Source organism: Rhinolophus hipposideros (genome assembly GCF_964194185.1).
Source record: "Rhinolophus hipposideros genome assembly, chromosome: 23".
Taxonomy (NCBI): Eukaryota; Metazoa; Chordata; class Mammalia; order Chiroptera; family Rhinolophidae; genus Rhinolophus; species Rhinolophus hipposideros.
The window spans coordinates 3,963,376-4,074,969 of NC_138069.1; the positions used below are offsets into that span (position 1 = coordinate 3,963,376).

General features: G+C 42.3%; 2 protein-coding genes across 10 annotated transcripts; one reads left to right on the top strand and one right to left on the bottom strand.

Moving 5' to 3' along the window:
• Positions 1 to 35,213: 35,213 nt before the first annotated feature.
• CNOT6 (CCR4-NOT transcription complex subunit 6) lies at positions 35,214 to 89,862 on the top strand. 9 transcript variants are annotated; one of them, XM_081035862.1, is made up of 13 exons: positions 35,275 to 35,475; positions 36,302 to 36,411; positions 53,581 to 53,694; positions 65,016 to 65,202; positions 67,236 to 67,321; positions 77,663 to 77,752; positions 77,848 to 77,916; positions 78,911 to 79,068; positions 79,875 to 80,029; positions 80,626 to 80,780; positions 81,706 to 81,936; positions 83,636 to 83,838; positions 85,868 to 89,862. In XM_081035862.1, the coding sequence occupies exons 2-13, from the start codon at positions 36,405 to 36,407 to the stop codon at positions 86,078 to 86,080; spliced, it is 1,668 nt and encodes a 555-aa protein (XP_080891988.1). In that variant the 5' UTR covers positions 35,275 to 35,475; positions 36,302 to 36,404; the 3' UTR covers positions 86,081 to 89,862. The 9 variants fall into 9 exon arrangements, with proteins under 9 accessions (XP_080891982.1, XP_080891987.1, XP_080891988.1 ...); XM_081035855.1 differs by having other exon boundaries at positions 35,338 to 35,475; positions 77,663 to 77,767; XM_081035856.1 differs by lacking the exon at positions 36,302 to 36,411 and having other exon boundaries at positions 35,214 to 35,475; positions 77,663 to 77,767.
• Positions 89,863 to 101,956: 12,094 nt separating this feature from the next.
• Positions 101,957 to 103,374, bottom strand: SCGB3A1 (secretoglobin family 3A member 1; the record flags this gene model as incomplete). Its single annotated transcript, XM_081035404.1, has 3 exons — positions 101,957 to 102,078; positions 102,476 to 102,774; positions 103,320 to 103,374. 3 exons carry the CDS (start codon positions 103,372 to 103,374, stop codon positions 102,055 to 102,057), a joined length of 378 nt encoding a protein of 125 aa, XP_080891530.1. The 3' UTR covers positions 101,957 to 102,054.
• Positions 103,375 to 111,594: the final 8,220 nt, after the last annotated feature.

A 111,594-nucleotide genomic window follows, 5' to 3' on the forward strand; every position in this document is an offset into this window, starting at 1 on the left:
AATATATCGGCAATGGATTTTATGTAACCTTCCTTATATTCTCTCTTTTGATTCCAAATGCTTAAAAAGAACTGCAAAACTACGATTCTCTGGAGCATTTTCTCAATTTGTTGAGATCTTGTTTCCAGACATGGCCTCAGATTTGGCTTAAATAAACTCATATAAAAATTTTCTATACTTCTGGATGTTCCTTCGTCAACACCCAGGAGTCCCTCTCAGCCAGCCTTGAGACTCTGTTCACACACAAAAAGACAGGCTTTTGACATACGGGCGGGATTGTCAGACCCTTTCCTAAAATCCTAAAATCTTTCCTAAAATCTTGGGGGGAGAAGGGGTGACATCCTGAAGGCAGAGTGTCCAGGAAGGAGTGTGGGCCTGTGGAGGGGAGAGGGAACAGAGTGAAGAAAACTTGCCTGTGCCAGGTCCTTCGCACACATTATCTTGCTGCCTCAAGACGTTTTTAGAATGAAGCACAGTATAAGTATCTCTTCCTGGTTTCTTCACCATAGTCCGCGGAAGATATTTTTATCCCCATTTCACAGGTGAGGAATCTGAAGCCATGGGACTGGTGATTTCAATAAGGTTACTGGCTTCGGGTGTAAAGCGGAGATACTAACCCGGACCTGTGTCTCTGGGGTCCGGCTCTCAGGAGCAGGCACTGAAGATAAACAGATGTGAAGATCCAGCCCTCGCCATGTTGTCTCTCTCTACATGTCCCCTGTGACTTCTCTGACAGGAGATCAAGGAGACCAAGCATGGCCACAGGATCTGATTTCAAACCCTGTCCCCTGGGGGCTGCACCCTCATGGCTGTCAGCTTGCCATTCCCACCGGACCCCTTTGAGGGCCTCAGAGAGGAGACTCAGAGAAGGGAAGTGGCAGCGTCTCCCACCAGAAAGTGGAGGAACCAGGATTTGAAGCCAGATTGTTGAGCTTGGAATGCCTGCATCATACAGCGGATATTTCACTGTTTTGTGTGTGGTGAAATACACATAAAATTTACCATTTAAGCCATTTTAAAGCCTACAAGTCAGTGACAGTAAGTACATTTACAATGTTGTTTGCCCATCACCAGTATCTAGTTCCAGAGCTTTTTCATCATCTTAATGGGAACCCCATACCCATTAGCTGTCCCTCCCCATTTCTCCTTGTCCCAGCCCCTGGCAACCACTAATCTCTGCCAATTTTTGCCAAATTATTTTCAGTGTTTCAGGGGAGGGATGGACCTAAGACTTGCCTACTCCATTATTTTCAGTGACATCACCCATATTTTACTTTTTAAGAAACCACTATTGGTTTGCAAAATTATTGTACCATTTTACATTCCTACCAACGTTAGGAGTTCCAGTGTCTCCATATCTTCACCAACACTTGGTATGGTCAATCTTTTTAATTCTAGCCATTTGTTCTGATTGCCTTCTATTCACTCTATTGGTGAGCAAGGGATCCCATGCTAAATAGTATGAGATGTCTCAACACATGATTCCTGACACGACAGTGAGATAGACAGCAGTGTATTAGTCACATACACTCACAGTCCAGAGGAAGGGGACACCATATGCCCTGCAGGGCCACATGGGGGTTGTACTAAGGAGCAGAGTGAACCAGCAGGCGCTTTGGGAGGCAGGCTTTGTAGTGACAAGAGGATGGAATGACCCTTGGTTCCTGTGGGAGGATGTGATTGGCTTGTTTGAATAATTCTGTGGGCTATCAGGGAGATGAAACCCATTAGATTGAGGACTGGGTGGGCTGTACCTGGTCCAGTGGATAGGGGAGCTCGCTGGGTGGTGGCCTTTCCTCTGGATGGGGGCACATTTGGCAAGAGCAGGGGAACGGATGGCGAGGTCTTTGGGGCCCTGTGAGGACAGCACATGGAATCACAGTCCTTACAATACACCATTCTAATATGTGAGTGGTGCCATCTCATCGTGCTTATAATTTGCATTTCCCTAATAACTAACGATGTTGAGTTCATGTGCTTATTTCACACATTTATTTTCTTTGCTTTAATGACTGATTGAATAGATGAAGTTGGGGAAAATTGACACCTTAACAATACAGAATCTTCCTGCCTGTGAACAAGGTGTATCTCTCCGTTTAGTTAGGCATCTCCATTCAGCTTAGTTTCCCAGTCATTGATCTCTGATTGGCCTCACAGATTCTTACCCTGAGCATCCCAGCTTAGTATTTGACCAAAGACTCGAGGGAACCACTGTGAAGCTTTCTAGGTTTCCTTCTTTGCACAGCTGCCTCCCCTCTGTGTCTGACCACAAATTCTAGCTGCAGCAACAGTTTTAAACGCCAGTCTCCATTTCTGCCACCCAATATAGCCATGTCCCCTATTTTACCAATACTGATTTGGAAAGCACCCCAGGCAGGAAGCTGGGGTAAATGTTTCCTTCTCCCAAAGACCACATTGCTATAGAGCGCTTCATATATTTTCACAGTTTAATAATTGTCTGAGGGAGGAAGGTAAGTCTAACAACTGTTTCTCCGTCATGACTGGAACTGAAAATCCTCCATTTTCCCTGTTTTTAAATGTGAATGGAGAGTCAAGGATTACCAAACATATGAAGAAAGCTTCTTATATCAACTCAAGAGACCAAAACGGACAAGCAAACAACTGGAAAGAGGTAGAAGCCATGCATGGAAGGAAAATTTTTTTTTGAAAAATTTTAAAAAGAAACCTATTATTAATATCCCCAGAAAGATATTGCATCCATGATCCAAGGACAGAATTTTATATTTTAAAACAGTGGGAAGCCATTCAGAGAACAAAATGCTTTTGGAACATAAAAATATGATCCAGAAATGGACAGCTCAACAAAGAGATGGAAAATATAAGAAAACAATTTAATTTATAATCCAGCTCAAGAAGTCTAACTTAGTCTGAATAATAGGAATGTCAGGAAGAGGAAACAGCAGATATAGAGAGACCAAACAAATAATTCAAAACACCTCCCAGAAACACAAGTCTCCAGAAAAAGGACAGCCCCCTCAACAAGTGCTCTGCGCAGCTGATGACAATATACAAATCAAAGTTCATCACTGACATATTAGCACACTGAATAAAAGTACGTATTTTATAAGCTCCCAGATAGAAAGAAAACATAGATAGATTCCATTAAAAAAAGATGATTAATGACAATGCTTCAGATGTCTCGATAGCAGCTCTGCAAGGAAGCAGACACCTTCAGAATGGTGGTGGATGGAGGTAGTACTTCTCTAAGTCAGAGATCTGTGTCCACAAAGCCACCACTCACGTGTAAGAGTAAATCAAAGACATTTTCAGACATACAAGGCCTCAAAATAATTACCTCCTATGATCCTAATTTCTAGAAGCTGTTATAGAATATGCTTATACTACAAGGAAGAAAATCAGGTAAGAGGAAGACATAGGATCCAAGAAAGAGCGACTCCAACCCAGGAGCGAGAAGGAGAGTCCCAGGATAAGGGTGAAGGGAGGTCCCTGGATGAAAGCCATGCGCCAGGCACAGGGCCACCTGTCCTGGCTGGAGTGGCCAGGAGGCTCTGGGAGAGAGTTCCTCAAGACGTTTAAGCTCCAAAGCCATCTGACGTACTTTTACACAATCAGAAAAAGATGCGCGTAACTGGAGAGAAGTTTGGGAATAACGTTAGTGACATAGAGGAACAGGTGACAGTCGTTACATCTAGTGCAAACAAAAAGCTGTTCTAGGAAAGAAAAAGTCATTGCTGTACTGCATGGTTCGGCTGTAGGTCGCATTTACATGGAAATAATGATATGTCTAGAATAGCAATCGACCAAAGTGGCAATAAAACTGCCTAGAGTGGGAAGATGAGGGATTAAAAGCGGGTGTGGGGACTAAATTCAAAGAGGGAAGGGAAGAGCTAAATTTTCACCTTGCATTATCGAAACACAGTAAATGAAGCTTGAAATGAAACAATCAAGAAGTAGCAATACAAGCATGCTCTTTAGAGATATAAAGTTAATGCTTAAAGAATCCACTAGAAGAACTGGATGGGAAGTAAAGGGACTGCTATTCTTGGTGTAATTCTTGCACATTTCTGCTGTTTTTGTATCGTATGCACGTAGAACTTTGATGACCAATAGTAAATCTAAAACAGATCACACTGTGATGAACACTGCCAGGCAGAAATTTTTTTTAATTTTTATTTTTAAGGATTACCTCCTAGAAATGAAAGTGTTGGGGCAATGGTGGACCCTTCTCAGTGTTGGCACAGTTGACACAGTCTTCTCTAAAGGGTTGTGTCAGCTCCATTCCGTGAGCCAGCTGCCCTGGTGGGACTTGCACAGAGCTCCTTCCACGTTGCCCCAGACTCCAGCTGACACCAGGCATGGAGCTTCTCTGCCCCAAAGGCTCGAAGTTTGACTACTTGGCTGCGGGTTGCAGGACACCAGTGGATAGAGGGAGCCCTCTCAGACACCAGTGGGGGAAGCCTTCTTGGAGAAGCTGACATTCACGCTGGATCTTAATGAGTAAGGAAGAGTTTGACATGTAGGGAAGGGCTTCCGGTAGAAAGTGAGAGAAAGCTGTTTTGTGTCCATTTGTGTGATGGTCACTCAGGTGGGTGCAGCCACTAAGGAGACACCAGAGGGACTCAAGAAAATAGTTTATTATTCTCACAGGTCCTAGAGACAGGAGGCAAGGCCACATGGCAAAGACACCACAGTGGTCAGGAAGCAGAAGATGGGGCAGGAGGAAAGTCAGCTCAAGAGCGAGAGTCCTGAGACAAGGCAGGAGAGCCCAGAGCGCCAGGGGGGCAGACCATGAAGGGGCTGGAGGGCAGGTGGGACCAAATGTACACGCATGATGTTGCTCCCAGCCTCTGTCCTATTGAGTCCTGGCAGGGAGGTGGCTCTCATCCTTGCTGCTCCCATGCAGCTCCCTTCCAAACAGACCCACCCCTGGAAGGCTAGCTCCATGGGGCCAGAGACTCATCTCTTCTGGCATGGGATGGGCCCTTCATCCACATTTGTGGGCCCAGGGGAAGTGTTTACCACTCGCTAAGCAACCAACATAAAGGTAGAGCTGAGTCTCCTTTGGGGTGGCCCCAAGGTCATACTGTGGCCAAGTTTCATCTTTACAGGAGGCCATGTAGAAGCAGCAGGCTGCCAGGGATTGGAAAGAGCCTCCTTTCCCCATGCTGACCCTGAGGGCAGGCTCAGGTCCCACGGGGCTCCTGTACTCACTGCCTCCCAGGGATGGGTTGGGCCTGAGTGTTTGGAACAAGCAGTCCTCAGACCTAAGAAAGCTGGTGTACTCAGGAGAGCACCAGGGCCATATCCCAGTCTCATTCCCCAGTCTGCCTCCACTCCTGCAGCCCCTTCTGCCACCTCCAGACACAGATCTGGGCACCAACATGTGGTGGAGACCCCGGAGCTCTGACTTAGTGAGGACTCCCTGGACCCCCAAACATCCTCCTTAGTGTTCCTGGTCCCATCAGCAACTCTCCTTATTTCTTGGCTCTGGCCATTGATGTCCTCTGCCCTCTACATGCTCAACACCCCACCCCCACCCCTGCACACACACTCTGAGGCCACCTTTCTGCCACGAGACCTCACCTGGAACTTCTCCTGTGGGTTCCCACAGCCAAGCTCCGTGTTCTTGTCACGGCATCCAAGCTCTGGCCTCAGCCCTCTGATCTCAGAGCCTTACTGGGCTCCTCTAGGCAGGGGTGAAAATCCAGTGCAGACCGGATCCAAGGACATGCTTGGCTTGAGTTAGCTGAAACCCCGTGGGTAGAATTTAGGCATCAAGGGCCAGGGGCTGGCCCCGTGCCCAGGCCTACGCCTCTCCCCACCATCCACCTTCTGCTGGCTTCACTCTCAAGCAGGCCCCAGCAAATCAGACTTCATGTGCCCAGCTTTACAAACCCACAGGAAACAGTGCCTTCCGAAGTCTCCAAATGGTGTCCTCTCATCCTGGGTTGAACGCCTGCCTTCCCCAGAAGCAGTAACTTTGGTAGGGGATGGAGTTCTGAGTCAGCCTGTGGGCCTCGGTGCCATGCCCGCAGTGAAGGTGCTATGACAGGTGACCTCACTGGAGCCCCGTCTCCTGAGAGTGTGGCAGGAGCGTCCTCCGAGGGAAACCCGCTAAGAGAGTGGCTGCTGGCTGGGCAGAAAGGGCAGATACTTCACCAAAAATGCCACATCTGCTGTGTGCTCTCGTGGCAGCCCTGCTGGGCATTCCCCATGTCCCCACTGCCAACAGGATGCCCAGACCTGGGGACGGAATTGTGCCCGGCCACTGCGTGCCATTTGGGCTGCAGGGCCTCACTGTGCCTGCCAGCACCTGCTCCAGCCCCAGCCCTTTGTAGAAGCCAGACTGAGCCAGTCAAGTCCTGCCACAGGACCATCCTCACCGTCCCCAGATGAAAGGCATTGAGGGGCAGCAGGACGGGGAGACATGTCTGCCATTTAACACCCTAGAGAATTGTCTCCCACTCTCTGATCTCAAAACAGGGAGGTAGTAATTTCTGCTTACCAGCTTGAGCAAGGTGAGGATAGCTTTGCAAGCTAAAGGCACTGTCAGATGTGAGCTGGCCATCAGGTCTCCCGGGAAGTTCCTTAAACTGGCACTGAGTGTGGAGAATGTGCCTTGGACCAGGCTGTGGTCCCCAGATCAGCAGCTCCAAACTGCATTAGTCCACGCAAACCAAGTACATGTCAGTCCACTAAAGGTGACTGGCAGAGGGCTTGCTGGAGCCTTGCCTCTTGCCCCTGGCAGAGCTGGGAGGGGCAGTGTTTGCTTTGGGTGCCTAAGCTGACCAACACCCCGTTCAAGCTTCAACATTTTAAATTTCAGGCCTAGTCCCCTCCCAGGAGAACAGGACTGGAGGGTCGAGAGTTCCCCAACGGTCCCCTCAGCCACATAGGCCAGCCTGTGCTCCTGCCTGTCACTGATTCTATCCCAACAGCAGAAGAGCCTGGAGCCTGCTCAGAGCACAAGGCCTCATGGAGGGTGCAGGGGAAGAAGGGCTCTTGGCAGCCCCCAAGCACTGAGCACTTGGCCAGGCACCAAAGGGAGACCCTGTACCCCACAGAGCATAAGGCCCGATGTTTTCCACTCTAAGTGCTGTCTTAAGTGGCACAGGTAACTGGAGTGCAGTCCTCAGAGGGGGAGGGGGCACTGGTGCTTGGAGTCATAAGGAGGCTCCCCCCAACCTCCCAAGAGGAAGCTGGGCCTGGGCAGAGGGGATGGGGAGCAGCAGAGGGTGCTTGTGGGTAAGGCTGCGGCAAGACTGGGGTGGCAGGGCGTGGTGGCTCTGGCTGGGGCCAGTGATGATCTTGGAATTCCCCCAGGTTTCCCAGAAGCCAGAGAGCCAGGGTGGAGTGGATTGTCCCTCCTGTCTTGTTCTTCCTCCTTTGGCCACAGCTGGGAAGCCCTGGGCGGTGCCCATGGGCAGCTGATATGCTACGCTTTTGGCAGAGATTGGAGGTAGGCTGGAAGGACTAATGGGAGGGAGGAGAGGCCCTGCCCTGAACTCAAGATAAGAATGGGGAAAGCTAAGGGGAGAGGTGACGAGGCCCCTACCCAGTCCAGCCATGCACGGGAAGAAAAATGAATTTCAGGGCCAGTGGGGCCTGTTTTCTGGTCCTGGGGCAGCCCCAGAAGGTTCCCAACCCACTGGCCCAGAAGATCTGAAGTGGGGAAGGCAGAGGGAGCATTTCACACTCATTGACAGAAAGGAGATGTCCTTACCCCAGTTTACAAACAAGAAAACTGGGGCTCAGTGAGAGGATAGCATACACGCAGGGCCGGGCGGGCGGGAGCAGTCTGGGAAGGGCCCAGGGTTGCTGATTGCTGACTTCAACTGGGCAGAGGAGGGTTCAGTGGGCCTGTGGTAGGAAAGGGCAAACCTGGGGCAGGTGTCATCACTGACCTGGAGAATGAAAGGTCTGAGAGTGAGGAAGGCAGGTCAGGGCAGAGAAGCTGAGGAGGTGAGGTCAGGCATGGGAGGTGTGCAGGCTGGCAGGCAGAGCCAGGCTGCGGGCTGGCCCAGAGGGCAGGATCAGGTTGGGAGGCGGGGCATTAGGGCTGGAGCAGGGTGGCCCAGGAGTACTGCCTGGCCTGGACCCCGGCCCCTGCCCCCACCCCCCAGAGGTCTCTGGAGCTTCCTAGGCCTGGCCTAGTTGCCCTGGTGTTTGAAGCCCTCTGTGTTCAGATTCCTGAGCCCCGTCCCATACCCACTGTTCCCCCGTTAGACTGGCCAGTGTCTTCCCTGTCCATAAGCACGTTTTAGTTTCATCTCCCAGATGACCCTGCTTGAGTTGACATTTATAAACTAGAGCTTACGGAAACCCTGAGCTCCTGTCCTGCCCTCCAGCTCCACCTCAGGAAGGCCCTTCAGGATGCACTTCCGGGGCCCTCCAGCCACAGGGACCTGGAATTTCTCTAGATCCTGGGACATGTTGGCCAGTCACTCAACCTGGCAGAAATACACGTGTGTCTGGGCACCCACAGTCCTTGCGTCACAGAGCTGACAGTCATGGGGGAGACAGACGAACACCAGGGGCAGGTGCAAATACAGTGCGGTGGCCTGAGCCTGTGATGAAGGGGGTGCTCAGTGTACTGAGGATGCAGTACACTGCCAGGCCTCTGAGCGGGGAGGCGGGAAGGAGCCGCTGGGAGACCTGTGGGCATCCCCAAGCAGGTGTGGGAGGCAGAAGGAAGGGGGAGGCTGGTGCGGAGACGCCCAGGCGCTGACGACCAGCTGGCAGGCTTGGGAAGCCCCTGGAGACGCTTAGCTGGAAGTGCGTAGCAACCAGTTTGCGTCTGGGAAGCTTCCTCTGCTGCTGTGGGCAGAGTGGGCTGTGGAGGCCAAGCCCGGATCCTGGGCCACCACTCTGAGGCCATGGCAGTCGTCCGGTTCAAGGTGATGGACCAGGGTACGGCGGTGGGATGAGAAGTGGATGGACTTGGGGAGCAGAATCAATAAGACTTGGGTGGTGAGGAAGGGGAAGAAGGCCCAGATGTAGCCTGCACATCCTGAGGGGAAGCTCAGGCAGCAGCAGGCTCGGGGCAGAGGGGAGCATGCCGTCAGCTCTGTCGGGGACCGCAGGTGTGACATGCCAGTCAAGAAATGGGTGGAGATGGCAGGTGTGCAGTTATCACAAGGGTCTGCAACTCCGAGGAGGGGTTCCAGGCAGACGACACAAACCGGAGAAGCCTATGGCACTGAGAGTTCTGGTCTGAACCACAGGCTCATCCTGGCTCTCATCACAGAGTCAGAATAGCTGAATTAAAGTCCACTCCACCACGTAGCAGCCGGGGGCCAGCAGGATACCTTCACTGCCACCCACCCATGCAGAGGTATTTTAGCTGCACTCAAGACCAGCCACCACAGGTGTGCTCCCTGCCCCCACACCTGCACCTCCCGCCGCGCTCCCCGCCCCTCCAGCTCCGCGCACATGCCTAGCTCCTTCTAGACACTGCACCTGGGTGTCCTCAGGATTCCTGTCCATCTAAACGGAACTCACGTTCCCCCACTCCTTCCTTGCCCGCTCCTGCTCCTCCTCCTGCGTCCTTTATCAGGGGTGACATCACAACAGCCAGAAACCTCGTTGGCATCTAGAACAGGGCTTTTCAGACTTGAAGGCACACAAAAATCACCCGGGGTCTTGCTAAAATATAGGTTCTGATCCAGCAGTCTGGGGGGCCCGAGACTCCACCTGTCCAACAAGCCGCCAGGTGCTGTGCTGGTCCTTGGAGCACAGCTGGAGGAGCATGGCTTTTCTAGACCCTTCCCTCTCTCTCACCTCCCCCTCCACAGCCTGAACACTTCCACCCTCCTCTCACCAGGTTCCAATGTCTCTAACCTGAATTGTTGCAGCCACCTCCTCACCCATCTTCCCCTGGTTCATGCTGCAGAGTGGTATTCCCGCGAGAAGTGGAATGATTCGTGATAGGTATTACGTACTTCTCCAGTCAGTTTCCAAGGGGGGAAGAGGGGTCCGGGCTTCCACCCTAGGGCCAAGGGCAGGCCTCAGGGTCCAAGATGCTCCTCAGCACAGACCCTGTACGTGGGACTGGGGGGTGGGGTGGGGGTACAGGCACAGAGCCTCCCCCTGGATGGAGTATGAAGACCACAGTTGGGAAATGGGGTCATCCCATCAACCCAAGGGGCTTGTCCCACAGTGGGCTTACAGGTCCCGGACCAAAGCAATGGAGCCAAGCCTCGGGAGGCCCCATTCCCGAAATGAGGGAGAGAAGTTTAGACCCTGCACCGGGTGCTGTAAACCAGTGGGTCTCAAATTATCATACTGTGAGCTAAAATCACTTGTTAGAATACAGACTCCCTAGCCCCAACCCCAGAGACTCTGATTCTGTCTCCCTGGGGAGCCATTGGTTTAAAACAAAAACCTTCTCCGGAGAGGCAGGTGCCCACGTAGTTTGAGGAGGAGGCTCGTGGTCACGCCAATGGCTCCATCTAGCGGCCTTCCGGAGAGTTACATGCACGCCCTTCCGGGACATGGGACAGGCTCTCAGCACAGAATCTAATTTTCCCAGCAAGCCCTTGCAGGCGAGATCCTCATCCTCATTTCACTGATGAGGAAACTGAGACTCAGAGAGAGGAGGTGTGTCTCCAAAATCACAGATCCGGGAATCGGAGGCATCAGGATTAGGCTCCTGATGTATCTGCACTCCAGCCCTGCCATCTGTGCTGATGGTTTGTAAATCAGACACCCAGGGAGCCTCTTCAACCTAGAGATGAGGCTTCAAGATCTGCTTCATGCGTGTGGTTCCTTGCCCTCCCAAGTAAGAATGACACTCAGGATACTCAAAGGCAGGAAGATCGTGGCCACCCAGGGCAGAGGCTGGCCTGGAGCTGGGGGCGTCTGAAAGCTCCTCTCTGCTAAACCACCTCTTACCCCATGAGTTGCTGAATTGGGGGGACCTGGAGGTCTCAGGGAAGGAACTATGGGAGACACTTGGGGACTCAGGGTAGTGTCTATTTACCAACCAAAGCAGAAATATTTCAGCATTTTAACAACTAATATATATAAGAGCAATACAATTTTGGAAGCTGGAAAGCAGACCCTTGAGTGGCTACTGACCTAGCCGTGTGCAATGGCTCAGTGTTTTCCCAAGACCCTGTTAAAATGAGAGCAAAGGAATAAAAGCCCTATAAGCCCCTTACACAAAGAAAAGGGGATATCCATCAATAGATAAATGGATAAAGAAAATGTAATACACACACACACACACAAGGTGCCAAAAACGTATACACATTTAAAGAAAGCAAAAAAAAAGTATTAAAATTGTAATACGTATTATATATCGATAACAAAAGATGAATACAAGTCATGTGTATACGTTATTTTAGTACCCCCGGATATGTATGTATGTATGTATGTATGTATACATATATATATACACACACACATATATAATTCAGCCACAGAAAAAGGAAATCTTGCTACTTACAACAATGTGGATGGACACTGAAAGTATTCTAAGTGAAATAAGTCGGACAGAGAAAAATACTGTATGATCTCACGTATATGTGGAATCTAAAAAACAAACAAACAAACTTGAACTCATAGATACAGAAGACAGATTAGTGGTTGCCAGAGGACTGGATGGAAGTAGGCAAAATGGGTGAAGGGAGGTCAAAAGGTACAAACTTCTAGTTATAAAATAAATAAGTCCAGGGGGTGTAATGTACAAAATGACGACTATAGTTAGTAAGACTCTATTGCATATTTGAAAGTTGCTAAGAGAATAGGTTTTAAAAGTCCTCATCAAAGGAAAAAAACTATGACTGTGTATGGTGACAGATGTTAACTAGACATACTGTGGTGATCATTTCGTAATATATACAAATATCAAATCATGTTGTATACCTGAACCCAATGTCAATTACACCTCAATAAACAGGGGGTGCTGACAGTTAAAAGGTTTCCACAGAGGAATAGAGAGGGTATAAATTGCGCAGGGGCGGCACCTCAAGGCCACTCAGCCCGGCGGATGTTTGGATGCTCTTCCCAGCTGCCTGGTGGGGCCTGATGGTGCCAGGCTGGCCAAGGCCAGGTACATCTGCCTTCTGCAAGCCTGGTCCTGAGGGACAAAGTCAGGCCTGTGGTGATGGCTGCCAGCCAGCAAGCTGTCCTCAGTATCCCAGTCGTTTCTTCCCTACACATGTGAACAGAAACTCAAGAGCCACCAGATACTTAGGAAAGCCAGCTTCCTGAGGGACCTGAACAGGGACTCCCACAGACACAGGGACAATTCTAGGAATGGGAAAGGAATCTCAAAGGAACACTCTAATTAGACTCCTCAGAGCAGTTACAGACAATATTGCATATTTTATCCTCACCTAAAAGATGTCTGCAGCTTGCTCTTTTCTCTCAGTGTCTACTGAGATTTATTCATCATAAATAAATCAAGAGGGTTTTTTCAAAATTCCTTTCTCTACATTTTTTTCTTTTTGCAATTACAAATAACATGCTGTGACTTTAGGAAGTTTCTTTGAACTTCTCTGGGCTTCTGTTTACAGACACTTATTTGATTTACAAATACTTATCTGTAAAATGGGTAACAGTAGACCCTACCACAAAGGTTTGTTACGAAGATTAAATGAATTCACAAATGTACAACAGCAGTGGGTCTCAATCAAGGGCAATTTTGCACCCAGAGGACATTTTGCAATATCTGAAGACATTTTGGGTTGTCATAACTTGGTGAAGGAGGTCGCAGCTGTTATTGCTATCTAGTGGGCAGAGGCCCAGGGACGCTGCTAAACATTCTCCAATGCTCAGAACAGCCCCCCCTCACCTCCCCTCCACACAAGGAATTACCCCGTCCAAAATGCCAGTAGTGCCAAAGTTGAGAAACCCTAGAATAGTGCATAGCACAAAATAATCACTCATTAAATATTAGTTATTTTTAAGAGCGGCAATGAAAATTCTTTTTCTTGTCTTCTATATATAACCATGAGACTCTCTCATGGAAATTATCACTGCCTTCAAATACTCATGGAACATTCACCAAAATTAGTTTACTCAGCCACAAAGGCTATCTCAATAACTTCTAAAATGTAGACATTGTACAGAGTATTTTCTTACCATGAAGCAATAATTGAGAAATTACTATCAACCAATGGTCATTGGTGTCAATTCAATAGGAATCCCCAATCTGGGGTGTGGTGAAGAAGGAAACTTTATTCAGTGCAAAGAGCTCAATTGTGATACAGCAGTTGTGAGAGCAGCACAGCTGTGAGAACAGCTCCATGGTGTTATAGCTCAATTAAGAGAGAGCACAGGAAGAGGTCCAAGATGGCGGACTAGGTAAACGCTGTGCCCACTGCCTCCCAGGATCACACCAAAATTACAGATAAATTATAGAACATCAACCTCAGGAGTCATCTTGAAACTGGAGGCCAGCCAAATCCAGCAACAGACTGACACAGGAGTTGAGTAACAGAATATGCATTTATTGTCTGTGGTCTGAGAAGGCAGCGGGTTAACACCTCCAAAAACTGCCTTAACATTCTCAGACCAGCTTGGGGTATTTAAGGGAAATCTGGGCGTTCCTCCAGAGGCTATGTGACGGTTCTGGGCTTCTGCATGGAGCCTTCCCTCTGGCAGTGAGGTTCTCTGGTGGTGTCAACAACCCAGGGACAATGATGGGAGTAGCCTGGAAAGAATGCTAGACCATAGAGATTGTGATTAATAAGCCTAAGGGTACTAATCATAAGTTTCAGGGTAATTTTCTAAAAGCAGGACGGGGCGGGGACATTCCGGACTCGAGCTGCCGGGGATGATCTATTGTTAGGCCATAGGACAAGGATGGCTGAGGCTGGGGCTGGTGCGAGGCCTCCGCTATGGGGGTCCCAACTGCGCCCTGCTTTAATTTGAACACTAGCTGAACAGAACCCCTATGACTAAGGATATAAAGAGACCACATGGAGACTGGTAGGAGGAGCAGAGACATGAAATGGGCTTACCCCAAACCCACAGACAGAGGTTGAATGCCAAAAGGGACATCTCGGGGGCAGAAGTCTCCCCCTGAAGAGGAAACGGACCCCATCCCCTTGCCAGGCTCCCCAGCCAGGGGTCCTGTGCCAGGTACAGGAGTTCCCACAGCTTCTGGCAGTGAAAATCGCGAGGATGCTGTCTGCCCTTCCCGGTGGGGCAGAAGGTGGCTGGGAACCCAGTCGCTCTCTTGTGGAGCCAGCCGATGGACTCACTCATTGGCGGGCACTCACCTGGTATCTGGCGGAGGGGCGGCAGTTTGGGAGTCCCAGAGATGTGCAGGGACAGACTGAATTGAGTGTCTTCAGTGAGGGAGCTGAAGGGACAGGAGCCATCGTTGTCCCTGTGTGGAGCCGGCACATGTGTGGCTTACAGGAGGGTGCCATCTTTTCAGTGTTAAGCCCTTCCGCAAAGGGCCAGTCTGGGCCTGCACTGGCCTGGTGGAATCCGCACATGAGCACTGACTTGGTGACGTTCTGAGGGTCCCTGCCCTCAGCACAGCTGGTGCTTCGTAGCTTGGGCAACTCTTGACTACAGGAGTGCTGGCCCTGCCCCACAGGCTACGGAAGCCTCTTTAAAGTGGGTGGAGGGAGTGTGGTGGTCAGGAAAACGTTTGCTGGAGGACATTAAGCCAAGATCTGCTCTGAAGCGTAGCCGGGAAGTGGCTTGGTGGGCCTGAGATGGGTGGTGGCTGGCCATAGTGTTCTCAGGGCATTTTGGTGGGGTGGTCTCGGGTCCAGCACCGGTGTGGGAGCCAAGACTGCATTGACTTTGTAGAAACCACTGACCATACCCTTAGCTGTTTGGAGTCCCACCCCACTCACCTAGAGTTGCATTGCCAGGGGCATTCTGGGCATCTGGGTGGTCAGCCCTGCCCCCACTAGCTGCAGAGGTCTTTCACATCAGCAGAAAATCTGCAATGGCCCAGGGGGATTTTTGTGGTAAACAGTGACTCAAAAACTGTGCCACAGCCACTCAGCCACTTGGGGGCAGCTCTAAGGAATTTGTGAGCCAAGGTGGTGGCTGGCCACAGTGTTTTCTGGGCACTGTGCAACGTGGTCACAGGTCAGGCACTGGCGTAAGAAGTGAATCTGCATTTACATTGCAAAAACCACCAGTCACATCCCATGACTCCCTTGAACTCCACCCCGTCCAGCTAGTGCTGCATCACCACGGCGACTCTCAACACTGCATCAACCAGCCCAGCATGTGCCTCTTTCAACGACTAGGCCTGATGGGCAGCTGGAGGGTGGCAATAGGCCTAGGGGGCCCTGGACCTTTTGCTAAGCTGCCTCAGGCCCACTCCTGGTGGCAGCAGGCCTCAGTTCACAGCGAGGCTACCCTCACATACCTCCAGTTCCAGTATAGGGACCAGTCAACCACATATAGCTTTGAGGCACCTACCAGGTAGCTGTGGACCTGTAACAGGCAAGGACAAAAATGCCCTGCATGGGAGCCCCACCCAAGAGACACCAGAAAATACATATCCAGAGGCCAGCTTCAGACCACACTAGAGCATTACCTGGTTAGCTCCACTAGTGGCACACCCAAAGGGGGAGGTCTCAACAGGCACAAGATCCCGCAGTGGTGAAGCCCCCTCTAAGGGATCAGCCCCACACAGCAGCTCATACACTGTGGGTGTAGCCAATCCCTCATAGCTAGTCAGCCTGGCAGTCAATCCCAACTGATGTGCCAAAAGTAATCAGAGCTCAACTACAACAGGAGAACACACACAACACCCAAGGGACACTCCTGGAAAACACACACTGGAGATTAGGGAAACTGTGTAATTGGACTACATAGGACACATATTACATAAGGCCACCCAGCAAAGAATGAGGACATAGGAGATCTACCTAATACCTAGAAGCAAACACAGAGCACCAGCCAGAATGAGGAAAAAGACACATGTCCCAAATAAAAGAACAGAAGAAGCCTCCAGAAATGGAACTAAATGAAATGGAGGCAATCATCCTACCAGAGACAGAGTTTAAAACACTGATCACAAGAATCCTTAAGGAACTTAGCGAGAATTTCAACAGAGAGATAGCAAGCAAAAAGGAAGGATATAGAAACCTTTAAAAACAACCAGTCAGAAACAAAAAATACAATAACTGAAATGATGAATACACAAGAAGAAATCACCAGCAGATTAGATGAAGCAGAGGATCGAATCAGCAATTTAGAAGACAAGGTAGCAGAATACATCTAATCGAAACAAGAAGAAGAAAAAAGAATTAAAAACAATGAAGATTGTTAAGAGACCTGTGGGACAACATCAAGTGTATCAACATTCGCATCATTGGAGTACCAGAAGGAGAAAAGAGGGAGCAAGGCATTGAGAAATTATTTGAAGAAATAATGACCAAAAACCTCCCCAACCTGGTGAAGGAAATAGACATACAAGCACAGGAAGAACTGAGAGTCCCAGATAAGATAAACCCAAACAGGCCCACACCAAGACACATCATAATTAAAATGCCAAAGGTTAAAGACAAGGAGAGAATCCTAACAGCAGCAAGTGAAAGACAACTAGTTACTCACAAGGGAGCTCCTATAAGATATCAGCTGACTTTTCTACAGAAACGTTGCAGGCCAGAAGGGAGTGGCAGGAAACATTCAGTGATGAAAAGCAAGGATCTACAACCAAGATTGCTCTACCAAGCAAAGCTATCACTTAAAATTGAAGGACAGATAAAGAGCTTCCCAGATAGGAAAAAGCTAAAGGAATTCATTACCACCAAGCCTGTATTACAAGAAATGCTAAGAGGACTTTAAGCAGAAGAAAGGAGAAAACAAACTAACTAATGAAGATAAAAAATATGAATAATAAAATGGCAATAACTATGTACCTATCAATAATCACTTTAAATGTAAATGGATTAAATGCTCCAATCAAAAGACATAGGGTGGCTTAGTGGCTAAGAAAACAAGAGCCATATATATGCTGTCTACAATAGACCCACTTCAGATCAAAAGACACACACAGACTGGAAGTAAAGGGATGGAAAAAGATTTCACGCAAATAGAAACAAGAAAAGAGCTGGGTAGCAATACTTATGTGGAACAAAGTAGACTTTAAAACAAAGACTGTAATAAAATACAAAGAAGGACGTTACATAATAATAAAGGGGTCAATCCAACAAGAGGACATAACCCTAGTAGACATCTATGCACCCAACATAGGAGCATCTAAATATATAAAACAGATATTGACTGACATAAAGACAGAGATCAACAGTAACACAATCATAGTAGGGGACTTCAACTCCCCAGTGACACCAATGGGCAGATCCTCCAGACAGAAAACAGTGGCCCTAAATGACACACTAGACCAGGTAAATTTAATTGATATTTTCAGAGCATTTCACCTCAAAGTTGCAGAATATGCATTCTATCACCTGCACATGGAACATTTTCCAAGATAGACCACGTTAGGCCACAAAACAAGTCTCAATAAATTGAAAGAAGATTGAAATCATATCAAGCATCTTTTCTGACTACAGTGCTATGAAACTAGAAATCAATTACAAGAAAAAAACTGGAAAACACAAACACATGGTGACTAAATAACATGCTACTAAATAATTAATGGGTCAACAATGAAATCAAGGAAGAAATCAAAAGATACCTTGAGACAAACAAAAATGAAAACACAACGACCCAAAATCTATGAGACACAGCAAAAACAGTCCTAAGAGGGAAATTCATAGCAATACAGGCCTACCTAAAGAAACAAGAAAAATCTCAAATCAACAGTCTATCTTTACACCTAAGGGAACTGGAAAACGAACAGCAAAATAAGCTCAAAAGGAATACAAGGAAGGAAATAATAAAGATCAGAACAGAAGTAAACGAAATAGAGGAAAAAAAATCAATGAAACCAAGAGCTGATTTTTTGAAAAGATAAATAAAATTGACAAACCTTTAACTAGACTCAAGAAAAAAAAGAGAGAGGACTCAAATAAATAAAATCAGAAATGAAAGAGAAGTGACAACCAACATGACAGAAATAAAAAAAAAAATTAAGAAAATACCACAAGCAACAACCAACATGGCAGAAATAAAAAAAAAAATTAAGAAAATACCACAAGCAACTATACACCAAAAAATCTGACAATCTGTAAGAAATGGATAAATTCCTAGAAGCATACAATCTTCCAAGGCTGAATCAAGAAGAAAAAGAAAATCGGAACAGACCAATCACTACAAACGAAATTGAATCAGTAATCAACAAGCTCCCAACAAACAAAAGTCCTGGACCAGATGGCTTCAGAAGTGAATTTTACCATTCAAAGAAGAATTAACACCTATTCTCAAACTATTCCAAAAACCCAGGGGGAGGACAGGATACCAAGCTCATTTAATGAGGCCACCATTACCCTAATCCCAAAACCAGACAATGACATTACAAAAAAAGAAAACTATAGGCCAATATTCCTAATAAACATAGGGGCAAAAATCCTCAATTAGCAAACCCAATTCAGCAATACATTAAAAAGATCATACACCACAATCAAGTGGGATTCATTCCTGGTATATAAGGTTGGTTCAGTATCCGCAAATCAGTTAACATGATATACAACATAAACAAAGTGAAAAATAAAAATTATACGGTCATATGAATAGATGCAGAAAAAGCATTTGACAAAATCCAGCATCCATTTACGATAAAACTCTCAGCAAAGTTGGAATAGAGGGAACATATCTCAACAAAATAAAGACCATATATGACAAACCCACAGCTAACCTCAAACTCAATGGGGAAAAGCTAAAAGCATTCCCCTTAAGGAACACAACAAGGTTGCCCACTTTCACCTCTTTTATTCAACATAGTACTGGACGTTCTAGCCATAGTGATCAGATAAGAAAAAGAAGTAAAAGGCATCCAAATTGGAAAGCTGGAAGTAAAATTGTCATTATTTGCAGACGACATGATATTATATAGAGAGAACCCCAAAGATTTCACCAAAAAACTATTAGAGCTGATAAATGAGTTTAGTAAAGTAGCAGGATACAAAATTAATATTCAGAAATCAGTTGCATTTGTATATACCAATAACAAACTATCAGAAGGAAAAATTAAGAAAACAATCCCATTTACAATTGCTTAAGGAACTTAGCAAGAATAAACAGTGAGAAAAACAATAAAATACTTAGGAATAAATTTAACTAAGGAAATAAAAGACTTGTACTCAGAAAATTATAAGACATTGAAGAGAGAAACTAAGGAAGATACAAATAAATGGAAACATATACCATGCTCATGGACAGAAAGAATTAAAATAGTTAAAATGTCCATACTACCCAAAGCAATATATAGAGTCAATGCAATCCCTACCAACATACCAATGACATTTTTCACACAACTAGAACAAATAATCCTAAAATTTATATAGAACCATAAAAGACCCCGAATAGCCATGGCAATCCTGAGAAATAAGAACAAAGTGGGAGGTATCATGCTACGTGATATCAAATTATACTACAAGGCTATAGTAATCAAAATAAGATGGTATCGGCATAAAAACAGACCCATAGATCAATGGAACACACCCCAGAAACAAGTCCATGCCTAGATGGTCATTTAATCTATGACAAATGAAGCAAGAATTTACATTGGGGTAGAGAAAGTCTATTTAATAAATGGTGCTGGGAAAACTGGACAGATACATGCAAAAAAATGAAAATGGATTACCTTCTAATGCGGTTTACAAGAATAAACTCAAAAAGGATCAAAGACTTCAATGTAAGACCTGAAGCCATAAAACTCCTAGAAGAAAATATAGGAAGTAAACTCTCAGACATTACCCTCAGTATAATAATATTTTTTTTGATATATCTCCTCGGGCAAGGGAAACAAAATAAAAAATAAACAAATGGAACTACATCATACTAAAAAGTTTTTTTCACACAAAGGAAACCATCAACAAAACAAAAAGACATCCTACTGAATGGGAGAAAATAATTGCCAATGATACATCTGATAAAGGGTTAATATCCAAAATTTATTTAGAAAACCTCATACAACTCAATACCAAAATACAAACAACCCAATTAAAAAATGGGCAGAGGACATGAAGAGACATTTCTCCAAAGAGGACATGTGGATGGCCAATAGACATATGAAAAGATGCTCAATGTCACTAATCATCAGAGAAAAGCAAATAAAAACCACAACGAGATACTACCTCACTCCTGTCAGAATAGCTATCAACTATAAATCAACAAACGACAAGTGTTGGCGAGGATGTGCATTGTTGGAGTGCAAATTGGTGCAGCCACCAATTTGAAGGTTCCTCAAAATATTAAAACTAGAACTACTTTATGACCCAGCAATTCCACTCCTGGGTATTTATCCAAAGAAATCCAAAACTTTAATTGTAAAAAATATATGCACCCCTATGTTTACTGCAGTTCTATTCACAATAGCTAAGATATGGAAACAACAGAAATGCCCATCAATAGATGACTGAATAAAGAAATTGTGGTACATTTATACAATGAAGTGTTACTCTGCCATAAAGATGATGAAATCTTATCATTTGGAACAACACAGGTGGACCTAGAGAATATTATGCTAAGTGAAAGCAGACTGAGAAAGACAAATGCCATATGATCTGACTTACAAGTGGAATCTAAAAAACAGAATAAACTAGCAAACAAAACAGAAATAGACTGGTACAGAGAAAAAAATTGATGATGGCTAGATGGGAGGGGGGTCGGGGATGGGGAGAATGTGAAGGGATTAGTAAGTACAAATGGGTAGTCAGTCACAAAATAGTCACAGGGATGTGAAATACAGTATGGGGAATATAATTAGTAATGTTGTAAAGACTGTGTAGGGTGTAGGATGGGTACTGGACTTATGGGGGGATCACTTCATAGATTATATAAATGCCTAACTACTGCACTTTATACCTGAAACTAATATAACATTGAATGTCTAATTATATGTGTACATACATATATATGTATATGTATATATATATGTATATGTGTGTATATATATATGTATGTATATATATATATATGTATATGTATATATAATCTCCACAGGATGTGAAGTACAGCACAGGGAATATAGTCAATGGTACCGTAGCTATATATGATGTCAGAGGGGTAGTAGACTTGGGGGGGATTATCACTTTGTGAGGAGTGTAAATGTCTAATCATTATATTATTTTGTACATCTAAAACTAATAAAAAATTATTCAGGAAAAACCCAAATTTTAAATAAAAGTAACATAATTTCACTTACCAAAAAACAAAAAAGAGAGCGAAAAACAGCACAGTTGTGGGACAGACAGCTGTGAGATGGCCCTGAGGTGAAGGTACTCTCCAGCTAGACAGCTCTGCTCTGCCTGCTCTGCTCTGCTCTGGTCCAGCAAGACATCTTCACTGTTTTGTCTTCAGTGTTTCAACTCCAGTTATGAAACTCAGTCTTCATTCTTTGGTGGAAAGGGAAAGTGCACTCTCCAAGCCGAAGTGGAGCTGACTTATATAGACAGATGTCCTCATCCCTGGTCCCTGATTGGTCCATCCTCGTGCCAATGAGGACTCCAAATCCTTGAAGTTTGATTGGTCCCAAAAGCACTGTCCTGATTTGCCAAAATGGAGCTGCTCTGATTGGTCGATGAAGATGCTGATGGGGACATAGCTGTGCAGCTTGGACTGGACAGGGAAAGCCTCAGTCCTGTTGGTTGAAATACAATTCCAGGAACTGCTTTAGAAGGGCTGGCTCAGATGGCAGGCACACAGCGCAGGCAGTTCAGTGCAGGCTTCTCTCTGAAGTGCAGCTTGCATGAGAGACCCCTGCGCAGAGATGGCTGCTAGGCTCTGTCTTGTTGTTGTTTTAATTTGATGCCAGTTAGCCACTAGTCCATTTCGTTGACATTTGAAAAACAGTTATTTCTTAGGGTTACTTTGGTTTCTTATTTCATTGACTTATTTTTTTATTTTTATAAATTTCCTCCTCATAGTCTCTTGGTATTTAGAGACTTCTCTATCATTATCTTCTTTCTCAGGGTCCACACTACAAAAGGAGAGCTTCTTCTTGCCCCACATGTACCCTCCCACACCTACCAGGATTCCAGAATTTTTTAAATTCCACAAGTAACTATTTTTTAAGAACATAAAATAAAATATTAATTTATAAAGTAATATCAGTGATAATATTATATATTAAAAGCCACTGGACATAGCCAAAGGAGAACTCAGGGAAAAAACCAGTCTTGTGAAAGTTTAGAAAATAAAGAAAAATTTTTAAAAATGAGCTAAGCATTCACTTCTAGAAAGAACACGAATAATAAAGTAAATACCAAGAGCCTAGGAGGAGGAAATTTATAAAAATAAAAACATAAGTCAATGAAATAAGAAACAAAGTAACCCTAATAAATAACTGTTTTTCAAATGTCAATGAAATGGACTCTGACAAGGATGTCTTTTGGCGGAGGAAGCCGGAAACAGAAATAAGCTATATTAGGAATGAGGATCAAAATATAGGAGATTAAAATTGTAAGAATTCTGTTTAAAATAGAGTAGTGACTACACCCATCTGATTTCATTGTCATGAAACCCCATGAGAACTACAATAAAGGGATGAGGAGAGGTAAATAAGCCCACAAAACAAAAATGGGGAGAACAAAGGGGGCAGGGGCAATAAAGCTTGGAAACTGGAAAGCAGGTGTTTGAGTCATAACTGACTTAAACTCCAGACAACAGAAACTAAACCAGGAGTAGGGAAAGCTGAGAAACTGGATTTTAAATACGCCCATATGGCCCACAACTTAGGCCATATCCACCAGCAGTAGAGCAGCGAAGTCCCCAAACACCCCAGCTCCCAATGCACAGCCCAGGCACTACTGATGACACTATCTGCCCGCAGTAGCAGCAGTGAAGTATTGAGGTGTCCCAGACCCCACTCTAAAACCAGGCAAAGGACTAGCAAAACAGCAATGTCTTTATGACCTCCGCAGCATAAGGAGACTCAAGCCCAGTGGCTTCTCCTCACCCACACCCCTGCAAACAGGTCATCCCAAAAGAGCAGTGAAACCCAGGAAATGCCTCCTGTCCCCAAAGATGGTAACATGCAGCCCTGAGCAGGAGTCCTGCAGCACCAGGAGAACAAAGCTGACCAGAAGAGCACAGCAAAGATTCAGAAAACTCAACTGTGGTCAGGACTAAAAGTCCACAAAAGCAGACAGAACCTACATGCTAACTGAGTGACTGCCTGACATAGATGATTTAAGTGGGATTAAGAGTCCCTTCACATAATAACCAAAATGGAAGGGTGCTATAGTTAGTACCAAGAACCAGGGAAACCACAATCTGAATGAGAGAAGACAATCGAGATGAATCAGATGTCGGAATTGTTGGAATTATCTGACAAGGATTTTAAACCAGCTGTATAAAAATGCTTCGACAATCAATTACAAATTCTCTAGAAACAAATAATAGAAAATCTCAGCCGAGAAAAATAAGTTATAAAAAAGAATCAAATGAAAATTATAGCACTGAAAAATACAATATCCAAAACTTAACAACTCACTGGATAGACTCAGTAGCAGACTGGAAATGACAGAGGATAAAATGACTGAACCTCAAGACAGATGAATAGACTTTACTTAATCTGAACATCAGAGAAAAAATAGACTGAAAAAAGAGAGAACGGAGACTCAGGGACCCTGTGGGTCTATCATAAAGGATTTGTATCACTGGAGTCCCAGGGGGAGGGAAAGGAAAAAGAGTGTGGGACTGAAAAATGTACTCACAGAAATAATGGCTGAAAATTTTGCAAATTTGATGAAAGACATAAACCTACATATTCACAAATTGGAGAGAAACCCAAAGAAATCCACACCAAGATATATCATAATTAAACTTTTGAAAACTTAAAACAAATAAAAAAAATCTTAAAAACAGCTAAAGAGGAAAAAATGCACTTTCTACAAATGAACAAGTCAGATTACAGTGGATATGTCACTTGAAACCCATGGGGGGGGGCAGATAGAAGTGGCACAACATTTTTCCAAGTTCTAAAAGAAAAACTGTCAACTCTAAAGCCTAAATCTGGTGACACTGCCCTTTAGAAATGAAGAGGAAATAAAGACATTCTCAGATGAGGAATAACTAAAACAATGTGTTGATAGCAGACCACCCCTTAAAGAATAGCTCAAGGAAGCTCTCCAGGAGGAAAGAAAATGATAACAGAGGGAAACTGGGGCCCTCAGAAATGAAGGAAGAATAATGGAATGGGTAAACAAAAGTGAACACAACAGATTATCCTTTACCTCATGAGTTTCCTTAATCATATTTTAACGTTGAAGCAAAAGTTATAGCACCATCTGACGTGGTGCTCAAAGCATGTAGAACAAATACTTAAGAAAAGTATATTTTTAAAGGGGGACGGTAAAAGAACCTAAATGTAGGTATGTTTTCTACACTTTATTCAAAATAGTGAAACGTCCACACCAGTAGGCTATGACTAAGTTACTTACATAGATGATAATACCTAGAGCAAAGAAATAAGAATACTATTAAAAGTGATACATTCCAAAACTTTATCAATGAAAATGAAACTCAAAAAAAAAAAAAGTTCACATAAATGGCAGAAAGGCAAGAAATAAGAGAAGAAACAAGTAGAAAACAAATAATAAAGTGACAGACTTAGCCCCAATATGTCAATAATTGCTTTAAATACAAATAGTCTATACACACCAACTAAAAGACAGATGTGGAAGAGTGGATTAAAAAATAATAACCCAACTATATATTGTCTACAAGAAATTCACTTCAAACATAATGACATCAGTAGATTCAAAGTAAAAGAATGGAAAAAATAGTATCTCCAAGCCCAGACAATTTCACTGGAGTATTTTACCCAACATTCAAAGAATTAACACCAATTTTACACAATCTACTTCAGAAAATAGGAGAGGAGGGAGACATCCCAACTCACGTCATTAGCCAGTGTCACTCTGATATTGAAACCAGACAGATAGCGCAAAGAAGAAATCTGCAGACCAACATTCCTCATGAACTTCGATGCAAAAATCCTCAAGAAAATGTTAGCAAATCAAATCTAAGAATGCGTAAAAAGAATAATAAACCATGACCACATGGGATTGATTCCAGGTATGTAAAGTTGGTTCAATATTTTAAAAGCAAGAAAGGTTTTATGATTATATCGATTTATGAAGGAAAAGTATTTGACTAAATTTAACAACCAAACCATTCATGATAAAAATTCTCTGTACACCTGGAATAAAGAAGAACTTCCTTGCCCTCATAAAGATCATCCACAAAGCCTACAGCTAACATATTTAATGGTGAAGATTGGATGCTTTCCTTCTAAGACTGAGAACAAGGCAAGGATGTCTGTTCTCACCACTCTCAATAATTTCAGTGGACTCAACATACGACTGGAAATTCTAACCACTGTGAAAAGGCAGGGGAAAAAAAGCATGTAGATTGGAAAGGAAGAAATAAATCTACTTGCAGATGACATGATTGTCTACATAAAAATTCCAAGGAATGTACACAAAAAATCAGCTAGAACTAGTAAGTGAGTTCAGGAAGGTGGCAGGATACACAATTACCACGCAAAAATTAATTGTATTTCTATATACAAGTGGAAATCAAAATCAAACGTAACATTTAAAATTGCTTCAAAGAAATGAAATACTTAGGTAAAAATCTAACAAAACATGCATAAAATTTATACGATGAAGTTTATAAAATAGTGATGAAAGGAATCAGTAAAGACCTAAAGAATTGGAGAGACATACCATGTTCAAGATTTAAAAGACTCAACATAGTAAAGATGTTAATTCTCCCCAAACAGATCTATAAGTGTAACGCAATTCCTATAAAAATCTCAGCAAAGTTTATTTTATAGATATAGGAAAGCTCATTCAAAAATGTAGGTAGAAAAAGAAAGACCCTACAATAGCCAACACAATTTTTAAAAAGAAAAAAAAAGGTGTGATCACTCTTCCAGATGTTAAGGCATTACTATTAACTACAGGAATCAAGAGTGTGATATCAGCAGAGGAAAAGTCATATAGATCAATGAAACAGATAGAGAATGAAGAAACTATTTCTACACAAATATGCTCAATTAATTTTTGATGAAGGAACAAAGCAATTCAATGGGGGGGGTAGCCTTTTCATTAAATGATGCTGGAATAATTAGGTACCTATAGCAAAAACAAAAACCAAAGAACTGAAGTAAACCTCCAATTTCTACAAATTTTAACTCAAAGTGGACCATGAACATAAATGTAAAACTATAAAACTTCTAGAGGAAGGTAGGAGAAAATCTTCAGAACCTAAGATTAGGCAAAGAGTTCTCAAAAAAAACAAAAGCAGAATTCATAAAAGAAAATACCAATTAATTGGACTTCATCAAATTTAAAAATGTTTACTCAACAATAGATCCTGTTAAGAATATAAAAGCACAAATTACAGACTGGCAGAGAATACTTGAAAATCACACATCTAACAAAGGACCTGTACCTGCAATGTATAAAGAACCCTCAAAACCCAACACTTAGAAAGAAAACAAATAATCCAATTAGAAAATGGGCAAAAGACATGCACAAACATTTAATCAAAGAAGATATACAAATTGCAAATAAACACATGAAAAGATATTCAACATCATTAGCCTTTAGAAAAATGCCAATTAAAACCACAAAGAGACATCACTACATGCCTATCAAGATGACCAAAATAAAAACTAGTGATAACACAAAATGCTGGTGAGGATGTGGAGAAACTGGATCATTCATACATCACTGGTGAGAATGTAAAATAATCCGTATAAGTTTTTTAATGCTGTCTTGACCCAGTTTTGAAGCCCTGCTTAGAAGCTGGTCAGTTCCCCTTCTTGAGCAGTCAATTAAGGCCACATCCCCAACCACCTTTCTTATTGGACTCTCACCCCAAGGCCAAGTACCACAAACAAAGATAGTCCCTATACGCCAGAGTCCACTGAAATTATTCAAATCAGCCATTCCTACACTGCTAACCCTACCTTGCCTTCCTTCCTGTGACAACTACAATAAGGATGCTTGCCCCCAGTTCCACCTCCCTCTGCCTCCTGACCAACCCTGGGGCTTCCCTGTGTCGCCCTGCGTGGAGTGCTGTGTTCTCCCCATTGAACTTTGAGTAACAAAACTATAAAACTATTTCCAGTTTTTCTCTCTTGACCTGTGTCTGGACTCACCACACCTCACACAAGGTATGTATGGTTAAAACACACAGCCACTCTGGAAAATAGTTTGGCAGTCCCTTTTAAAAGTAAAAATGGAGTTACCCTATGAACCAGCAAATATAGTCTTGGGCCTTTGTCACAGAGAAAACTGATTTTCACCCAAACTTGTACATGAATGTTCTAGCAGCTTTATTCATAGTAACCCCAAACTAGAAATGACCCAGACTGATGGATTAAATAAATTGTGTTTTGTCCATACCGTGGAATACTACTCAGGGATAAAAAGGATGGAACTAAAAAGGATGATATGTGCAACAGCTCAGATGAACCCAAGGAAATTATGCTGAACCAATTTCAAAAAGATACATACTGCATAATTCCATTTATATAACATCTTTAAGAGAACATAATTATAGAGGTGAAATTAGTAGTTAACCAGGGGAGGGTGTGGCTGTAAAGGGGAGCACAAGGGAGTCTTGAGGTGGTGGTGGTTCCATGAAGCTACACGTGACAAAACTACAGAGCTACACACACACACACACACACACACACACACACACACACACACACACAGAGTGCACGCATGACTTATGAAATCTGAATAAGCTCAATGTTTTGTACCTAATGACAAGTTTCTGGTTCTGGTATTGTACCGTGCTTAAGCAGGATGTTAATATTGGGGGGGGTGGGGTGAAGGGTCCCTGCACATTTCTTTGCAACTTCTTGTGACTATAATTATTTCAAAATGAAACAGGGTTTTTTTCTTTTTTAAAGGGGAAAGGGACTCCTGAGAAGGAAAACAAATGAAACAAAACAAAATCCTCAAAAGTCTCAGAAATTGGCATCAGCTACATCTGCAACTGAAAGTGACACTTTTTTTTTGAAAGTGTGGGGAGGCTAAAACCAAGGACAGGAGAACACTGAGAGAGTTCAAGGATTGAGAAACCCAAGGACTGAGAACTCTGAGAAGAAATGAGACCCCAGCTCCCCTGCCCCACTCAGCTCAGCCAGATGTCTACCCCTCCTCCACCCTGGGGTTTGTTCTCTGTTGAGAGTACAGCAGAGAGTTTCTAGATATTTCTTCCTACTCAGCTGTAAGGATGTTGGCAAATAAAGGGAAGCTGGGAAATTTCATCTTTATTCTGGAAGAAGAGTTGTCCTGCCATCCTGGTACAATTTCCTCCTTTGCCCTCCTATATGAAAAGTCGGACAATTAAATTCACAAACTGTCCACTGTGCACTTACACAGTGGAAAGTTGCACTTACACAGTGGAAAGTTTGCAAATTTAATTGTCCGGCCTTTCGTATCCATGTGCAGCCCTTTTACTTCACAGAAAGAGAGAACTCCCATCCTTCTCCATGGGGCCCTCACAGCTCAGTGTAGCCAGCAGCTACCAGTATGGTAGCTGGTGACCCAGTGACCTAGGAACCCAGTGACCTTCCTGTGGCCCAGTGACCTAGGAACTAAAAGGCATCTACCTCCAACACACAGAATATGTAAATTAGCAGTAGGAATAGGACAATTGCAGCAAACCAACCAACCATCTAATTCAGAAAGTGGAGGAGGTAGATATACCCCCGTCTTGGGTTGTTGTCTGGTTTTCCAGGAACACAGCAGTCTCCCTTCTCTGGAGGCAGAGTAAGTTACTGATCAGCCCACCTGAGAGTCCTTTGTCCACTGGCCTCTATGGCTTTGTCCTTGCCTTCTGGAAGGCATTGTCCCTTTCACGGTCACATAGATTTGGGAATTAGATCTTCCTGCTGGTACAGGTTTGGGAGATTGGGTGTTGCTTTGGGGATTAAATATTTACGAAATTGTAGTCCACATTGGTGGTTTCTTTGAATTTTCCCTCCAAAAACTAGTAGGCTTCCAGACTTTTCTCATCCTACTTAGTTCCAGGCAGATACTAAGATCTTACCTGGACATAGTTTTTAAATTTTAATACTTGGGTCATTTGCCTTGTGGTCGTCTCACCACCCAATTTCACAACTTAATGCATCTGAGGCTAGTTTTGAAATAATCAACTTAGTTTGGAAGGCAACACCATCAATCTACTTTCTGCCAGCAAGCTTTTCATTTCTGCATGGTAGAGCACCGATCTTATGTCCTGCCAAATACATACCTTGATTCTGGAGGTGTGTCTCTGCGCCATGAAATGCTCAGAAACCAGGCTTCATCCAGCTCTCTTTCTTATTCTCATATCATGGGCATTGTTCTCATGGTCAAAAATGGCAGTAGGGTGGAGGAAGGGCCAGGAGAAAGAGGCAGAGAAGGCTGGGGGGGACAGGAAGAGCAGGTGTCACTTATTGGAAGAAGTGTACATGAGAATATTGGGTAGTTGGGGAGGTGGAATGTGGCAGAGATGGTTATCCGTTCAACAAAATTGCTGCTGTCCCTCCATTGGATAGATTTGCTGCTGAGAAGCAGCTGCTCAGACAGAATTGAGGAAGTTATTTCCAAGCTTGTGGAACTCTTTCCCAAGTCTTCTTTGCAATCGGGATAGGTGACTAGTTCGCACCAAAGGAGTGTGAGAAGAAGCGATAAGGGTGACTTCAGGCTGAGCTGGTTAGGATGCACTTGTGCTTTCTGCTCCATCTCCACCCTCTTCACCAGTGGGTACAGAGGGCTCCAAAGACTACCGCAGGGGTTCTTGGCACTTTTCACTCCATGAGCCCTCTTGGCAGTCTGGAAACGCTTATAGAGCCCTGCTCATAATAACGTTGTTTAAAAGCATAACATAAAAATACATAGGATTACAAAGGAAACTAACTATATTGAAATCCAGTTACCCAAATATTTAAGTGTTACAACATAACAGCATTTATACACTTAAATAGCTTATCAAATAACAAGATCTACTGGTGGATGTAATGTCTGTATGTTTTCAAAGGAGTAAATGAGTGAACGTGATATTTCAAGATATCCCCAACATTTTCTGTTAGGCTGATGAAAATACCGCCGAGGCACAGGAGTTGCCCAGGGGGCCATCAGTCCAGCGGCGGTGTCCATGTCGGTGTCCTCGCAATGAACACTGTTCCTCAGTTTGCTGCCTGTAGTTTCCCAGGGGCCTGGAAGACCCACGGACAACATCCAGTTTGGAAACTGTACAGGCCTCACTCATGTTACCTGTGTCAAACAAAGGTCAACTTTCCCTAAACTTTTTTTAGGCCAATCTCTTTAAGAAACATCTTTCAGATTCTCCTCCTAGTTCAGCCTCTTGCCATCATTCCAACACCCCATATCCTATAAAAGTAGCATGGTAATAAAGTGGTTTTCACCCAGGGCCGTAGCAGTGATGAATACGCAGGTGGGGCTTAAACCAACACCCCTAATGGCTGCCCTACATGTGGGCTTTCAGGCATCGGAGTCCTAAGCAGCCTTATCCTCTATGCATGTTTGAGGGTGTATGCTTTATTTGCTTTGTTATTTAAAGCCAAAGCATCATAATCAATTCAAATCTTTGGTGACTGTGGCTGGGGTGGGGCCAGGGATGACACAGCCACTTTCTACTTCATGCCTTTCTGCTGTTTAGTCTTAATTTGTTTTTAAACCATGACCACAAATTATTTTTTTAACACTGCAAAAGATGGTTTAATCTTAGAGAAAAAATGACATATACTTAAAAACAGAAATGATTTGCTGCCTTTTCCCATTCCCGTTAACTTCTCTAAGGTGTCTTTGGGGAGAGCGTCTGAGCTCTGAAAGGGGAATACTTCCTCTGTCTCCCACGTGCTGAGGCATCGAGGCACCTTCTCCCGATGGCACACTTTGGCAGTGAAGCCACGACCAGATAGGTGCCTGGAGAAGCAGCTGGCAGGGGCTGTGTGTGTGTGCAGGTGGGGGCTTAACAGAGAGTGGACCTTGGACCTTTGTTTTTCTCTGCATCTATTTTTCTTTCTTCCAGCAATAATATCCCCAGTTCTTCTCTGGACCACCCTCCCCCCACCAGCTCTTTCCATATGTGCTTTGAGTGAAGTTAAAGATGATCCAGCTCCAGGAGAGGGCATGTGACTTCCTCCTGGCTAGGGTAGGAAATCAACCTAAACGTGGTGTTTGGTTCAGGGATGGAAATGAGTCAGTCCCAGGACGTTTGCTCAGCTGCTGAGGAAAGCTGTCTCTCTCCTTCTGGGCTTGAATCTTGTAGGAGCTGCCATCCATTCTGCTTCCATACTGCCCCTGATGATAAAGTCAACATGGAGAGGAGCAGAGTGCATTAGCCTCTAGATCAAGCTACACCTGAAGCTGATTGACTCTTTCTGACCTTTTACAGTGATTAGACCCAACTAACCCCTTTCTTTTCTTAAAGCTGTTTGAGATGGTTTTTCAATCAATTGCAGGCTAATATGGTGGACCCAGAGACAAAGGACACTCTGGGGAGATCTGACGGGACCTGCAACTTCATCTGTTAGACTGGGTCCTCTCTGAAGAAAACCGGAGGCCTCACCAGTGCTGGCCCCTGGTCAGCAAGTCTCCACCCTGAAAGGAGGCGTCAGACTATCAGAGCTGAGTGGCTCCACAGGGTCCACAGTTTAGGCTCACCAAGCAACCTCTGGCATGACCGTATTTGCCATGTGCCTTCCTACTGGGAGACGTGGATCTTCCACTGTAAGCATTCGGGTCACACAGTGGTTGGGTTTGTCTTGCAAATAAACCTTGGAACCTGCTTCAGTTCACCATCTCCTGTACATTTTAGTTATTGCAGCCACTCTGAGCAACGCTCCCCATCTCCGGGGACCTTGGCAAGTCCAGTTGCTCGACCCACAAAGTTATGGCCCACATCCTACATGGACCTTGAGTTTGAATTCCAGTGCTCCAGACACACCTGCAAAATAGACACCACAGCCACATCAACAGGCATGGCCACCTCTTGGTTGTCCGTCTTCGTTATTTATCCACCTATCCACTATCCACTATATTTACTAAGCATCAAATGAGAAGTATTTTGATTGCAAGTGACAGAAGCCCGACTTTAACTTAAGCAAAAAATGAACTTATTGGCTCATGTACCTGGACTAGATCATAGGATAAAAGGGAAAACTATCAAAATCAGGATTTTGGCACCTGGTACCAAGGCTCTGTCACCAAGACAATCTCTCTCTCATATCTCTCTCATCTCTCCATTTGTTGGGAAGCTGCACTGGCTGCCACCAACTCATACTGTCCCAGTTTAGGACCCCAATGGTATGAGAACTCTTCCCACATCCACATAGAAATCCCAGGTTGGTCACATGCCCACCCCTGGGCCTGCGGGTCAAGGTGTTCAGAACAGAGGAAGGAGCTGCGAAAGCCTGTGAGTGTAAAAGACTCAAACGCAGCCCAGCTGGCGGCATGGAGGCAACATGATTCAGATTCGAGCAGCTCACGGCCTGGCAGGGAGAATGGTAACCGTTTTCTTTGCTAAGTGCCCTGATGGCAGGAAAGGGGCAGGAACCAACTCTGTTGGGAAGCCTTGCCAGAGAAGGCCTGAGGTGGAATCTGCTCCCCTCCTTCTGTCCACCCCCAATTCCCCAAGGGATGGTCCTTCCCTGCTCTCAATACATCTGCTTCATGCAGGGCTGACCTCACACCTGGCTGCAGGGGGTAAGAACAGAGCTCTGGTCAGGCCAGTGAGAGCTGCCCTGGGTCCTTGCTAGAACGATGAGGAAAGAAATACTCTCTACTCAAGAGAAGAAGCTGGTAGAATCTACGCTTTCCTGTCCTAGTGGCCATCTCTCCTGCCTGGCTACACAGCCTGTGTGAAGAAGCCAGTGGGGAGGAGAGCAAAGTGAAAGGTGGAGGGGTGAGATTGTTCTGGATGGCATCTTATTATGCCTGAACTTTTCAGTTATGCGACACCTGAATATGTAAATGACCTCTTTCAGCAAAAAGTCTACTTGAGTTGGGGTTTTATAACAATGCAATGGGAAGTCTTGGCTCACATGAAAGACACGATTTGGATCTGCAAAGGTGGGAGGCTTTGCTAGGGTTTTCTTCAGATATTCAGAAAGAACACGACATGCACAGGCAGGGCCACCACTGGTACTCTCCCTGTGGGTACCCCCAATCTATCAGATGGCCACTCAAAACTCTGTCCCTCCCTGTACATACATGCAGCTCCTGTGTTGCTTATGTCCTCTCCTCTTGAATCTGGACTGGGCTCTGATGCTATGACTAACAGAGTCCTGAAGTGACATTCTTCAGAAGGCCTGGCAGCTTCTACTTGCTCCCTCGTGGAGCCCTGGATTGCCATTCAAGATGTCCAAGATCTCCTGCCGGAGAGAGAAACCACAAAGAATAGCTGAGGATGAAACACGACACAGAAAAAGACCTCACTGGGGGCACCAAGGTGCCAGACATCCATCCCCCAGCCACCATCTCACTAGAGGCATGAGAGCCCAAGTGAGACCAGCAGAATTGTCTATCTGGGCACAGCTATAATGTCTATCATGAGCTATAATAAACTTGTTTTACGCCACTGAGTTTTTTGTTATGCAGCTGGAATTCCTGTCCACCATATATATTGTGCCAATCACAAACAGTAGCTCCCTCTGGGCAGCTGAATTATAAAAAAAGGACTCCTCTGTCCGGCTGGAGCACAGGTTGCCAGGGCACAGCACTCACATGGAGGCAGAGGGCCAGCTGGATATACAGCAGGTTGCCTAACGCCAGACTCAGTGGCCTGGGTTTAGAGGATATGGAGGGACGCCCATAGGCAGCCGGTCAGTCTGCACTTGCTCTTTCCAACCCCTAATCCCTGCTGCCCTGTTCTTGTCCAGCGTCCTATGGCACTAGAAGACTGGGCTGTCATGTTGATTTCCAGGAAAATGGCAGGCAGGGACCATCCCAAGGCCATGCTGGGGAGAGACAAGCACAGAACCTCAGCAGCCTCTGTCCCTCAATCTTTCCCTTGCTCTTCCAGCTCTACCTTTGCCCCAACAGCAGCCACCCATTTCGGTATACTCTAGCCCAAGGCAGCCTTTGGTGGGGGTGTCTTACTTTACCGCTACTGCTACTCACCAGAACCCATTTCACTTTTCCTTCTTCAGGGTTGATATCTCAGGGAGGAGCGCATCCTAGTTAGCCATGAAGGTGCGTGGAGGGCTACTCCTTTTCCCTCACTTTTCCCATGGCGTCGGCCCCTCTACTGCATTTTAAGTCTGTTGGGTGTTTCTCTTGCCTCCCCACCGTGAGCTGGCTCAGCGCAGAGTGGGGCCTGATGCATCTCTCTGCCTGACCATGTGAGTCAAGGTGTCACCCCATCAGCGGCCGGTCCGTCTTTCCTCGGCTCGCCTTCGGTCCCCGCCTTCGGTCCCCCCCGAACAGACCGCCTCGGCGTCTGGACGCACATGCCGACCATTACTCCAGCTAGAATCCCACCGCGCACACCGTCCCTCAATTTACTGGACTGAATGACCATTAATGGAGCGAAACGCGCCATTAAGTAAGTTTTTCAGCATATTTGACGGAAGAAAACTCCTATGTCTGTTCACGACTGAATGTCTCATCTTTAGGCAAATCAAGATACTGGCTAAGGTCAAAAGTCTGAGAGCTAGTCCACGTTTCCATGTGATTGACAGGCAAAGCGGAGGGGAGGAAGATCAAAGAAAAAGAGGGAAGAGAGGAGACGAAAGTGAACAGCCCGAGACAAATAAAAGAGAACTGGATGACAAACAGAGCAGCCGTTAAAATGAGGAAAAAAGAGAAGCGACGGGCAGGACGGGAATGAAGAGAGCGGGAAGAGGAGCGGGAGGGAGGGCCGGGAGCGCGCCGGGCCGGACCACCGTCCCCAAGGGCGGGGGTGGAGGGGCGGGGCCTGGGGCAGCGGCGTGCAGGGAGAGACCCCCCGGAGCCGAATGGTTGCGCCCGGTGGCGGCGGCCAATGGGCGGCCGGGATGTTGGAGAGGCGGCGGCGGTCGGGGCGCTCGCTGGCTGGGGGACGGCGGCCGCCGCCATGATGCTTGTTTGCTTTCAATGAAAGCGAGGGGGGCGCGGAGGAGGAGGCGGCGGCGTCGGTGGCGGCGGCGTCGGCGGCGCGGAGGCGAAGGCGGCGGCGGGCACAGCGAGGAGGGCGAGGCCGGGGCCCGAGAGGGCGGGAGGGCATAGTGGCGGCCGGTCGGGGCAGCTGAGACGGGCGGCTGAGGCGGTGGCGCTCGGAGGGGGAACAAAGAGCGGCGGCCGAGGCGGCGGCGGCGCTGCGGCAGCGGGCGGGACTGGTATGGTGGTTCCACAGGTCAGACCCCGCTGCACTCACAGGGAGGAGGCGGCAGCGGCGGCGGAGGTCTGCGCACCCCGAGAGGTGAGCGAGACGGCCCGAGCCCGCCGGGCAGCTGGCTGTTCGCGGGCCCCGCTCGGTCGTGCCCCCGGGGCACGCGGGGAGCGGGCAACTTGAGCCTGGCGAGCGGCGGCCCGCAGTGGGCTGAGTTGGCGGCTGTTGGGGCCCCGAGATACGTTGCGATCACGCCGCGCCGGGACTCGCTCGCCCACGCCGCGCCGGGGGTGGGGGGCGTTGATTGACGGCGGGCGCGGCGGCGCGCAGGCCCGCGGCGGGGGCGCGCCGGCCCTCGGACCCCGGCTCGGTCCCCGGGCGGAGGCGGGTCGCTGTCCGAGACTCGCGGCCGGGATGGGTGGCAACTTTGGAGGAGTGGCTGTGGGCTTGCGCGCTGCGGAGCGTGGAACCTCGCAAAGCGGGAAGCCGGCTGTTTACCCCCTCCCCCAGAAGTGTTTACAGTTCGGTTTAACGCGGATTTGGGGGGAGTGGGTGGGAATGACATGGTTAAAGAATCGCTTAGCACCGAATGAAAAGATTTATGGTATTGCTAAGGTAAGGACTCGGAGTCGTTCTAGTGGCGTGAAGCTGTTTTCTCCGGTAACCGGAGTTCCTTCTCTCCCTCCCTCCACAACACGAAAACTTTTTTCTTTGCCTCTTTTCCTCCACCTTCCCCAAAGCGCCTGCTAACTAACGCCGGTAACCCTTTTATTTAACTGTTACTGCAAATGACAACATTGTGAATGGTCATCTTGCTGGACCTTCCTGGATTTGCTATTGTTTGTTATTGTGTTAAAGCTGACGTTGTTTCAATAATCTGCTTGAATTTGAGTCCCCATATTTACCTGTTTTCCAGGTGGATTGTCCTATTAGTGCTACTGCGGAATCTTCTTGCTTCCTTGTTTCTGGGAATTTAATTTTGGAGAGAAGAGAATTTTGGAGAGGAAGTGAAAAATAAAATGGCATGTAATAACACTTTGTGTTTTTCACAATACACTGATTGGGATTTACCATTCCAAACGAGTTTTGTAGGCTGTAGGAGCTGATACAGCCGTTGGTCAAGGTTTCGAAGACTTTTTTTGGTAATTGCTGTCAGCAGTTGTCACTGTCTTTAGAATGTCATGACTTTTAGAATAAAAATTGCTTCATATTTTTAGACCAGTGATCTAGTCCAGTCAACTTGCTTTAAACAAAATATTTGAGTAGGTGCTGAAGAGGAAAGACCTAGAAGGTTAAAGTGACTGGCCCAAACATACTACAGTTAAGAGGGACCAGGTTGTGTATGAATGTGAGAGCAAATGAGAATGTGATGTAATTGCTGGGGAGTATAGTTCTTTAGGGATGGCAGAGGGTGTTTTAATGGATTGAAGTTACTTGAGGTAATTGAGTCTGGTCAGTTCTCAGTAGGTGAACATGACAGTGGTGTCTTGATCAGTGGTAATGTAAATGAAGAAGCCCTTTTAAATGTCTGTTTGATTTCGTAGGTATCTTCAGGTTTCTTAAATCTTGGGGGCAGAGTACTGTTATTGGGAAACTTCAGACTAGTTTCTTTTAAAGAGATGAGGGTGGTTATAGAACTCGATCCTGACAACAAATAAAGGTGATGTAGGAATCTGCCTCCTCTACCTGTAGTTTATAAATACGCGCTTTGGTTAATACTTAGGCATCGTGCTATACCCATATTGGCCTTATTATATTCTTTAAAGCATACACCTTTTTTATATAATGCAACAGGAAAGGTTAATACATGTAACGCAAACGGGAATAAAGGCCCAAAGACTACTCACAGCTGAGGGTGAGGGCGCCGACATCTTCAGCACACTTGTACTTTTTCCATGTGCAAGGCACACTGGGGAAAGCTCTGCTTTTAAAGTGTTTATCACTTTGGAAAAGTCTAAATAGGCTCAGCTAAGAACATACTCTAATGGAGAAAAGAAAGACTTGGATTTGTGGGTATGTAATGCTATTAATTACACTTTTGTTGTGGTTGGAACTTAATGTTATCATCTTGGGAAAGTTCCAGTTTTAATTTTCAAATCCTTAGCTTCCACAAAATCTTTTATCCATGTACTTTTTCATCTTAACTGCTGCTCATTTTAGGAAGGTAGCCATTTTACGACAGTGTGATTAACAAAACACTATGTATGTGAAATTAAGAAATGTTGAATAAATTAAACTGTAAAACTTACTGTATGCATAGCCTGTGTGCATTAGAGTACCATGAAATGCACTATATTTTGGTATTTGATGTAGTAATTAAAGAGGAGAAGGTCCTTTGCATCTAAGATGGGGACTCATTTAGGCTGCCTTAATCTTAGTCCCTCATCTCTTTATATTTTCTTGATTACTTAAGTTACATATTGAGGAATAGTTATGCTGGGCCCTGAGAATTCAAAACGGAATAATACTCAAGTTTCTGCCTTGGTGTAGTTTATAGGCTTAGTAGGTGTACCAAGTTCTGTGGGAGAATAGAAGAGAAAATGGTTGAATTTGTTCAAGGTGTGGAAGCAGTTTATAGAAAATAACAGAGAAAAGGTGTTTGTCCACCTGGGGAGAGGGGGTCATTTCAAGCAGAAGGAACCATGGGTGCACTGAGGTGCCAAGTGTTGGGGTGAGGTCAATGGTGAGATGTTAGTGGAATAGGGAGACTGACTAGAGATGAACCTGCAAAAAAGTATGTCTGGCCTAGATTTGAAAGACCCTGCTTGCTAAGCTAAAAGTGAGGTTTATATCTTTATCCTATAGAAAAGCAGGGAGCCAAAATATTTTTAGTGGGGGCATAAGGTGATTTAAAGATCACTGTCGTCAGTGTGGAGGATTGAGCCGAGGCCCTACATATAAAAGTCACATTCGAGATAGTGTGGAGCGGGTGGTTCTGAATCTATTTTTAACTCGGATATATAGTATCTTGTGTCTGGTCCCTTTATATTGAGCTTGAGGGCTCTGCCCAATTGCTCTGTAATACGGGGTAATTTAAAATACAAATGCCAGGATGTTTTGGAAGAAGTTAAAGGAGTCAAAACAATGAAACCCATAAAATCGTACATGTGAAAGTTTCTTCTGAGTTAGGCTTAGGCAGACTGTGGAACTTAAAGTAGAAAAATCAACCCTCTGCTCACCAGAAGCGAGAGCCACCAAGCTGAAAGGTTATGATGACCCTGATGGTCTGTTGAGATACGGGTTATAAACATTTCATGAACTTTGGGGGGAAGGCAGTTTTCTCTCCAGTAGCGTGCTGGTTAGAATACTGAAATTTTCTAAAAAGGCTAAGCACTCGGTAGTCAGTGCTGCTGTAAGGCAGCATGTGGGTTCCTAAAAATCATGCTATGTAAAATTGCAGTAAAAAGTCAGTGACTTATTTGTAAAAAAGGAACCTGATAAAAATAGCAGCACAGTTTTACATGTTAAATGGTTAAACAATATATAAATGCTACAATGTGTAGAATTTTCCTTGAAAAAGACCTGGTTTGCTTGTGGAAATGGGCATAAGAAGGGTTGCTGCTTGTGAGTTGTTGTGAAGTGGTGGAAGATTTACCTGAACTCAGAGGGAATGTTATGACACCAGATGTGGGTGAATGTGTCTCATAACACGCTGAACTGATGTAGCTGGTAGATATTTGAGGTGTGTGTGTGTGTGTTGTATGTTTCCACACAGCTCCATTCATTGGGGTGCAGTGTTTTACCTTCATCCAGTGTTTTTCACAGATAATTACACATAAGCAATTGGAAATTTTGAGTTATGCTCAAATTCCCTAATTTATCAATCACATTGGAACAAATCCACATTTTCAGCACAACTGATAAAGCAGACCTGATTGTACTTGAATACAGCACTTTGAAATAGTGCTGTAAACCTCACTTCCAAAAGTCCTCTCACACCCGTGTGTCCGTCACCATGTATAGATTTGCTGTCCTTATGCGTCTCATGGTCTTTGTCCCATGTGGGTTTAGAGTGGTATAGAGCGAGTCCGATGAACCAGTAAAGCCCTCGTCAGGTTATGTAATGATGAGGAATATACAGAGCATTTGGGGCATGCTAAGGAAAGGGCAGCTAACTTCTGCTTGGGAAACTTGAAGGAATCATCTCAGAGGTCCTGGAGCTGACTTTTGAAGGGTGAGTAGGGCATTAGGAGGAGAAGGAACAGCCTGTGCAAAGTCATGTTACGTACAACTTGGGGTATAAAACAGGACGCAAGGATGTGAGGAACAGAGGGGTGAATAGTCAGGCTTGTTCTTAAAATGTTGGGACTTCCATCTACATATAATGGAGGAATCCATTGAGTGTTTAGGTTCAGGAGACACGCAGGGGTTAGGAAACGGGTCAGAATTCACTCGACTCCTTGTGAGAGGTCAAGGACATCAGCGTAGGCGCTGGAAAGGCATAGGATAAATATGAAAGATACCACCAGCTCTAAAAATAGGAAGGAGCTGAGTATGATTCAGAAGTTCTTTAGCTTGGGGAACTATTGGTATGATTTAACTTGGGTAAAAGAGGACCAAGAGCAGATTTAGGCAAGGAAAGTGGAAAAGTATGATTTTGATTCTAAGTTTGATGTATCTGTCGGATATTTGGGTGGGTACATCTGATGAGTGTCTGGACCAGGGAGTGGTTGGGGCGGGGGGGGGGGGGTTATGCATTTGGTCATTACGTAGTTGGTTTTGGATTTAGGAGATCACTTAGGAAGAGTGTGTGAACAAATGCTTTTCACCATTTTGGGGGAGATGGATCCCCACTTGAGAATCACTTGAGAATTCTGGATCCAGTTGAAGAGAAGTATGCACACAAGTGTGAAACTTACTCATGGACCACAGGTTAATTTAAGAAGAGGAGAGGACTGAGGGGGCACCCGTAGGAACAGCCAGCCTTTAGTTTCAGACAGGATGGCAGTAAAGAGGTGGGAGAAGGGGAGAAAGCAACGGGGCGAAGGTTCTAAGGGAGGGAGATAAGAGCGCTCAGAAGGAGGGAGTTTTCAGTGGTGACAGATGGTGCTTAGGTTTAGGGGAGGATGAGCTGGGAGAATGGATTGAGAGGGCAGTTAGGTGAATGTGAGCAGCGCGAATTTTTCTGGGACCAGAGAAGTAGATGTCACATTGTAGTTTGGGCTGGGAGCAATGGGGAGGTTAAAATGAAAAAGGTGGTAGACTGCTGTTTGGAAATGTTTAAAGGGGAAGAGAAGGAAAAGGGGTAATAGTTTAAAGAGGAGACAGAGTCCAGAGAAGGTAGGCACCTATTATGTTAGTTGTCAGCCCTTATGTTTGCTTTAAGTCCAAAACTTAGGAATAAATTCCTAATATATATTATATGTACACTTTATACTTTTCCCTGATATGTTGGTTGAAATGATTCACTTTTTATTTGGTCACGTAAAATTATTTGTGGAATTTCATGTGACTTCAAAAACAGTAAATTCTTCCTTGCTGGAGGTAGAGATTATCTGATGTAAAATCACCTTGTTAGAATTTTGTCTTCAGTTACTAGAAGACTAAAATCTACTTTTTCATGTTCCCTGTACTAGGTTTTACTTGCATTGTGCTCAACAGCCCAAAGTTCAGTTAAATATTTGATACAGTTTAAATGTAGAACACAGTAGCAAAGACGGAATGTCAAGCATAGTAATTTCCAGAGTATTTGCTACAAACATATACTCAAAAAGTAAACATGATGTAACAAAACAAAAATTAAGCACCGGTCTTTGTATCCAGAAAGAGGATTACTGCTGAGTCTCTAGATACATCAAGAGGCTACATACAGATTTTTTTAAAGTAGGCAGATTTTGAGTGAGGGGTGTGGGAAGATAGACTAAAGAAGATATTACGAGTCCCTGATAATTAAAGACAAAACAGAAATGAAGATTTTTTAAAATTAAGTCAGAATATTTGCACTCAGCTCTTTGGGGTACAAAATCTTTTCTTCCCTAAAAATTGTGTATAGTTGTATGTAAACATTGCAGGATCATAAAGCAATATCTGATGAAGCTCATTGCCATGTTTTAGACTAATAGCTTCCTTTACACATTTGCACCTAAACTTGTTGAAAGTGAAACTATAGTTTTTGGGGGACATCTAAAAAATTGTCATTTGGTTTCTAATTTTAGGGAAACTTACAGAAACTCAGACTTAGTCACAGATAGTCACAGAAGGAAAAAATAATTTTGTTGAATGCCAATGATGTGATAGGCACTACATTACATGCATTATTTCATTTAATCCTCACCCCAAAATTGTAAGGTAGATACCATTTTATAACTGAGGAAACTTTAGCTTTTTTTTGACTCTGGTTTGTGTTCTTAATGACACTGTACTCCCCGCTCTTCTCTCCTGACACACACACACATCGTGCTGTGGCTTGGAGTGGACCTTTGATAGAGATTTGATAATACAGGGAGACGCAGTGGTTGCCACACATTTATAACTACTTGCAATAGTAGCTGACCATGTCGACATAATAGAGGTAGAATCTTAATACCTGTGATTCTCTTTTTGGTTATGGATCAAAAGCCATGAGTCCATGTAGGAATACTGTTCTTGCTGGTCCAAAATCCAGTATTAAAGCATCTCATTATTTTAGGAAAAGGCAGTCACTTGCACATCTGCCATCAGAAGCCATGCAAAGCAGAACTCTTGAACACATTTGTTGTCGATTTCTTTCCAAATCGAAAACCTCACTCAGTAGCTTTCAAGCAGTATTCTAGTGTTTTTAAAGGCATCTCGATCATTTGTAAGCTCAGCATTTCATGAATTTTCTTTCTTGGTTTTAGGGGGGAAAGGGATTAATGCGTCAGAACTAGTATGTACGAATCTCCCAAGTGATTGCATACATGAATTAGCAACGAGAATAAATGTTGAATCCCTCAAAAGGCCAAAATTCCCACTGGATAGTGGTAGCTAGAATATGATTCATTGTGAGATGGAGGAGCAAATAGATTATGGGAAAATCTGGCCAAACAAAAAGAAATGAAAAGATTTCTGTCAGCCATCATTTGGTGCTGAAGCTGCAAATAAGGTTGTTGTTGCTTGTCTCACGTGAAGGAGCAGATTTAGGATCCATGGCCTCCCTAACCATTCTAATCTTGGTTTCACCACACAAATCATGGTTTTGACTTAATATCCTGCATGTTAGTGGGCACTCCGCTTTGCTGATTCGATCACAAATCTTGTGTGTGTGTGTGTATGTTTCTCTATGCTTTATATTTGACCTAAAATATAGAAATTAAAATTTCTAAGCTAATATTTGTATTTATTTTGAGGTGGAATTTGTAGATGACCTATACTTGGTGTCCCTTTATGGTTGTTTTGAGTTACTGGGTTGAATGAAATTTGAGCATTTTGGAACTTCAGAATTGTGGTTGTTGCAGTATACCGTGTGCTTTCTTCCGACTGTGTTTTATACTCACTCATGTCATTGGATGCAGACACATGGTAGGAACTGCACTGAATAGCGGTCTAATAATATGGACAGTTAGGGGCTGTCCATTATGGGCTGGGCATGGTGGGTGCAGATGGGTGTGCCAGTCTTTCCTTTTTAGAGCTTGTGTTGACTGCTACATCTGCTATTTAGCTCTGTTTGGAGGAATATTTTACTATAATCTAAAAATCTGTTTTTGCAGACGTCTTATTGATTGGAAATTTTAGTTAAACCAATTTGGACTGAAACTTATTTTTGTACTCCTTGAAAAAAGGATTTAAGGAAATTGTGTATGAGATTTTTGCGGGGAGGGGCAAGTGGCTACCTTAAGAAACCTTAAGTTCTTAGAAATATTACTAAGATGTTATTTGCCTTTTTCATTCTTACTCTCTTAAGAGTGTATAGTAGTTTTCCAGAGGCTAACAATGTGTAATATCTGATCAGAATGAATTCAGAGCAGATATGCAAATACAGTTGTCTTCTAGTCTGTCAGACATTAAAGAAATTTGCAAAAATGTAAGACTATGTCACTGTGCTCATGAAATTTTACTTTGTTTTTCAGAATAGTTACTTTTCATAAAAATGTTTAACATGCGATAGATTTATTTAATGGGTTAACAAATATTTTAAAATTTCTTATTTCTAATTTCTACTATGATATCGATAGACATACCCCCAGAAGTGAAAGCTCTTTGAGGTGCTCGTTAATTTTTGAGTGTATAAGGGCCCTGAGATAATAGTTTGAAGTCTGGCTGTCTTAGAATATTAGGCAGAGTTGGGGAGAGTACAGGTGGAGAATAGCTTGGAAAAGATGATCATCTCAGGAGGAGACGAGGGCTCGTGGCCTCAGCCGTTTAATTTTGGGAGAATGAACGTGAAATCTTGGTTTTATCAATAACAGGATCCTAGAGGGTTGTGGGAGGCAGTGGTGTAGTAGACTACAGATTTGCAGCGAGATTGTCCCACATTCCAATCCCAGCTCTACTACTTCGGAGGTCTCAGTTTCCCCGCCTGAAATAAAATGAGGATAGCATCTACCTCATGGCTTGCTATGAGAATTAAATTGAGCTAATCAGGTAAATTATTGCGTAGTGGTTGAAAGAACAGACTTTTGGATCAGACTTGGATTCAAATCATAGCTCTGGCGCTAGTATCTCTGTGACCTCAGGCAAGTTACTCATTACCCAATCTCTGGACCTCCCTTTCTTCCTATAAGGAGAATCATAGCATTTACTTGCGGGAGTCCTGTGGGTTCAAATGAGGTTAAGGCCTGTCAAGGGCCCAATAGGTCTGCCAGGTGGTGGGTGCTGCCCTGTCACAGGCTAGGCAGGGATACAGCCTGGCGGTTCCCTCGTGTCTTTGAGGGTTGTCACTGCGATGGCGTTTATACAGTTTAACCTTTAAGTTTGTCCCTTGTTTTGTATCCCAGGCTATCCTAGGACCCGTATTCTCAGCCTTTCGTCACTAAGGTCCTTTCTGTCTGGTTTCTCTAGATTAGGGGTGTCCAAGCTTTTTTGAACGTTTTTCACCAAGGGCCACATGCGGTAAAATACACAAACAGCCGGGCCACTCACTCGAGGTGAAGTACGTATTGCCTCACCTGGTTTATTTAAGTAAACTAAACATATTTTTGGAATTTGCTGCGCGCCAATTAACAATGGATTGCGGGCCGCAGTTTGGACACCCCTGCTCTAGATTTTGCCTTCAAGGTTAGACGCCTAGCTATTGGTTTTTATTCCTGGTACGACCGGCACTGCTTTTGTTAGCACCGTGTTTCCCTGAGAATAAGACTGCGTCTTATATTAATTTTTGCTCCAAAAGTCGCATTAGGGTGTATTTTCAGGGGATGTCTTATGTTTTCATGTACAACAATCTACATTTATTCAAATACAGTCATGTCATCTTCTGGAACATCGTCATCATGTACTAAATGCATTGGTCTGGCTGATGATCTTAACTGGGGCTTATTTTCAGGGTAGGTCCTATTTTGGGGGAAACATGGTACACTTGTTTCTTACAAATGTTTACTTTTTTTTTTACTATCACAGCTTCTTCCTTTGAGTTGTTATAACTATTCACTGAATACCAAGCTCTGAAGATATAAAAATATGTAAAATAGAAGTGCAAGGCGCCTGTATTAGAGTAGGTGAGATATGTATAAAAAATTAAGGTGGGGTTAAAGAATGTAACAGTAGAAATTATCTTCAAGGTTCAGAAGAACTCAAAGCAGGGAAAGATAAACTCCTTTGTTGGGTGGGATAGGGAAGCAAAGACCTTTTTGATTAAGTTGGATATTTGAGTTGGCATTTGAAAGATTACCGGAGCCCCTAAGGTTTGGGGGGAGGGCGAGGTCGGACATTTCAGGCAGAAGCCGTGTGGCTGAGGGTGAGTGGGAATCTAGGAGAGCAGATGTGGGGACTGGAGAGGCACCAAGGGCAGGTTATAAATACACCTTATTTGTTTTGTAAAAGAGCCCAGGTTTCCTCTATTCAGTTAGTTCCTGTATCTGAGCTGCTTTTGTGTCAGCTGCAGTGTTAGATTTCAGGGGTACACAGGTGAAAAGGGGATGTGGGATTTTCAGTTCCATGAGGTAAGGAGCTGTGTTTTTAGGAGATCACTGTGGACAGAATCTGGGCTGCTTCAGAGTGGGGGAGAGTAGAAGAGAGAGCATGGGTCTGAGGCTGTGAGAGTGGGTCAGGTGAGAGCTCAGGGAACGAAGGCAGAGTGGGGGAGAGAGAGATCTGGGAAGTAAAGTGCAGAGTCTGCCCTGGGAAACAGTGGAGATCATAGGAGAGGCAGGTTTGAAGACCAAGATGAGTTCCACTTTTTAGTAAGATCTTTCTAATACCTTGTTTATTTTACTTTACTAGCTTTTTATTCTATCCCTCCTGTTGAAATACCTTGCTTAGAGAGATTGTAATGAGTTGTAGGGTATCTGCCATTGTATCATTATCTATTGTAATAGTAGCCTTGAAATCCCCAAATCCGCAGTTAGGATTCAAGTTTGCAGAGGTTTTTTATTCTTGTTTGTTTTGCCACAAGGGCACTAGTGATAGACATTTTGCCACTAAGGACAGGTCCTAAATGATGTTTATCATCCGTGTAAACTTTTTAATTAGCCAATTGTGGGGATAGAAAACAAATGTAATAACATTGAGAGTCAGGATGATTTGAGTTTTAAGTGCGATGTCAAGCATCTTGACTGCATTGAGGCTATAAAAACTACTTAGGGACTGTAGTGCAAGCTAGTCAAGGAAGCATGTTTCAGATGTTTTGAATTGCTTTATGATTTTTCTTGCTTTTTCTTCTATGAAAACCTGATTCTGGGTCATGAAGGAAGAGTGTTTAGACCCGTTCATTACTGTAATGTGCTAGGACCCGCACAAGACACTGGGAGATAAAGACTGGGGTGGGGGGAGGGGTAGGTGCTGTAGTAAGTGTCTGACTGTGGGGAGGGAGGGGGGGTTTGTGAGCTTGTGGCTTTGGAGGGCTGCAGAGGCCCTCGGGGACCTGAGTTAACTTGAAGGGCCAGGAGGAATTTAGGGTGCAGGTTGTCTTTGGTAATGGCATTAGCTCGGATTGAAAGACTATATCTTAGAAGTAGGTTTGCACTAATTAATTTAGGACTTTATAGGGTGGCTGGAGCCATCTTAGGTTTTTAAGCAGGAGAGTGACTTGAGCAGGCATTGATCAGGAAGATAGATGTAGAGGAAATCGTTTAATAGTTGAACCTGGAAATGCGGGGGGTCTAAATTAATTTAAGTCACTTTGAAAATGGCGAAGGTTAGAAATCCTGGAAGATGTAAAAAAATCAGTCAGATTTAGTGAAAAATGGGATAAGACCTAGTGAAAAATTGGATTTGGGAGAAGTAAATTGGCACCAAGGTTAGTGTCACTGCGTTTTCATACATGCCCTGACTTGCCGCTCTGAGGAGCCTGGCCAGTCCAATGAAAGCGTCTTTCTGCACACAGCTCTTGCATCCCTCCTCCCTCCTTCCTTCCTTCCCTCTGCCCCACTTCTTTTTGTGTCTTTAACGTTTGCGAAAGAAGTAAAGCACAAAGAATGGAGGAGAAAATGTGAAAAGCATGTTAAGGAAGAGAGGTGTTTAATTTAGCATTTTATCTTGTCAGTTGAGATTGGCTGTGACTCATCCTTATTTCCCTTGAAAAAAATCTGGCCGATAGAATTAAAATAAATTATTTAGCTTCAGAGTACCTTTCAACAAGAAACATTTTTGTACATGACCAAACTAGCATGATTGCATAATTATTCATTAATATTGTAAATATGAGCTAAATATTAAGTGTTTCTCAAGCTGTCCACAAAATGTCCTTTATGGCTGATTTGTGAATCCTATATAGGGACCATTCGTTGCATCTGATTATATTTCTTAATTCTCTTCCAATGTAGAATAGTCCTGACACTAGCTTGTTGAAGGCAGACCAATTTCCTACAGAGTCCCGCGTTCTCATTCTGTCTGATTGCTTCTTCGTTGTCATCAGGCCTGTTTGTCTAGTTCTTAATTCAAGTTACGTTGTTCATGGGTACTTCATACCGCCTCACATCAGGAGACCCACTACCTGGACCTGCCCCAGGTAGCAGTTGGAAAGATTGATGAAGAAGGGAACAATTTATTTCTCCCTTAAACACTTTCCACCTTATGGTCAGAAAACCATCTGGGTGGTGGTACCTTAGCATTAGCCAGTGCCAGTGATTAATCTAATGGTCGGAACCCAGTTTGTAATCCTTAAAAGGGAGTCAGTGGGAATTACAAAATGCTGTTACTTTTGTTGTTTTTAATTCTATCATTCTTCATTTATTAGCTGTCACTCTTTTGTAAGGCAGGACTTTTCCTTCAACTGGGGCTGTTTGATTGCTCTGAAATATAGTGCCTGCTGAAAGGATAAACCCTTAAAGCTTTCTTTTTAGTTACCAGTTTCCTCAGTTTAATAGCTACCACAATTGTGGCTGATTTGTGCCCATGGCCTTCCCTTCCCCACCCCTCTTTCCTCCCTCCCCCTCAGCTCTCCCTTTCCCCACTCTTGCTTTCTTCTTCCCTTGATTATTGCGATCTTTTCCTCTGCTGCCAATCCATCTTTTAGATCACTGCCAGCTCTGTTTTCTGCAGCACTAGATAACGATCATGTTATCCATAAATTTTTACTGATTCAATGTATTTCATTTCCATTATAATTGATGTTTTGTGTTGAAATTGTCACAACTTTGGCCAGTGAGGACCCCTTCTAGTTGGCTCCTGTATCGTGTCCCATCATGATGACCCCATTAGACTTAGCTTTTTGTCATTAAAGGATGTCCCAGCCTCATTTTATACAATTCCTGTCCCAAGCTTGTAATTGGCCATTTTGCAAAGAACTTTATCCAAGTCAAGGATTGGGAGGTATTATTCCAGAGGTAACATTGCTTCTAGAACACTTCAGTGGCTACTTAGAAACAAAAATCTTGAGTTTATATTGATATTCTCAAGTCAGTTCTAGTGTTGGTGTTTTCATTTAATTTCCTTGATTTAGAAATGTTTTCTTACCTTGAAAATCTAGGTTGTTAACATCAACATAAGTATTTATTTGCTTAATTCTGCAATGTGAAGTAATTCAGTACAGTACCAGGTGGCTTACTGCACATTCTTTTCACAACTGCATGCTTTTCCATAGTATGGCTGCACAGGGACTGATGCAACACTAGGTTCCTGTTGATGGTTGTTTAGGTAGGTTGTATTTTTGGTCATAAATAATGCTAAATGAGTAATTATATAGGAAAAGTACATGGGTCGTATGTTTCCTTAGTAATTGCTTGTCTGAAAATGCCCTTTTGTTAGTCTTCACACTTGACCAGGTGTTTGAGTATAGAATATTTTTCAGTTGAGGTAAAATTTACATAAAATAGAATGTATGGACCTTAAATGTACAGTTTGGGTTTTGATGATTATATATCACTATAAACCACACCCCGTTTAAGATATCAGATATGTTCATCACTCCCCATAAGGTGGATTACCAGTACACATCATGTAAATGGAATCTCTTTGGGATCTTTTTCATTCAGGATAATTTGAGATTCCTGTATATATGTGCATATGTATCAATAGTTCATTCATATTGCTAAGCATAGTCAGTTATGTGGTTATATCATGGCTTGATTATCCTTTCACTGTCGATGGACATTAGTTTTATACAAATGCCTTGTTGTGGACATACATCGTTATTTCTCTTGGGTAAATACCGAATGGTAGATTTGCTGAGATACAGGTTAGGTAATTACTGGCTTAGATATTATGCTAGTTATTTCTTTGCTTTTTTTTCTTTCCATAAAAACATGTTTGTTTAATTTTGCCTATTTTTGCCTTTCGTGTTAGTAGGAATTACATCTATGCATTCTTCTGTGACTTGCCTTTTTTACCTCAACCTTGTTTTAGAGATTCTAATTTCAAATACTCATTTTCTTCCTATTAGGTCTACACTCTACCTTTTTATCTCAGTTTGTCTTGTCTCATACTTCTTTACTTGCAGTTTTTATGAGTTTCATTTTAACTTCTTTAAGCATGAGAAGCCTTTTTGTGTAATTTTTTTCTTTTTTTGTATAGTCGTGCTGTGTGTGTCTGTGTGTTGTGTTCGACATTGGGTGCTCTTTGTTGACTTGCTTTTTGTTCAGTTACGTTTTGGGTGAGTTCTTAGGCAGCTCTGGGTTTCCTCACAGAGACATTTTAAAGGTTAAGTACAGATGGGCTGGGGAAGAAGCAGGCATACCTGTTGGCTGTGGCAATTTATGGTTGGTAATTTCAGCACTGGTGTTTGAGATTACATATCCTTTTCCCATGGCGTGGATTCAGATATTTGTCCCCAATTTTGATTGAGCATAAATTTTATTTCCTGACAGAAAAAATAGACCAGAGGCTGTCATCCCCTTTCCTTATGCTCCTGTCTCCAGCAGCTATTTCTACTTGTAGCCAGAGGATGGTTAAAATCGTTTTAATTTAAGGTCTGTAACTAGGGAACTATTAGTCTATTTGGGGTTATGGGAGCGGGGGGCTGTAACTTTTTTCACTGGGCCTTTGTGGATGTCTTCATTCCAGTCTGCTTCCTTAGTTGTTCTCGTCTGACTTCTTTTCTCTTTACTGTAGATTCTGATAAATCCCTATGAATCCTGTCACTGTCCTTTCACTGTGTCATATCAGTGTGTACACACACACACACACACATACACACACACAGCGGTTCTGAAATTGTGCATACAGACTATGGATTCCTACAGTTTTTCCCTGATCTAGACAGCAGTTTTTCGAAGTTTATGGTATGTAGTTAGGTCACCCTTGGTTTAAATGTTCCAGGACAGTCTTGTTATTCCTTGTGTTATGGTTTGTAATTCTGCTTTGCAACACTAACTTTCCCAGGATAATCATAGTGCCATATTTTTAAGCCATTTCACGAAATGTTTAATTATAAAAGCATACCTCTCTTTGCTGGTAAGTAAGTAATGTCCTATGTTTCTTTAAGGTAAGTAATTATTCTAAAGTAATGAAAACAGTTTCTCTGGCGTGTAGTAGCACAAGGATGCAGTTTGTGCTGCCAGCACCAGTAGTGACGTGTGGCGCTGGAATGGAGGAGCGCGAGACGGACTAGATCCTTGCTGACGCTGGCCTAACTATTTTTAAAATGTTTCTTGTAATTCTCCTTGACAGTTTTCAAGTCTGTTTTGGAAACCGTTTATTCCTTTATTGATAATCTGCAGTAACAAACTGTATTTTTTTAGAGAGCAAGATCTGCTTTGTTGATTTCAAAGCTTTGGGGGAAATCCTAAATTGAATGTATTCTTACATCCTTTACTCTACCTAGTCTCCAATGCTAGGTTTTGTTGGACTTCCGGGAAAATGGGTGGGGTTGTGCTTCTCTCGTTGTTCCTCAAAAGAGCTTGACTGTCCAGTTTGTTACCATTTCTTTTATTCTGTCATCCCCCCGCCCTCCCACACTGCCTAATCCTCAGGGATTTGGGAAATAGAGAAGATCTCACTGCTTTCGAGGTTAGAGCAGTGACCTATCTCTTAAATTTTAAGACAGCCCATCTTATGTTCTGAAAAACAAAGAAAGGGAGTGGTTGGCTTCCAGGGCAGAAATCCTGACCCTTGGATGGAATGAACCCCGGTCCAGGACCTGGTTTTCAGATTTCTTAGTTCCGTAGCACCGTTACTGATTCTCTGAGGTGTGATCAAACTCTGGATATTGATTCAGCCTAACTAAGCTCACGTGAGATTTGTAAATCAGACTTCTGAACTTTCACTAACAAGTCAAACTGATTAATAATTAATAGGACCGGAACACTAATCTCAGCTGGACAGAGCGATTTCTTACCATTGTTAAATCCTGTTTGGAAAAGCCAGTGAAGATCTGGTGGTTTTCTAAATAGAACCGGGTCAGAATCATGGCATTTGGGTGATCTTAAGGGATGTTATCGAAGTCTGGTAGCCTTACGCAGCATTTTATATTCTCTCGGTTGTTACTGGTGTGTTCATATCGTTCCGAATGAACATATGCTTCACCGATTGTCTTCTAGACAGAACAGGAACAGTGCTTGACTGTCTAGCTCTCTGTGTTAGGGATTTTGTATCGGTCTGTAAACTTCAGTCATATTTCTGTTCTGAAGAAATTGGCATAAGAGGGCCGTTTTTAAATCAATATTTAACAAAACAAGAAATAGATGTGCTATTTCTTGTGCAGATGATTCTCACCATTTGTATTCTTTTTTCAAGCAGCTTTTTAGGATGACTTACCTCCTGTGTTTTGACTGCGTGGTCAAAGCCCATTTCTGTGTTTGAAAAATAACTCGACTTCCATCAGTCGGGAGGCAGCATAGCATAAAGAAAGTAACTTGAATATTTTTCCAGTTTTTTTGTTGTTGTGGGAAAGATGTGCATAACATAAAACTTAGCATCTTAACCATCTTTAAGTGCAGTGCTCCGTGTTACTAAGTCCGTTCGCAGTGTTGTGCAGTCAGCACCACCATCCTCCGCTGTAACTTTCCTTACAGAACCGAAACTCTAACCCAGGGCTGTCCAAACTGTGGCCCGCGGGCCAACTGCGGCCCAGGATCCATTGTTAATTGGCCCGCAGCAAATTCCAAAAATATATTTAGTTTACTTAAATAAACCAGGTGAGGCAATACGTACTTCCCCTCAAGTGAGTGGACCGGCTGTTTGTGTATTTTACCGCATATGGTCCTTGATGAAAAACGTTGAAAAAAGTTTGGATGCCCCACTCTAACCCATTCAACACTAACTCTCCATGTCCCTCCCCCAGCCCCTGGCAACCTCCATGCTGCTTTCTGTCTCTGTGCTTTTCACTATTCCCAGTACCTCATATAAGTGGAATGATACAGTTTTTATCTTTTCGTGATTGGCTTATTTCACTTAAAAAGTAGCTTTACCTTTTCGTTAGACACATTCAAAGCCTGATTCTGCTACTCCCAGCTTTGTAACACTGGTTAAATCTTTTTGGGCTTCAGGTTTCTCTTAGTAAAATGGAGTGAATTCCAACTCTGCGGGAAGAACTAGCAAAAGACTAAATCTAGAGAGAGAGAGATTAAGAGGAAACCCAAGAGGAAAGGTATCCTGGAAGCCAAGTGAAATAAGTACTGTATGTCTAGGAGGGAGTGGTCATCTGCGTCAAATATTGACCATAGGACACGTTAAAAGGATGTCTAAGCAGTGACCTCAGGTATAACAACATAAGGTCACTGGTTTTCTTCTTGACCGGTTTTGGTGGAATGTTAAAAACATATACTGATTTGAATGGGTTTAACTGGGAGAAGAGGACTAGGAGACTGTAGACAAGCTCTTCTGAGTTTTTCTTGCTTGTAAAGAGAATGAGAGAAAATAGCGTGGTAGATGGAGGGGGAAATGGGATCGAGACTGTTTTTTAATGGAGGAAATAATGTATACTGAAGGTAAAGGTCCAGTGTGGAGGGAAATGTTGATGTTTGAGAGATTTGCCGAGGAATGTCCTTGAATGGGCAACGTCACGGGGTTGAATTAAGTGCCGAGAGGGCAGGCATTTTGTCCCTAATAAGAGTATAGATGGGCATAGGTCAGAGTTCATAGAAAGGCCTCTTGGGGTTTCTGTTTTCACGAGAAAATAGAAGAGAGGGAAGATAGAGGAGTGGGTGTTTGAGATTTGAAGAGAGAAGTCATGCAGGAGGGACTAGGAGAATTTCGAGTATAATTTCTAGTGAGCGAAAAGAGTCGATCTAAGGTAAGTGGTTGCTAATGGCCCACTTAAAATTCACATGGTGCTAGGTTTTTCTCCAGCTGTGTTTAATTCAGCTGTGTGGCTATCCAGAGTAGGTGGAGAGTTGGTTAAAGTGGGTTATGGTTCATGCAAACCAATAAGGTGAAGTGAGACCGGTGCAAGAAGTTTGGGGAAATATGCAAGATAGTGAAGTTTTATTCCACCTAAATATTTCAGAATGTGTTTATAAGGATTTTTAAAAACTAGAAGAGAAATGAACAAAAAGTCCTGTATGTTTTCAAATTTGTCTGATTCTCAGAAATGTTTTTTAACAATTAATTTGTTCAATCCTCCATTTCTCCAAGGAGCTCTTAGCTCTTTTTAGTGGGATGTAGTATTTAGAGATCATAATATAGGTGTCTACTTTTTAAAAAGATGTTGTTTTCGGTTATTTGATTCTTCATAATACTGATTGGTGTCTTTTCTTATTTCAATAGGCATGCCCAAAGAAAAATACGAGCCCCCTGACCCTCGGAGGATGTACACAATTATGTCTTCTGAGGAAGCAGCGAATGGAAAGAAATCACATTGGGCAGAGCTTGAAATAAGTGGTAAGACATGCAAGCATGAATTTATGGTATAAACATTAAGATAAGGTAGAAAATTATGTTTTCTAATGCCAGCTCATAAAAGAAGCAATGTTGTGTTTTACCAGTGCTAATTTATCTTAGAAGCAGGAAGGTCCAGTGGAAAGAATATGATTTGACTCAAAGTTCAAAACCCATTCATTATTTATGCTCTCAGTTATCAGTGTCCTTTTATAAAATGGGGATAATACTGTCAAGGATGAAATGGAAATAATGTGAAGTGCCTAGAGTGCAAAGGTTTGTTTTGGTCCTTAATTCTCTGATAAAGTAGGATTGAGCTTTTGCATTATCAAATTACAGATTTCCGGTGGGGTGGGACATGCTCATTCTACCATGTTTCCCCGAAAATAAGACTGGGTCTTACATTAAGGTTTGCTCCAAAAGACGCATTAGGGCTTATGTTCAGGGGACGTCCTCCTGAAAAATCATGCTAGGGCTTATTTTCCGGTTAGGTTTTATTTTGGGGGAAACACAGTAGTACAAGTTCTGGGATAGATTTGTTTCTCCTTCATTAGCTTTTTTCAGTCTGAATTTCTGAGGACAGCCTTATTTCAGAAACACAAAATCTTATGAGTTTGAAGCAGTTCTCAAAGTTCCCTCCTACCTTTAATGCAGTCTAGCATTTTTCAAGGTATATATGACCCCCAGAGCCATGGAGGATAGCCCCAAGTTTGCTGCCAGTGGGCATGCAGCCTTTTTTTAATATTTCAAAGGTGAAGGGACACTACTACTTCTGAAGGCAGCCAGTGCTAAAGAAGTTTTGTTGGCCTAATATACCTCTGCATGCCTTCCTGAAATAATACAGAGCAAGTTTTCTCTTCCTTCTGCCCTTGATTGATTTTTAATGTAATGGAACAGACATACTGAGCATGTGCTATGCGTAAAACATTTATTTTGCCAGCTGCTGTGGCAGGCGTATGGAAGATGTACAAGTGAAAAGGCACAGCCCCATCATTCTGGAGCTGACAGCCTATTCGGGAGTGAGAAGAAGGGAGTGTACTAGTATAAATTACTAGTAGACAAAAATATAACTGCCAGGTTAGGTAGAAAAGGGCTCCACAGGAAGCAGAAAGGAGGTAATGACAATAATATTCCTGCCTTGTCAGCTCAAACTTTCTGGTTAACCTAATGAGCGAGTAAACCTACACTCCCCTGCAGCCTTACTAGAGGTTGCTTCCCACATGGGCCTCTCATTTTCCCTCTCCGGAGTTTTAGAGTGCTAGCCTTAATTAAGTGAGTTCAGTTTCATAAAGTAGGTGTGGTAGGGAGTGAAAGTTTTCTTCTTCCCTTCTGTTAATTTGACTTTCCGGGTCAGGGGAGCCCAAAGAGAAATCTGCTCTCATTTACTAGTTACCTTGAAAGCACAGGCAGTCCTTCCCACCTTGCCCTTTTAATTTCTGCAAGACTGGTATTTAACTATATTTTCTCTTTTCCAGCAGTTTTTGAATTACAAATTCTTTGCTTGTAGAGAAGTTTCCTCTTTCTTGCAACATCAGGATAAGTTTGAAAATACTCACGCAAGTGAGATTTTAAGTCACTGTTTCTTTCCTACTTGCTCTGAACTTTGGGAACCAATCTATATACAAGATGGGAAGGAAGAGAGGAGGTTCCTCTAGAGCAGGGGTGTCCAAACTTTTTTCAGCATTTTTCACCAAGGGCCATATGCGGTAAAATACACAAACAGCTGGGCCACTCACTCGAGGTGAAGTATGTATTGCCTCACCTGGTTTATTTAAATAAACTAAATATATTTTTGGAATTTGCTGCGGGCCAATTAACAATGGATTGTGGACCACAGTTGGCCCGCGGGCCGCAATTTTGACACCCCTGCTCTAGAGCAAGGATCTTAACAAATAGTCTGATCTCTTCCAGGCTTAAAGGAGGAGAGACTGTGGCTGACTCGGTCTCTGCACCAGGACGTTGCAGTTAACAAAGCACGATTGGGAACGTCCCTTCATTGTCTAAGTCGGTCCTTAATCCATAAGCCCCTATGTTTAGAGATTGTCAAGGCCGAATCATTTTATACTGAGACCATTATTTCCTGTATATGCTGTGGCATTAGTTCCTTAAGACCCTTTGATACAAAGTTTAGGGGGTCTGAGGTCATTTTGATCCTGGACCCGCAGTTACCTCCTGTGCTCCCTGGTCCAAGGGGGTGGATGCTCAGTTCCTTGTGCCATCTGCAGGTAAACAGGTAAGCCAAGCGGCTTAATCATGTTACTTTTAAGAAAGCCTTTTTTATTGTAAAATGAAACATAAAGAAAACCATGCAGACAAATATGTTAATGAGTTATTATAAGGCCAGAAGCCTTGTAACCACTACCCAGGTCAAAAATTAGAAGCTTTGCACCTACCTCAGAATCCCCTCCACATGCCACAGACAGTCCCAACACCCATCCTGCTCCAAGTAACCATTATCCTGACTTTCATGGTAGTCACTTCCTTTATTTACTTAGAGTTTTAACACCAGATTATGTATACCAAGCGTTATGGTTTAGCCCCTCCCCCCTTTTTATTTGGTTTGTCTTAATTTACAGGTTCCCCTCCATCCTTTTTTTTTTTTTTTTTTTTTTTCCCCCACGATGTATCTTTTGAGTCGGTTCCCTGCTGGCTGTCCTTTGCTAACTGATGATAGATACTCTTGCAATTCAGCATGTTTCTCCCCCTGCACAGCAGTGCAGAGGCTGGGTCAGACTCAGGTTTAAAGTCTGACAGAGCTGAAGGTGGTGCTGTGTAGGAGGTATTGTGCTTTAGTTTCAGGAGACGGCATACTTCTGTGAATGCCTTCTTTTCTACTGATATTCAGTGCCCAGAGCCATTTAATTCTTTGAGGGTTGCAAAATAGTGAGAGTCTGATTCTCTCCTTTCTTTTCCATTAGGTGAGCTGCATCTGTAAAGAGACACTTTCCCTCATTTACTAATCAATTACCCAATCTACTGTTTACATAGGAAAGGCAGAAAAGAATGCTTGTTTCTTTTCTTTTATTTGCTAGTTTCCAGGACAAACCATTGTCCTTTGAGGGTGGCCAGTTGGGTTTTTTAAAGTACATTATTAACTAGTATTTTTAAACACTTGCATTTCAAACAAATGTTATGAATTGTAATTATTACTCTTATTTTGATGCTTAAATTGTCCTGTTGTTGGCTAATGGGAGAGCTGCTTAAAATGACTTCTGAGTTCTCTGACAGAACCCTAGTTGTCTTTAGTAGTTTCCCTGCTATCTGGTACGGCAAGTTTTTCTTGGCTCATCTTGTTTATTTCCTGCTTCAAAATTGGAATATGTCATTTTTTCCAAGAAATCTTTTGTTTTTTAGTTGGAAATGCTATTTCAAAACCATATCTGTTGCTAGGGATACCCATTGCTACTGGGTGGTCATTTTTTCTAGGTCTTCAGTGGACGGAGCTGGGAAATAATGTATGTGGTCATACATTTATGATGAAAAGATGTGATATACTTATAAATAATATATGCATATTTATATGATAAAGACATAAAAATGTATTGTTAAAGTTAAAAATTTGATGAAAATATACTGATTGTTTTCTATTTAAATTCAGAAAAACAGGGATTTTAGTTAACCTTTTTTTATAGTTGTGTCTGTGTTTCCTTTAATACTGAGAGTCCTAGTTCTCAGACACGTGGGATGATGGAATTAGAATATCCCATAATTACTTATTTGCTACATCCCACATTATACCCATGACTGTCTTCAGAATAACAATACTGAAAATACTACCAATTTGAGTACTGAGAGAAGTCAAACTGTATACCACCCCCCTCCCCAGCATCAAATAGTTGTACTCTATCTGTATCATCAGAGTATATATCCGTTACCTACTATCAACGTTCCCATTTAAACTGCATAAATCCCCATTTAGACCTAGTTTTGCAAGTAACTATATTCAGTGTCTCCCACAGTTTTTCTGCCTGACCATTTTGTTTTTCTGCGAGCTTGTTCTCTAGCTGTTTCTTAAGAATGGGCTCATGGGAACAATATTCTCTGAATTTCTTCCATGTTGCCAACTGGTTTGTGTCCTTTATATTTGAAAGTCAGTTTAGTTAAATGTAAAACCCTTGCGTCCCGTTCTTCCCTTAAGTATCTTGAGTATGTTACTCCAGTTTTGCTATAGGCTTGATGACAGTCTAGTTTTCTTTCCTTTATTGGTTATCTGCTATCTGCCTAGATGGTCAGAAGTTTTTTTCCCTGTAAAAAGCAGTAATTTTACTAGAATATATATTGGTGTTCATTTTTCTACCTTGGTAGTCTCAGGGATAGAATGCTCTTTCAATGGGTAGTTTGATTTATTTATTTTTTTTAATTTCAGGAAAGTTTCCTTGGATTATAATTTTTAGTATTTATTAGAGCCCTTGCTTCCCTGCATCACCCCACCAGAGAGATTTGTTCTCTGTATTTGCATATTCATCTGTTGAATACTTTTAAAAATAAGGTATAACTTATAGTAAAGTAAATAAAATGCAGTAAAACTCAGCTCTTGTTGTATACAGTTCTTTTACAAATACATACAGTTGTGTAACTACTACCCCGATTACAATATGGAGCTGTTTCATCACCCCAAAAACTTTCCTGAGCTCCTTTGTAGGCAGTCATTCCCCCAACTTCTAGTTCCTGGCAACCACTAATATTTTGATTTTTTTTTTTAATAGACAGTTTTTGTAGAGCAGTTTTAGAGTCACAGCAAATTTGACAGAAAGTGCAGTGTGTGACCCTCCAGTTTGAACACCCCCACCAGAGTGCTGCGTTTGTTACAACTGATGAACCCGTATTTATGCGTCGTAGTCACCGAGGGTCCACAGTTTATCTTAGGGCTCGCTCTTGGTGTCGTACATGCTGTGGGTTTAGACTGTATGATTCTGTAAATGGTGGATGACACGTATCCACCATTTCTAGAATCATACAGAATTTTCACTGCCCTCAAAATCCTCTGTGCTCAAGTCCACTTATTCCTCCTTCCCTCCCTCTGCACCCTGATATTCTACTGTCTCCATAGTTTTGCCTTTCCCAGAATGCCATATAGTTGGAATCATACAGTATGTGGTCTTTTCAGGTTGGCTGCTTTTACTTAGTACTATGCATTTAAGTTCCTCCGTGTCTTTTCATGACTTGACAGTCCATTTCTTTTTAGTGGTAAAAGATATTCCATTGTCTGGGTATAACACAGTTTATCCATTCACCTACTGAAGGGCATCTTGGGTGATCCCAAGTTTTGGCAATTATGGGTAAAGCAGCTGTAAATAACCATATGCAGATTTCGTGTGGACGTAAGTTTTTAGTTCCTTTGGGTAAATGTCAGGGAGCATGATCACTGGATGGTATCCTGAGAGTATGTTTAGTTTTGCAAGAAACCACCAAACCTCTTCCAAAGTGCCTGTACCATTTTGCGTCTCCACAGCAATGAATGAGAGTTGCTTCTGCCCCACATCTCTCCAGCTGGTGGTGGTGTCAGGGTTCTGGATTTGGGCCTTTCTAATAGGTGTGCATATGGTGGTGTCTCTGTTATTTTAATTTGCATTTCCCTGATGACATATGATTAAGGACTTCTTTTCAGATTCTTACTTGCTACCTCACCTTTTTTGGTGAGGTGTCTGTTCAGGTTTTTTGCCTATTTTTCAAATTGGGTTATTTGTTTTCTTGTCGTGTTTTAAGAGTTTTATGTATATATTAGACAATAGTCCCTTATCAGATATGTCTTTGCAAATGTTTTCTACTAGTCTGTGGCTTGTCTTCTCATTCTCTTGACAGTGTTTTTCATAGAGCAGAAATTACTAATTTTAATAAAGCCCAGCTTATTAACTATTTCTTTCATGGATTGTGCTTTTTTGGTGTTTCATCTAAAAAGTCATTGCAAACCCTAATCATGTAGCCTTTTCTCCTGTTCTCTTCTAGGAGTCCTATGGTTTTGTGTTTTCCATTTAGGTCTGTGATCCATTTTGAATTAATTTTCATGAAGAATGTAAGGTATCTAGACTTCTTTTTTTGCTTGTGGTTGTCCATTCCAGCATTATTTGTTAAAAAGACTCTTGTTCATTGTATTGCCTTTGTTTCTCTGTCAAAGGTGAATTAACTGTTTTTATGTGAGTCTATTTCTGAATTCTGTGTTCTCTTCCATTGATCTATTTGTCTTTCATTTTTACCGAGTTTTTCTAAATCTTATTTATGTTCTTTTAGTGCTTTTATCATTTTCTTAATACCTTTTAGCTTATTTTGAAATCGTATGTAATAATTTTTTTGGGCATGTTTGTGGTATCGTTTCGTTGTCTGTAGGGAGTTACTCTGATCCTTACACTATTTTTGATTATAGTAATTTCTTAAAATACATAATTTTTATGGAATTTGACCTTATAACTTTTGTGTTGTTTTTTTGTTTTGTTTTGTTTTTTCATTTTTTGAACTTTTAAAAGGTGTGATCAGGAAAGTTTTTCTAACTTCAGAGTTCTCTTCTGATTTTTGCAGAGTACGAGACTGGTTCCATTCCCTTCCCTCGTTTTTTGTTTTTTGTGTGTGTGTGTGTTTTTTTGACTTTTATTTAAGTGTGGTTTCCCAGGACCCATCAGCTCCAAGTCAAGTAGTTGTTTCAGTCTAGTTGTGGAGGGCGCAGCCCACAGTGGCCGATGTGGGGATCTAACTGGCAATCTTGTTAAGAGCACCTCACTCTTACCAATAGAGCTATCAGGCCGCCCTCCTCTCATTTTTATCTGCACCTTTTTTTCATCTTTTTTTTTTTTTTAAATCCCTTTCTTCTGCCTCTCCCCCATACTCCGATTCAAGCTGTTTTCAGTCTAGTTGTGTAGGACACAGCTCCCTGGCCCATGCTGGTATTATGAGCCTTGCTCTCCCTCCGGCTGAGGCACTTGCTGCCTGCTGCAGCTCTCAGCAGCCTGCAGCAACCCAGCCCCTGGAAGAGCTGTTGTTCACAGTCTTAGCTGTAGAGGGCGCAGCTCACTGGCCCATGTGGGAATCGAACCAGCGACCTCGGCGTTAGGAGCACAGTGTTCCAACCACCTGAGCCAGGGTGCGGGCCCTCTTTAATTTCTTTTAGCATTGTTTTGCAGTTTTTAATACACAAGTCCTGTACATATTTTGTCATATTTACCCCTAAATATTTCATAATTTTGATGGTATCGTAAATGTTGCCATTTTAAAATTTCTGGTTGTTTATTGCTAGTGTATAGAAATACAATAGCTATTTTTGTATATTGATCTATCCCTACGACTTTTCTATAATATAAACTCACTTATTAGTAGCATCTTTATAGATTTCTCAGGGTCTTTACATGAGTGATGATGCCATTTTCAAATAAAGTTAGCTTTACTTCTGCCTTTCCAGTTTTTAACTTTTCTGTCTTACTGCACTGGCTAGAGCCTCCCTCCAGTGTACCCTGCAGTATAATGTTGAATGGGAGTGGTGAGAGCGCATGTTCTTGCCTTGTTTCTGATCTTAGGGAGAAAGAAAGCAGTCGTTCTTTCCCACTAGGTTTTTGTAGATACTGTTTATCAAGATTGAGGAAGTTCTCCTATTTTTAGCGTATTGAGAGTTTTTTCTTTAATCAGGAATGAGTATTGACTTTGTCAAATGCTTTTTCTACTTTTACTAGATGCTTTTTTTCCTAAAAATTTTTGAATGTTTTGTGTGGTTTTTTTTTTTTAATGTACAACAAACTTTGAATTTCTTGGCACAAATCTTACTTGCTGGTTATCTCCTTAGTATATTTATTATTGGATTTGGATTTATTAAGATTTTGTTAAATTTCACGAATGTTCATGAGGGATGTTGAGTTGTAGTTTTCTTGTACTGGTGTTTCCTGGTTTGGGTATCAGGGTGATGTGGCCTCATAAAAGGAGTTGGAAAGGATCCATCCTCTTGTCATCAGCTTTCTGGATACATTTTTGTAGAATTGATACTAGTTTCTTCCTTAAATGTTTGGAAGTATTCATCAGTGAACCCATCTGGTTCTAGAATTTTCTTCATGGGAAGGTTTTTATCGAATACATTCATAATGTTGTGCACCCATCACTACCATCCATCTCCACAGCTTTTCATCTTGTAATTTGCCTTTTTTTTTGAAAGATATTTTTGCTGGTTTGCTAAGTTGACAGTATGTTAACAATTTTTTTTTTTTTAGTAAATTAAAGATTTTGCTCTGCTATCTTTTATATTGTTTACAACTACAAATCTGCAGGCATTTTATCTTTGTTTCTCTGTGTGAAGTGTAATTATTTTTCCTCTGATCACTCTTAGGATTTTATCATTTGTTTTTAAGTCATTTGATTAAGATATGCCTTCATGTGTTTTCTTTTTTGTTCTTCATGGAGTTTTCATGTGCTTGGGGTTCATTGAGCTTTTTGTGTCTGTGGGGTTGTAGTTGTTGTCAAGTGTGGAAAATTTTCTGCCTATCTCTTTTTCTTGGAACAGCTTTACTCCGTAAAATGCACATTCAGTTTTTTTTGTATCTTCACAGAGTTGTGTACACAATAGCAGTCATTTTCCATTTCCTCTCAGCCAGCCAGCCCTTGGTAACTGTTAATCTTGTCTGGACTTGTGACCCTTTGGACATTTCATATAAATGCAGTCATATACTGTACAGTCACATCCAAGTTGTAGCGTGTATCGGTACTTAATGTAAGACTGGGGTGTGAATGTACCACATTTGATTCATCAGTCAGTTGCTGGACATTTGGATTGTTTCCATTTCTTGACTCTCAGAATAATTCTGCTATGAACATTCATGTATAACTTTTTTTGTGGACATAATGTTTTCGTTTGGATATATACATACCTAGGAGTGAATTGCTGGCTCATGTGATATTTAATTGTGCATTTAACCTTTTTGAGGAACTGCCACAGTATTTTCCACACTGGCTGCATCACTTTACATTCCCAGCAGCAGCATGTGAGGATTCCCGTTTCTCCACTCCTTGCCAGTACTTGTTATTGTCTGTCCTTTTGATGGTAGTCATCCTTGTGGAGGTGAAGAAGTGTCTCGTTGTGGTTTTGCTTTGCGTTTCCCAGGTGGCTGATGATAGGAAGCATCTTTTCATGTGCTTGTTGGCCGTTTGTCTATTGTCTTTGGAGAAGTAGTTATTCAGTCTTTGCCCATGTTTGAAGTGGATTATTTGTTTTTTTCCTACTGAGTTGTAAGTATTCTTTATATATTCCAGATACAAATGTCTTATCAGATTTATGATTTTCAGATATTTTCTTTTTTTGCGGGGTTGTCTTTTTGCTTGATTACTGGTATCCCTTGCGGCACAAAAGGTTTTAATTTTGATGAAGTATAGTTTATCTAATACTTCTTTTTGTTGTTTGTGCTACTAGTGTCATCTAACAAACCATTACCTAATTCTAGGTCACGAAAATTTATGGCTGTGTTTTCTTCCAAGAGTTTTTCAGTTAATTTTTGTATATGGTGTGAGATAAGTGTCCACCTTCATTCTTTTGCTTGTGGCTATCCAGTTGTCTCTTGCCTTTATTTCTTAAGAGATTTTTTTGTCTCCAGACCATCCCTATGTTGGAGTTTCTAATTACGTATATGTTTGGTTGTTTAAAGTTGTTCAGGAGTTCACCGATGCAATATTTTTCAGTATGTTTTCCCTCTTTATTTTATCTTGGATAGTTTCTATTGCTATGTCTTCATTTTAGACGTGTTCAGCTTCAGAGTTCAGTTTGGGTGTCTGTGCTGTCTTGTACCTTTGCCTAACATTTTTAATGTTCTAGCTTCCAACCACACGGAATACAGTTATAGTAACTTTTAATGTCTGTCTACTAACTGTGTCATCATTATCTCTTGTGGACTAGTTATGATTGATTTTTCTCTTCATTATGGATGTTACTGGGAACCACATATTGTGAATTTTATCTTCGTGAGGTGATGCACATTTTTGTATTTATGTAACTGGTACAGTTACTTGGAACAGTTGAGTCTTTGAGGTTTGCTCTTAAACTTTCTACACTTGATCTCAGCCAAAAGGCGGAGAAGCGATAGTCTTAAACTTTCTTAGGGGAGAAGAGAGAAGCCTTTAGCCTAGGGCTGATTTTCCACTGCTAAATGCCTTGTGAGTGCCGAGGTTTTCCCTCTGGCAGCTGGGAACACCAGTAGCCTCCGTTGAATGTAAACCTGGGGATTGTTGTTCTACTCCTTTGGGTGTTTTTCTTCCTTCTGGCTCAGTCAGTTTCTCACATGCATACCCTGATCAGTACTCAGTTGAAAACTTGAGGGGACCTTTTTTGTATCTTCAGACCTCTGTCTGCTTATCTCTCTCCTCTCTAGTACTCTCCCTTTGTAAACTAGTCATCTTGGCTTCCATAACCCTTTGTTCTGTCTCCTGAACTGGGTGGGTGGGGGGTCATATTTCCTCTGGGACGCCTTCCTTATGCTGCTGTCCAGGAAGTCAGCTGAGACAAAACAGGTGTAGGGCCCACAGTGTTTGCTTCCCATCCTGCAGGGATCACTCTCCTACAGGGGTTGACGTCTGATCTTTGAAATTTTTTGATTCATGTGTATTGTCTGATTTTGTAGTTGTTCAGGTGGGATGGTAAATTTGGTCCCTGTTGCTCCATCTTGATTAGAAATAAAAGTCTCAAGATTGCTTTTCAGCTAGTAGAACATCACTCCTCAAAGACTGGTATATTTACATGACACCTGTTTGTTTCATTTTCTCTCAGACTAGATCCTGGGGTAAAGAGATTATGGGGAAGTTCTTAGATGGATTGTAGAAATGATTGGCATCTTACATTGAAGCGCCAAATTACAGATTTAATACTGCATTGATAGAAATTATTCTGTTCTTAGTCATTGAGTCCTGTGTCTATTGCTGTTTGATTATATGCATAGTTATGACTTAATATCTGAAATGTGTCTGGGCAAGTATTTATTTGTAACTATACAGTACAGCTTTTGTTCAGTTACATGATTCTTGATGGAACCATTACTTAGATAACCTTGTCTTAAAACTTTGCTAAGCTTTGCAGGCATAATTATTGTTTTCTGGAGTAGAGGTATGAACAGCCTCTGAGATACTGGATTTGTTTTTTCTTTTTTCTTTTGGCATAAGTCCAAATCAGCCATGTTGAAGTAGTGGATTTATCATTAGTATAAATTATTCATACTTTTTTCTCATGTCATAGCTGAGGCCACTTTAAGGGATAGTCTTAACTATTGTGCTCTTAAAAATAATAATACAACCTAAATATCTAAATGTTCTTTAATCTCGGGACCAACCTGTAGAAAACACTAATCTTTGCCCTATTTTTTCTTATCTTACAGGAAGAGTAAGAAGCTTAAGCTCATCTTTGTGGTCACTAACTCACCTGACAGCTTTGCATCTGAGTGACAATTTCCTGTCCCGCATTCCTTCAGACATTGCCAAGCTTCACAATCTAGTGTATCTGGACCTGTCCTCAAACCAGATCCAGAGTTTACCGGCAGAACTCGGAAACATGGTATCACTCAGGTATGCAGGTTCAGCTCAGTGCATAACTGTACACCCCCTAAAAGAGAAGAGAGCGTTCATTTTGTTGGAAAACAACACTGTCAATTTGACAGTGTCTAACCAAAAGTAAACATAACTGTATCTTTTATATGAAGCTTTCTTGGAAAATTGAATGTCAATAATAAAAAAATTAAATGTCTAATAAGTAATAAACAAGTAGATCCATTGCCTAAAATTTGTTTCATTGCTATGTTTTGTGTAATGTACTTTATTCTTGAACCAAAATTTCTAGGCAAATGGGGGGGTAAACAAATAGAGGGCACTCATGTTATCCCACATACACACCTATCTTTGACAGACACTTGTGCTTTCCCCCACTAAATTCTGGGCCCCATACCATCCTTAACTCACGGCCCAGAAAACCATTGCCAGTTACTGAAACCTTTTTGGTCCTTCCAGCTTGTAGAAGCTAGAATTAGTCATTGAATTGGGGGCCTATAGTGGGACAGCAGGATGTGCATAGGCTGTGGCATCGCACACAGTTCACACTGGATCCCGACTTGGCAACCTGTGTGATTTGGGGCGAGCTTCTTAACCTCACGGAGTATTTCCTCATTTGTGAAGTTGCTATAATACCTACCCTACCAAGGCTGAGATTAGAGATATTCAAGATAATAACTAAAAAACTATCACCCTGCCTGGCACATATTGTATTTAATAACAATTTACTATTTTTTTATTACTTCTGTTTTATAAAGTAGATGAGATCCACCCAAGTTGAATATAAAGCTAATTTCTGTTATGTTAATCTCAGTGGAAAACCTTGCCCATTTGTACTACCTGCATTTTATCTGTGGTTCCACTGGCTTTTCTGCTGCCTTCTACCATTTGCCGCTTACATAGTAAAAAGGAGTAAGGCCCTCATAAGAGTTTCTTTACATCCGTTGCTCCTAGTCCAGCCTTTTGACATTTTTTTAGGCTTAGTTATTGAGTATGTACTAGGACCATTTTTAATCCCCTGAACCAAATTTACTTAAAAGACCTCCTTTCCCATGTGATATATTTGGAAATAAACAGGAACCCATGACTCAGAATGTGTTTTTTGTTCACTATATGGCCTCATAACCTCTGGTTTATTACTCAGTAGTAACCAAGGTTCGAATAAATTCTATGAAACAAGAATTATAGAAATAGTTCTCATTCACATGTAAAAGTCGATAAAAAAAATTTCTTGTAGGAAATTGCCAGTATTATTCAAGGTTGGGTCTTTGTTTTTTGTTTTTTTGTTTTTTTTTCATACTGAAGAATCCTTTTATGTTTATATTATGGTTATTTATACAAAACAAATCATTAAATAATCATTAGTAGTTAATGTAGTTGCTAGTATTTCTAAAATGAAACTTCAGTACATTTGGAGAAATGTTAGTCATAAAATTAACTGTAGCTATCATAAGCAATTTTGAGTTGGTACTACATGATCATTTTCATTTTAACAATTCATATATTGGGCTATTTTATCATTCTCTTTTAGTGTTGAAGGCTTTTATTTTGCTTTTTTGTTTATTTTTAAATTTATTGGGGTGACAGTGGTTAATAAAATTACATAGGTTTCAAGTGTGCATTTCTACAATCCATCGTTCCCACTTAAACGTGTAGTAGACCCTATTTGTGTTAGACCAGTGCCACTCTCAGGGTGGTCTGTGGACCAGCCTGCAGTGAGATACAAAGCATGTGAGAATGATTTTGTGTCTGTTGAGTCGAATACTCTTACAGAACTGGAGCTTGTGTTTTCTTGGTCTTTTTTTCTCATTTTATTTTTCTAATAATTCATTGTTTTCCTGTATTTTACAAATGTATTGGTGTGTGGAAGTTTGGGATTTTAGTTGTGTTTTGTTTTTTACCACGTACAATTTGCAAAGCACCGTACTAGACATTGGACTATAACATAAAATTTTGTTATTCTTAGGAGCTTATATTCCTAGAAATTATATTGTTGATTTTAGCTGTGAAAGGTTAATATATCTTCTGACTTCCTGGAATTTTTACATCAACAGGGAACTCCATTTAAATAACAACCAGTTACGAGTTCTACCTTTTGAGCTGGGAAAACTGTTTCAGTTGCAGACTTTAGGCCTGAAAGGTATGACTTCCCGTATTTGTACTTCTTTCGGTTTGTATGGTATGTCTGTGAATCTAAAGAAGCCATCTGAGGGAATCTTTTCGTCAGGGGATTTGCAGGCTCACTCAGTTTCTTAGGTACATCCAAGCAGTTTTCTCTTTTGTCCACCTGTAAACTGTCCACTAGTTTTTGTATTTTCTTACTCCTAGCTAGCCTTTGTTTCGTTTGCCTCTCTGTTCTGGTGATACATTCCTGAGGTTATACTTTACTTATATCATCATGATATAAACAGCTCTTTTCCTTATGTTCAAATTTTAAAAAATGGAGGCTAATAAATGCAGAAAACAGAGAATTTGGACATGTTAATGAAGTTACATATTTGATCTTTTTTTAAAAAATACTTGATTTATGAGGACTTCCTGAATATATTAGAATTGGGGGACATAATTGATCCATTAAAAACCATTGGAAATTATTTTTTTTTTAGACTAGCAAGATTATGTCACATTTTAATATGTCAATACCTACAAATGTTTTGTCTTCACCAGTCTTGTAACGTACTTTATAATTGATTCCTAAAAAAGTCACATAATGAAAGTCTTCACGAATTGCACTTTTATTTCTTTAAAATATAGTTACAAAATGAGGTTTTATTCCTATAAATCTATTTCATATCACAAAAACAAATTAACTAGAAAAACAAAAATAACACATTTACAAATGTGTGTAAAACCATATTGAACAAACAGCTTTAAAAATGGTTCTTTGAAAAGTTTTCTTCTATGTGGGCTGGATTTGCTGGACTAAAGTAGAGATCAGGGAAATGTGAGCTGCAGATACCTTGTTCTGTTACATTTCCCTAGGGTAAACCTAGTTTATGTTTTTAAATTTGATGAAAATATAAAATGTAGCAAAGTGTATCCATGTACTGACCACCAGAATTAACAATTAAAATTTTGTTACTTTTTAAAATATGTACTTTTTTTTTAATTTGTGTTTTTTATTTGTTTGTTTTTTTAACTGGGGAATATTGGGGAATAGTATGTTTTTCCAGGACCCATCCAAGTCAAGTCATTTTTTCACTCTAGTTGTGGAGGGCACATCCCACTGGCACATGTGGGAATCAAACTAGGCATATGGGTGTTATGAGCACTGCAGCACTGCACTCTAACCAACTGAGCCAGCCGCCCCAAAATTTTGTTACTTTTGTACCAGCTTTTTAATGCAAAGGAAATAGAACATTAAGACCCTCTTTGTTCCTTCCTCTTGTAGTCCCTTTCTCATCCCAGAGGCAGCTACTGTTGTTGTGTTTTATTGGTTCAAGGTTTTGTCATTTTACAATATATATTTTACAAGCCTTCATCTGTATTCATTTCTCTAAGGATTTACAAACGTAATTTGAAGTTAGGCTCATCAGTCATAGATTTTCACACTGATTTAATGTGCCTCTGAAAGTAAATGCTTGGGAGATGTAGGACAGTCTCTATGTCACCTTCATTTTTGATGATCCTTTGCTCTTTCATTTCAGAAAGATCCTCTACTGTTTGACATCTAGGCTTTTGTGTTTCTTTCTTGGAAGTATAGTTTCACAGAGATACTTGTTTATCTCAGATATCCTGTTAGACATTGTTACCCATCTGTAACAGCTGTCTTTTCACTGATTTCACCTTTTTTGGACAAATCCTATGTTGTTTTCCTGAGCTTTGCAAGTTACGCTTTAACTCTAAAGTGCCAGCTACTTCTTAAAGCAGTTACATCATCCTTGCTCTCTGAAAACTTCTGTCATTGATTTCTCATGGCACCTTTTATCTGGAAGAGAGAAAATGTATCACTTAAGTTCAAAAATCATGTCTATTTTGTACATCATCCATTTATACAGAGCCAGAATATTTCTGCCTCATGCAACAGTTCATATCATCCTTTCTTTAAAGTTGATCGCATAGGGCTAGCATGCTTCATTTACTCTTTTTTCACATTTTCCTTGTTCTTCAAAATTGTTCAACAGTGAAAGGTAGGATTATTACTTTAGATTCACATTCACTTCTTTTGTTTTTTATTTTGCAATCCTTAGAGATTTCACATGAACCTGTAAGAAATACTGCCGAACAGTTCATGCACCCTTTGCCCAGTTTCCCCCATAGTGACATCTTCCAAGACTGTACTACAGTATCACAGCCAGGACACTGACATTTATGAGTCAAGATAGAGAAGAGCTCCGTCCCCGGAAGTTCCCTCACTGAGCCCTTCCTAGCCACACCCACTTCTTGGCTCAGCTCACTCCCTTGACCTCTGACAACCATCTATTATTATTATATTATTTTATAATTTATATATTTTTATATATAAATATATATTTATAATTTATATATTTTTATATAATTTATATTTTATAATGATATATTATTTTAAATATATCATTAATAGATTCATGCTGTATGTAACCTTTTAAGATCGATTATATATATATATATATATTTATATATAAATATATATATTTATATATAAATATATATTTATAATTTATATATTTTTATATAATTTATATTTTATAATGATATATTATTTTAAATATATCATTAATAGATTCATGCTGTATGTAACCTTTTAAGATCGATTTTTTTTTCACTCGGGTTAATTCTTTGCAGATGCACCCAGGTTGTTGCATGTTTGCTCCTTTCTGTTGATGAGTGGTGTTCCACGGTGCAGAAGTACCACAATTTGTTTAGCAGCTCACCCGGTGAAGGACATCTGGGTCGTTTCTAGTATAGTAGTACCTCGGTTTTCGAACATCTCCATTGACGAACATTTTGGTTTACGAACGCCATAAACCCGGAAGTAAATGCTTCGGTTTTCGAACACGCCTGGAAGTCAAACTTGTCACACGGCTCCCGCTGAGTGCGAATGCAAGATCCTGAGGCCCAGCTGTCGGCTGTTTTTTGAACATTTCAGAACTCGAATGGTCTTCCGGAATGGATTACATTCGAAAACCGAGGTACCACTGTATTTGGTTATTACTGATGAAGCTGCCATGAACATTCTGTTTACAGGTTACTGTGTGAACATAAGCTTCATTGTTCTAGGATAAACGTCCAGGAGTGCAGTTAGTGGGTCATATGTTAGTTTTGTGTTTAGTTTTTAAAGAAACTGCCAAAACGGTTTTTCCAAAGTGGCTGTACTATTTCACGTTTTCGCCACTAATAAGTAATCCAGTTTTTTGGGGTTTTTTTTGCATCCTTACCAATATTTGCTATTGTTACTACTTTTATTTTAGCCTTTCTGATAAATGTGTAGTGATATCTTGTGTGGTTTTACTTTACTTTTCCCTGGTAGCTAAAAATACTGACCATCTTTGCCTGTACTTGTTTACCACCTGCATATCATCTGTAAAACATCTCTTCATATCTTTGCCCATGTTCTATCTAATTGGATTGTCTGCATTTTTACTGTTGAGTTTTGGGAGTCCTATATGTAGTCTAGCTACTGGACCTTTGTCAAATACTTGATTTGCAAATACTTTCTCCCAATATGTAGCTTGTTTTTCTATCTATATAATGGAGTGAAAGGATTCCAACATGGTGTGGGGTTGGGGGTTTCCCCTCCATACCAACAAGCAATTCTAGGACACCAGCTGGGTGTCCTACCATTCAACTCAGTTCTGACATTACCTACCTGGGGAAAATAGCATCAGATTCCCCAGGTAAAGGGCTCAGTCCTACAAGACTGCCCTGCCCCATCCCTCCAACTTCAGATGCCAGTGGCAAGCCCAGGTTGTCTGTCACCTGTGCTTCTGATGCATTGCCTGCAGATTGGAGTTTTCTACATTCCCCTCTTTGGGTACAATTAATTTGTTAGCGTGGTTCACACTAGAATTCAAGAAACCCGTTTACTCACTAGTTTACTGGTTTATTATAAACCAGGAACTTAGGAAAAGATAGATGGAAGAGATGCATAGGGTGAAGTGTGGGGCAGGGGCCTTTAGCTTCCATGCCCGCTCCAGGCGGCCACTCTAGCTCTCACTGAATCTCCACATGTTCACCAACCTGGGGGTTCTTTGAACCCTGTCCCTTGGGGTTTTTATGGAGGATTCTTTGCATGGGTGTGATTGATTAAATTAACATTGGTGATTGATTTCAACCCCCAACCCTTGTCTCCTTAGGGCGGGACTGAAATTTCTAACCCTTTGATAATCCTGGCAGCCTGCCCGGATCCTTAGGTAGGGTCTCAGTCACCTCATTAACATAACAAAAGGCACCTTAATTGCTCACACCACTTAGGAAAGTCCAAGGGTTTTAGGAGCTCCTTGCCAGGAACATTGCTGGAAGACCAAAGGATATTTCTTACAAATTACAGTATAATGGAGTGTCTTTTATGTAGCAGAAGTTTTTAATTTTGATCAAGTCCAGTTTATCAGTTTTTCCTTTTATGGATCCTGCTTTGGGTGTTAAGAGAGAACTCTGAATGGCTCTAGAGCCCAAAGATTTTTTCCTGTGTTTTACACTAAAAGTTTTATGGTTTTGTTTTACAGTTAAGTCTGTGATCCATTTTGAGTTAAAAGAAGTGAGAGTTTAGTTTAAGGGTTTTGTTTGTTTGCCTGTTTGTTTTGTGGGGTTTTTTTGCCTGTGGATGGATGTCCAGTTGTTCCACCACCGTTGAAAAGTCTGTCCTCCATTGAATTGCTTTTGCTTTTGTACCTTCTTCAAAAATCAACTGGACATAACTATTTCTGGAATCTCTATTCTGTTACATTGATCTATAGTATGTGTCTATCCCTTTGCCAGTACCACATAGTTACTTGGGTAGTAAGTCCTGAAATAATGTTGTGAAATACGATAGACTTTTTTCTCCACTACAGTAATACACCACATAACAACTTTTTGGTAGATCATGGAGCACTTCCACAGCGATGGTAACCATATGGCGTGGGTTATGTATGTGCACTCTGTGATGTCCACACAATGACAGAATCACCTAAGAACACTTTTCTCAAAACATGTCCCTGTCGTTACTGTGATATTAGCTTTATGAAATGAATTTGAAAGTGTTCCCTCATCTTTTTTCTGGAAAAGATTCCGTAGAATTGGAATTAATTCTTTTAATAGGTGTAAGATTATTCAAATTATCTACTGGGTGAGTTGTGACACTTTGTGTTTTTCAGAGAAGTGGCTTATTTCCTCTATGTTAAATTTTTGTATGTAGCGTTGTTCATAGTTTTTCTTCTCTCTTTGATTTTTGTAGAGCCCATAGTGATATTCCCTTTTATTTTTGATATTGTTAAATTTTGTCTTCTCTTTTATTTGTCAGTCTTGGTAAAGATTTGCCAATTATTTTGATCTTTTCAAAGAAATGGCTTAAACATTTTTTTCTGTTTTCAATATCATTGATTTCTGCTCTTTAGTATTCCTGTCCTTTTTGCTTTGTATTTATTTTGCTCTATTTCTCTAGGTTCTTAGAATGGGAGCTTGGATTATTGATTTAAGACTTTTTCTCTTCTGATGTGTACGTTTAGTGCTATTAATTTCCCTCTTGGCAGTGATTTAGTTGTGTCCAGCCACAAATTTTGATATGTTGTATTTTCATTTTCACTAGCTCAGTGCCTTTTAAATTTTCCTGTGAGACTTTCTCTTTGACGCATGAATTATTTAGAATTTTCCCACTGTTTGCAGATTCTGCTATTGTCTTTCAGTTATTGATTTTTAGTGTGATTCTGTTGTGGTTAAAGAATACATTCTGTATGGTTTCCGATCTTTTAAATTGCTTGAGGTTTGGTTTATGGCCCAGGATATCGTCTATCCTAGTGTTTGTCCCTTGGGCACTGGACAAGAATATGTATTCATCTCTTATTGGATAGACTGTTCTATAAATCTTGATTAGATCCTATATATTAATCTAGTGTCTATTAGATTGATGGTGTTGTGGACATTTTCGTCTAGTTCTGTCAATTTTTGAGAGAGGGGTAGTGAAATCTCCAACTATAATTGTAGATTTCTCTATTGTCCTTTCAGTTCTGTCAGTTTTTGCATAAAATATTTTAAACAGTTCTGTCGGGGACACTTTAAGAACTGCTGTGTCTTCCTGGGGGATTGACCTTTTAACATTACAGTAATGGCACTGTCTGTGGTAATTTTACTTCCTTTGAAATTCATGTTATCTACTATTAGTGTAGTCATTTCTGCTTTCTTTTGATTAATGTTTGTATGATTTGTATCTGTTTCCTTTCAGCCTGCTTATGTTGTTATTTGAAATAAATGTCTTGTGGATAGCATATAGTTGGATTGTATTTTCAAATAAACTCTACCAGTCTCTTAATTTGTGTATTTAGACCATTTACACTTAATATAATTATTGATATGTTAGGGCTTATGTCTACATTTTATGTATTGTTTTCTATTTGTGCTTTTTTATTTCCTTGTTTTCTTTGTTCTGCTTTTCTATGGGTTACTTGAACATCTTTTTACGTTGTCTGTAGTGTGTTTGAATTATTTATTTTTTATATCTTTTTTAGTGGTTGCTCTAGGTATTACTTTATATCTACACAACTTATCAGACTACTAGAGTTATGTTATCAGTCTGAGTGAAGTATAGAAGCCTTAACTCTCTTTATGACCTTTTATTTCCCCCCTATTTATGATACAGTTGTCTTAAATATTTTCTTTACGTACATTTAGAAACAAAACAGTGTTGCAAAAAGAAAAAATTAACTACCAAAGATGATTTAGAAAATTGAAAAGAAGGAAATCCTATTAATTTCCACCCTCCCCCCAACCATATGCTTTCCTTCTTCCTAATAGTCCAGGGTTCCTTCTTATATTACTTCGTTTCTATTTAGAGAACCTCTTTTAGTGGTTCTTTTAGGGTAGGTCTGCTGGCAACAGATTCTCTTAATTTTCCGTCAATCTGGTAACGTCTTTATTTTTCCTTCATTCCTAAAGGATTTTTTTTTTACCTGGTATAGAATTCTGGGTTGACACTTTTTTGTTTCCAGTACTTGAAAAAATAATGCCACTTTTTTCTGGCCACTGATTTGTGATGAGAAATCAGCTATTATTCAGATTGTTTTCCCCCTGCAGGTAAGGTGTCTTTCTCTCTGGCTCTCTTCAAGATTTCTTCTGTCTTTAGTTTTTAGAAGTTTAATTATGATGTGGCTTGGTATGAATTCCTTTGGGTTTGTCCTATTTTGGTGTTACCAGCTTCTTAAACCTGTAGGTTTCTGTTTCTTGCCAAATTGGGGGAGTTTTCAGCCATTATTTCTTTGAGTACCTTTTCAGCCCTGTGCTCTTTGTTCTCTGCTTCCATGACTCCTGGGACATGCACATTAAATATTTGTTCCACAGGCCCCTGAGGCTCTGTTTTTTATTTTTTCAATCTGTTTGCTTCCTGTGGTTCAGATTGGGTGATTCCCATTAATCTGTATTCCAGTTCACCAGTTCTTTCATTTCACCTTGTATTCTCCTGTTGAACCTATCCACTGAGCTTCTTATTTCAATTATTCTATTTTTGTTTTACTATTTCCATTTGTTTTTATGTTTGTCAAAATTTTCTTTGCTGAGTATATTTTTTAATTTATGTCAATCATTTTTATAATTTCTCATTCAAGCATTTTTGTCATGCTTGCTCTGTTTTGATCAGATTCTTATCTTATTGTCATCTCAGTGTTGGATACTTCTATATATATCTTTTTTCATTCAATTTGAAATATTCCTGGTTCTTAGTATAATGAGTGATTTTTCACTTGAAATTGGACATAGTTGTATTACGTTATAAAACTCTGGATCTTATTTAAATCTTCTGTTTTTGCTGGTATTTTCTAACACTGCACTGGCAGGGAAAGTTGGGAGTTCGGGGGTGGCACCATCTCCTTCCAAAGGAGGCAGGAGTTCACATTGCCCTTAGCCTCTGTTGACACCTAAGGGTCACTGGATGGAAGTGGTGGTTTGGGCTTTTTGTGTGGTTTCCACAGTTACTGTATTGAGGCGACCTCATTACCGCTGGGAGATGGTAAAAGTCTTGATTCTCTTCGGCTTCCTCTGCCATCATTCCTAGAAGAGCTTTGGAGGGCACCTCATCACTGTGGGTTGAGGGGGAAGTCATAGCTCCCTTCACGGACTGTGCTGACACCGTGACACCACAGGATGGAGACAGAGGAGGTCTGACTGCCTGGAGGGGACAAAAGTCCCACCTCCCCACCTGGCCTTCTGACACTACCCCACTCCGGCTGTGGGGACACCCATCTCCTTACTTCCTCCCAAGGGTGGACGTCTAGGTTTCCTGCTTATTAGCCTTTGCTGACGTGGATGGAGGAGGTACCACATATGTTTCTTTGGTGTTCAGCTGGAGCAGAGCTGTTATTACCTAAAGGTTTTGTCTTAGTCTGTCTTTTCTTGGGCCTCTGGCTTTTGTTACGAGTTTTCTTTCTGTGCCCCTTTTCGTGTTGCTGACTTCCTCAGCTCCATGTCCCGGATGTTTGAGGCACATACTAAACCCAAGGAATTCTCTACTGTTGCCCCTCAGGTCCCGAGGTCCCTGGCCATTCCGCTTCTCACCATATTTCAGTCTTACGTTTGTTCACACAGAAGCTTACAGGGGTTTTAGCAGGAGGAAGAGGGAAAAGCATGTGGGCTCCATCTTTCCAGAAGCAACTGCTCTTACTTTTGTTCCTTCTAATAACTCAATATCATGTTTTAATTCCAGAATTGTGTTAACTTTACCCTATTTGGGTACAGTATATTATTTTACCAAAATAATATACCTTGTATATATACTTTGCATATATTTGTATATTATTTTTCCAGGCAATGAAGAGCAGATTAAATTTAAAGGAATTCCAAAAAGCAAGCAGACATTGGGGGAACTACACCATTTGGCTTCAGCTGCATTTATTAGAGTCATAAGTAGATGTTTGAGGATAGTTTTTAATTTATAAAGAAGGATCTCAGAAGAGAGGATCACATAGTTATAAGTAGTCAGTGGTCGCCTCTAAATATTTTTGCACTAGGAAGTAGTAAAAAGATAGCATTAGTGTAGTGTAGTTAGAACGTGCTGCTTAACTGATCCTGAGAAGTTTTTAGTTGACTTCATTTTCTCAAGCTTTCTTTAACAACGGGTTCTGGTAACTTAGGTTATGACTATACCCATCTCATGGGATTGTGACTAAATAAAAATTTCAGGGCTTTGGTAGCTATCAATAACTGTACACATATGAGGGGATGATATTATTGTATCAACTTGTCTTCCTGCAAAGACATACTTTACACTTAGAAGAGCACATTTTTACCTTATAATTCCTAGAATCCTAAAATTAATAGATCTTAAAGGTTAGTGACGTAGCTCTTCTTCCCATCCATGTAATTCAGCTATTATGAAGGATACTCTACTACCTCACAGGGCAGGATATTTCATCTTCAATAGTTCTGATGTTTACCAGCCTCTTCTATTCTGAACTGGCTTTCCTCTTAGATGCTATCCCTTGGTCCTCGTTCTGCCATTTGAGTCTAGTCTTTCACAAGAGAATAGGAAAAAACCACGTATTTGTCTGGGCTGTGATCATTCTTCTATTCCATATCCTTTCCGTTTTTATATTTGTCATGGTTAAGATTGTTCATCATTTTCACCGCTGCCTTCACTCTGTAGAATTTCTCTCTTTTACAGTGGCGCTGTGGCTTCCAGAACAACGCATACCGCTTGTGTGGCATGGACCGGAGCTGTTTAGAACAGTTCACGGGACTGTTTTTTCTCGCATGTGCATCAGAAGTCCTTCTGAGAGCACGAGGCTCTTACAGACATGTGTAAATCGTTGCTTTAGCTTTCATTGTTGGCACCTATCAAACAGTTACTGAATTTACAGATGGTCACAGCTCTGGGGTTTTCTGCCTTCTGTAGTGACTTAATCTTAAACCAAGCCTGCCCCATCTTGTTACTTCATTCAGTAGAATTTATAAAAATCTAAGTGCTTGACTACACTTGTCGTTGGGAAGTTTTCTTGTTAGCTTTGTCGTATTCCTCAGTCTTGATTCTCTGGTGTATTGGATTGGCTGTTATGCTTCCTTTGTCTAGTCCTTCTTCCCACTCTTCTCCAGTTCAGTTTCACTCACTGGGGGTCATTACGAAAGTGTCGGTGAGCCAGGGCACTTATCTTCTGTGTTGACAGCAATCCACTAATCATCATTGTTGGATCCCTGTATAGAACATAGCATAAAGCATTTTTACTCTTCACTCAGAAACTGAAAAAAACACTTTCGTGAGTTTGGTATGTTACTAGTAACTACATTGTTATAGATGATCTGATAATTTTGACATATTTTTCAATTTGAAAATATTATAGTACTTGTCTTGGTTCCATTTTACCTATTTTAAAAATGTTTCCAGGAAATCCACTTACCCAGGATATATTGAACCTCTATCAGGAACCAGATGGAACAAGAAGGCTACTGAACTATTTGCTTGATAATTTGGCAGGTACTGCAAAAAGAAGTAAGTGGTCATTTGTTTAAACCATTGTTTAAGGAAGCCATGTAAAAACATTGCTTAATTTGTGTTCTATATTCAATTAGTTTCAACAGAACAGCCACCTCCAAGATCTTGGATTATGTTACAAGAACCAGACAGGACAAGGCCAACTGGTTGGTAGCCTTACTTTTTAACTCTTACTTTTACTTGCTCTTCCTAACCCTGCCTGTCCTGTTGGCGTGGTTTAGATTGTGGGCCGTGTCACAGTAGAATGCTTGTGCTTGAGTTGGTTTGGGAGCTACCGAGAAAGACCAACTGCTTGCTCACCTGGCCTGTGTGCTGTGCGATAGGAAGTACGCTGTAAAGCAGCGCTGCTCACCCAGGTGATTTTTATCCCCCAGGGGGCGTGTGGCAATATCTGGAGACATTTGTTGATTGTCATAGCTGGGGGAGTGCTGCTGGCATCTCAGGGCTAGAGATCGGTGATGCTGCTAAGCCCACGTAACAGAGACTCTACCCACCCACATCTCAGTGGTGCCACTGCTATAAAATATTGATGAAGTATTGATCAATTATGACGAATATACAAGTCTTTCTTACTGGAAGTTTCTAAACCCTAGTATATTCCAAGTGTATTTGATACTACAAAATTGTAAGACAGCTAAAACACTTACATGAGAGAGAAATTGAACTAATGACCTCTAATTTCCTTTTAACTTAAATTGTATGAAAATAGGGAACTTCTGTGATATGTGTAACAGGATTTGGTCTGTGATAGCCTTTCCTTTCATGTGAATCATTGCTCTGTAGAAGGAGACCTGTCAGTTTTCCACATTCGACATGAACAATTGGTGAAATGGTGGAAGGAGCACAGAAAGGAGGAACCCTGGTCTTAGAGGCGCAGGGCTCAAGATCGTAGCCTTTGAGCTTTGAACCTTTTGTGCGTACCTCTGTAGCAGGTAGCACATTGTTTCATAAGTTGCTCATGTATCTATCCTTCTTTTTTTGGCTTTATTTATATCCACTATGTCTGGCCTGTTGTAGCTTTTCAATGAATATGTATTGAATGAATAAAGTCAAACTTCACATTTAAGTGAAGACTATTGAAATTAATTGTGGTTTTTTCCCTGCCACGTGTGTGAATAAGTAAAGTTATCTTTCCTACAGCCTTGTTTTCTGTCATGTGCTATAATGTTCTTTGTGATAAGTATGCGACCCGGCAGTTGTACGGCTACTGTCCATCATGGGCACTAAACTGGGACTACAGGAAAAAGGCCATTATTCAAGAAATCTTGAGCTGCAATGCTGATATCATAAGTCTTCAGGTAAGTCACTGGGCAAGTGTTTGTTTAAATTGCGCAAATGCCTCAGTGTTGATGAAGCAAGGAGCAACCTGGGGATGCACCTCACTGACGCATTGGAAGTCCACCTTTAACAGTTCTTAAAATACTGGCTTTTCTGTTTTCGTGACCCCTGGGAGCATTCCCTTCCTACCTGCTGTGTTTTGCAGCACTGTGCTGCCTAATTAAGCAAATGGGTTAAACTGGGTTTTAAGCATTTGCTGTGAGCTGAATACTCACCTTTCCCTCCCTAATGCCCCTGCACACTGTTTTTCATTTGGGCGGCATGTTACTGAAATTGTGGCGTTGTCAAGGTATAATTTGGCTTTACCCGCTGTGGTAATAGAATAATTAGGGCATAGTGGAAAGAGCGTTGAACCTGGGTGCACAGTAACTGCGGATTCTCAGTCCATCTCTCATAACATACATGACCTTGGGCAAGCCACTTTCTCCCCCGCAGCCTGAAATTATCTGTGAAGTTCCTTCTCCCTCTATGATTCTTATTCCACGAGTTCTAAAATGTGAGGAAATACACATGCTGAGAGGTGTGTGTCATTTCAGCCTTTACTCCTAAACAACAAAGAATTGACCTTGTCACCTGGTATCTGTCAAATAACAACTAGGTGTTCTGATTGGTTTCAGATAAATGACACTAAAAAGATATAACATTCTTTATTTTGCAGATCAGCCTTTTGTGAAATGATTTTAAGCTTTCAAACTGTGTATATAAAGTTTATGCGTAGGACTGATTTTTGTCTTATGAAATAACTTGGCTGTTTACAATTTTTCAGGAGGTTGAAACAGAACAGTATTACAGTTTTTTTCTGGTAGAACTGAAAGAACGTGGCTATAATGGATTCTTTAGTCCTAAATCTAGAGCTAGGACAATGTCAGAGCAAGAAAGAAAGCATGTTGATGGCTGTGCAATATTCTTCAAGACAGAGAAGTAAGTTACCTTTTTTTTAAAAAAAGTAAATTATCTCTATTTGCAGGGTGGGGACCAGGGGTATGGAAATTAGTTGGCATATAAGAGAATGAGGTATTGTATTATTACTCAAGAAAATAATGCTTTTGATTTGGAGGTTTTGTTTTGACTCATCAGAAATAATTTTGCTTTGGGGACATGTTGAAAGGGCTGCTGCTATTTGTTGGGTGTTCCGTGGGATTTAACTCCAGTTAATTGAAATATCTTGTAATGGACGTTCTCTCCAGGATGGTAGAGGAATTCGTAAACCCATACTTTGGGAAAGAATTATTTAAAAATTACAAGATGGAATATTCCAATACAAAACCTGAGCAGAAGATGACTATATTATCTTCAGTTGTAAAAGTATTTCAAGATGTTATTTGTATCACTAACAGACTAAGAACAACTTTAAATGGGTTGGAAGCTTGGTGTTAAGTGTGGCGGATTTTCCATAGTGTGGTTTACATGCCATTAATGTCTGTTAAGGAAGTTTGGAAAAACTGCATTTCCCACAAAGCTAATATCCTTGTATTCCCAGTGTTATGTTTGTGTGTGTGTTTTTGTTTTCTTTTCAGGTTTACTTTGGTTCAGAAACACACTGTTGAATTTAATCAGCTAGCAATGGCAAACTCAGAAGGGTCTGAAGCTATGCTGAACAGAGTCATGACAAAAGATAACATTGGAGTTGCAGTACTGCTGGAACTTCGAAAGGAACTGATTGAAATGTCATGTGAGTGACCTTTTCATTTCCTGTGAAGTTGACCCCCCAAAATTTACTAGAAAACAGAAAATTCGTGTGTAATAATAGTCTTGTCTAACACCTGAAGAAACTCGGTGAGAATTTAAATCTTTTCTAAAATATCAAATCCCGTTTTCTCTGTCACAAAGCTTAAGATGAGAAAGCATTGCCTAGAAAAACATTTCAAAATCTGAAAGGCATAAAGCCAAAGAAGAAAACAGTTTTTTGCTCCTGAGAATGTTTCACATAAAAAAAAAGGTTGAAGTAAATATTAGTTCAAATAGCTGCTCAGAGAGAAGAACTCCATGATCTTCTGTAATTTCTTGGCAGCAGGGATATTCTGTAAGCTAACTTCTCTTCCTGACCTACTTGTACGGTAATGATTATTTTAGAGGTCTCGAATTTGGGAGAAATTCACTGCTTATTTCAAATTAAAAAATATTCAGAGTGACCATCATGCCAAGAAATTAAATTTCTGTCACTTGAGGAACAGTTAGAACTGGGGATATTTAACCTCATAATATGAAGGATAGGAAATATGAAAGATGGAACTTAGTGACTGTTAAATATATCTAAGGAAAAGAGTGTAGATTTAATATTGTGAGGCCCGACTTAGTACATCTGAGCTAAGAGCAGAACTTTCAAGGAGACAGAACTGTTTAAACACCAATCTGTCCCAAATAGAACAGGCTGTTTTGATGAAGTAATGAAGACCCTATGCTGGAAATACACAACCTGAGGTTTAGATGTCTGTTTCTCAGGTTTGTTGCAGGGTAGATTAAGTCATCAGGTGGGAGGTCGTTAGGGTCTTTTTGTTTTCCCAAGACTCTGAGATAATGACTTGCTTTCAGACTCTAAAAATCTGTGGGCTTATTGGGCAGGTTTTGTCTGTCTGTGTTCTTTTTATCTAATGTAGCTGGAAAGCCACATCTTGGAACAGAAAAACAACTTATTCTCGTGGCTAATGCTCATATGCATTGGGACCCTGAGTACTCTGATGTGAAGTTGGTTCAGACGATGATGTTTCTCTCAGAAGTGAAGAACATTATTGATAAAGCCTCGCGGAGCCTCCAGTCCAGTGTATTGGGAGAATGTGGAAATATTCCACTGGTGTTGTGTGCAGATCTTAATTCTTTGCCAGACTCTGGTAAGAAAAGAATGTTGTTAGTTTATGTAGAATGCTTTCTGACTTAAAATGTTTTTGGTGTTTGTTTGTTATGTTTGTCTCTTTTTAGTGAAAAAGCAGTTTATTAGAAGAAAAAGTACACTCCAAAGGGTTTGGAGCAGACCCTGAGCAAAAGCAAGGCTCAAAAAAGGCTAAAATGTTTTTATAATGTATTGTTTCTGATAATTCCAAATTTAGTGAACAAATTCAGTTTGTATAAAAAAATTTTGTGTGGAGTAGGGGGACCATTTTGAAACTGAAATGGTATGAAAACCTTAGGAAGAAAGGGCATTAATCATCTTCAATAAATACATAGGTGATAACTTGAAATAACTCATTAAGGGACATAAATATATTTCATTATCCCCAGGTTACGTATAGTGCAGACTCTGAAAGAGTTTTAAGACAGCTTCTTTGAGATTGCACCATGTGGTAATATAATCCAGTTTAAATTTGACCATATATTTGCAGGATCTCAAATTTTGGTGGGCTTGATTACATAATATATTCCTCAGGTGGAAATTGAAATCCTTCATTTACACAGACCATGCAAGTGATTTTAACAAAAAAGAAAAAGAATTTTAATATTTAATCACAAAGTAGACTGTAGAAAGCCTTATTCTTGAATACTTTTCCACTGATGGTATAGTGAATAAACCAGCTCTTGTAATGTTGAAACTAAGTACAGTAGTACCTCGGTTTTCGAATGTCTCCGTTGAGGAACACTGGGTTACGAACGCTATAAATTTTATGGATCTATCGTTATCATTAGATAGTACAATTTCATGCTAAATTTGCAGTTTTTAGGGTTGATTTTAAAGGCCTGGAACGGATTAATCCATTTTGCATTACTTTCTATGGGGAAACCGAGGTACCACTGTATTTTCTCTTCTTGAATTTCAGCTCCTTGTTTATACTATTCCATGTACACAATACTTTTCCTTGAACTTGCATGCATGCATGAGCACGTGCTCGCACACACTGTTGTGATGGTTAAATTCAGTAGCACATCAGCAAGTCACTGCCATCACAATGGAGGGAAGCCATTAATAAGATAGAAACTATGTTAAAATTTGTTTTCAGGGAAAATAAAGATATCTAAGATCCTAAGGTCTTTAGTCCATCTCATCAAGCTGTTTGGGGGTTACTGCTACTGAAGCAGTTGAGGATTATTCTCTGGCAATTTCTCTACATGCTTTCTGCCCTCTATTTAGCTACAAAGTATCTGAGGGACAAAGAGACTTGTCAAATCATACAGATCTTAACACCTATTTCCGTGTTGAACAACACAAGTGATCCAAGTGTTTTAATAGCAAACAAGGGAAAGTGTCCAACCTTGCTGACTAAATGAAAATTAAAATAAGTATTTGCAGAGTCCATCTCATGCGTAGGAAGCTGGGCAATTGTGTCCGGGCTGGTGAACTTCCTCTGTGACTAGGTGGTGGCATTCTCTGCCAGAGCTGCCAGTATTTAGAATGGGACGATGAGCCCTAATCTTGGTGTTTTATACCAAGTAAATCATTTAGCATGAGTAGAAACCTTCATACTAAGATGTTGATTGTGGTTAATTCTTTTCAAAAAGTGGCAACAGCTTGAATTTAAAAAAATAAAACTAGTTTAACAAATATATACCAGACTTGTATTATGCAACCATTAAAAAGTCCATTTATTTTCATTCTAGGTGTTGTAGAATATTTGAGCACTGGTGGAGTAGAAACAAATCATAAAGACTTTAAGGAACTGAGATACAATGAAAGTCTTACAAACTTCAGCTGTAATGGTAAAAATGGGACAACCAATGGAAGGATCACCCATGGTTTCAAGTTAAAGAGTGCCTACGAGAGCGGCCTGATGCCTTATACAAACTACACATTTGATTTCAAGGTGAGTGTGAAATTGAGAAACTTTTTAAAACTTCCATTTTTTAAAGAAAGAGTCTTGTTACTTTGTCATGTCTTTAAAATTTGCAAACTTATTCAGAATGGAATTAGGCATCTTGAATTAGTTGGCAGCAGTTTTCTTCTCTCTCCCTTCTGTAGAATCTATGTGAGTGGTGTTCCATCCCTACTTAGAGACACCTGTTAGAATCATTTTCAGGGTAAGAAATCTGATGAAATAATCATAGTAAACCCTGGGTTAACTGTTGCTTTTGGGAGGCCATTATGTTTCTTATAGGCTCATTCCTAAATACAGCAGGTCCTCAAATAAAGTTTCTTTTAACGTTGTTTCATTAGAATGTTGATGAGATGCCATAGGAATTTAACTCTTTATCAGGTAGCCTGTGATAAAACTGGTTTCATTAGACATTGTTTTGCTTAAAGTCGAAGAACCTATGGACATCGTTAAGTGAGGACTTACTGTATCTAATTTGGGCTGAGGTATTCCATCTTTCATGTAAATTTAACTGAAACTGTACTCGAGTACCAAAATGGGGTTTACTATTGACCATTTGTAAATTGCTAAAATGTGTTTGTGCACCTTCTTACGCAGTTAGCTTACAATGATCTTTTCCTTAGTGCGTCACCTCATTTTTCAATATCAGTGGTTGTTTAGGGCTTGTGTTCAGCTGTCCCTTTTGCATTTATGCTCTTAAATCCTGGTTTTCTTTTTCTAACCTGCTGGAAGAATAATCATTCAGGTTAGATTGTCCACTAGAGTGCAAATACTAGTGTTCACTGGTTCTTAATTTTAGAGGGGAGGGCTTTGTAGACTTTACAGAAACTGTTAGAACTATGACAATTTTTTATTTGACTTTGGGGGGTCCCCAGTGCTGTAGATAATGACTTAACCCTGGGAACAGATGAGTGTGTCAAGTTAAAGAGAGTCTGGAATAGACTGAGGAAGACTGACATGTAAGTAGAATAACCAGAGAGGAGGCAAACCAGGACAGTGTAGGAGCTTAACTGCCAAGGAAAGAAGGCCTTTCTGGAGAAGGAGGAGTGAGTGTCAGGAAGATGCTGGTGAGAGCTGTGTCGCTGAAGAGCTGAGCAGAGTCTAGAATGGGGAATGGAAGAGTAACTGAGCGAGGAGGTAGTAAGAGCCACCTTTGAGATTCTTCCTTCAAGCACATGGACTGAAGAAGAGGTGAGGGTGGTAACCAAAGATGGGAGAGATGAAGGGGTTTTTCTCTTGTTCCTGTTGCTGATACAGAAATGGGAAGAAGACACTTGAATGTGCTTAAATACTTTGGCCAAGAGCGTGTGAAGGATCATCTGAAGTTATAGGGAGGACAGAGCAAACCAAGAGATACGAGCTGTGCCTGGATGGGTGCTGCTGGGGGCCCTCCTGGAGCTCACGGTGTGGTAGGAGGTGGGGCTCGACCATATATGAAGGAGTGTGTCGTGGAGTGCGCATCAGCAAGAGAAGAAAAGCGGAGATGGGAGGAGGTATTAGTTGGTGATGGAGGCCTTAGGAAGGTGATTGAACTGGACATTTGAAGGTTGGGAAGGAGTTAATCAGATGACAAGTACAGGAATGTTCTGGGCAGGGGTCCGGCATGTGTGGAAGCCCTGGGGTAGGACAGAGACTGGCACATAGAAACAGTGCACCCCAGTTCATCCACCTCCAAAGGGCTAGTATGCCGAGGGGGTGGTGAGCAAGGGAAAGTGGCAGAGACGGAGGGAGGGAAGAGAAGCAGAGGCCATATCACAAAGGATCCTGTAGGTCGCATTAAAAAGCCTCCAAAGATCCAGACAGGAAGAATGAATGGTTACTACCACCCCTAAAGTTTTCTCATTTTGCGAGATTGGACATTTGGGGGACCATTTGGTTTACATAGTCCTGCCTCTTCCGACACGCTATTAAGTACCTTTCTTTACCAAACCTGACTGCAAGGGTATGTCTTGAAAGCTGCCAGTATTTTAATGTTATCTTATGTGGGGTCTTATCTCCCCCCCCCCCTTTTGTTCTTCAGGGTATAATTGACTACATCTTCTACTCTAAGCCACAGTTGAACACGTTAGGCATCCTGGGCCCTCTGGACCACCACTGGCTAGTGGAGAACAACATCAGCGGCTGCCCGCACCCTCTCATCCCCTCCGACCACTTCTCACTTTTTGCACAACTGGAGCTCCTCCTGCCTTTCCTGCCCCAGGTCAACGGCATTCACCTTCCTGGCAGGAGGTAGTCAAGTACCTTCAGAGGACGACCTCAATTTCACTTGTAAACTCATTTTAAAAATCTGCAGATAGGGGAGTGAGGTATGGCCACTAGGGGTTTTTTTCCTTAATGATGATTTTTCAGTCTGATTATTTGATAAGGATATGGTATGAAAGCCAGGTGCTAGCAACAGACAAATTCTGAGCCCAATATGCTTTATATACTATTAGACAGGGATCGGTGTGTTTGCACCTATCTTTATTTGTTACAAGTAATTTTCCTGTTTCTTCTATCCAGTATATTTTCATGCCTTGAAATAGGAAAATGAACAGCATATTCTCTTTGCACAGAAATCTGTAGCACTACTTTTTTGAGGCCAGTAATAACATCCAGAGACCATTCTTCCATACTTCCTCCTTTTTCAGACGTGTTTGTAAAATAGAATTTGAATTTAGCCTTTATGATTGTATAGATCCACAGAACACCTGATTTATGAAATTTTGTACTAAAATAAAATCAGATTTGGAAATGATTGTATTGTAAAGTAAGGCTAAGTTTTTTTTACCTGTTCCATGTGGTAGAAAGGCCAAGCTTGTAAAAGAAGTTGCAACAGACTTTCTCTGCTGATGGTTTGCACTGTTCGGGGTTTTGTTGGCCCTTTTGTACTACTTTATTTTTAAATTGAGAACATTGCTTTTTAAATCTGTTTAAAGCTTAGGACATGTTTTTGGACCAGAAGCAACTTATCCATGAATTCCTGGGTTTTCACGAAAACTATCTACCTACCGGGACAGATGAGCTGAGCAGTGAATGATCTGTAGGCATTTATGGAGTGAATGTAATGGTTGATATATGTACATTCTGATATTTTTAAATCTTTAACTTTTTTAAGTTAAAAAATGACAGCTGCTTAGGTACAGCTTTTTAACTCCTTTTTGAGACACCTCCTGTCCAATCTCCACTGTGCCTGCCTGAAGTCGTTCTCACCAAGCACTGCCTGTGCATGCAGAGAAAATCTGTGAGTCCTCTTTTATGGTTTTGAAATACTGTCTAACATTTGTGAGAATATTACGAAGACGCTTTTGGAAAAAGCTGTGGCTTTTTTCCATTGTGAAGCATGGGCTATCACCTTTAGGAATTGTTGGGAGGGTGGCCCCTAGGTCTTTGCTCACCAGACCCAAGCACTGCCTCTCGGTATCACTGCACAGTGCTGTCACCCAGAATACTACTATCATGTGAACGCTTTCTGTTTTCCAGGTATTCCTTAGTCTCCATGTCTCTTTTAAAATCATTCCTTTGAAAAAAAATTTTCCATGTATGAAGCAGTATAAATGAGATGTATTTTCAAAACAGGTCCCTAAGACATTCTTCAGATCATTTTTAAAGTGACTAAGTCATTTTAATGTGTTGACCAAGATAAAAGTTATATTGTACCCTGTGTATTTTGCCCATAGTGCCATTAGTAGAGTAGAAATTAAAGCCAGTGTTAACTTTGCAAAGTTAATTCATATATATTCTGGTCTCATTCATTCATTCATTCTTATCTCAAAAATCAAATGAATTCAGAGAGAGCTTGGTCTGACTGCTTTTGTTTCGACTGCAGGCAGGGGAGCAGAACCCCATGTGAGCATTAAGACAATTGCTGTTGGGTGTTAATTAACAATTTTTATACAGAGAATGAGTCATTTTGGATGATGACTTAAAATTTTATGACAAATGTTTAGCACTTATATGTGCTTATTCTGTTTTTAAGAGAGAATAAAATTTACATACTGTTTAAATAAATGATTTTTTTTTCTTTTTTTAAAAATATTCTCGAAAGATTTTGATCTTGACTCTTTTGTCTGGGACCTGGTTTCTCCTTAGAGGTTTTTTTTTTTTTTTAAAGATTTTAGTGTGATGGATTTTTATTTTTTGCTTTTTGTTTAAATTGTGCTGACACCAAACACGTCCAGTTTATAATCAGTACATTGGAAAGCTGGCAGCATTGATGTAGAACCAATGCATAACTTTTTATGGGGTTTTTGTTTTACTTTATTTTATTTTTTTGTAAAGTGTGAATAAAAGGTGTGTTTACTCATTTTTCCTAAACACTGTGTTGGTGATGTGCATCATGACAATTTCCAGTGAGAGCAAGCTGGAGCTGGTTGGACTGTTGAGACAAGGGGACTGCTCTTCCTCTGATCTGCATTATGTGCTAATAACAGGTCCAGGGAGCTTCGTGGAGGGGGGGGAAACAGCACTTACTCGTTTGTATTTGTTAGTGGCCGATGTATTCTTCTCATAGATGCTGGAACTAGAGTGCACTTGTTAGATGCTAAAGGTTTGAGCTTTACAGAAAATGTTTTCATCTATAGTTGTTACTGTCTGTAAGATCTTTGAACTGGGGGACAGGATATGTTATGTCTTGAAAATATTTGTTTTTGCCTCTTCTCGGAATACTGTCTTCTGTGGGTCAGTTTGAAAAGCTTCTCCACCTTACTGAGATATAGTGATAAATTGAACCCAGAGTACAGCTTGACAACTAAAACCTTCAAAAGAGAAAGAAATCATTTGGATCTACAGGGAATAAATGGTCACACCAAAATAGACAGTGATACTTTTGGTAAGCAAGATTTGGGTTTTAAATATTTCTGTGTCCTGAATAATTTCCAATAATCCATACATGCAATAAAAACTAGTATGTTTTCACATAGGTTTTTTTTCAAAAATTTGTAATAAGTACATTTAATGTGGTGTTGCCATAATGTAATTTCAGTGTTCTTGCTGGGTAAATCCATCTTACAAATATTTTACAGAAAATTTGGTGTATGTTTTCTATTTTAATGATCAAAAATTTGGAGGCACTCAATTCCTTGTTGTAAATCTCTTGAAGTACAGTTTACCCGTACTAGTGGTAATTATTTATACTTTAAGAATTTAAATTATGTTCATCAAAATTAATTTATGGCATAATTTAAAGTTGTAGATATAAAACATTGATCGCAACTTGAATCGTCCTAGAAGATAGGCAGGGAACACCTCCAAGGAATGCGTTATTTTTACCTGCTTTGGTGACAGCCAGAAAAACTTATTTGGAGTTAGCACTTTGAAAGCTAAGGATATTGTTAAACTGAGTGGAATGCACTTCTAAATGTTGACATTGAAATTTCACAGCCCTTCTACATTCAGGTTTCCAATAATGAATTCCAGTTTTAGTATTCCATTTTTTACTGTTTAAACTCATGGGATTTGTCGCTATCGTGACTTTTAAGGTTTTGGGGTCATGTCGTTTTAGGGCAAAGCCAACCTAGGCAGTACAATTCCAGCCGTTCTTTTGATGAACCAATCAGAATACCCGGTACAAATGCTGCAGATAATTCAAAGACATCCTTAGCAAGTGTTTCTCCCCCCGTTCCAAAACAGTATTTCAAGATGTTCACTTTGTTCTTTTTGGTTCCGTCAATTTTAATAACCGGTATGTTGAAGTTGTATCTAAAATAGATCATTTTATTTTTCTTCACAGTACATTATGTTGTGTAATGCACTGGACTAACTTGTTTGCCATTCATGTAACAAAACCCAGCGCATGATCTGCACTAAGCTCAGAGAATGTCGCATTTGCCTAGGCAGCTCTTTGATAAGGGTTAACGGGAAACTGAACATGTACCTATGGACTGGAGGTGACAAGGGCTTTTACTGTTCTTTTCAGTGGAACCTTCTCGGTCAAATTGTAACTAGGTAGTATTATATTTATATACAGGGTCTCTTTTCTTTACCGATGTATTTTCCTACTCATAGCCAACCAATAAATTCAATATCTGTTTCAAATATTTTAAAAGTGTAATTTGTATAGCTGTAGTACTGAGGCTTGAGAAAAAGAAGTGTTGTTCAGCGGACCACATATGTAAAATCCTGCGTCGTCCAGGCCTGACTCACCCTTTGAACAGGGGCGGGGGGCAGTGATGGGACAGGGCGTGCTGTTGTAGAGATGGTGTAAACGTAGGCTTTCCTTGGCGGCTGTGCTGTTCTCTGTAACACTCGTACCTTTGCCAAAGTTCAGTTTTATATTTAGGCAACTGAAGGTCCTTTCGCCTTCAGGATCTCTGTTGTTACCACAGACCTCATGATGAGCTCGTGTGTCTTCCATCTTGGAGGAGGCTGACATGTTTTAAATAAATGCTTTTAAATACAGTAGCAAACATTGTGTTGGTGGGGTTATACTAACTCATTAAACGTTTTACTTGTTACATGTATATTTTATTACATATAATAAACACACACATACATACTTTACAAATGCGTGACTTCCCAGCTCTCCTTCCCATTTGCTTTTTAGGAACTACTTCTATAATAAATGTAAAATTTTATGTAGATGCCGGAAAAATCATTTAAAATCAGAAAACAATTTAGATAAAACGAATGTTTGCTGAGATGTTTTTAAAGAAGGCATGTTCTACCTATACCTTAATTTGTAATTTTATCTCTCTCTGTAACAGAGAAGTCTTGTTCTTATTGTCAAAAAATACATGTAAAAAAGTTAATGAAGTTGCCCGTATTACTGTACAAATTCTCATTAATGTTCTTTAGAGGAACAGGTACCTAAGGAAACATGAACTGGAATATATTTGGAATAGTTTTTAGATTTCAGGTAACAATGTTATATATACTGAGAATTCCCCTTTTGGCTTTGGAGTATTATTTAGGCATTCAAGTTTAAGTTGATTTTAAAACTAAGCTTTTGCAAATACTGTAAAGATAATTTTAGTATAAGATTATATATTAGAAGACTCTGAGAGAAGATAGTTTTTACTAGAATTTTACAAGAATTTGAGAAATATTTCTGCGTTAATTTCCTCCCAATAATAAAATACAAAATGTTCTAAGTAGGTTTGTTCTTCAAATGAGTCTAACCAACTAGTCTAAAGCTAGGAATTGGGAGACTGCTGGATTGCAGGCCTGAAGACTGGTTTCCACAGTTTCCTTATCAACATTAACATTTTAAATTCGAATCAATGAGATGTTAGTTTTCTCATTTTCTTTGAACTGCAAACTTCAAATCCCTCTCATCTACTCAAAAGCATATTAATTATTTGGGGCCTGTCATGGGAAACTGCTCACTACACCAGTTTGACCTTAATGCCAGAACCTTCCAGCCTTCCTAGCACAGTGAGTCTGACTGAGCCTTGCTCCTGGAGATCCCACCAGCCTGGCCGCCTCGCCAGGTAGCGACTTCTCACTGCCAGCCCTGCAGCCCTGCTGAGTTCAGCATCTCTCCTTCATGGCACTCCTGCTAGTGCCGGTCTTTTCCCAGCTTGATGAAATTCTTAAACCCAGTCCCAGAGAAACATTGAAAAGGGGACCATGGTGTCCCCATCGTCCAGGTAGGAGAAATCTGCAAAATGCAGGACTTGCTTTCCTTTGAATATTCACAGGATGCAGGTGGCCGACTGCCAGGCGGTGGTGCAGGAATGGGGTGTGGACGCTGCATCCTGAGCGTCAGTGGGGAGTCAGGACGTGTGCATGCCGGAGGACTTCCAGCCCGGAGAGCACTGGAGTGGCTGGAACCCCAACGGTGATGCCTTCTGAACCTTGAACCATATGCTCAAGTTGGAACTCCATCCGGTAGGTGGCGGTAAAGAGCCACATGGGTTTAAATGGGAGCAGCATTACCAGGTTAGTGCTAGCAACACTGGAGGATGGATTAAAAGCGTAAGACTAGTTAGCTGGGTACTGGCGTGGTCCAGTTGACAGATGATAAGCTGAGGACAGCTTGCAGGGCAGTAAAAATAGAAAGGAAGGGGAATTTGAAGTTTTTTGGAAATCAAATCATTAAGAACCTTGATTCCTACCTCACTCACTTGTGGGACAAGAGACAGGTAAGTGTCTTTTGTTCAATCACTCGTTTCCTGACTCGATGTCTCATGTCTTTACCAGCAAGACCCTAATTTTTCTTCTACTGACCTGACAAGAACATTTGGTCAAAGAATTTTGTTTCTCAAGTGCATTTTAACTTCATTTCCCATTATTTTTCATTCATATTTCAGTTTGGAAAGGAGATCCAGTATGCCCCTACTAAATAGTTGAATAAATCCAGAAAATAATAAAAGATAGCATTTGATGCTAACTTAATTCTTTCAGCTTATTTCCTTTGGACTTGTTCATATTCTTGAAAATGGTTTAAGTGTAAACAGGCTGCCCATCGGGGGTTACTAGGTAAAACTAAGCATTAGAAGGTACTTTAATAGAGCAACACACTACAAATGGAAAAGATCCAAGAATTCTAAATCCAGTTAAGTTTTCCCTCACGCAAAGGATTAGACGGTTCAATATGGTAGCCTTTAGCCACATGTGGATTTTGAATACTTAAAATATGATTAGTGTGACTGGAACTGTTTTTCTGTTAAACGAAACATTATTTTGATGGGACCATATTTCCCTTGATCTGTCACATTGTATAAGATACGGAACCAGTGTATTGCTGGTTGTTTATATTGTTTATATTGGAACTTGTTTATATTGCACATAAATGTCACCAGTTGATGTCAAAGAATTAATTCCATTCTAATAATGTTTTACTAACCAAAGTAACATAATGTGTCACGTTGAATATTTTATGCAAACAGCATGAGTGAACTGTACTTCTGTAAGTCATAATTAGTAATTAAATTGAGATAACATTTTAATATATTTCAATTTTTCTAGTTTAAAAAATAAGTATGGGCAAATTACTAAATTTAAAATCAGTTCTGATACAGAACTGAGCTAGTACCACAACTGGAAAAGCCTGGAAGGCATATTATGAATTTCATGATGAATGATAATTGCAATTTGCTGCATCAGAGCGAAAGGAAAAATGTGGGGGGGAAACATAGTAAAGTGAACAATGTTAAGATACATTTTCTTCAAATGCATACTGAATTTAATGTTTCCTGTCAGTAATTTTAAAAGAATTGATGAACTTAATCACCTGACATGTCCAACAAAGTTTTTAAACAGTTTATAAGAGGATAAGAGCTTGTATATTTTTAGCCAGCTATAAAAGAGCTTGTATTCCTGAATAGAAAAACAAAATTTTAATGACAATATGGTTTTTTAAAAATATGGGGAAATTTTGTTAGAAAATTATGAGGAAAAGAAAATGTTTTACAAAAATGAAATTTCTTTAATTGAGCTAACAGTTAACCTATAGAAAACAAGACCTAGTATTGAAGATCAATTGATTCAGAATTTGAAAAATTGGAAGTACTTGTTAGCTTTAGATGAGTTGTGCGATATAAAAGACGCTGCCCAGTTAGTACTTTGTGTACACTTTGTCTTAAAGGACTAACACATTTACAAAGAAATGTGAATTCTCACCCTAAAATAAACAGGTATTTTTGCATCTTTCACACTTGCCAAAGAATTTCTGTTGGATATGGGGGGTGGGCAGGGGAAGAGTTTCTATCACTACAAATAGTGCTCCAGCTGTGTTAGGTCAAATACTGGGGTTTACTGGAATTTTTAAAGGTGCCTGTGTTCCCCTTATGTTGTTTTACCTTATGATGCTTATTGAAAATAGTTGAACTCATTTCTCTGAAACAGACTGAAAAGTGTCACAGTTGTTAAAATTATTCAGTATATATAGATTCAAATCAAGGAACCATCACCAGTTTACGTAAACTGCTCAGAGAAATAGAAATAGAAGACAATTTAATGATAATTGTCTTTTTTACTAATGCTCATTGGTTGAATTATGAAGGAATTTTTAACAATGCCTTACTGTTCTATTAGTTCTGTTGGTGTACGAAATGCCTAACCTGTAGAGAATTTTTATGAGTTTATTTGAGCCAAACTGACAATTGCTGGGAAGCAAAATCTCTGTGGATTGAGAAAATGCTCCAGAGAATGGTAGTTTGACAGCCTATTTTATACGATAGAATCAAAGGAGGAGATGTTAGGGGGGCTTACATGAAATCCATTGATGGAAGATTAAGGTCTTAGATGCAAAAAGAAAATAGATAGGCTCACATTCAAGCTGCAGGCCTGAATGTGACTACCTGCCATGACTCACTTTTAGTTAGGGATTTTTATGTTTAAACCATCCTGTGTGATTAATTTCAGTCTGAGTTTGTAAGGCCGTACTGGCCTGAGCTTGTCAAGTTTAGCATGTGGCTCCTTTTTTCTCCACAATTCCAATTTAAGATCTTGCAACAAAAGGAATGATTGCCAAATCTTCTGTAATCAAAAGTAAAATTTGTCAGTGTGATACACATTTTCTCATTGATCACACTGCATATGAATGAGCTAAAATTGAATTTATGTTGAAACTTCATAAAACAAATCACGAATACTGATTTTTGCCCATTTTCAACATTTACAAATTTTAATAGCATTTTGTAAATTGCTGCAAAAACTACAAGAAAAATTTGAACACTTGATAAGATTAGAGTTGCTTTTCAAATTATGCAAATACCGTACCTCTTTGAATTTGATGTTAATCTAAAGTTGACACAGAAATTAGTACTTGGATAAAAAAGTTCTTAACCTGGAGATAATTTGATAAGTTTTTACTATAAATTTACATAGATTCATCTAAAAAAAATTTTCTTGATGTGGATCCAAAAAATTTTTTAATGATTTTTGAGGATTTGATTTAGGTATATTTGGAACAATTTGGATACATAAATCTACTTTTTCAATTCTATTTTATGAAATTGAGTGTAAAATCATTAAAATGTTAGTAGAAAATATGAATGCAAAAAAAGTAGTAAAGGAAGAATAGAGGAACAAAAAAGACAACATTGAAAAAAATGACAGTCAAATCTAATAACATTAAATGTGAATGGATTAACAATCCAATAAAAGACAGACGACTGGATAAAAAGCAGTCCAACTATACGCTGTCCATGGGAGACGCACTGTAGATTCAAAGATACAAATAGGTTGAAAGTCCAAGGATGGAAAAACGTTTCAAGCAAACTTATAAAGTTTGACTATACTAAGAGACAAAATAAACTTGAAAACAAAACTGTTACTAGAAATAGAGGGTCATTTCGTAACGATGATCAACACTAGACAATGATAAGCAACTCCAAACTAGAAACTGACAGAATGGAAGGAAATAGACAATTCAACAGCAATAATTGGACACTTCAATATCCCACTGTCAGTGGATAAAACAACTAGGCAAAAAGGAAGTAGATTTGAACAACACTAAGCCAACTAGACCTAACAGACATGTATGGAAAACACTACCTTAATAACAGCAGAATACGCATTCTTCTCAAGTGCATATATGGACATGCTCCAGTAGATTATGGGCTATGCCATAAAACAAGCTTCGATAAGTTTAAAAGAATTGAAATTGTGCAAAACATATTTTCCAATTATAAGGAAGTGAAAATAGAAGGAAAGTTGGAAATATGTGGAAATTATGCACTCCTAAATAACCAATGAGTCAAAGAAAAATATCACAAGAGAAATTAGAAAAACTTGGAAGTAAATGAAGACACAACATACCAACACTTAGGAGATGCAATGAAAGCAGTGCTTAAAAAGATGTTTATAGCTATAAATACCTGCTTTAAAAAGATCTCAAATCAATAACTGAACCTTCCACTTTAAGACACTGGAAAACAAAGAGCAAGGTAAACCCAAGCTGAAGGGAAACAGTAAGGATCAGAGCATAAAGTAATGCAATAGAAAATAGAAAGATAATAGAAAAATAATAGAAAAATCAACAAAACCATATCTTTGGAAAGATCAGCAAAATAGATGAGCCTTTCACTATACGGAACAAAGAAAATAGAACAGATTACTAAAAGAGGAATGAAAAGGGGCATTGCTACCAACCTTACAAAATAAAAAGGATTATTATGAAATTCTATGGACAATTGTATACTAATGAATTAGATTACATAAATGAAGCAGACAAATTCCTGGAAAGACACAAATTGCCAAAACTGACTCTTCTTGAAAATTGAAAACCTGAATAAATTTATGAGTTGCATTCGGAATGAAAAAAACTACGGTAGTACCTTGGTTTTCGAACGTCTCCGTTGACTAACATTTCGATCTACAAACACCGTAAATTTTGTGGATCTATGGTATTATTAGATAGTAAAATTCATGCTAAAGTGCTGTTTTAGAGGTTGATTTTAAAGGTCTGGAATGGATTAATCCATTTTGGGTTACTTTCTATGGGGGAACCACACCTTGGTTTTCGATCGTTTCAGAACTCTTGTCTTCCGGAATGTATTACGTTCGAAAACCCAGGTACCACTGTATGTGGAAAGAAAAGCCCAGGCCCAGATGGATTCACTAGTGAGTTCTATCAAATACTTAAGAAGAATAAATATGAATTCTTCACAAACTCTTCCAAAAATTAGAAGAGGGAACACTTCTTAACTCTATGAGGCCAATATTACCCTGATATCTAAACCAGACAAAGATATCACAAGGAGAGAAAACTACACACAAATATGGTCTGTGAATGTAGATGCAAAAATCCTTGATAAAATACTAGCAAAACTGAATCCAGCAATATGTAAAAAGAGATTATCCACCATGACAAGTGGAATGTAAGATTGGCTTAGTACCCCACTTAATGTCACATACTATGGCAATAGGATAAAGGACAAAGTGACAGGATCATCTCATTAGACACAGGAGAGGCCTTTGACAAAATCCTACAATCCTTCATTTAAAAATAAAAACACCAAACTAGGAATGAAGGAGAACTTCAACCTGATAAAGGGCATTTACCAAGAACCCGCAGCTGATATGCTACTTAATGGTGAAAACCTGGAGGCTTTTTCCCAAGATCAGAAAACAGACAAGATGTCCACTCTTGCCACTTCTATTCAACATTGTACTGGAAGTTCTAGTCAGGGAAATTAAGCAAGAAAATGAAATAAAAGGTATCCAGATCGGAAAGAAATAAAGTAAAACCATTTGCAGATGACATGTTCTTGATAGAAAATTGTAACTAATCCACACACCAAAACACCCTGTTAGCACTAATGAGTTCAGCAAGGTTTGAGGATACAAGATCAATACACAAAAATCAGATGTATTTCTGTTCACTAGTAATGAACAAACCAAAAACAAAATTAAGAAAACAATTTTATTTACAATAACATTAAACAGAATAAAATACTTAGGACTAAATTTAATGAAAGAAATACAAGACTTGTACACTGAAAGTTATAAAACATTGAAAGAAGAGGTAAATAAATGAAGACATTTCATGTTCCTGGATTGAAACCCTTAATGCTTCTAAGAAGGTGATGATACTCCCCAAATTGATCTACAGATTGAATGCGATCGGTATCGGAATTCCAGCTGGCTTTTTGTTTGTTGAAGAAATTGACAAGCTGATCTTAAAATTCATATGGAACCCCAAATAATCTTGAAAAAAACAAAGTTGGAGGACTCACACTTCCTGGTTTCAAAACTTACAAAGGTACAGCATTATAAGACTGTGATAGTGGCATAAGGATGGCAGATCAATGAAATTGAAATTAGCGCCCAGAAATAAACCCTTACATTTACGGTCATTTGATTTGTGATGAAGGTGCCAAGACATCTCAATAGCAGAAAGAATACTGTCTTCAACAAATGGTGCTGGGACAACTGAATGTCCACAAGCAAAAGAATGAAGTTGGATCCCTACCTCTCACCATGTATAAATATTAAAATTAATCAAAAATCTAAATGTCAAGAGCTAAAACTGTTTTTTAAAATCCTTAGAAAAATACATAGATATAAATCTTCATGACCTTGCTTTAGACAATAGTTTCTTAATAAGACATCTTAAAGCACAAAGAAAAAAGGAGATTAATTAGACTTTATCAAAATTAAAGACCTGTGTTTCAAAGGAAAAGTAAAACGACCCATAGAATGGGAGAAAATATTAGATTTCCAAATCATGTATCTGATGAGTCTAGTCTCCAGAATATATAAAGAACTCTTAACCACCCAACAATGAAAAGACAAAATAACCCAGTTTAAAAAAATGGGTTAAATATTCAAATAGGGGAGGGGGGAGCAGGGCTCTAGAAGAGGGTAAACGGGATCTAATATATGGTGATGGAAAGAGAACTGACTCTGGGTGGTGAACACACAATGTGAGATATAGATAATGTATTACAGAATTGTACACCTGAAATTTATGTAACTTTATTAACAATTGTCGCCCCCAATAAACTTTAAAGAAAAAAGGTTTGAGTAGACATTCTCCACAGAAGAGTGACTTCTAGTGGGTATGGAATTTCTTTTTGGGGTGATAAAATGTTCTGAAATAGTGATAATGTTTATACAACACTGAATGGTCTAAAACCTCTGAACTCACTTTGAAGGGGTGAATTTTAATGTCATATGAATTATCAAAACACATACAGAATTTTGTAGGAAGTCATCTGGGTTATTTGGTCAATGCGTTCTTGAGATTCATTCATGTAAATGCATGCAGTTGTAATAGCTGTAGCTAATTCGTTTTCACTCTAGTGTTGTATGAGTATTGGCATTGTATGAATATTCCAAAATACCCATTCGTCTCTGCAAGAATCTTTGTTTCTAGTTTTCTTCCTCTCTGCTCCCCTTACAAACCATTCTGCTCAGAACATTCTGGTTGGTGCCAGAGTGTGTGGAGCTTCTCTGGAGACTGAGCTTGAGGCCGTACTTGCTGTGTGGTGGGCGTGCTTGTGTGTGCTGAGATGTGCTTCTCCCTGTCCACAGCGTGTCTTCCCACTGACTCCCACCAGCAGTTCATGAGATTTTTTTCATAGTTCCACAACTTTGCCAATGCTTGTTTTTGTCCAACTTTTAATTTTTGGCAATCTGGTGGGTATAATGTTATTTCATTGTGGTGTCAATTTATATTCCCCTTATTAATAAGAGGCAGGTTTTATTTTTGGCTATTTCAGGTTCCCCTTATGATGTTATGCCTAATGAGGATTTTTGCCCTCTTCCAGCTGACTCATAATTCTTTACATTCTCAGAATGCTTATTCTTTATCAGTTTTGTGTGTTGCATATGTTCTCTGAGTTTCTTTTTTTTTCTTTTTAAAGATTTTATTGAGGAAGGGGAACAAGACTTTATTGGGGAACAGTGTGTCAATCCTAGTTGTGGAGGGTGCTGTTTAGCTTCAAGTTGTTGTCCTTTCAGTCTTAGTTGTGGAGGGCGCAGCTCAGCTCCAGGTCCAGTTGCCGTTTTCTAGTTGCAGGGGGCGCTGCCCACCATCCCTTGCGGGAGTCGAACCGGCAACCTTGTGGTTGAGAGCCCACTGGTCCATGTGGGAATCAAACCAGTAGCCTTCGGAGTTAGGAGCGCGGAGCTCTAACCGCCTGAACCACCAGGCCAGCCTGAGTTTCTTTCTTTTTTAAACTTTATATTTAGAAGTGTTTCTGACATACACTAAAGTGCAGAGAACAATTAAATGGATTCAATTTACCCATCACCAAGCTTCAGTTATTAGTTTTGACTCAACTAGTCCACCTGTTATGCACACACTGGGTTATTTTGAAGCCAAGTCCAGACATCATATCATTTCAGCTCTAAATATTTCAATATATGTTTCAAAGTGATAGGCAGTCTTTAAAAAAAAATTATAAGTTTTCAAAGTCATGGGTTGATTCCTTTGTGTCTTCCAAAGATAACCATACAGAAGATTTTCCCCTGTATCAAAAACATGGGTTTAACCAAATTTGATGACTTTCATCCCTTGCACTCATATTACTATTACTGATGTTCGAATTGCTCCATCTTTGGCCAGTGGGAGCTTTATTCAAACTGGTCCCTGTGTCCTTTCGGCACTCTCTTCATATTTGGCCACCTCCTTTATCCTGGTATGAAACAGTATTCCAGGTTCACCTTTTATATTTCCTGTTCCAGACCTGGAACTGGCCGTTGCTCCTAAGATTCCTGGTTCCTTTGGTGGGAAATGGTATCTAGAGGCCCACAGGTGCAAGATTCTCATTGCCACAGGATCGGTCAGCATCTAGGTCCTTTCACGAGACAGATAAGAGATTTTTTTTCTCTAGATATAAAACATATCAGGCAATTATAATTATACTTTCAAGTCGATTGAGCTATAGGTTTTTAATTAACCTTAATGATCTTATATCAGCATCTCGTTTCAACTTTGTCAGAAATCTCGTTTCAACTTTGTCAGAAATCTTGTTTCAATGACACTAACATAATGACTCATTTGACATCACAGAGTATGCAGAGAATGGCCTGGTATAGCAGTGCCACCAACAAGAGAAGTTGTTTTTACCCTTCTTATTGTTCTGTGCTGTACCCGCCCCCATTCCCGCCCCTAGGAGGTAAGAGTTAAAGGACTATAGTTCCATATTACTTGGAACAGTGCCTATTGGATGAGCACCATCACTGGAAACAAAGTTACGTTTATTTTTTTATTTTTTTATACCTTCAATGCTTTTAAGATTGCTTTAAAATTTTTTAATTTGGTCTCGTATCATGTAAAATCTTTACATGGTTACAAAGTCAAGTTGGCAAAAAAAAAAAAAGGAAGATATTTAAAGAAATCTAGCTTTTTCTCCACCATATTCCCTCTTCTCTCAGGATTATGGTCTCTTTTCCCAGGAACCTGCAGGACGGGGGGAGGGAGACATTTCAGTTAGACTTGGGCCTTCAGATGGTCTTCCTGCTCTTGTAAGCACTGTGATTTCCCCTCCAGGATTTTCCTGGGACGGCTCCCCAGGTGACAGCAGGGCCATCGCAGGATGGGGAACTTGCTCTAGCCCCCGAGCCCGCCATCACTTCCAACCAAGTCCTGTGGCATACAAAGTTCTCCCAGTGATTCCATTCAGTATTTTCACTCAGTGCATTAGCCAAGCAACTGCTACCAGACACCTTGCAAGGAGCCTGGATATGTAATGTTGGGAGCAATTGGCCAGATCAAGTCATGTCCCCACTGCCTTCTTCAGGAGAGATGCATAATGATTAATCTCATACTGCTTCATTTTTGTCCAGACACAGCTTTACACAAAGATTCAGAATCCTTGAGATCATCTTGGGAGCAATGTGTCACAATGAGATTTAAATTAATCTGGAGCCAGGTGGCCTCCTCCTTGTTCTAGTTTGACTATGAATGTGTCGAAACAGCCAAAAATTAATTCCCTGAATATCCTTATCAAAATAGGAACAAAAAAAGGCCAGAGCCATGATTTAATAGAAAATAGATGAAAATGGATTCAGTTTGTCTAATGTGTTGATAGTGAAGGCAGGGAGCCCCCTTCCAGGAGACGGGAGCAGAGGAATGCTTCTAGGGTTATAATTTATCAATAACCAAGAAGTTTGCTGGGCTGCTCTGGAGATGGACGTCAGCTTTCACGTTCCGGGCCCGCCCACCAACCCTGCGGATCAGACCTCTGGTGGCATAGAAGGAATCACAGCCATGATGTTATTTCAGTGAAACCACAGGGAAAGCAAACACATCAGAAGACTCCTTGTGGCCCTCAACTCTGCCCCAACCAGGGCAGAAATCTAGACTAAGGGGGGAAAACAAACACTTTCAAATATCAGCAACAAATGGCTTTGTTTGTCTGGAGAGTTCTCGCCAATCTTCAATAGTTAGACAATTCCCAAAGTTCATAAACAATTACAGACCATAACGGGGAAAAAGTCCCAGTTGAGTTTTCAAATCGAGTCTAACTCAATACTTGCCTGATCCCTGTCACCTTTACTTGCTGGCTCTATGCCACCTACCAAACGTCAGTAGTCTCTCTCTCCTCTTCTCTCTCTCTCTTTTCTCTCTCTTGCCTCTCACACACAATTGGGGCACGTGGCCCTTCTGAGGTGCACATACCATGTCAGCCCTCCCCAGGAACCCCTTTCTTCAGCTCTGTGGGTCAGAGCAAGGGGAGGAACCCGACTGGCAATGAGGCAAGAAGAAGTCAGTCAGCCCAAAGCTGCTTTTAACCATGTTTATTGAGAGGGGGCAAGGGGTGGCGGTGCAGGTCCCCATCCTGTAGGTGGCAGCATCTTGTCCCCAGGCAGGGATACTCTGGCCTCTGCTCAGCCAAAGAATGTCAGGGCCCCCTGCAGAGGAGAAGCCAGGCTGGAGTGTGTCCCCCTGAGAGTAGTGAAGGACCTTGGGGGAAGGCACAGTTTTCTCTCTGGCCAGGATCCTGTGCAGGTCATGACGCCTGCTCTGCTGGAACACGCATGGGCGGAATCCTCTTGACAGGTACGTCCCTATCTTACCACTCGGGCCCTCTGCAACCCCATGCCGGTCAGATATGGTCCACCCAGTTCCCACCCAAGGCAACTGTGGTTCTCCCGGGGGCAGGAAATGGCCCCTGTCATGGGGCCGGGACCCCTGAGTAGGGTTTAGAGGAGTGGATGGGGTGCTTCCATACTGGGGAGGCCACCTAGGAGGGCAGCACGCACAGGGGGTGGGGGTGGGTAACGGGATGGTGTCAGGTGTCCCCTTTACCAGCAAAGACTTCACGGCCCCCACGGCCTCAGGGCCCAGCTCAGTCACGCACTTCCTGGAACCTTCCACCAGATGCTCCACTGGGATGCCCAGGCTGGCCAGTATGAACGTCAGGGGGTTGAAGCCCCTGAAAAAGGGGTGTGCCACGGCCCCAACCCCGGCCTCCAAGGCCCCAGCTCCGGCCTCCAGGGCCCCAGCCCCTGCCTCCAGGGCCCCAGCCCCGACCCCCAGGTCAGGGGTGAGGACAGCTGCAACCGGGGCCACAGGCTTGATCAGCAAGTCCATAAAGAAGGCCACAGCTGCAAACACAGGAGAAAAGAGTTACCCACCTATGCCCAGGCCCCCAAGGAGAACTGCTGAGGACCCGTCTCCCCCAGGAGGTGCCCAGGGACTTGGCAACCTGCCAGCCCCCCTGCTTATTCACTCCCTCCCTTGCTGACCAGAGAGCTGTGGCCCAGCAAGGAGCTGGCTGGACAGAGGGTCTTAGGAGGTGGCCTGAGGGTGGAGGGAGGAGAGTCGAACTCTGTGTGGGGTCCCTTCCCAGAGGAAGGGACACCTGGGTTGTGTCTTGGAGGAGGATGCAGGAAATCGATGGATGTTCCCAGACCAGGCCAGCGTTCACACTAGCCTGAGGCTGGGAGGTCCTGGAGTTGGTGGGTAAAGAAGAGAACTGGAGCAGGCAGGGGCCTGAGAGAAGGCCTGCAGGCTGGGGGTCGGGGAGTGGGGCCCCAAAGGACTGGCTTGCTCCCTCAGGGGCACTGGATGGATGAACATTTAGTAGCCTGGTGACCCAAGGACAAAGGCAGCAGGGTCAGGACAGCTGGAGGGCCCGAGGGGCACTCACCGGAGTGGCTGAGCAGGGCCACACCGAGGACCAGGAAAGCGGCGGTGAGCTTCATGCCGGCAGCAGCTCAGTGGATGCTCGTGGAACCAAAGACACCCTTTCTAGAGCTCGATCCTGAGGGCTTCATATACCCCATCCTTACCCCTCCCCAGGGCTGGGCCTCACCCACTCTGTCCTCCTGAGAAAGTCGCTGTTTGCTCAGCTAATAGGCAAAGCCCTGGCCAACTTCCTGCTCAGGCCGGTGGGCCCTGGGAAGCCCATGCCCCCAACCCTGCCTGGGTCTCGGCATTTCCTCTTGGCAGGGCCCTCCATGAGTGCAGGAATGAGGCTGCGTTTTGTCTGCACCAGGCCCACCCAGGCCTCTGCCCTTCCCAAGAGCTTTCTGGCCTGGCCTCCCCCCCGGCCTCCTGCAGTGCTGTGGGTGAGGAAGGGGTAGGACTGTGACCCCAGGCTTACCCCTGTTCCCAGCACCTGGAAATGTCATGCAGCGGAGTCCCCCTGGCTCCTTCTGGTGCTGGAAAGGCCAGGGAGGTTGAGTGCTGAGGTGTCACTCTTGGCCATCTCCCTGGTGGGGCCACAGGCAGCTACCAATGCTAACAGAAGGCCCTGGACATTTTTCCATCTTTGAAACCAGTCTTGACGCCGGAGATTCACATATCTGTCATCTATAGAACATGACAGAGAACAAGCAAAACAGCCTATGACACAGTCTTAGCAGGGGAAGACCTGACTTTTCAGGGAGAGTCTGGAATACCCCACCTGGGTTACAAGCAGGTCTTGACCTTTGCAGCCTGGCAGCTCTTCAGGCCTCCTGAGCCCCTGAGACCACATTCACCTCTGCAGGGGCTTTCTGCTCTCCCACACAGACAGCGTGTGGCTTGTGCAGCCGTGATCACATGTGTGCACATGCATGTGGTCTCCATTCATTTCTTAGATTTTTTCCTTGACTGGTTTGGGAGGTTTGCATTATAAATGTATGTTTTGTTGACCATTGTGGAAGTAATTTCAATAGGACATCCATTTTCAACTTGTGAAAATTCACCTTCTAAGGAATTTTCTAGAAGGAAGCCTGCTCACAAGGCAGGGACAAGACATCTGCATCACTTTGGGTGCAGCAGGGTGGCAGACACGGCTGCCCTAAGGCCACACCCATAGTGCCCAAGCCTTGTTCTCTCAAAGGCACACTTGCTGAAGGACGCTGCCCTGGCCAGCCCCCTCCTGAGAAGCCTGGGCGAGCTGGGGGTGTTGCCTCCTCCCATCAGTCAGGTAAGTTGCCTCCCCTATGGGCAGAGGGTGCTGGAGGTGGAGGAAGTCCTGAGGGCTCCCCAAAGTGGACACTGGTTCCGGGGTGAAGAGGACAACTACACAGGGTTGTCCTCTTGTCCCTTTGAGACTTGGGGACAGCAGTCTTGCAAGAGCAGGCGTGGGGATGGGGAGAAGCATTGGCAGCTCCTAGGGCTGCTGGACCACTGAGGTCCAGCTGCAGCCACAGGACCCCAGACCCACTGGGGCCTGTGTTGGGCATGGAGTCCCCCAGGAGGGCTGAGGTCACATTGCCATTTGCTGTGGGGACTCAAGTCACACTTTCATCAATGAGAATTTGGTTGTGGGAATTGTGGGCGGGACCACTCTCCTGCTGACCAAACACTGGCTGGGCAGCGACCCTTCCAAGCCGGGTCACTGACCCAAGTGCTCAGCATCGGCAGCTCTTGGAAGCCGCCCTGGGGCACTTTCCACCATACAGACAGGACCACAGAGTGCTCACCGCAGGGACAGACCGGAATGGAGCCGGAGGCCAAGAGGAAGTGGAGGCTGCCATCTGTGTGTTCCCCGCAGCACCGCTTCCTGGGCGCAGGCGTTCCAGAGGTCACCTGCATCCCCTTCCCGGTGTTCTTTATCCTTAAGGTACCGCAAGCCCGCTCCTGGCCTCTGGGGGCTGGGAGGACCTGTCCCTGGCTTCCCGTGAGCCCGCACAGTGACAGTAGGCCTCCTCACGTGCACCCCACGATCTCCAACCTCAGAAGTACATCCCCACAGCTACCCAGCAGAGTGTGTGCCATTGTGTCCCCATTCTCCACTGAGGAGGCCAAAGGACTTGCTTCAGGTCCCCAAGTCGTGATGTTCAAGGCCAGCCCAACCCTTCACCCGACACTGGGTCTCAGCGCTCCCCCTTCTGAGCAGGGCAGTGGGGTGGGTGACGGTCTGGCCTGAACCCAGGCGGCCAGCGTGGTGGGCCAGGGGACACCTCTGTATTAATTTCCTGGCATGACTAAGTCGCCACATACTTGGTGACTGAAAACAACACACATTTCTCACGGTTCTGGAAGCCAAAGGTCCCTTAGCACTGGGCCGAAATCGAGGTGTTGTCAGGGTTGAGCTCCCTGCAGGGGCGCTGTGGCCTCTCCCCGCTTCTGCTGGCTGCTGGCATGCCTTGACTTGTGGCCGCATCACTGCAGTTTGCCTCTGTGGTCACATGGCCTCTTCTGTCTGAAATCTCTCAGCCTCCCTCTCACATTACATGTGATTGTGTTCAGAGCTTGATGGGTAATGCAGGACATAATCTCCTCATCTTAGATAATTAACTTCATCATATCTGCCAAGATTCTTTTTCCACATAAGGTAACATTTGAAGGTTCAGGATTTAGGACATGGATAGCTGTGGGGTTCTCAGCCCACCAAACCCCCAAGTTCTGCATGGCCTCCTTCCAAGACAGACCACCTGAGGTGCCCAGAATGCTGTCAGAGCCCAGCTGGCGCAGGGAGAGGATGCAGGGATGGGCATCCACCTGGGCTTCCATGAGCCACTCCTGTAGACCCACTTCCTGCTGGGAAAGAGCTGGGGTGACACTGAGCTGCCCCTCCTGTAGATGACACGGTCAGCCTGTCCTGGGCAATGTTTGCAGGACGTCCTTTGGGCCAAAGCAAACATTGGCACCTGGCCTGCTCTTTCGGGAATAAAGTGCTGAATGTAGACAAGAACTTTGGTGGCCGCAGGGCATGGGCCAAATTCCGAATCTGAGCTGCGCAAGGACCACGAAGCTCACCAGGCCCGGCAGCCAGGCGCTCAGGTGAGGTGCTGTGGCCAGGAGGCAAGGGACACCTGGTAGCGGCCTCTGCCTGGGCCTCCTCATGGCTCTGACTCCAACAAACCCCTGCAGAGGGTGTCTGGCAGTTGTCTTCCGCAGTGACACAGGCAACAAGGCCAGCAGCCCCTCCACACAGGGCACCCCCTTGAGGTTTCGGGGGCTCCCTTAGCCTCTCTTTCCTTTTGGCCAGACCAGCACCTGTGCATCTGAGCCCTGTCTGAGAGCCCACTAAGTGGCCTGCAGCAGACTGTGGGCCTCAGTGAGGGCGGGGCCGCTCTGGGCCGCCTTGTGGACAGCAGGAGCCCCCGCTCTGGGCTGTCGTCCTGGTTAGTGAGCACCATATGTGCTCTTGGGGCGTTCTCAGTGCCCATCTTTTGCTAGCTTTCTATGGTAACGCACTGTCGTGTAGTCTCCCCGTGGTCACTAAAGTTTGGGGGCTGGTTTGGCCAGCCCTGGGCAGCGTGACAATCTGCTTTAGGATGTGTCTCTGGTGTTGCTTAAGTATAAACTGCTCCTGTTCCAATCTCTGCAGCCGGTGCCATGGAGGTAGGCACAGGTGGGCAGCCCTGAGAGGGTCCCCAGCTTCCGGGGGCCCCAATAGACTGGTCTGAGACACCCCCTGGCCAGCACAGCTGCCCTCACAGTGGAGTCCTTCTAGGCCAGGACCACACACCAGCCAGAAGAAGACCCCTCCCTCTCCTGCCATGAGTGGTCACCAGGAGAACAGGTGGGCACGTCTAGGACTCTTCTGGGAGCTGAGATGGGGCCATCCCAGTGGAGCCCTAAAGTGGCTTGAGGAGAGCAGGCCAGGGCCAGGGCCAGAGCAGAAGGGTGACTGGACTCACCTGCCAGCTGCATAGCCGGTGTCCTGCCCAGGGGGTCACACCATGATCTCTGCCAGCACCCACCTCAGATTCTTCCTCTTCCTCATAACTCAGTTCTCTAGGCCCTGGGGCTCTGGGCAGCGGCACCAGCGTGTCCTGTTCCTGCCTCTGTGGGTACCTCCACTTGGGTCAATATTGATCTGGCTTCATTGAGCACTTCCTTTCATCCCTTTCCTGTCCCTGGGAGGGTGGGAAGGTGGGCAGGGTCAGCTGCCATCCACATGGTTTTTGCTGTGTGGGCTCTGGGTAAAAGTGATGGGAAAGCTGGACTGCATGCCTTAAATTAAGCAAAGACGGAAATTCTGTTGTTGTTGTTGTTGTTTTGTTGTTTCAGAGAGGAGACTTCCCTGGGGTTATAAGCTGGCAGCCAGCAAACCTCAGACACTGATTCTGGCTCAGGGAGCCAAGCTGCTGTCCTCAGGAGCCTCCCATGCATTTTCACGGGGTCCCACTGCTCTGAGTGGCTGTGCTGACCACAGCAGCTGTGGCCAAGTCATGTCCTATATAATTAGGTCCAGTTTCCAGGTGTCAGCTGGCAGGTGAGCCCAGTCACCCTTCTGTTCTGGCCCTGGCCCTGGCCTGCTCTTCCTCAAGCCACTTTAGGGCTAGAGTGGGGCCCCACCATCCATGGACTGACCGCGAGGCCAGCGGTGGTTCCCTAAATTGAATGGGATTGGGGGCATGGACAGTGTCACTCTCTCAGCCAGAAGAAACATAGCTCGGAGAGCAGCAGTGGCCTACTAACGTCCCCTGGCCAGTTCTAGGTGGGTCTACATGCTTCCCCGGGCCTCTTCCCAGGCCTGGTGCCCCTCAGGACTGGAAGACCCTCACTGGCCGGCACCCTGTGCTCCCTCTGTGCACCAGGGCTCAGCCACCTGTCAGGGGAGGGAAGGGGGTTGGACGAGACCCCAGGGGATATCCCAGCCCAGACTCCAGAACAGGGCCCCACCACCAGAGACGTACTCACTGCCACCCCAAAGTGAGGCCTCCTCAAAGCTGATTGAACACTTAAAACCCAAGGGTTTAATAGCAATCCCTTCTGTTCTTCTGTTTCTCAGAGGCCGTGGATGACCATTATACCTGGCTGTGCCCAAGGGGGCCAGGCCCTCTGTTCTAGGGAGGGGGAGCTGCGTCTTAACAGAGGGACCTGCCTAGCTGCTCAGCTGCACAAAACCCAGCTCAAATGAACTCTGGCAGCATCTCAGAGCAGTGCAGAGACGTCACCCTGGGAGCTTCAGCCATCTGGCCAAGTGGACCTTCATGATGCTGCCCCATGGTTTTCCCAGTCCCTCACTGCTCCCCGGCCTTGCTGCATTTCTCCCTTGGTCCCTGTCATCACCCCTTTATTATATCCAGCCCCCACATCTGCTTTATGGCAAACTTTGCCACCTCTGGCTCTAGTTAGAAAGTACAGGGGTGTCTATCTCCCCCTGCAAATGCTGGCTCTGAAGGGACAAGCGGTGAGCACTGAGGTCCAGGACAGGAACTCACTCGCCCTGCAGAGATGGCTGCAGACAGTTGCTCCTACACTAATGAAGAGGGGGCTCCTGACTTCCAGACTCCCATACGAGGAATATCTCATACAGGAGATTTGTTTTCCCCTGCTAACATCACTTCTAGAAACAGGTTTCCACCTTCCCTGCCTGTTGTCCTCACTGAAAGCCCCACATTAGCTGAGAATACCTCTGTTGCCATTCTCAATGGTTGCAGCCCCAAAAGATCTCTCTGTGATTCCTGACAGGGGTGTCTGTGGGTAGAGAAATGGATGGACGAATGGATGGATGGATGGATGGATGGATGGATGGATGGATGGATGGATGGATGGATAGATGATAGGTGGATGAGGTGATGGGTATCTGGGGGATGGTAGATGGGTGAGTCAATGCAGGGCAGGGGTCGGGGTTGGATGCCACTGCAGACAGTGTCTTTCCCAGTTGACTTTTAATGTTGCTTTTGAAGGACATGACTTGGTGGGGGCAGGGCTGCTTCCTCATGTGATCACTCTTAGGAGCATTTCGACTGTTATCTCATCACCAAAGCTCTGCAAGGTGGCAAGTCACAGATGCGGCCCTGAGGGGCAGTACCTGTCCCAGGGTCGCCCAACATCAGGTGCCACATCCTCCACTCTTAGCCCTGAGCAGCCCCCAGAGCCCAGGCTGGCTCAGGCTGTCTGCCTGGCAGCTCAGTCGTCCCCAGGGCAGACGTCCCTCTCAGCGAGGCTGCGGTCCTCTCTCTGCACCTACATGTGGACACCTGGTGGGGCGGACCCCTGTGGGCGCCGCCAGCACCTTGGACACTCTGTGCCCGATTACTGGCTGAGTGAGCAGTCGGCCTCAAGAGTCGGCCTGGACCTGCTGGGGAGGAGCGGCCTGGGGGGCGGAGGAGGCCAGTGCTTGTGCAGGAGGACTGCTCTTGTGGGACTGTTAGGAAAAGGGTTTTTTCTGTGTATCCAATATGGATAAGGACCAGCTAACACCACCTCCTCATCCTCTTCCGTGTCTCCTCTGCCCTCCTCTGTCCTTTGCCACTCCCCTCCCCACCTGGGCCTCAGCCGGCCCTCCTCTGCTCCTTCATGACGCATGCTTCTCAGAGCACAAATGTAAGTTGCAGCACCTCACCCCTTCCAAAAACTTCCCTCTGACCTTAAAGTAAAAATCCAACTCCTACTTTTGGACTTCCAGGCCCTACAGGAGGGGCCCCCGCCGACCTCTCCTCAAGTCCTGGCCCTTCTTTCAGCTCTCTCCTTCCTCCTGAGCAGGGACTTTGCCGCCCATCTTCCTCCTGTGCAGAGGTCTGCCCATGTGCCCTCCTTCCAGCAGGGACTCTGGCCTGAGAGCTCTGTGGGGATGGTGACTGCCATGTCCCAGAACATAATGTGTGGCTCAGAGCAGGGTCCAGGTGCTCCACCTCCTGGGTGTGGGTTCCTCAGCCTGCAGTGCCTGATGATGAGGGGACAGTCAATGCAAAGCCAGGATGGAACCAATGGCATCAAGGGGACACTCAAGCATGCGTTTGGCTCTCCTAAAGGAGGTGATTCACGGCTCTCTGGCAGAAATAAGGGTGTGGGGCTGGGGAGAAGGGAAGGGTACGTGGGCACCGTGGCAGGCTGGGGACTGGGGAAAGAGGAGGAGAGGGGAAGGTTCCTGGGAGGAGGGAGGGGCTGAGGGACCTTGATGTTGCCTGGTGGCACATCCTTCACGGCCTCTTCTCTGGCTGTGTGAGTTCTCATTCACACCTGGAGTTCCTGGTCCTCTGCAGACACTGAGTCCAGCCCAGGCAGGACCACAGATGCCCAGAAGTGTGAACACAGCCCCACCTGGAAGCAGGCGCACGGGCATGCCGGTTCCCATCACACAGGTGTGCTTCGGCCGACATCCTGTGGCCAACACTTGGGCTGAGGCATTCATTCAGGGAAAGTGGCTAAATTCAACCCATAACATTGTAGAGTTAAAATGTCCAAACCCAACGGGGGGGGGGGGGTCTTTTCTTTTACATTTAGATTTATTATAGAAGTAACAACAACAACAAACCCATCATTACCAACTGCCTTTGTCGGGAGGGGCTCTTCCCACCTGAGTTGAAAACAAGGCTCAAACAGCCAAGGGGTGGTGGGGTGCAGGCACCCAGCAGGCTCGAGGCCCCGGAGGAGTGGGAGAGGACTGGATGGGGCAGGTACAGGGCCTGGCCCAAAGGGTGGCCTCTGGCTCCGGAGCTCCGCTTGGCTCTGTCTGTTTCCCTGGGTGACATGCCCATAGGCCTGTGCGGACAGTCCTGTCTGCCTCCACGTGCCTGATCCAGGGATCATCTCTGGCTTTCCCTCCTGAGCCTTTGGGGCTGCTGCTGAGGCAGCCCTTCCTGAGAAGCCTGCTAAGGCTGCACCCAGACGGTCAGTGTCACACCCCAGTCTACAGCTACGGCTGCACCAACTGCTTGCTTGTGAAGAGATGTCACACAGACATTACTGGGCAGGCTGTGGAGGGCCCTGCCACACTCTGTTGGCTGGAGCTCATCTCCCTGGGGTCCCAGCTCAGACTTCAGCCTTGGAGTCCAGGCGCATGCTCCACCAGTGAGATGACCCCGGGCATGCACTGCATCCCTCTGGGCAACCCGAGTGATCACAGGCACCTGCTTCATGAAAGGACACGTGGGGGGGGGGGGAGCTGGCAGCAGGCACCCAGCCTGGGCTGTGCTCCCAGGCCCATGGGCCATCGATGCTGAGAGCCTGGGGCAGCTTTGGCTTTAGTGGGAGGTGACAAAGTACCATGTCACTTTAGACATAAACATTAAGGGAGCACCATCACAGAG

What these genes read in the sequence shown, in the direction of transcription:
- CNOT6 (XM_081035855.1), top strand. An exon ending in GGAACTGATTGAAATGTCAT is followed by an intron (nt 80,781 to 81,705) that starts GTGAGTGACCTT and finishes TATCTAATGTAG; the next exon opens with CTGGAAAGCCACATCTTGGA. An exon ending in TAATTCTTTGCCAGACTCTG is followed by an intron (nt 81,937 to 83,635) that starts GTAAGAAAAGAA and finishes TTTTCATTCTAG; the next exon opens with GTGTTGTAGAATATTTGAGC.